Source organism: Protomyctophum bolini, assembly GCF_963924005.1.
Source record: "Protomyctophum bolini genome assembly, chromosome: 2".
NCBI classification, from domain to species: Eukaryota; Metazoa; Chordata; class Actinopteri; order Myctophiformes; family Myctophidae; genus Protomyctophum; species Protomyctophum bolini.
In genome coordinates, this window is record NC_137863.1 from 11606435 (window position 1) to 11720501 (window position 114067).

Here is a 114067-nt window from a genome sequence, read left to right on the forward strand (position 1 = left end):
TGCAGAAAGACAGAGCATCTTAGCAGCTGATCCCTTTAGATAAGAATGCTATAGGCTCATCTTCAGCTTCTTACAAACATATTCCACCATGGCTTTGTTTTTCCACATTATCTCCCCAAGGTTATTGAAGGAACCGCCTCTGTTCAGTTAGAGGTTTAGTGGCAAAGATGCTAAAATCCATACATGGTTATATGGGCAATAAAAACCAAGTGTGACACTCAGTGTGTGCAACAACATTGTTTAAATGCCTCATTTTAACATCACAAGAATTGTTTGAATATATTCTATTAAATCAGTAAAACAAATTAAAAAAGGCTTGGAGTTGAAATGAAATGGAGACATCTGACACAAATGGCCAAAATTGCAAATTGGCCAACATTTTTAATGCTTTTGTCGACCAGACAGTACCTTTTTTGTTATTGTTTGTAAATATGCCTTATAGTGTGTGTATTTCAGATAAACTCTCATGTGCCATGAAAAGGAAAAACATCATACATTATTTAACAACCTGCTAGAAACTTGAGCCAAGTAAACTGAAGCTACAGAAAGATGAGCACTGAGCATATACTGTAAACTTTATATCAAGGGTTGCCACACTATTTTGACTTGAGAGCTACTGTTCTTTCAAAATGACCAGCTCAACAATACCCACCAAAAAGATATGATCCTATTACAGAAAATCACGGCGCATATATACTGTGTGTGTATATATATATATATATATCTCTCTTTGTAATGTGACAGACCTTTGTGCGCAACACTCTTGAAAACAAAGTATTGCATTGTGGGTTTGAGCATACATGCGGTTTCAAATTTTTTTTATCTCACGATTTTGTAACCCATTTTTCACCCAATTTTTCACTCAATTATCTAATGTGATCCTGGGCTCTACACACCCTCTGCCAACCTGGGGAGAGCAACGGAGCATGCTTCCTTCATGCATGAGTGTCCAAATCGCTCCTTTACACCTGAGTTTCCCTAGTTGGACGTAGCGCGTGGAAGGAACACGTTATTCCGAGCACGCCTCCAGCACCCACAGTGTGGGAATCGAACCAAGGACCTTCTAGACAGCACTACCAACTGTGCCACGGTGCGGTTTTTGAGACAGAAGTGCACACTAACAGCACATTTATTGGAGAGAAGGACCCATGCGAGTGGGTGTGAATGTAGTGTGAAGTTGATTCTTTTGAGGGAGAAATGAGATATTACTTCCTGTGATTAGAAGCAACGGTGCTCTTTTAACCCATTCTGGGCGGGAACCCCTATTGGTATCTTAACCCCTCAGGCCGGGCACCCATATTGGGGTTCTGTACAGTATGTACAGTATTCAAAAATGTAATTTTTTTGATGCTGCTATATAAATATTTGAAGTTTTTCAGAAACCTTAGGTCAGGATTTAGAGGCATTTTTAGAATCGGCCTTAGGCCTAAATGGGTTAATCTTCAGATTCTCTAAGATTAGTTTGTGTTCGGGGGCAGTAAACATGTTTACACTAGGAATGAAAGACCTATACTGGATGAACTGTAGTTTTGTTGTCTAGCTAGTTTATGTCTTTGAACTGCTATGCTTCCTACCAACGCCCCCTCAAGGATACGACGGATGGAGATGCTGATGAAAAAAGGGAGAGAAAACAAACAGAATTCTAGTAAATGCTCCAATGAGATGACTGTGTATTCTGTGATGCATACAGATGAGAGAGAGAGAAAGAGACTGGTATAATTGCGTTGACCACACAGCAACATCAGTGGTTAAGGCCACGGGGATGTTAGTTTACCATTTGTCTTTGAGCAGATGAGACACGTGTCCACGCAGGAAGCACTCACCCACCCTCCCCTCTGATGTAAGCCTTTGACAGAGCCTCCCCTGGGTCGCTTGCCTGACTCCCTGCGTCCCTCTCACCTCAATCATTGACGGTCTGTCCTGAAGACGAGCACGCTCGCTCTGTTGGGGCACAAGTGCGTGCATTGGTTTGCGTGTCGGGACTCGGCATGAGCATGACATGGCTGTGCGTGCATGTCACACGCACACACGTCACACACACTGTCTCTCTCTCAATAATGGAATCTGACAGCTTATGATTTTTCAGGCCAATAAAGATCCAAGGACAGAGATGCAGGGCATGCCTCATAACCCTGTTCACAAAGGCAAGGCTTAATGTTTCTGTGAATATAGTTATGTGGTTAGTAATCTGGCTGTGCATTGGTCCAGTTGTTGAGATAACATGAAGATGCAATTAACCCATCTCAATATCATGAGGCATATTGCTTTACATAACTGCAGGACTGTTCCACATGTTTCCTTGAAGCCTAGAATTTCCACATGAAAGAAGTAACACTCTGACTCTAAATAAACGAAAAGAAAGACAAACAAACACAAATTAATCATTGTCAATTTTGTGTCATTTGTAAGTGGATGTAAAACATTCCAGACAGAGGAAACCGAGGATGGTGGGTGGCCAACCCTTGGGTGACACCATGCTCGGTCTCACTCAGGTCACAGCGTTCTGCTGTACTCTGGGGCCCGTTGTCGTCATGCACTGAGGTGGCAGCGGCAAGAGCGACAGCTGGTCATGGTGGCTCCCTCTATACTCTCCATGCCGGAGCTCCCCAGTACCGCTCTGTCTCACCGAGTCCGGTGAACCAATCCAAGCTTTCATCTCTTGACAGATGACATATCATGTCCCTTCACAGATGCTAGTTTAAATCATTTATACAAACAACAGTCTGCTTCCCTTTTAAGATATATATATATATATATATATATGTGTGTGTGTGTGTGTGTGCTTTGGAAAGAAACCACCGACCAAATCTATCTATCTTTTGTCCTGCCAGAAGAGGCTTGTGGATTTGACCACACCTTGTTGATTAGCCATAGGGTTATTTTGAGAACTTTACTGCTATTTCCATTGCTGTAATGCAGATATGACACACCACTCATAAGCCTGATGAAGCTATGGCTCATGGCAATAGGCTGAGAGGCTCAGCGAGATTGCCTGCTGTAGAGTCGCAGGGCTTTGGTGGTTTCCACTTGATTAAGCCCGGCTCAATGCACTCAGCACTAGCTGTAATTTAAAGACCGGAAAGGGAGAAAAAAAGTGTAATGAGAAAGTCAAATTCATAGATATGATGTAAATGACTTTGGAGAACATCTAGGAATTAGTGGAACCTAATCATAGTTTAATTAGTAGAGTTTAACTAGACCGCTCTGAAACAGCAGAACCAGGAGATGGCAACAGAGAGCCCATAGATGGAACCTTTTTTTCTCGTTGAACTCGTTTCCTTGATCACGATTTTCCAGTAGTAAAGTATGGCGTACCAGCCCTAAAGGGCAAGGCCGCGTGCACGCATCCGCCTGGGTGACGGCAGACTGCTGGGCGCGTGCTGGCGCTTTGGCATGGGGAGTCAGATCAACATTATGGAATGTCAGAACAGGTCAGCTCCATATGGAGATCTACGGGTGGCAGCGGGGGCTAACCCTAACGGGTGGCAGCGGGGGCTAACGCTAACCCTAACCCTAACCCACAGGGATACTTTGGCTTGCAGACCTCAGTGGGCAGTGACTTTCCATCACCAGTCACACATAACGCATCATTAAAGTGATGTGTGGACCATTGCTCTTTCTACCATACACAACATGGCATTGTGCACACTACACAAGCTAATTTCAAACTCATCAAGGTGCAATGGGGCACTGCTGCAATTCAGTTGAAGAGGTTATTGATTTTAGTAACCACCAGGTTCCCTGCACAAAAACGCACTAATGGTTATTTATTTACTCATTTAGCACTGCAGTGGTTGAAGCTATGGCAACTGATGATCCTCATGTGAGCTGACAACCTGCAGCGTTGCTCAGCAGTCAGCACAACACAGAACTCAGGGCTGTAGATGTGTCTAGAGGGAAGGTATTTGTAACAAAGCTGCAGCTCGCTCTCTTTCACTTCCAAACAATAAAACACCAGTATCTTCTCCAGCAAAAGGGGAAACATTCAGCGCAACAGTAAGAAGATGAATCTCCCCTGAACAGGAGAGCCTGGCCACATGTTTCTAGTTCTCTCTTTGCCACATTTGAACAAGCCCAACAAGTATGTCCCACATACACTGGACAACAATCATTTATCCACATGCTTCTAACAAGGCATCGTAAATCCCAAGCCTCTGGTTACTTCGCAAGCCAAAACCCCAATAGAGTGGCATCTTCGCCAACAATTCCCTCTTCCTCTCCCATTAATCTAGTGGTCGCACCCGGGGTCATCCATTAACCATCCCCGTTCCTTGATCTCAGAAATCATGCAGACCTGCCTCTCATGCAGCCTCAGTCAACAGGCTCTTTTAAGCAGAGGAAAATGGTCCAAGGTTTTATCAGTGGAACTGAGGACCACGCCGATCCCATTGCAGGTTGCATAATGGAGGGTGGGGGACCAGCCTTCGGGTGATTAATCCATAGGCCCCTGCTTCTTCCAGATGGCATTTCACTAGGGAAACGCATTAAAAATCCATGGACCTGGCTGTTATTGCAGTTAGTCTGTTGCCGTGGCTCCTACAGTAGGTTGCCTGCCGAAATCAATTCACCTCTTAAACCCCCCGTGGCACGATAGCTGTCCACTTGGCTCATGCAGGTTTACGTTTGTGCATATATAAAGGAGGTACTGACATTTATATCAAGAAGAGACGGATTAGTGGGGGCAGACAGCTGTTACATAAGATAGATAGGTAATACGTATAGGCTACAAATTAAGACTACAAAAAGAACATGAATCAGTGTACTGTTTACCCAGAAATATAGACATTTACCTGTGTCATGCTCTTCATACGACACCTTTTCCTTAAATTAAAATTACCATATTGATGTCAATACAAGTAAATGTTTATTCACAGCTAAGGCCCTACAGTATCGTATATAGGCCTATGGACAATTTTCCTATTATTGGGTTTATTTATAGATTTGTTTACATTTTATCCATAGAAGTTACAGGTGTGCAGTAGTTATCTACAGCCAAGCTGTAGATTCTTAATATTTATTTCTCGTATTTAATATGTATTTGTTTCCCTGGCACAAAAGGGGAAATAACAACAAAAACTAAATAAACATATATCTGTATCAGTATTGGCTAAAATCGGTATCGGCTTACCACACTTACACAACTGATTCCATATTGCCTATAATGAACTAAGTCATGGACTTGCATTTTGTGCATTTTGCCTAGACGAATTAAATCAATTCACACTTAAAAATGCATTATAACATGATAATTGTAACTTTGACAAATTATATATATATAACGTTGTGTTTGATTATCTGTCTCAAGCAAGTGTACTGTAATCCAAAGGCTTTGGGAAAAAATATCACGTATGCACCATGAGCCGTATAGTCAATGGGATACTGTAAGTATGCCTTTAATGTGATGTATATGCATAGGAGGGGAATGGAAAGATACACAGTAATGGAAGTATTGATGGTGTGAATGTCACATTCACGCCGTAAATGAGATACTACCAGAGCTATAAATGCCAGGCAGTGAGTGGAGTGTTATTTGCAAGTGATCACTGACATGCAGCAGATTCCTATGAAATTCCTATTGATGCATCCAGCCTTATATTATATCTGTTGGGGGCTGGGATTATATTTTCATCCCAGTCTGTCTGTCTGTCTGTCTGTCTAACCATCCATGTCTGTGTGTGTCTGTGAGCATCTAATCCCAGACACGGCCTAGTGGGAGTCTCACACTGAACGGTAGAGCGAAGGAAGATCCTAAAAGCCCAAATTTACCAAATCAGCCCGTTTTCTCCTCTGGATTCCTGGGGATCATGACGTAATCCCTGCTACATATCATGAATGCAGCCTCTGATCTGCCCCAAATCTAAACAAAATGCCTGTGGCCTCAGAGGCTACTCCAAATCTGAAACAAAATGCCTGTGGCCTCAGAGGCTACTCCAAATCTAAACAAAATGCCTGTGGCCTCAGAGGCTTCTCCAAATCTGCCCCTAATAACAAATTGAAGGGTGTCTCTTAACGCGGAGCCTGCTGCTGAAGTGTTTTGTGTGTGTGTGTGTGTGTGTGTGTGTGTGTGTGTGTGTGTGTGTGTGTGTGGTGAGTTGTTTTTGAAAAAACAACAACATATCAAATAAACTCAGGTGTGACAAAGATGCTGAATCTAACACCAGGGGAGAGAGAGAGGAGAAAAAACCCAGCACATCTGCTGTGGGTCACAGTGCTGTCAAGCAGACTAGCCCAATGGGCTGCTTCCATTCAGTACCGGCCATATCTCAGCACCACTAATATGACAGGAAATACACCTCCAGAGAGGCTGTGAGCTACGTTTTAATGAACACTGTACGTCATTAAACTCATTATGTCTGGTCTCTCCTTGCCACTGTCTGCTTTCCCGTCGTTTCTATCTTTCCCTCGCTCTGTGCACGTGCACGCAAACTGAGTGTGTGTGTGTGTGTGTGTGTGTGTGTGTGTGTGTGTGTTTGATTTTTACCGTACGATATTAACCTGTACATCATATTCTGTTTCAACAGCCAGTGTTACACTGGCAGACTGCAGAGTATATGTTAGAGCACAACCTAATTAGTTTTTCCTGCAACCTGGAAGAATTGTGTGCAAATATTGGTATTTCCTGAACAAGGAATCTGTAATGAAACTACTATAGTTATTACTATTGGTAAACTACATGTTGATGCATATTTTATATTGTATGCAAATGTATTTGCCTTAATTGTTACAAAAAATAGTACCAGGTCCATTACTCATTTGATCATTGTCATTAGTCTGTCTCTTGAATCACATTACATTATAGTGTCTGAGTAAAATAATTGCCTGCGTTGTCACTCTGGATTGGTTGATTTGGGCTCGGAGATAATTTGTTGCCATGTATAGATTTTCAAGTGGAACCTTGTTGTAATTATCTTTGCAAATTAAAGAACATTAGCAGGCATCTCTGTAGCTGGGCAGGGGCATACAACTTCATTAGCCTAAAAGAGGGAATCAGCACTAGTAAAGATGTAATTTGTCGTGATGGATATTTCAACGTGTTATTCCAATTGTAACCGTGGACGCGTGCTGCCTTACTAATCAAGTAGAACATGCACCAGTCTAGTTATGAGCATGGCTTTGAACAGATCAGTGCATCCCACAGTCTAACTAACCCCTGAAAATGTACATCTTGCAAGAATAAATAAGAAATGTGTTGTACATTGCACATTGCTTCAGTCATTTAATATTGCTTTGATTAATTTGGTTCTATAAACTCATGGCCTTCCGATCGTAAAATGCAGCTCTTACACTGATTGTTTACATAAATCTGAATAACAGCACTGTTGTTGAGGGGACTCAACTTGCAAACGAGTTGAAGCCGTTTCCCTTGCTTTGGTAAGAAATGTTTCAACACTCTGGAACTGTAAAATGATAATGTTAGGCCCCACGAGAGTTTTAGCGTCAAATCTAATACAGACTGATTCATCGTAGGTGGCATTCAAAATTGCTCATTATGAAATGAAACTAGTCAAATGCAATATGGTTGCACAAGCTTACAAAAATGAGAAACTATCATTAAGTATTTGATTCCACTAGATGCCGACTGCAAAATGTATTTACCGTAATTATATTTATTATATACTATAGGCTATCTATTTATGTTCCACCCAGTTATTGCCTAATGGAAACCTTGCATTTAGTCTCATCAGTCTCATCAGTGAAGAAGCAGCAGATGGGCCCCTTCAGTGATTAGAGTGCATCTAGAAGGTCAGGGCATCTAGAGATGTTTCCACTGGCAGCGCAAATATATTTGGCCTATTCAGAGTGCAATCAGATCGAAATCGTTTTTTTTTTTTTTAATCAAGTTTGAACATTTAAAAACCACATGGAAATGTAAATCAGATTTGAACCATTGCTTTAGTCTAGGCAATTTGAAATGTGATTCGAATCCGATCTCTAAAGATGTGGCTCAGTCTGGACACATCTTCAATACTTCAATGGTGCTGCTTGCCGAAAATAGCAGATCTATAAGTTCATAATGTAAGCTTTAGATCGGCATTGCACAACAGAGCATACTGTAGCCTTACTGCATGAGATTCCCACCAACTTCTATTTTAGCTTTTGGGGCCATACAGACAGTACAGTCACAGTGCATCACTTTGAATGGTAAAGCTTGTCATCGCCGTTGTTATGATTCTGTCTGAAACTGGGCTTTATTGGTGCACACTGAAAATAAGGCTCTATGAGAGTTTGTAGTTTGACAGTGGTTCTACCTTTTTGGAAAAGTTTTTGAGTCTGTGAAATCCTTTTGGAGTGCGGGTTCTGCTGTGTCTTTTAGGACAGCTTGTTAAGTAGAAAACAGTAGAATTCAGAGGATTGTCTATTACTCTATTTCCTTTAGACCTCTAGCCCCCAGACCCCCTCGGATGGATTGGTATACTGCATTGCATGAGCAACAGGAGGTTTATTTAATTATGGCATTCAAGTCCATCCTAGAAAAAGTTAATATAAATCGTGAGCTTCGAGAGAAAAATGCAAAGTGCATACTTAGTTTAGTTTAGTAGTCATTGGTTAGACATAAGGTTGGTGAGGAGTGCATAAAACGACCGGATTAAGGTTGGTGAGGGGTGCGTTAAAACGACCGGATTAAGGTTGGTGAGGGGTGCGTTAAAACGACCAGATTAAGGTTGGTGAGGGGTGCGTTAAAACGACCGGATTAAGGTTGGTGAGGGGTGCGTTAAAACGACCGGATTAAGGTTGGTGAGGGGTGCGTTAAAACGACCAGATTAAGGTTGGTGAGGGGTGCGTTAAAACGACCGGATTAAGGTTGGTGAGGGGTGCGTTAAAACGACTGGATTAAGGTTGGTGAGGGGTGCGTTAAAACGACCGGATTAAGGTTGGTGAGGGGTGCGTTAAGGGTTGAGAGAGGGTTAAGGTTAGGTTTAGGTGTGCTGCCCCGTGGGAAGTTAGGGTTAAGGACGGGTGAGGGTTTGAGATAGGTTGTAGGACTAATGACTGGTCTAACCAATGACCCTCTGGCAACTTCTCCACTAATCATCACAGTGAAAACTGTAAAGGAAAATCATAAAAAGTAAATTTGACTGACAAGAATAACTTGGAGTCACATTCAGTATTTTCTGATTCATACGTTTTTTTCTTTACCACTTAAAACCTATAGTTCATTGACCAAAGGGGTCTATGCCACCTCCTTTTCCCATGGACACGGAAAATAGCCGGTCTGCAGTACAAGCTCACGGTGGGGGAGCTTGGTTCGCGAAAGGTTCGCTCCAGAATAGGGACGACATGTGGTTAAATCACTATACAATGAATTATAATTCAAGACTAGAGAAAGATAAAGAGACTAGATGAGTGAAGGCGTCGGGGGGGCGAAAGAGTTGTCTCTTCAGATAGACATAAACCCGTAGGTGGGATACAAGCTGCAGAGAGAGAAACGGAGCGCAATGCTCCAGAGCCCTGTGGTGCTGTTGGGAGAGACAGCTTAATGGAAGGCTCCTGTGAAGAGTGCAGAAAGTCTATTTGCATCAACCCGGTCAGCTCGTCTCTTCTTAGGACAACTGCATGCAGGTGCTCTGTAAAATCTGAACAAGAGGGATTTTGTACTTGCAAGCTGATAGCTCCTAATTAAAGAAAATACATATTTAATGAGCTTGAAGTGGTCTGCTCCATCACCTCCTGTTAGGTTGTGTCTGTTTAATGTCCAAGCTGCAATAATTATATGGGGGCGGGGGGGCACGAGAGACAGAGTGTGTGTGTGTGTGTGTGTGTGTGTGTGTGTGTGTGTGTGTGTGTGTGTGTGTGTGTGTGTGTGTGTGTGTGCGCGTGTGCGTGCGTGTGCGACTGTGCGTGCATGAGAGAGAGCTCAAATATTTGAAATGTGCCATTTGTTCCCTTGCTTTACCAATACTTCTTTCTGGTTAAATTACTGATATAGCTAAGTTGCAATGAACAGCAATAGTTACTTCCCCTTCTGCACTAGGAATCCATTCAAGCTTTGACACAAGCCATTATTGTGTGATGTGTTTAAAATGTGGGTCACATACTGGAGCAGTAACCTTGGAATCTGGGTAGAAAATAAAGGCTTCTTTGATGCTGAATACACAGCAAACATAACCACTGCATAAATAGAGCATTCATCTAAAAGGACATATATGCATAAATATGTAAACGGTCTGTTTTTCAGCTATTTAGCAAAAAATATTACCCTCCCCATATAAAAAAAAAGGAGAGATATTCTTGCTAAAACATTTATACTGCAGCTAAATAAAAGTTTACAGGCCACATACTACCTGACAGGTACAGAGTCTAACGAATGCAACAGTGGTGAATTTTGGCAGTCGTTTCCATAAAGCCCTACAGCATTTTGTCCTTCCAAAGCAGACATGCTGTGAGAGTGAAAATGTGCAAAGCAAGATAGTGGTTCCGTTGGTGCCCCTATAACAAAATGTTATAGGTATTTTAAGTAAGTACTCGTCATTATGAATAGTGACAAAAATCTGGTAGTCCATTCGTCCATCAAAAGCTTTGGCCAGACACAAATCATCTTTAAAACACAATCTTCCTCTGGAATTTGCTGTGCACCTCCATGCTGCTCGGAGGATGACCCCTACTGGTGTTGGTGAAACAATGGCCTTTCCTCTAGAACCAACATGAGGCCAAAATACCCCCTTACACATTTATCATCTCAAAATTGGTTGGTTGGCCCGGCCTGGGTTCGAAACTTGCTGAGTGCATTTATATACGGAGAATAAAATACAAACTCTGAAAATCTCCAACCCTAGAGCTCCTATTTTCAATATCCCACTATACACGACTACAGCGTTTGGATTTCATGCAGCCCAATTTCGATGGGATTAGTTGATATATTCATGCTCCAGAACATACAGTACTAGGTTGGGAGGTTCATTTCATGATTGTCATGCTATTTTATACTGTAATCAATATCTCAATCCATTGGATCAGTTAATACTTGCATCCCAGTCTGGATTTTGATGTATTCCTTTTCACCTCCCATATTGATAGTCCTGTTCAAATTCTACAGTTGGGTGCTTCCTGCTCTCTGCTATTTGCAGAGAACAAGAACACATCTGGTGCCGTCTCTACACTACAGCAGTGTAGGATTATTCCTAAAGCAGCTCAAGATTACATGGATTTGAGAAATGTTGCATATAATGTATAAGAGAAGAAAACAAGCTACGAAGAGTAAAGACCTCGTTCATCCAGTGTATCCATTCTGCATTGCAGATTAATACGCGAGTGAAGGGGGCCTACGGTAATGCTCCATACCTGGGTGAACATGATGTTGTGCATATTATTCATAGTTTGAATGTTTTCCAAATAGTCATTGCCAATCCATTATGTTTTGTTTTTACATTAAAGTGGTGCTTGGGGAGACAAAACGCAATCAATCCCAGAATGTGAGTAAAAGGGAAGCCAATTGCCTACAATAAGTGCATGGCTATTCTGATTCGGAATCCCAGGTGACTAATGCTGTCAGTAATGAGCTATAATATCAATGCTCTAAGAGAGTTCTATTCAGTTCACGTAATGCCCTGGGAGACAGTGTTACAGTGGCATTTGAAATATAATAGGAAACACTTTTATTTATTTCAGGATGCATAAGGGGAGGACATTTAGTGCTCTTGCCTCTTGCTATGCAGAGCACAGACAAATAATGATAAATAGCACATTACAAATAGTCAACAATACACGGATAGTTCATCAATGAACCAGCTTGCCTGCTAGAGGGTTGAACCTCCTAATTTTGTGCAGCACCTCATTTCATGTATCATAGTTAATTATGCCCATCATTAACACTGGAGGTTAAATAGGGCGACAAGGAGCAAAATGTTTGTGTCGGAGAGAAAATTCAATGGGAATGCTAAGCAATCAGTTGCAGGCAGTGGAGAGCACATTTATTATGAATTTAACGGTGGATTATCCTCAGTGATGTATTCCAAGATCATCAGGGTTTCGGGTCTCTCAAACATCATATCCCTCACTCGGCCTGTTATAGTGCCACCATGAGGCTGATTTGAAAATTTGTAAGTGCCATTTCTTCCTCTGCCTAGTGGGAAGGTGCATGCATAATTTCACGGAAATCATACGCTGTGTTCTAGATTTGAGGCATTTTGTTCAAAATGGACCAATCCTGCAAACTTTGGAATGAAGGCAATCAGCCAATCAGGATGGATTATGGGAAAGCGGACAGATCTGTGTGGATCACATGACTAAGGAGATAGTGTATACCGGTCTGCGTGATGTATGGATAAAATGTATACGAGTAATAATCGGCCTCATGGTGGCACTGTATCCGGCAGATGTGAAAAATGCAGGGCAAAGGTTTTTCCTTTGCCTCTAGGGAGTGCGCCTACAATGAACTGGCCTGTTATAGTACCACCATGAGTCTGATTTGAAGTGCCATTTCTTCCTCTGTCTAGCCCTAGTGGGAATGTGCGTGCGTAATTTCACAGGAATTGCACGCTGTGTTCATGATTTGAGGCATTTCGTTCAAAACGGACCAATCCTGCAAACTTTGGAAGACAATCTAGTCAAGAGGGATGGAATATAGGGAAGTGGACAAAAATACTTTCTTTTTTTCAACCACTGTATGCAATTGCTCAGCAATCAACACAATAATTCCTGCCAAGCTTGACACAAACTCAGAGACCTAGGCCCGTCACCTGACCATGTGCAACTGGATAGTGGATACTGTACTTCCTGACGAGTCGCCACTAAATAGTGAGAATGGGCAACATATGACCATCAACACAGGAGCCCCTCAGGTCCATTTCATCTCTATATTCCCTGAACACACATGAACGTGTACTATGAATAGCTCCAATGCCCCAACACAACAGTGATGGGCTGGATTGGATTGTCGATGGTCAGATCACTCTCACTCTCACTTTGGTGCAACCAAATCCAAGGAGCTTGTGGACTTCAGGATGCCATGGAGAGAGCATGGCCCTATCTACATCGATGGTGTTGCAATGGATAGAGGGTCAGTGATCTCAAGTTCCTCTGTGTCGGCATACAACTCACTCAGCACCTGAAGACCTCAAGTCGTCATACATCAGCACCATTGAGGGCATCCCGACAAGCTGCATCACCGCCTGGTATCACACCTGCATCTTCCTCGGCCGGAAATTGCACTATACAGAGGGTGCTGCAGATGTCCCAGCGCATCACCGGAGGTGAGCTTCCCTCCCTACAGAGAAATGTAGGAGAAGCGCTGTATAGACAAGGCTAAGCGGACCATCAAGGACACTTACAGTACCACCCCAGCCTCAATCTGTTCATGCTGCTGCGGCCACTTGACGCCTCCAGTGTGGCTACAGTACCACCATTACAGACAATGGGTGCGTTTGATGCGAACGCGTCTGACGCATTCAGTGTGTCAGTCCCCTGAGAGTGGGACAGCGTAGTTGCCAAGCATTCTAGACTTGACTGTGTTATTCGAATCGTATACCAAGAGGTGTTGCATGTGCTCTTCAGACTGTGCAAAATAGCTAGCCCTTCCACTTAGCAGTGCTGCCTGTGAGCAGAGGTTTTCAGCTCTAAAGCTCATTAAAAATAATTTGTGGACAGCCATGGTACAGTAGATTGCAGGCTAAGCCATTTTGTTGTGCTAAGCACTGAGTCAAGATGAGCATTGAACATAGATGGCTTTATATACTGTAATAAGTGTTTGCAAGCCAAGACAAGAAGCAGCAATACACTTTTTTTTACTGTATCCTGGGTTGTGTTGCAAAAGACAACTATAGTATCTTTGTAGAATTTCACTTTAGCAATTTATTTCATTGTAGATTTTAGGTTTAGCACTATTTTCTCAAGTAAATATTTTGTTGACATGTTATACTGCAATTGCATGTTTGAATGTGCAGTGTTTTTCTTTGTATATAGCCTACATTTGGAGGAACAATGTCTTTAAAGAATAAAGAAGCATATTATAATATATTTAAGGTGCCACTATGTTGTGTTTGGTACTATCATAGGCTATGTCAATTTATTCAAGTAATCCATTCCAAGTGTGTGTGTGTGTGTGTGTGTGTGTGTGTGTGTGTGTGTGTGTGTGTGCGTGTGCGTGTGTGTGTACAGTCAAAAAATGTCTGGACATGCCACTGCCGGAAACTACATAGCGTACACATTTCTCAGATATTTCAGCTACAGCAGCACTTCCAAAGTCAGCCCTCTACATAACATAATGATCTATCTATAGAACAACATCTTCACTCTCACAGGGCTATATTTATATGAAATATATTTGTTTTATGCACTGAATAAAATGCATCTCGGTGGAGATAAAAAGCTGCTCCTTTAGATTCCACCCTGACTATTGCATTCTGGAGAGTGATGTCTGGATGGAACAAGCACTGTGGGATGTTTGTGGCTGATGAATGGGCTCATGGCAGCAGGGGAGGGTGAGATGCTTACCACTGTGAGTGTGGAAGGTGGATGGTGCTGTGCCCAGGCCGTGTCATCATTGGGGCTTCACATTAATAGAACATAAGTCATGGCCTGGGCAGAATGCCCGCGTGAAGGCTCATGCACTGGCTGTCCAGAGGCCTGGCGGAACACAATTGGGCTAATTAACTGACAGGCACAGAGGTTATGGAGACTTTAACAAGGAGTACTGGTTTTAAGGTCATCCTTGTAAACAACTAATTTAGTCCCATTCAGATCATATAGGCTAACACAAAGTCCATGTACAACAGTGTTACTGCAAGCCCAGCCCATGCAGACAGACAGTACGTATAGTAGTCATACTGCAGGCACAAATGTGCCTATCAGTAATTATGTTGACATTTCATGGGGCATACATTTCAGAAAGAAAATGTGGCCAAAAAAAGAAGGAAACAAAAAGAAAACTAAACAAAAAACTAAACCTTTATATTAAAAGCAACTAATGAAAAAAGTGAAGCATGGGGCACATATTAATCTCCTTTCTCCAAAAACTTTCCACTGACAAAAACTTGGCATCCCCATGGGGCAGGTGCGGCAAGCGGATGAATTTAACATTGGGGATGTGCAGCCCAAAATAGGACTTAAACAACCTCACAGCACACGCCTGAATATGAATAACTTTCCCTCATCCTCAGTCTTAACTGAAGAGCTTTAATGCATGGGTTTTACTATGAGTCACAGTCATAAGCCTCACCTTTCCAAATATAAGGTCCTCCTGCAAGTGTATAGATCTAATATTTTTGCTGACATACTACATTAACAATATATATCCAATGGTAAATAATTTTATAAAGTACAATTTCATTAGCAGTTATTACATTCTTCTCACTTTTCACAATGCATGAAATGAAATGTGACAGTTTAATCCTGTGAAGAACGAAGGATTTTTATACCACGAATACTTATTGCTCTCTTTTAGAGTAATATTTGCAGAAACGTTTGCACCGGCACTCGAGGTGATAATTGTTCAAATCCAGGGTGTAAGAAGCAGAGAAGACTGCTTAGCCTGTTTGATAAATGAATGTTCTGGTTGAACTTCATTTTAAGTGGACTGGTGGTCAGAGCATTATTTCCCAACCTTGACAGGAAAATCGACCTTGAAGAATTTATGGGAGGAGTGCATAAAGCTGAATTTGGCACATAAGGCACATGGATCTTGTCAGTGTTTCATATCTCAAAGGCAACGTTGATTTGATAACACAGCATGGAAGCTTATAGAGCACAATGTGCTGTATAACATCTGCAAAATGAGATGTTTTGCACAGCATTCTGTGCAAGCCATTATTGCCAGAAAAATGTACATTTTAAGCATATTTTTTTACTTCCCGCTGCCTCTGAACAACTAAAGCAGCATCCTTTCCTTACATCACAATCACATCATTTTGCCAGCCTACTGAAGCACGTATGAGTCTATTCATACCAGCTGCTTTACTGGCTTACATTCATACATGGTTAGCCCTGTTTTTACCAAATAATTCTTAATGATCTCCAATACATGCACAGCCAAATTCATATTGTTCATTTAACTATTTTTGTCACTTTCAACATGAAACGCTCTGACTTGCTGTGTGTTGCTATGTTCATCCCAGTACTCCGCCCACACATATCTCTATTGCTTGACAGACAGTTGCCATGTTGAGTGTTCCCAATAAATATACATTTAAATTGCAAGTGAAGATGCGGGAGTTCTTTCTTTTAGTTGGCTCATCTCTCGATCTTGGTGTGCAAAAGTGCTGCTATTATTTTAGTGATTTTAGCCTGCATGACATGAGAGGAAAGGCCATGCATGGGGTCCTGAAAATCAGTAGGGTTCCATATGATCGTACAAATAAGTATCAATCCAGCAAGTATAGTAGTTTCCATGATAGTTTGTTGGGGACTAAAGTGGTGGATGGACGGGCGGACAGAGAGAAACAACCCACCGACTGACACAGATAGAGCTCCATTGCCTGCGGGGCTAAAAAGAAGAAAATGTCAAATCAAGTGAATCCCATGAAAATGTCAACCAAACGTGTCACGGTGTCAGAAGGAATAGGAGCATGTGTTGTGGTAGTTGAATATATATGTTTAACATAGAGCGTAAAGGTCACTGCAGCGAGACTGGAGGGCAACTAAAATGACAACACTGACAGTATGCTAATTGTACTTCTACAACAGCTGTGGCAGCCACACCATAATGAGGCTCTGTTGCCACTGCTTTCAATGGGGTTTTGAACCATATTTTTTGTCTCATCTATATTGCACTGAAATCTGTCTATGTCTATTGCAGGAGTTCATTTCATTTGTGATCAAGACAAATGATCAGTCAGTGTGGCACTCAGCCGTCTCACACCCCAGGAACAGAATGACAAACACACATGTGGGTTGCCTAATGTTCTCACTGAGTGGTGGATGCTTTTAGGGGTAGAGTAGCGTGACCTTGCAGTTTGCACCCCACTCCAACTGACCCCACCCCCAACTGAGTGCTTGAGGGGGGGGAAATAAACAGCTGCATGCCAGGAGAGATGATTCCTTGTTTTAGGCCAATGGGGATCGCCACATAATGGCTGGCTGGGGCAAAGTGGATGATAATCCCTTTCTTCCAACTGCCCCTCCGTTTACTTTCTCCTGGACATCTGCCGTTTCTCAGGCTGTAAATGAGACTGTGCAATACAGGAGTGGGGCACTGTATGTGTGGGAGTGTAACACACATGCCAAGATGAATCACCAGTATAGTGATAAAGGTTTCTCTGTCTGTCTGTCTGTCTGTCTGTCTGTCTGTCTGTCTGTCTGTCCTTTCAACACGACATGCTACCAGCCTACCACCTCTGCCAAAGCAGGCACCTATAAATAGCTGGGCAGATGTGTGAAGCCAGAACTAAAGCTTTCACTCTTCTTCCTAACAATTTACATATTTCTCAGTCAGTTGGAGTACACATCAGGCACATGATGATTGTGGTGATGTACTGTGCGTGGCATGGGTATACAGAGGCAAGCGTGAAAGGAAGGTGAAGGGGTTAAAGATGTTTCCTGCCAATGAAAACCTGTCTCAACACGTCTTTACAAGAAGAAAAGATCAACATTTTATTGAATTGTTCAGAAAGGAATTCAGCAATACAGGGATTCCCCAATGAAGGCTTCATCAGCTGAAATCCTTGGCTACTCTAAATTTTAAAACGATATATCTGCCATATCTTAACCCAGTTGAGGCCAAATTTTGCACACACACTCCCTGGATGCCAACGATGAACCTCTGCCCAAAATCCCGCAAATCGTTAAACACTATGGGCCGATTCATACTCCTGTTTCGGCGCTGTAGTGCCGAAATGATTTCGGCTCGTCAGAAAATTTCAGTAGCACCGAAGAGCCGACTTTAGGACGGTACCCGCCCCCCCGAACCTCAAATGACGTCAAAATGTAGGCTCTACAGCGCCGAACCGACTTTTATTCGGCTCTAAAATAGGAGTATGAATCGACCCTATCTCTATAGTCATGTGTTCAAGACGGATCCGTCTGATATTTCATATTCCATCCTGATTGGCTAACAAGTTTACAGGATTGGCCCGTTTTGAACAAAAAGCCTCAAATCATGAACGCAGCATGCAATTTACGTGAAATTTTTCATAGACTTCCCTACTAGGCTGAGGAATATACCCCACCCTTTTCACATTGGCCTGTTATAGCGCCACCAACAGGTGGATTTTTGCAAAACACATTTTTGGGAGGCCACAACCAGGAGGCCTGACCTGCCCTGGTGGAGACCTGTGCCTCGAGGGGCACTTTATCTAGTTATGCCATTTAATTATCCCACACACATTTCTGCGTTGTCATGCCGTCGTATCCTACCGATTACTGCCTGTCAGTAGCCCCCACCAGGAGGACCTAGGAGGTCCTCCTGCCCAACACTCCCTATACTGACAGCTTCCGCCCAAGCCCGTAGTACGTACTATGTACTAGTATGTACAGTGACAAATATAACCTTCCACGCCATAGCTTCCCTCATCAGAACACAGGCCATTAGTGTTCACATGGACGCCTGACAAAGCCGGATGGACCGCGGTGGATTAAAACCTACAACCTCCGTGGTGGTGCGCTGGAGACTTTACCACTGCACCACCCAAGCGCTATTTTGAACGCTATTATGACCTTACCCTCAATATCATCCTTTTATCACTCCCTTCACCTGGGGCAACAAAAGGCTTTGTATGATGAATATGTCATAATGAAGTGAAGAATGCACTCCATTTTATAGAAACTTCAAGCTGTTTCGGGTGGTCTCTGTCAGTGGCAGTCATGCCGATATATCCGTACTGGACATTTCCAATGCTTTCTCAACGCAACTACTGCCTGATGTCAGCGCAAATTGGCAAGACAATCCATGAGGCCTTTACTTGTGTAACAGCGCAAGCAGACACGAATACTGTACCGTAATACCTTTGCTCGCATTGATAAATGGATCAACAAAAGCTTTTGAGAAAAGGTGAGATAATGTACAGGCAGCCCTACATGTTAGCTACATGAGGTGGCGTGGATTTAACATATATTAACAGATTTAGCATACTATAGGACCCTCACTCACACTTATGTTGCACTGCAGAATAGATCCGGCTGATAGGTGTCTCAGCAGCCCGTCTTGCAACATGCCAATTACAGCTTTTTGGCAGGGCACTGCTGTGTATCCTCCTCAGTCTCAGTAGCCTGAAGTACAGCAACGGCTGTCGACATTGCTTTAAGTCACCAACTCAAATATTCTGGTTCATACTGGAAAACAATGAAAAACATGTTCCACCATGCCACAGAAAATATATGACTTGTTGGTTCATTCGAAATGTAAAATATTTAGTAACACATTCTTCCAGCGTTTCTTTCTTTTTTCCTGCTGTGTGGGATCCCTACAACTGCTGCTGATCAAAGCTCAACATAAATAAAAGGCTATCCCCTGTTCCCAGCTACATCTTTCTGAACTAAAAATGGAGCTCCATCAGTATTTGTATTTGATTAAGGGATCATTTAGTGTGGCCTCCATTACAACTTCTCTTAGAATTGATTTAACAGCCCCTAAGCCTGCCTCCTTCTCTCGTGTGCAAAACCCATCTGTTTGTCTCCTTTTAATATGAATGGAGTCACTCAGGCTGAAAATGTGTAGCAAGACTAATATTTACAAAACACCAGTTATCCTAATGCACGCAAGAGCTAGCAGCATAATGCCTCAACAGTGGGCTTATGATGCTTTCTGCATGACAAATATGTGCTGGCGTACGTGGTAGTGTACATATGATTATACGAACTGCAGTCCCTGGAGCATTAGATAGACCTAATAAAGACATACCGTTTAGGGTTGGGGCACTCAACCCGCCTGTTTGACAGGAACCACATAAAGGAGCAATAATGATGTAACAAAATCTTTTTTTTTTTTTTTACACATACAATCAATTAATTTGACTGTCAAGCATTGTTAATGGGTCATGACCATCTAATTGTTATGCTCAGCGTCTTTCCTTTTAGACCCTTCATCATTGAAGGGGCTGTAGTTATGGGCCATCAAATAATTCATGGAAGTAGTTTATTTTTTCACAATCTGCTGCTGTTAGGATAAGTTAGGACTGACATGTGCATTTGGTTTACACTACACAGTAAAAATCGTTTGGGCTCTTTAGTTGTATAAGTGTATGCACATTTGTCCATGTTGATAATCAGTTTATGGAGTAGTGTGAGGATGATGGCCTCTTTTCCTCAAATGGAGAATCAGGATTCCCGTATTCTCAAGGGGGCACACTGAAAATGGTAAACACATTACTCAGTTCAATGCAACTGAAACTGGTTACTGGTTAATCATTTGATGATTTTTTTTGTCCTGCATTACTGGCTGTAAAACCTCGGCAGAGCTTCCCACAAACAAATCACTCTGCAGTATTTGTTGTGCTGGGAGAGAAACAGGGCTTTCTATAGTTGTGAGGATATCAAGAACTGTCATTATTTACACCCAAAAGTAGTCGAATCAGCTTTTTGAGATGTACAGTATTCCTACAGTATTCCTCTACCTTGTACCATTAGTGTGTTACAGTAACACTCACCAGTGCCCTGCATCTTCTTAAAAATATTAAAGATGGGAGTGCCATGATTTTGTTCCACCCTAAAACATGAACATCAGGTATTATTATATATATATATATATATATATATATATATATATATATATATATAAGGAGGAAGAACTTTTTCCAAAAAGTGTACAGTATTTGTTAAAATCATGCTTTTATGTGGACACGCCCACCAGTTCATTAAGTATGCCTGGTTTGCCTGGTGGGTGGTGATGGGTGGTGATCCACCTGAACTGAAGCCGCACCCACAGCTGTAGCTGTATGATAAAGGGGGAGGGGTTAGGGGAGGGGCTGATAGTGTGGCGTCACTATATTACTGTGTATTTCATTGGCCCGTTTGAGTGTCAAGGGTCCAGCCTCCAGGAAGAAATCCTAAATACAAAGTTAATACACATAAAAATGACTCCAGGGTGTCTAATGAAGTACTGTCACCTCATAGACGCATGAAAAACTGGAAAAATACAAAGATTGTGGTACTCCATCTTTAAGGGCGACTGTTCAGGGGAGGGAGGAGGTGGGGGGGATAGCGTGTACCTCCACATGCGTTACGCCCCCCCTAGTGAGACCTGTCACTGTCGGGTGGAAAGAAGATGTTGGCTTGACGGCCCGGGTATCGGAGGAAACCCGAGGCTTTCTTCACCCTCCCAATGACTGATTGTGGGGGTTAGCAGAGATGGAGTACTTGTAGAGAGGCTGGGGAATTGGCTTTACTAAATTGGGACTTGAAGGGGAGAAAATGTTTTTCTTTTGTCTTGAAGGGGCATGTTTTGCACAACAAGATAGTCATTTATTTCATTATGTCTGCCCATGATCTCTGTGATTTATACGTTTGTTACCTCTGAGTCACTGACACTAAAATCTGATGTTTTCATTTAAAAAAAAATCTATGAACCTGTGACTTACATACTGTTATAAAACCAAAAGATTTTGAAAAAAAGAAAAATATTAAGAAAAAGAAAAAAGGAGAAATGTTAAAGTTAACAGTTCAGTCAGACAACTCACGAATATATTTAACCAATACTTATTATAGAATGAGAATACAAGTGTGCATATAATATTTTATCTTGGCGTTCGGCTCTGCTACATTTTTCTCTATCAAAACTATATGAAATCTACCATGCATAAATACAATTCCTGAAAAAGTTGTCTTCCAAGTTCCGACAACCTTTTAACTCTTTTATTTCAAACGATAAATTAGCTAAATTAGAATCTGGATTTTGGCAACACCGAGACAGCCCTATAGTTCTAAATTACATTAATCTAAACAAAGAAAAACGTCTGTCCTAGTATAGAAGGTATATGCGCGTGACATCATCATATGCGGAACTTCGGAAGTTATGCGGGAACGATCTGATTACATTAAACTCACTTTACCACTCACTTTGTCACTCGATTTGCCACTCGATCTGCCATTCACCTCTATGGTCCTCTATGGTCACTAGACCATAGAGGCCCACTGCTTAACAGACTAGAAATGTGGATTGGACTTTATAGCATGGTCCTAAATTGGTTCATATCTTATCTCCAATATGGACAATTTTGTCTCCATTGGCAACGCTGCATCTGCCGTGACATTTGGAAGTAAATAATGTGGACTTCTTCTTCAATCCAACCTTTACATGCGATGGCCACAGTAGTCTTTTTGTCATGATGACAGGGTAATCATGTCAGCATGACAGGCAGGTGAATGGCTGAAGAAAATTCAGTCAGAATCGTCTGGTTCATCGTCAGAACCTTCATTTGGCAGACCAAATATGTCAACAGCCAGGGATCTAGAATAGATCATTATTGACACCACTCGATTTCTATTGAAGTGCATTCGACTATTTTTTTAATTACCCATTTTTCTGGTGAAAGTTATATAGGAATGCATAATGGTATGATGTGAAATGCAATGTGAATGTTTTTAGTTGCTGGGGATGGTGTCCATGATGAAACACGTTTGTGTTTTTTCTAGGTTTGAGCACATATCTACAGATAAGGTTCAATGAAATGCTACACGAACAATCCTGCCTTGCCTTTAATTTACAGAACATAATTCTATAAACGGCAGTTCCGAAAAATATGAAAATCTAGTAGCTGCAGTGGACCACATCATCTATAAATCAGCTTGGGACTAAAGCATTTTGATTTGATGCCAACATCATAGACACCGAGTTGTAGATGCTTTCTGGGAAATGAGGGCATGATCTTTTTTCAGATATGTTTAATGAGATAGATGGCATAGAAAGACAGAGTGGGTTCATGTCTGCAGTGCCACATGAGCTACATTTTTCTAAGTCTGATTAATGAGCAAGCTGCCTTTCAGTTTGACTGAAATCCAATCATAAACAATTTCAGCTTAAGGGTTTAAGCCTGAAACATAACATAGTATACTGTAGTACGCTATCATTTCAGCATATTTTGGAATTGGAAATGTCAAATTTCATCTCTGAAATATGCAAATTATGAATGATAAGAATTGTGCCATTGACTGTATCTACATGTGGGGTAGTCACAGTCAGTGTTAATTAAGCAAGCCTGTCTCTTAAATCAGTGTTTTAATTACCAGTGAATAACACACTGCCCAACATGAGATACGTCTAATCAACAGAATAGATTTCACCAATTAAAGCGCCCTCCATTCTGGAGGTGAGAGTAAAAATATGCCCCAGTCTTGCTCATAAATCCAACTATTGATTTGGAAAGGGATGGTGATTCAATATAAAATCCTGAGTCCTAATTTAACTCTGAGCGTAAAACATTTTATCCATACGAGTACATTTTTACATGCTCAGAGTTAAATGAACAGTGTAGTGTACCTTGACTAACTGATCCATACAATATGGGCACACAGAAAGCCAGTGTGTAGGATTGTAAACACTAAGATGAAGGGTGGCGAGTACGCTGCACTACAGTATGTAACTTCCCTCTTCTGCGCAAGTGCTGACATTTTGTTTTACCAGCATTGATCTAATAGAGCCTGCCTGCTTGCTCAGGGGATAAATTGAATCTTGACCTGCAAGTCAAAATTTGTGTCAGATTCTGTGTCTAGGTGAGACATGACCTTTGACACGATCTAAGACAAAACACAACCACCCCCATTGTGTACGTTATTGCTACAGTAGGTCGCATTTACTATGAAAACCTGCCTTGATCCGTGTGTCACGTTACGCCTCCATATATGGTCACGCCCCGTGACATCACACCTCCATATGGTCACGCCTTGTGAGTCGTGACATCAGGCCTCCATATATGGTCACACCTTGTGACATCACGCCTCGTGACACGTCACACCACCATATATGTCCATTTCCATATATGAAGATCACGACACTGACCTCATCTAACCCTGGATAACCATATATGGAGCAGACTGGATCATCAGAGCCGGCTAGCAACTCTACTTCTGACCCCGAACCTCAAACCCTTAGATCTCCATATATGGAGCCGACCTGTTGTGACATTCCATTATATTAATCCTTCCCCACCCGTCCTTCCTGTTCTGACATTACATCAAACCCTGTACACTCAAGACAGGCTCCATATATGGCCAGTACAGAATTAATTCCATGATGTTGATCTGACCCCCCCATGCAAAAGCGCCAGCGTTCGCCCAGCAGTCTGCCGTCACCCAGGTGGACGCATGCATCGCCCTAAATTCTCGCCCTCAGGGCGTCTTACTGGTATCGTACAGTATTAACAGACTCTACCATACGGATTGGAACATTTTATTCATTAAAAAAAAGATATACTGTAGTGCTGCATTAAGCTTAATGTCAGAGAGACTTGCTGGGACGTGAGTGAAGAGTGAAAAGGGCATCATACCATTACACTTTCAGCATGTGATGTGGTTGACTTAACCAATGAAGCCCTATTTTATACTTTGTCATACGATTCTGTCACACTGGGAAAATTGGCGATCTACAAGCTCATAAGTTCTGAGCTTGTAGATCGGCTATTTTCTCTATTTTAGGAGATTTGAGAATGTTTTTGCTTAGTTAATAGCATGACTTTAATTAGGAATAATTGCGTATCAAATTTAATCTATTCATTGGAAATGTCAAATAGCCAATGATAGTCAAAGGTGCAAAAAGGGAGTGCGAATACATGTAGAGAATAAATCAGCACTTTCAAAACGTACCTGCTTTTGAAAATACTGACATCAATATTTCACTTCTGTTTCTCTACTATAAAATTAGCTAAGTGCATATGGGAGCATTTTAGCATATTGCATCTTGCATTGACAGTACTAATATTTCAAAAGTCCGGAATGCTGCACATTGTAAAATGTCACATTTGTTACTAGCTACAATCATGATTTGTGCACTAAAAAGCATGTGATAAATTCAGCATGGAAATTATTACATTATTATTATTTTTGATTTATTCATTGCTGCTGCTGTGCTCAGTCCCTACGATGAAGAGAGCATTTGTGTGTGAAGAGATGAAAGCAAGGCAAAGGCCCAAGACATTTCTGCCAAATTATCAAAATAAGATTGTGTTGTGGGTGTGTGTATATGTTTTTAATGATGTAGTTGTTTTATGCTGTAAAATGGTTGCGAACGCAGTGAGCACTTACTATGAGACCTAGCAGATCATGTCTGTCTGTCTGTCTGTGTGTCCGTGTGTCTGTCCCGCTATCCAAATATGGAGTGTGTTGCATCAGCAATCACTCAGCTCCATATATGGGCACAAAAGGGGCCAGGTCCACTCAGCTCCATATATGGGCACAAAAGGGGCCAGGTCCACATATACAGTAACAGCGGGACAGACACACAGACAGACAGACATGATCTGCAGGGTCTCAGCTGCGTTCGCTTCCCGCGTTTGCGCGTCTTACTGGTGTTCTTCCTACTGGAAAATATTTACCCTCAGGGTTAATAAAGTCAAACGTTGACCTAAAGTTAATCTTTAAAAAAATGCAATATTATGAACCATCTATAAAACCATCTATCTGTGTTGTGTTTTTTACATAATATCTGGAATTTATATTGTGCTTTACTCAAAGATGCTTGATGACGATGACAGCTAAATCACCTATAGCAAAACTGTTACACTGAGACACACAAGACCAATACTTGAATGAGAATGCCCCAAATAGTCAAATAGTTTGAAGATTGGTCCGTCGTTTGGTGAGGAATAATATACAAACTAGACAGATATGATAATAACCTTAAGTTAAAGGACTTGGATAACATCTATATGACTTGACAACATCAGAAAATGTCCTTGCCCTACAAAAGTACCAATTGGGAACTAGAACACATGAGCCAGATTCTTGGTCATGGAAAAACTTACAGCAATGAATTTATCATCCTCTTGTTCTAGGCTTAGTCTTAATTCAGTTCAAGGTGCTTCACATAATAATGATGTGATGAATCATGTCACAATTCATCTTAGTAAGGCAAGACTGTCCCAAGTGTATCCAGAAATAAGGGAGCAGTGATGCGACACTTGTTCTGGTCAACCCATGCAATTTTGGGAAAATATGTTATCTGGAGCTTTTTGACAGCACTATTACCGTGATAATTACATTCCCCTTAAATCCTATAACTTTAAATCCTCTTAAATCCTCCAGTTACATAAATGAGCAGATTTAACACAATTAATGGTACGAAAGACTTGTTTGTGTTTTGCCATGTCGCCAGGCTCCATCCCGGCCAGTTGGCTGTCAGTTGTAGTGGGAGAAACTACCTCCCACCTGTAATTTTTGGGCAGCTCAACAGCTATGCCTTTGCCATCTAATGCATTATGTGACCTTATGTTTTCATTTTAATGTATTCATTTGTTTTCTGTTTGTAACCATGTTTTTAATTATGCTGCTGCTGCTCCCTCAAAGCCTCCCTTGAAAAAGAGATTTGTTTTATGTCAGTGGTGGCCATCTATCCTAATGAGGATAGGCACCATAGGATAGGTTAAATAAAATAAAATAAAATAAAATACTCACATTACAGTATATTTTTATGACATTGAATAACATCAGTGGAAAATGGAAATGCACACAAATCAAGACATTAACATGTCTTAATATTTCTGTATGCCTTTTGGGAAAGAAGCCCAATTACTCCTATCAGAGGATATCTATAAAAATAAATCATGGGATTAGCCATTTATGGTCACACTCACTCCCCAGTCTTATTTGCTCCTAAACCCAGACTGCTGATTTGACAAATGCACAATTAAACCTGGGAATTGGCATCCAATCAAGGTGACATTCTCAATGTTATTATATCTGCCCGAAATGAAATGGAATAGAGTTCCTTGTGTCGTCTCATCTGCAGTCATTGCTCACTCTCGGGAGATGGACTCCCAGTATGCATTCAGCACAGTGTTGAGTGTTCTATCAGGAAAACAATGATTCAATGCGTTGTGGTCTACCACAAGCTGCCCTCCTCTCACATCAAGTGGAGAGCTATTAGATGGGGCGGGTGTCTGCGCAGTAGAATGCTCAATGTTACCCACAATAACCTTGGAGTCTCTATTTTGGGCAAGTTATTACAGGCAAAACATTAATAATTTATACTCTTACACTTTTATGTTATCGCACGGAGACACATCGTATGACAAAGTAAATATCAGGCTAAAGGGCCATCCACACCAAGAACTATATCCTTCACCACTGTCATTGTTAGGCTAGTTTGTGGTGTGGACTTCACCATCCATTTGAGTTAGAAGGATTTTTAAAACATTATGGTGTGCACTCTGTGGAGGGCCCTTTGTGGTTCGTTTAACCCAAAGATTGTACAAATGGGTCCATTTGGTTCCATCATGTACATTTTACTGTGTGTGTGCACTGCAGGAATTGTGCTGACCCAGCTCTTTTGATAGACAAGCTCTCATCTGTATTGAGCACTCAGGGAGGTTGGAAGAAACCCCAAGAGGCCCAGTAGAAAGAGGCAACAACACTAACATGCTGCCTTGGTCCAGTTCTAAGCCTGATGAAACACCATAACAAATAATGAGCTGAAGAAAATGCAAGGTCAGTTTACTCCAGAGAAAATGGACCATATACTGTAGGCCTACAGTAGCATGACCTAGTTCATGTTGTTGGTAATTTATTTATATGTCTGCTTCCCTAAAATGTTACTTCTGACATCCACATTTGGAATAAATTTGCATGCCGTAAAATCTTTTGAAGTCCCTGGGGTCTATTAAGCAGGTCAAATCATATTACATATAATATTACAGTTTTAAGAGGTGGAGGCGTGGGCAATGTCATAATACAATTATGGGCATGGTAAGAAGCGCTTTCGACACCCCGTGGAGTGCGCAAAACGGCCTTGAATTAGTCATGGGAGTGTTTAAGGAGTGTTTGAGACGTACCTAATCAACATGTCCGTACTATTCTCTATACCAGTCAACTGATGTCACATACGGAATGCGCTCTTTCCTGCAGTGGTATTACATTTCTGCAGGCTGGCACCATAGACATGACATGACTTTGTCACATGTGGGTCAATTATTCCTATTGCACTGCATGCTGTCACCTTTATGCCTCAAAAGAACAGATCCACAAGCTGTCACAGCCATGATGTGCATAGCTTGTAGGCCTATGTCTCTATTTTGTTAAGTAACTTGCCGTGTTAATTGGAAAGTCATTACAGCGGCGCAGCCATATGTTATACATAACATTTGTTTCTGTTCTAAGCATGAAAAACAGATCTTTATTCTAGTTAATTTGATAAATGAATAACTAAGCCTTTGAAATGGCACCTACCTATACCTTTCAGATCGGAATGGAACTGCGAGTAGATACGCAGCAAATGCCTGGCAAATTGGCAATCCATGCGTAAAGTTTGTTTGATATTGTTTAATTCGATAACAATAGAACCATATAATAAAAACCACCAGTGCTTTTTGCATTTAAGACGTGGTCAGACCCAGATGGAAACGTTATGCGCTGAGTGTTTTTAGGTCAAGGGGCTTAATAGCAAATTGCGCAAAGCGAAAATAATTAACATATGGACACTGCCACAATGCTAAAATATTCAGGAACGTCGTATGCCATATGTGTGTGCGTTCAACACGGCTTCCATAAGGGCCGATTCATACTCCTATTTTACCGCTGTTTCGGCGCTGTAGTGCCGAAATGATTTCGGCTCGTCAGAAATTTTCAGTAGCACCGAAGAGCCGACTTTAGGACGGTACCCGCCCCCCCGAACCTCAAATGACGTCAAATTGTAGGCTCTACAGAGCCGAACCGACTTTTATTCGTCTCTAAAATAGGAGTATGAATCGGCCCTTATACGAAAGGGCGCAGAGCGAGGCCAATTTCTGTATTACCTCATGGGTTTAGTAATAGGATTTGACTTGCTTAATAGACCTGCCTGTCTCCCTGTCCCTGACACACACTAGTGTGCTACTATATATATTGTCTGCAGTTTGACTTTTATTTGACCTCGGAAATGGCCGCCTCTACTGAAGAGGACATAATTGTAAAGTCCCTATAGGCCTATGTACCTTGCTGAGGTGTAAATCCCCATATTGACCTCCATATGAACTGTGGAATATTCCACCGAAGCCCATGAAATCACTGTTCAATATAATGTAAAATAAGGAAATTACACTAAGTTCTCTGCTCGGTTTATCCACCGACAGTTCAAATACAAAGGCATATTGTTGATTTGCATGGGATGCTATTGAGAATCTTCCTGACTCAAGGTATACAGACTTCCTGTGGAGTTACGAATGGGGCAACAGTGTGAGTGCTGTTGACTTTGTCAACACTTCTCAGTGTATTCATTAAAGATCTCTCAAGAGTGACTGCAATCTCTATGCGTCAGCTCCAAGCACAGTGACAAGGGAGCCAGCTGAATGAATCAGAAATGCCATTTTTCTAGACCCTAGCTGTAGGAACTTGGTTACTTCTGTTTGGAAATTCAGTAACATCATGGTACATTTTCTCATTCCAAATTTTGTATAGGAACGAGTTGTTATATTCCCAGTACAAGAAACATACAAGTTTATTAAATAAATAAAAACATGACAGGACACACCAACGGCCCGAGGTGCAGAAAGAACGTTCGGACATGCAGTCGAACATGTGCTGCTCCTGTGCGGTTATAGGGTAGGGTTTGAGGTAGGTTGTCGTTCTAATGACAGTCAGACCAATAGTAGGTCTATACCCTAAAGCCTACTGAGCACACCTTTCTAGTTCATATTTTCTTTTATCATCATCATCATCACAGAGCAGTGCAGCTCTGATTTGACTATCCACTATACAGCATCTCTCTCCACCTCTGCCTACAACTTTAAAAATTCATTGCAGCTCCATGTTCCATACCCAGCGGTATCCACCAGGCCAACAAGCAGGTCAGGCACAGCCACAGGCAAGTGAATTCGGTGTCAGTGAATCACGAGTTGTGGCTCGGGAGTCCTTCGTGTACAGTACAGTACAATACATATCCAATAAAATAAAAATAAAACGAACCCGTCTCTAAGATTCTGGCAGCACCCCCCCCCCCCACACACACACACACACACACACACACACACACACACACACACGCCCGTGAATTGACAGCAATTGAATAATCCACAATGGCAGCATCATGGATGAATTCCAAAATAACAGTAATGAAAGTTGATGCTCATGTGTGAAAACACTGAGTGGCAGAAATGTGATTGGAATCAAAGTAATCTAGTTTGATGTAATCAGATGAATATAGTACTTCATGAATGGAAAGTCTTGGCGCAATCTGCTATCAAGCTGTCAATTCAATAATGTGTCCTTCCCGGTACGGTATACAGAATCCACTTTAGCAGAGGTTAAGACCTGATGATATGACTAGAGACAATCAGGAAGCCTTGTCTCCCAGGGTGGATCTTATATTGTTCCTGGCAGTTTGGAAAGAGAACACAAAGGACAACTATGTCCTGAATAATGTCCCTTCCTACTATGCAATAATTATACATACGGTATAACATATAATACACTCGTATGCACTCCTGTGGGCTTGAAGTTAAATTACCATCCAGGATTTTACAGTGTGTACAGTAGGCAGAGTAGCCCTGCCTGAGGCCCAGCAGCCTAATATCTCCCTTGGGCATGGGAGGATTCCTCTTTGGAAGAGTGGTAGAGTATATGTTGAGCAGGGGGTTAAATGTATGGTTTGAATTGAATGCACATTTGGACTGTATTATTTTAACTTCAACATATATTTCTACAAAACTTACTATAGAAGTACATGTCGAACTGCATGCATCTTGCTGCATCATGTCAACTTTCTGCGTATTTATTGTACTACTACTTGGCAAATAAAGAGTTTCCTATTCTAATTTGTGACTGTGGTGAAATTCGCATGACACAGCCTGGTCTCAGTTTTAATAGTAGCATGCCTTTCATGTTACAAAGAAAGACACACGTAATGCATGTCTGCAGTTTATTTTAAACTGAAAGAATATGCATTGGACTTACAATACTGTGCACATTAGTTTAACCTATTCATACGAACAATACTTGTTACACATGTTGATAGTGGAACAGTCTGATTCAGCCCCTCAGAACAGAATATTCCCGGAATGAAAAATCAATTGTAGCCTTCATTAGTGTTGAGCAAAGATCTCTATGCCACTCACCCGACATTTACAAATGTAGCGAATGTGAGATGGATAAGAATAGTCTGTGTGGGAGTGTTAACCCCAGACAACATGTCGATACTGGAGACCCGCTCATTCTAACTAATGAGATTAGCCGGCTGCATTGTATATGCAACAGGATATTGTCTATTCTGCTGCAGTCTCTACAACACAATTAGGCACTATATAGAGTAGACAATCATATCTGTAGAAGTGAGGAACCATTACCTACCCAGCATTGTATTTACAATATCCATAAGTGTTTGACATCATTCATGTTAGCAAACGCAGCAAACAGAACATTTTCAAGGCTAATCAGATTACTGTCAAAGCAAAAAGATTGTTTTGGAATTAGATGTACAACACAACCTAGAAATACACTCAATTGTGCTATAGAACAATTCCAAAGGCTGTTGGGCACAACAGCGGATGGAGCTGAGGAAAATATACCAGCATTCCTCCAGAACCTGCACATCAACGATGGTCCCTTCACCTGTGAGCTTGTCAGGCCGAAATCCACAGTAAGAGGGTAAAACTAAGTGCTGGGCCGGATGGCATACTCCCGAGCAAGATCTGAAACTGAGGAAGGCACTTGCATGGAGGGCCCTGAACGGCAATGACCAGTGTATGGAACTCCAACCTCCCTCGTCAAATCAAACTGTGCTTCTTCTATGCAATGGTAGAGTCTGTTCTATATGGCAGTGAATGTTGGACACTGAAGCCAACCCTGCAGAAGTCTCTAGACGGGTGCTACACCAGAATGTTGCATGCAGTACTTATCAGCAAGAGTGTACATGTTACCAACAAGATCCTGTATGAGGAAATACCAAGGGTGGGCCAGAAAATAGCAGCCAGGAGAATGAGACTAGCAGGACACAGCCAAAGACATAAACTGCCAGACAGCAAATTGGTGCTGTGGGAACAACAAACACATTGGCATCGATCAAGAATACCAAATTAATGTACGTGTACAGTATGTACTCAAGAAAGATGCAGGAGCGCAAAGTACAGACGAGCTGGCCAGATGTATGGGGAACCGGGATGACTGGATTAAAGGGATAGTTCAGATTTATTTTTACTTAAACTGTATGAAATACTTTCCATTAACATAGTGGTTGCAACTGTATTAATTGATTGCCCGAGTCCCGTGGTGGGAGTTCTGCTCTTATGTTATAAATGTAGTGAACATAAAGGTACACTATTCCATTGCTTATGGGAATGTGAGGAGATTAAAACATTCTGGAGGTCTGTGGTCCATTATGTCTCTCAGATTACATCAGGTCCAGTTCCTCTTTGTCCTAAATTATGTATACTCAGTATTTATCCATTCAATTGTACACTAAATAGTAAAGAAAAAATAATGATTGACCTTTGCCTGTTACAGGCCAGACGCTCAATTGCGCTATGTTGGAAGAATGTCAATGCCCCTATGATTGGCTTTTGGCTGAGGAATTTAACGACCAGTTTGGCACATGAGAAACTAACGTATGTAATTAGGAAGAAACATGCTGTATTCTATAAAATATGAGAGAGGTTCTTGGACTTCATTAAGCGAGGCTTTGGATGTATAGTGGTTAATTGGAGTAGTCAGCTGTAGGGTGGGGGTAAGGAACTGTGATGGGATATTGTGCATTTGTTTGTTTAACTGTATGTATAAAAAAAAAGTACATACAGTAAAAGGTTTCTTCAACAATGCATGCACCTCTTGGTACCACAGCACCTCAAAGGCCCTTCAAACTAGGCTCCAGACTTCCCAAAAAAAACTGGTCAGGCTACTACTAAGACGAAGTGTATAGCATCTTGCAATGGTCTGGTCCACAAGATTCACTACACCACCAAGATACCCATGTACCTGTCTAAATACTTCCTCAATGTCAACAAAGTTCACACCCACAATACCAGAGGGAGTTCAACAAACCATGTGCAACCCAGATTCAACAACAAGGGATGCAATTTGAAACTGGCCCCCGTAAAATCTGAATCCCCCCCCACCCCCTTACGGTTTGTTTCTTTTCCATTTTTACCTCCTTACATGATTTCCTGTTTTTGAGGGCTCCTATATACAGGTTTAATGTTTGTTTTAAATCACATTAGATAATTGACTTCCTCAGGACCAGAGTGAACAAGTGCCTCCTCTCTTAGTATACACTATACAGTCGCACCACAACCATCCCAAAGAACCACTGAAGAACTTCTGAGGTGCTATATTGCACCACAACCATCCCAAAGAACCACTCTTGGACGGTGCTAGTCCTTCAGAAAGGTGGTGCATTCAGCTGTGTGTAGCATAGGGAGCCCCCTTTCGCTACTTGTCGGATACAAACAACAGCAGATGCCTGACAAGGTAAAAAAGAATCATGGAAGACAAGCGACAAACAACGCTAAAATAGTTTGTTTGAGATGATGCGGTCCGGCAAGCACTTGAGGTGTCTCAAAGTCTGAAGGTTTAGGTTTGAAATAAGCTTCTACCCGACAGTTGACTTACCTGGTACGAAGAGGTCTTGTCTGGGTTCAGCTTGAGGTGCATGGTGAAAAGAATCAACTGTGAGATGTCAGTCAAACATGCAGCGGTGCGCTCTTCCACCTGAGTGGCAGAGGGGGGGAAGCAGAGAGACAGTTTAGTGTATCGGCATTCGGCATAAGTGATCCCAGTGATAAGATAGATCGTGAGCAGACATGACATGACCAAGATATTTAGTGTACAGTGAGAAAAGGAGGGATCCCTTTTCAGGTGCGTTGCGATTGGTGCGGGGTAATTAATCACACCACCTGCCAATTGTGTGCCCCATACGTTTGTGCTTCCCAAAGGAAGTTTTGGTAAATTCTGTCCAATATGCATCAGTCATGTGCAACTCGTGGAAAAGTGGATATATTTGACTAAACACACATTTTCTGCCAGAACTTTCACATGGATATGAAACTAGAGGACAATATCTGAGTCTTTGGAATTATTTATTGGGTGAGTACATACGTACTTAGTGTCAACCTCTGCGTGATAGGCTATAATAATGAGCGGTGACTAGAACCACCTGAGATAATACCATTCAATTTGTAACCATTTCTCCAAAAACACAAGGCAAACAGTAGCATAATAAGTTTGCATTTATGCACACTGTATGAATCCCAAATATATATAAAATATACAAAATGAATAAACACAATCTAAGAGCTCAGTATCAGGACACAAATAGATAGCAGTTAATTCCATTTCAATTCAAAATGACGTTTTTTTTATATTTAGTTGTGTTTTTAAAAGACATTTTTGGAAGTCCCAAACCTCCTGGCAAGGAAGCTGGGGCCAACTGATTGTGTCCTATACTGTGAACAAATGACTGGATACAAGTTTTAGGACTCAACAGTAGCAGCAATTGTAAGAGATTGGTGAAGAGTATTGAAAATGTAATTTAAATCTCTGATGTCTAAATTTACCTAGTCTGTAAATTCATGCTTTCATCCACTGTCTGCCTGTATGTTCTCAATGCGATATCAGTGCACGTGTCATGCAGAATCTATTATACTGTAACTTTAAAACAGAAAATTTCCATATTGTTGCTGTCTGGAGGAAACCTCATAACTCAATTTGTGGTTTTTTATTTTATTCCATAAATCAGTGCTATTGAACACCCTTTACGTCTGTGTGTTGTTTCGAAAATATTGAACCAATGGAAAGTAGTAAAAAACACATTTACAAAACCTCTTAACTCCATTTGACCCTCAAACTGTCTGCTAAAACAGCTAACTCCACCACCTCTCTTATACAATAATGCTAAAAGGATAACACAAAAATCCCTGGTGCCATTTATCTATTGCATAGTCCCTGCCAGTTTTAGTACTATTTGTCAGATGGTCTGTATAATGAGATTGTTTAATCAATTATTGTGCTACAATACAATTGATGTTTGATAGGGGAAAAAGTAGTCTTCAAATCAATTTAAGCATTTTCAGTAATCAAATTATATTGGAGTCTATCTTTATTGCAATTGAGAAGAGCAGCACACTTTGTGCGTGCACACCTTAGTGCACAGTTCAGGTGGCCACTGGCCAAGTCATAGACAGAGTGTGCGGACTGGATTATGCGGAAGTGCCGTTTACGCCTGTGCTTTGTGGCTGTGATACGTCACTGACTTTACCTCTACGTATTCAACACAGATTTGTGGCTGTTCGCACTTCGCAGTTTCCCTTTCCATGATGCGATGCCAAAGATAAATCGCTGTCTGCCTTCGTTCAAAATGTACGGTTTATGTGTCTCACTCAGATCGCAATGCCACTAGACGTGTGGCGTTAGACGTGAGCGCGTCTAGTTTTATACAAAAGAGTGGAACATACAGGACCATTGCCTCAGTCATTCACTGAGGTACATTCGGGTTTGATGGAACCTTGGGGAGAGAAGGATTAATAGGGGTGGGGGTCTGCTGATGCACACTCTTACTCCTTCAGGTCTTCATAATTCACATTGTCAGCCGTAGACGTAGAGCCGGTGCAGAGTGCAAAGCCAGTGCTGTCTCTCATCATCACACACAGTCAAGAGCCTGTCAGAACAGATGAAGCCACCGGCTCAGCACTGTCGAGGAACATCGAGTCGTAATTCACATCCTTCCACCGCGACAAGCCCTCACTAAACTCAGGTTCCTGCCACCGTGCACTGACGTCTGATCAACACGACAAGCCCTCACTAAACTCAGGTTCCTGCCACCGTGCACTGACGTCTGATCAAGGACGGCCTGTAAGTTGTAACTGGATCCCACGACACCCACGTGTGCGAACAAGATTAGCAAAGATCCAACTTGCCACGCCTCGCCATGCCAAAGCACTGGCACTGATAATTGATATGTTCCCTCCAGCACAGCCACTACTGTGACTTTCATTATGTACTCAGGAATTTGTGTGTCCACTCCAGCGTTCCAGAAATTAAGATATCTTTTCAGCTCATGGCTTACTAGGATGAACATTGACAGAGGCCTGCTAAGGCAACTGTACATAAGTAGGATACTCACTGCATCTGTTAAAGGACTGTTGTCTCATATTCACTGCAGTAGTGCATATGAGAAGTAGTCATTCTCATATCTACGCATTGTTGATGCTGTTAATCATACAGTAAATTAAGAAAATGATATGAGCATAGCATAACACTGCAGCGTGCTGCTTTACCATGGCATAAGGAAGTTCATGTGACCCATTGTAGCTTCATCAATTATCTTCAGGAGCAGCAGCAGCCGGATGTGTGCTGATACTGTATACACACCTTGGTAGACGCAAGTGAAGGCAATGAAGCCCCTCAGAGGAAAAAACTCCTGTGAGTATTAACTCTGAATATCAACACGATCAGCAGCATACAGCATTCACATCTGCAGTGAGTGGCTTAATTAAGCCATAATGAAGGAGCCGAGATGCTACATCCTGCTCTGGGAATTTATGATGCCCAGAGTCAGACCTCATTTACACCTCCAGTCTGCATGATTGGCACCTCCCAGCCCCCATCTTCAGAGAACCTCAAAGGCAAGAAACCTCACCCACAAAGTGAGCAAGGAAATTACGTTTTAGTCTATGCTTAAAGGCTTGCAACATTGTAATATGGAAACATTTGTGCACCTGAGATTAACAACAAAGTCAGGAGAGCCCTAGACATGCTAATTTGCTTGATCGTCAATTATAGGATCAGATATAGTCTAGCTTAAAGCCCAAACCACACCAAAGGGTCGGGTTGGGACTAAACGTTTTTTAAGGTAGACCACACCAATGCAACTCAATGAGTTGCATTGGTGTGGTTTACAGTTTTGAAACAGTTTTGTCCCAACCCGTGGTTTGGGCTTTAGATCAATTAGGATCAGATTGTCGAGCTTTAGATCAAAATTATATTCAAATGGACACATTTAATAACTGAATGACTAATGTTGATCCCACAAGGCTATAGTGGATATTAATCACATCACAATGCACATGTGTACTTTGTCTCTGAAATGCATGTATAATTAAATTATACGTTTATGTTTCTTTAGGGTTATGTGCCAAAGAATGAAGACAATGATTTGATATGTCATCTACTGGGTCCTGGCTTATTGTGGTCATTTAAATGCCAAAGATTCTATATCAGGTTAAGCTTTGATTGAAACCATTGAATTCACAATATCTGGTTCTGTTCCCTACAAAAAATAAAATAGAAATTAGAAATGTAAACTAAATGTTTTCTTTTGAGGGTCCGCGGCACAAAATCGGGTACCAGTGTACATATCAATGTGGGGGTCCTTGACATGAAAATGTTTGAGAACCACATTCACATCCACATTTTTTAGTGCTGTGGGTATACGGCTGTAGAGAACCATTGCCTTTTGTCATGGTGTCTGCTTAAGCCTTAAGCCCATGAAAGATTCCTCTCGTCAACAGACTCCCCTGTGAGCTTTCTAAATGCATCCCTGACTTTGCTGAGTCAGCCCTTAATGTCCTCACTGGCAAAGAGGCATATACAGGATAGGTTGAAATGATCAACTTGCCTAAGTACTGTATACTGTCCATGGTATTTGATAAAACAATGACCTAAAAGTAATATGACATGGGATACCTGGTGTCTATCAAAAGTTAATTGATTTTTTTCCATATGTATCTATTACAGTCAGTGACTGTCACTAAGTCATTTTTAAATAATGACATGTAGTCTGTTGCTACAAATGTAATTTCAACATTATAATAAATAATAAAGCAGTCGTAGATATGACGAGAAATGATGCAGACTATTTTCAACAGATTGTGCACACACTCCAGGACTCTTCACATAATGAAATTTGACAAATCACACACTATATATGGCTTGGCTGCAGGATTCAAGCTCTACAACTAATAACAGTTAATTGCTGTTTAAGATTTAATTTTAGTCACATTAGTCTCTTGATCTCTAAGTCTCTATAGATCCGGGGGAAGATGAAAGGATTAATATTTAAGCTTTGACATAATCCTGTTAAGTTTGTTTTTTTTAGCAGAAAGCTGTGTGAGGTATAAGGGAATTTTAGACTAGTCCGTTCCCCCAAAATATGAATCCCGAAGGCAAATCGTGTTAATTTATTACATACATGTTTTCTAGGGGTATTTAAGGTGTGCTGAATCCAAATTTGATGTATGTAAAGCTCAAAAATAGCCGCTAAGCCCTCAAAATTGACCATTTAAAGATGGTGGCCACCACTGTGCTGAAACATAATAAAAGACTTGGCTAAACAAGGTAGAAGATCATTTTATGTTATTTTTGAGCATTAGAAAAATTGGAATGTGTCGTTTACTGGACACTCATTATTGAGGGTGCCTTGGTAGCTCAGTCAGTAGAGCACTCACCTTTCAAACCCAAGATCATGGCTTCGATCCAGCTCTGATAATAAGCCACTATGAGTCTATGACCTACTTACTAGTACAGTACTACTTACTGTTGTGGAGTCCCATATGTACTGAAATCAGGAATATGACAACCATGCAGACACAATAGCAGGAGGATGAGATGAGACTAGCCAGTCACTGCAACCACATGGATGTGCAAAAGAAAGATGCTGATGTGGGAAGCACAAACTATAGCTGGCTAGTGGCTAGATGTATGGGGAATCGAGATGACCAAAGCTGCCTATGCACATTTCCCCTTGGCCAAGGAAGGCTGATGTAGTATCACATCCTGTTAGCACATGGAAGAGAGGCAAAGCCAGTGACTTCATGGGGACCAGTCCAGGAGCATTGCAGATCTCATGAGCAGGAATGTTCCTGTAGTTCTTTCTGCAGCCAAAGCCAATCCAGAGCTCTGTGATGCTTAAATGTCTCAAATGAGTGGATTGCAAGAACCACAACATTGATGTCGACCGTACAGACAAATGCCATTAGGCCCCAGCATAGGCCAGGTGCCAAACCATTATTGTGTCTTTTTCACCACAGAACAGATCACTGAAACACTGGCACACATCTTGAATGGCTGTTATGCATACAAAGGTCGCTGTGGCAATCCCGAAGGTCACTGACTTGGGTGCCCTAGCAAAATCATTAGAGCACGCCCTGGGCTACATCTGAGAACAATTTGGCGCATTTAAACTGATTAGCGCGAAATAACACTGAATATATTCACCAATAAATGTAAAATTTCACAATATATATGAGTTTTAAGCAGTTTCCTCACACTTTATTTCAAATCAGAATATTTAATTGGATTCCCCATATATAAAAAACCCTAAAAGAAAAAACGAATCTACCTTGTTTGGTCAAACTTACTTTATTTTATTTCATTAATTTTTTTTGTTATTTATATTGTTTTTGTCGTGTCCTACTGTATACACTTGGTCAAATATGCATGGGTGTTGTTTTTGTATGTCTGTACTCAATGACAATTATTGTTATTTTTTTATATTGTTTTAATGATGACGATAACTGTGGGGGGAGGGATGGGGGAGGGAGAAAATGGAAAAAAATGGTATGTTCAAACTAAACTTAAATTGTTGAAACCTGCTACCAATAAACATATATTTAAAGAATATATATACCGTTTATATATGCTATGTAATATATTCCAGTATACTGGTGGCCGCCATCTTTTAAATCTTTAATTTTAGGGGTATCCTTAATACCCCTAAAAAACATGTACGTATGTAATAAATGAACACGATTTGCCTTCAGCACTTTAAATAAGCACATTTTCTGAAATACAGCCTAGTCTATTTATGAAGCTTGAAAAGAATCATCTTTCAATGTCTTCAACATCAGGATACCTGTATAAACTCCCTGACATCTGTGCTATGCACTACCTTAAACTCCCTCACATCTGTGCTATGCACTACTTTCAAATGAATTAAGTATTAATCAAACAGATTTGCTAAATGCCTTACTTCTACATGTTTGCAAAAAACTGGAAGTGATGTGTTTTTTTTACCTTTGATCACAGCAAACAGGAACAGCTGGTGGTACTTTAGCATGCTGAGAATGTCTCCTTTGGGACAAACACAAAACACTGGCATTAAAACAGGGCAAAGGTACAGGGTCACAATAAGCTATCCAATACACAAAGATACACCCGTTTGGTACATACTGTATTGAAATTCAAGATATTCGATATTTTTGTTTATCTATTCTACATGGTGGGATGAAGACAGAGCACAACAACATACTGATTTTAGTTTGCTTTCATTTATCCAGATTTTCACAGCTAGTTCAGGATGGAATTCATGAGGCTTTTTCAGTGGGCACTAGTGTACCAATCTCTTTCTACACATTTCGAATTTTCGATTTGGAACTCTTAAGATAAAGAGTCACCCCGCGTCCAAAATGGTTGAGAAATGACAGTTACCGTGCAGCAGTCCCTCTACTGTACTGTACTGTACTGTACTGTACTGTACTGTACTGTACTGTACTGTACCGTCACTGTACTGTACTGGCACACCCAAAAGCATAATATAGACAGTTAATATGTGCGTGTGTGTTTGTGTGTGCGTTAGGTTGCACACAGGTGGTGAAAAACAACCATGTTGTTTTCGTGTTCATACCCAGCCAGCCAGCCAGCCACCCACACATAGCTCCGTAAGTGAGTGGTTGCACCCCTCAAAAAATGTTACCACATTCTCACCTGTATCACTCAGTTGACTGTTCAATATTGTCAAATGGTAATTGATAAATGTGTGTTTTACACCTTAGGCTACTGAATTCAAAACAGCTTGCAACAGCTATCCATCTCACACACCAATGATGAGAAGCTGCCGAGGAAAAGTTGTAAAAATGAATTACCACTTAGTCGTGGTTTATGATGTGCCGTACCTCTGATATAGGATGTGGTGAGAAAACCCATTATTGGGTGTTTTAGTGTAGGAGTGTAACACAAGACAAATGACTCAACAAGAACTGACTGCAGAACAAGCTGATATACAAGAGTGGTGATTACAAATGAGATACACCTGGGGCAGACAGAAAGAGAACCAAGGAAAGTAGACCAGGGAACAGAAAATGTAAATGACCCAAGGCACTGTATTTTGTCTTTGTAATTATTTGCACGCAAGCAACATACTTTTATTTTGAAGGGGTTTTTTTGTTTTGAGTTCAGTGTGTGGCTGAGAGCCTGGAAACTTTTCACTGGGGGTTTCCTCGATTAGTTATTGCACTCACCTGGCTGCTCAGAAACAGAAGGAAATGTTTGAGGCAATCAGCAGCAACAGTTTTATCTTAGCACCCAGCTAGAACGGGAACAAGGTAATGTGTTTGTGTTTTATGATTCTGTGCATTTACTTTGGATAGGTTTATTTTAACACAGAGAAGGTGTTGCTGTCATGTAAATGTTGTGATTATTCATAATTATGTTTTGTGTGTGTTTTAAAGGCCCATTCTGTATGTTATTGTTTTATGACCTGGTTTGTATGTTGTAAGAGCTTATTTTATCTTTTTCTGTCCTATAGTTCTTACGGTGTCTGTAAAGGTGTTTCACACAAAGGAAAGGACTTTATGTTCAAAACAAAGTCTAAGGCTGAGCATAAATAAAACCTTCTGGAAACATCAGTACGCTTCACCGCTTGGCCCTAACATGGGTTGTTTCTAAGTGATGACTCATGACTCCCTGAAATAGTACAGACAGTTCTACAAAACGCTGCATGAAAATTAAATATGCATTTCACCTGGAGTGGTTGTCTTTGAATAATGCTATTTTCTTCAGTCATCTGAATGTTTGTTTCTGAAATCTTGCTCCATCGATGCATTGTTTCCAGGGTGATGGATGCAGCCAGCCACTGTTAGCTCCATATAGTCCACGTACCCTGTAATTAATAAACCTCTGTGATTTATTTACAAAACCTCCCTCCAGTCTCCCTTCGTTTGTCAAGTGTGGAAAAGGTGCCCTCATAATTAGTGAACACTGATGGAATTGTACCCATGCATAATAACCAAGGACAAAAGGAAGGAGCACTGCTACTTCTCTGAACAGAAAACCATCTATCCTTACTTGCACACAATCTTCATTCAGTGACAGTCAGGTATTCATGTTTTTCCTAGGGCACTATGCCAGAGCTCTTGGCCCTGCTTTCCATTTGAATGATAAGGGAAATAAAGTCAGCACATTACAAAATAGCCCTCAACATTTTGTTGACTTTATTACATGTGCAATTGTGCATCATGCCCTTTTTCATAAAGCATGGATTAATTCTTAGATTTCTTACATTTTTGGATGTTCCTGAAATTTCCTGATTTGATTGCTGCAAAACTTAATAAACATAATAGGATTTGTTTAAAGACTGTAGAGACAAAGTGTCCAACTTTAATTTCCAAATAGTATCCATCCACTATCCATGGCTCATGCATGATAAGGTTGCCATTTATTTGTAATTAACAAAATACTCATTATCGCACATATACGCAATATTTACAGCAAATATCGTCTTAAAATCCTTTCTTGTTCAAAAGCATTTTTCGAAGCTTGTAAAATGTCAAGAATTTAATTAATATTGACATTCTCATCTGACCTCTCTTAATTTGTCAATAGTGGTGCATGCAAGAGTGGACATATAGTAGCCTACAGTGTAAGTACTGTAGGCTACACATGCAAATTGGTTAAAAGGGCCTGATTCCCTAAACTGGTCATAAATAACCTGTAAATAAAGTGACTAAAGGGGTGTGTAGATTCTCTAAACACAATCTGGCGTGTGATTCACAAAAGCTATATGTACAACCTTGATCTGTGTGTATGGCACGGTGTTCCTCCTTATTGTCTGAAAGTCAGAGGCGCGTTCACGTGGAGAATCTTTGCATTGCTCTACGCTGCATTTAAGACCATAAAAGGCAACCGGAAACGTCAACACTCCTCAAAATGGACAGGTCTACAAGCTTACAACTCGAGGTGTAATGAGAATAATACTTTGTTTGTTTACAAAGTTTAACCTCGCAACCAAAGGCATATGGATATTATGTAAGCCCTTTACTGAGAAATTGCTCACTCAAGTCAATCGTTGCTTATTACAGCCGCGGGTTGCTTATTGTATCCCTGTGTTACTTATTCCATCCTCAGCTTTGCCGAGTTAAAAAGATGATGCTGGAATATGCCAATAGCCAATATCAGAAGTCAGAGGAGTAAATGGTAAATGGTGCATTTATATAGCGCCTTTATCCAAGGCGCTTTACATAGATTGTGCATTACATTCACCCATTCATTCACTGATTGCGGCAGAAGCCATGGAAGGTACCAACCAGCACATCAGGAGCAATTTGGGGTTCAGTGTCTTGCCCAAGGACACTTCGACACGCATTTTCACACGGAAAAGTGGCTTTTACTTCGCCTCTCCATGCACACGCAAGCAAGTTATATGAACAAACGCATTATAAAAAGGCATAGGCCTATTTTAGTAGGGGGTATTATCGTCGGGAACGTTACGCGGTGGAAACAAGCATGAAATTTGTTCTGTATGGCAAGACAACTGACATTGAAAACGTCAATGATCTAAAGAAGGACCTGTTTGCTCAAAAATGTCTCTCAATGGAAAACATTCCCCCCACAGTCTGCACTGCTACAACATTCAAATTGAGCAGCTTACCAATCTGGCTTTTGGTCCAGAAAAGAAAGCTATGCAATCTCTACCATCTCCTGAAAAATATGGACGGAATAAAGTAGCTGATTTGTGGACACTTTTATGGACACCCTTGCCAGAGGCTGCCAAAGTTTGTAGAGAATTCCTCAAGTGTTGCTTCATAGCTAAGCCCCTCTGTTCGAGAAAGTGTATAGGTGCCGGGATGCTGGGTATTACCGTGCACAGCATTATGTCAATGTACTGATAATTGTGAAATCAATGGCATCGTACAAGAGTGTGTGTACAAGATGTGTTGCTTGTATGCAGAGAGTAAAATAACAATATGCAGAGTAAGATAAAGATGCTGAATAAAATAAATAAAGATAGGCTATGAAGTTAGATGAATAAAGAAGATTCAAAGGAAAAATAAATATGATGATGTCGTGTAAATGTAAACAGAATATGCCAGGTTATGCAGACTGCAGTTGTCAACAGCCATTTAGAATTTCTTCAACATGGTCCCTTAATTCCTAAAAAGTTGAATAAACAAACAAATAATCAATTTTAGGAAGGAGCACTATACGCTTTTCTGAGCTCTGCTTTTGCATCAACTGCTTTAGGCAGTTATTTTGAATTTTGCTAAAAACTCACTTCCGGTTTAAAAGAAATGTGGACACCCCTAGCTTGTAGGATGACGCAATGGACATTTGTACCAGATTCCATTCTTGTATGAGATTCTTTGTCTTTTTCATCATCTGTCAACACTGTAGGGTAGGCGGTCATTTTAAATATAGTCAATAACTCTGATTATTTTGGGCATCCCTTCTAGGATGTCTTAGGATGACCCAAGGGACATATGTGCCGAATTGTATGCTTCTATGAGATTCTATAGGGTTTTTGAGTCAATCATCAATAATTCACTTCCTGTTCAGTATATTATCTAATGGTAATCATTCATAGGGTCTTTTAAAAGTTTTGAAAAACAATTATGTATTTTTGGCATTGACAATATATCACTCAGAAAGGGATTAATGTGGAAGGTCATCTCATTCCGAGTGGGTTTTAAGTCAATTTTTGGCATTGTTTAACAAATTCTAAAAAAGTCTAAATACTATAAATGTAAAGGGTATACTTGGCACAATGAGTCAACATTTCAGAATTATATCACCTTTAGGAATAATAGGCAATTTCTGGCGGCCATTTCTTTTTCCCCCCCTAAAAAAAGCCTTTAATGTGTCTGAAATTTTGGGCACCCCTTCTGAGATGGTGAGATACACCCTAAAGAGTTTATGTAGTATGTACCAAATGTGGTGCTTGTTTTAGCCATTTCATGACGATAATACCATAACGGTAGTCGCATGGCTCATGGCTGCAGGTGCAGGGGCCGGGCCGCCCGGGCGTGCAGGTAGACGAGCTCAGCCTCGGCTGAACACTGCTGCTGGTGCTGCTGCTGTTGTTGTTGTTTTTGTCCACCTCCTCCTCCTCCACAACTCCACGACAACGGTAGCAGTGGCACTCGTCCGAGTTGTCCCCTGCCGAACACTGCTGCTGGCCGCCGCCGCTGCTGCTGTTGTTGTTGTTATTATTATTGTATATTATTATTATTATACGACGACGACGACGACAACTCCACGACAATTGTCTTCTGTGCCATGTTGACAACAAGTTACAACAACAACACAGAACACACACACTGTTCAAATTTGCGGCGCCCCGTGCGTAAAGGTAACCGGAAATAACGTCAGCAGCAGAGCAGAGACGGCACTGTCTAGTGAGCAAATCTAATGAGCAAATGTAAGACTTCCGGTGGACAAATAAAATATAAAAAAGTCACACCTAAGTGTAGTTTAAGAATACAATTTATGTTATCCTCCAACCAGTCCACTTTTAATGTAAGACTTCCGGTGGACAAATAAAATATAAAAAAGTCACACCTAAGTGTAGTTTAAGAATACAATTTATGTTATCCTCCAACCAGTCCACTTTTTATTTATATAAATAACGTGACATTGTTATTATTATTCATATATATATATTTCCCCCCCCCCTCCTGTTCGAGGGGGGGGGGGGGGCTGTGCCTGGGGGGAGGCACAGTCAGCCATGCACGCACGCACACAGTCACACACACACACACACACACACACGCGCACATGCACACACAAACATCATCATCCTTGCCCACGGGCCATTCCCAGTTGCCCATGCATTAAGCCCTCTTACAGTATAAAGTCAATGTAAGGCATGTTACATTCATTCAACAGAGGTCAGGGGTGATAGCCCATGGCATACATGAAATATTAATTATTTCGATGTAAAACATTCTGAGATGAATAGGCACAGAAAAAAATCTGCCTCAAATATTAATTTGAAGAGCATGGAAGACCATTCATATATCATAAATATATGTAAATAAAAGTAAATGTCTACACGCATGCACGCGTGCACGCACACACACACATACACACACACACTCATGCACACACATTGTGGCTAGTAATCAGTGTTGCTGTGGGATGATCTGAAACATGTAGTGGCAAGAGTAAACATCAACAGGGGATAGACTGCAGTTGGGTAAAATGCAAACTGTCTTGCTGGAGTAAACATTTTTATTAAGTTACAGTTATAGAAAAAAATCAACACAAATTCACAAAACAATGATTAACATGCACAGTTTTAGTATACAAGACAAAACGGTTACTTTTCAATATGAAAATGGCATTCTACAGGTCAGTATCTCACAGAGATAATTGATTAATACACCAGTATTAAAAGCAATAGGTTGTCTTTGCTGGCCAAAAATATATGCAAGCTATTTACATTGGACCAAGTACACTCTTTCTCTTACAACAACTTCAGCCACAATATAAACCAATTGAAACAAGTTGACTGTGTGTATGTTAAGTACACGTGTGTTGTTGACAGATACAATTTTAACCATTCTCTATTAGCAGCCTATACCATCGTTCTTCTTTTCCTTTAAATATTGTACTTAGTGTTATTTATCAATGCACCAGGCCAGAATGTTAAAGGATTCTTTATATGAGTATTAGCAGGGATAACAAGGAGCATTTACTTAAACTAGAACTAAGTTATGTAAAAAACAGAAGAGCTAAGAAGAGTCTGACACACAATTAAGCACTGTTGTTAACTAGTTATGAACTGGCAATTCATTGAAGAAGTTACCTTATTTGAATGACTTAAAAACAAATCATAATAATAATAATGTTACACCATCGGCATCAACTGATGTTCCAGTACACAAAAATATTGTATACAGAAAGTTAGTGTGAAGATTTCCTACACATTCGGAATGAAAATAACACTCGTAAGTATTCTGCTGTGTAGAGAATGAGAGGTAATAAGCCTAGACTTATGGCTATGTTTTATGTTGTGGAGTACAACATAAAATATGAAACATGACATCCTGAAACTGCCTGTAATAATGATTTGACTTTTGACAAAATTACAGTCAGTTCCTGGAGGAATGAGAAAGGATTCAATTGTTTTAAAGTAAAAAGCTAATTCAGCAAACTCTTCTGAGGTCGTAAACAAATGGCACATGAAATAATTCGATTGGGACTGAGCTCCTATGAGGAACTAGCAAAAGTGGGAGTTATAGGACTGTACCCCAACAAAACATGCTCAACAAGAACGCAGCCATCAGTCAATCAGGGCAGCTGAATTGTGACAGCTGCAATAATGGGTCAGGAAAATCGATATCCCATTGACGGTCCGGCAGCGGTCTAATCAACAAGCGGAGAGCTTTATGAAACTGGCCAAGGTGCAGATAAGACAGCCTGATAGTGTCTCTGTGTCGCTGCATGGACTTTAACGGAGCCTCTGGGGCCTGCACAACTATTTCTGATGAAGTGAGGGCACATAGTAACCTTGCATCACTTCCTTGTGCTTTTGACTTATAGGGCAAGAAGAGCAAATTACAAACAATGACAATGCTAAATAACCATACATACACAGCCCAGTGTTCGGCAAAGGCACAGTTATGTGTAGCAGTACAGTTGACTGGTTCTTTCCAGATCCCCTGGAACATCATCGGGAGCCACTGTCACACCTCAGTTGTCAGCTGGCTGGCTTTTGACAGAAAAGCCCCCCGCATGATAACAGAGAGTTAAAGTAGCTCCCTCTGCAGCAGAGTAATACAGTAGCCATATTCATGCAGCTGCTTTACAGTACCAGCACAGTATGTCCAATGGAGACAAGAGATAAAATATGACAGCCAACCTTCCACTCCCTTTACAGTCAGGGCTCTTTCCTATTCATTCAGAAGACTAAATTGCTCTTAAATTATGCTACAGTTGAATCATATTATGCCGCAGTCTATAGACCTTTTCATTTTTGGAAAAAAATAAAAAATAAACATGATATGCCCAGTCACCGTGCTGCACCTGTGAATGTGATGTTCCTTTTTACTGATACCAACTTTAAAATAACAATTGAGTGCACAGAATATCAATATGAAGCAACTGCAAAACATGTTATTTCAATGGTAGTGGATGGAGAGAGAGGATTTTTGGCCATCCACAAAACTGCAACCAATGGGGGCGAAGAGGGGCACAACCACGGGCGGGACTTGACAAAGGGCGCTAAATTTAACAAAAATAAACACAAATTAAATAAATAAAAAGTGTGTTCTGGTGAAGGCACCTAGTAGCCTGTTAGTCCTGTTGTATACTGGGCCGACTGGTTGACTGAACTGCAGATGATAGTGCATGTTGCTGTAATATGATATACGTATCTAGAACACAGGTCGTCTAAATGTAGAGAAGGTCCAGCACACATGGGACCTGCTTGATATAGTAACACCACACGCTAGGCTGTTCTCTGAAATGGTAACATCTTTCTTGACTCTAAATGGAGACTGCAATAGGCATGTATTATTTAGAGGAGAATGAGATAGAGAACAGCAGTGTATTGTAGAGACCATCTAAACTTCAAGAGCTTGCTGCTCAGCTAGGCCTAATCCTATTTAAGTGGGTCTGTGAGGCACAGGTGATCATTCTGCTTTGTAGCCCTGGTTCCTTTGACGAAGCCAGCTGAAAACAAAAAGCATGCAAAAGGGATTTTCTTCTTCTTCTTTTGCAGTGATTGGAAAGTCAATCTATGATTCATCAGTGTGTCTGGAAAAAAGTTGGTGTTCGCTAATGGACATACTAAATTAACATAATCACTTTTAGTTCAACCAATGAAATTTTAACCACAAGAAATACTCTGCCATGATATAATGATAATGGATGTATACTTCTTAGGTTAATCCTGCGGTTGAGAATTTGACCTTGAGTAGATCATTAAGTAGAAAATCTACAAACATCCCAAAATGAAATGTTACATTACATAAATCAATGTCTCTGGCACCTACTTTGGTATGCATGTGTAAAATGGATTTAAGGCATTAGTTTCTTCAAGGATCCCCGTCAAACGCAGCTCACATAGACATCACAACTTCCAAATGGAAGCATACTCGTGGGGAAGAACAAAACATTTAAAAGTTCCTTAGAGAGCATGGTGGCACTTATGATTTGGGAGGGGAAAAATACAAAAACAAACAAAAGGCCATGCACATAAATCATCCTCCTGTCTTGCATGTGACCACCATATAAATCAGCATCACTGTCTCCTTAATAGTCCACTCCTGTCCAGCAGAGTCCGTTCCACTCCATTTTAGTCCTTCCATCGAAGACTGAGTTTTGCTGCCAATCCATTGGAGGGCTCGAGAGAGAGAGAGAGGGGCCGGCTGACTAGAGCAGGAGGGGGGAGGGCCACTCAGAAGGCTGTGATTGGACATCACAACAAGGGGCTGAACAGTGCAGCGATGATGAGGACAGCGGAGAGGTGCGGCGGTCTAAGTGGAGTAGCTCCTGAACCCCGTGCTCCCATGCCTGAAACCCAAAGCAGCAAGGCAGCTCTTGAAGAACAATGGCATACACATACTGTACACTACACTCTGTTTTTGGGTGTGGATGTGCAATTGTGCAAGTCTCTCCTCGCTTTACACACATGCACCTCATGCACCTCATCCAAGCACGCACGCACACACACACACACACACACACACACACACACACACACACACAGAGGAAAACCACATTTTGTCGAACTATGCCCTGAAGTCATCGCAAATCAAAAGTCAGCTGTGAGTTACACAGCACCCATCTCCTCATATCTACATTAACAATGGCTTTCAAAAGGAGAGACCACTTAAAGTATGTGGAGAAGATGAGGTTTGTATACCACATCAAAAGGCAAATCGCTTTAGGGCAAGAAAAAAAGAAAAAGGCTGAGGCACCATACAATTTTGCACAGCAGGGCGGTGGGAGCGGAACTGTTTGATATGCTGCAGTGCAATGCAGCCAGTCAACAAGGAATAATAACCCCATGGCAGAGATGGATGACACCGGGCACACATTACTTGAAAAAGGTTGCCTGCCTTGCACATGAAATAAGTCTATTACATGTGGAAAGGGATGCAATGAAGCCAAATTAAATGCACGTCTCGGACTATAGCTACTCCACATGGTCACAGGGTTAGTGTATGGAGAAAAAGAGGCAAACTCACTTAATTTATGGATGTGGATGGGTTCACTGCCCACGCCTTCGCCCCCCTCACTCAAGGTCTTGATCTGGATGAGATAGTTGTCATTGGGAGAGAGGCTGAGCTCCACACTAGTTTTGTTTGTTAGCATGCTGCTGATGTCATTATACCGGTGTCTCTTCAGCAGTACCTGTCACAAATGGGCCAGAGCACAACCCAAGATTGAATTTGAAAACAACAGCAACAAAAATGTGATTTTGGTTTAAGATTAGAACTTATTTTTTAAGATGTCACAGTGACACAGGGACATACCAAATATCCAATGACCTCTGACTCTGTCTCCATGGCTACCACGGGGTCCCAGTGTAAGGTGAGCACAGAGCCAATCATGGTCCATTCTACATTGAGCGGAGGCTGACCAGGAGCTAGCAGAGTGACAGTCAAAACATGTAGATAAAGATCTCCCAGTAACGTCAGACACTATATTATACAACAGGTCGTTTCGAGGAAGCAATCTGATTGGTTGAAACAGCCTTCTAGCCGTGGTTCAAACGAGCACCACTCCACACCTCATTAAAACAAAGAATTCAGCTGCTCTGTTTTCCCAGAGCGCAGCAAACTCGGTGGTTAGACTAGCTAGTTTCTTGGGACATTTGTGGTCGTAGTGACTACATCTGTTATTAAATAAATATGTTTTTTCAGCAATTTTCTTAGTTTTAAGGGTAACTGTTGTATAATTGCAATATTACACTCGAGGGTGCGCTTTAATGTGATTATTGCCACTTCAGCGATGCTTGCGGAACAGTACGTTTTCTTTTAAATGTAGCGTAAATACACCGGATTTAGCAGAGATGCTATTTTCCATCCGTAGTCCCAGTTGAACACTAAACAAAACTGACATTACAAGACATGAGAGGACAGCATACAAAAACATGCATTTCAAAACACAGTAAAAGAAGAAAATGAGAAAACTATTGCTAGGGCCAACTCTATTGTGGACTGACAGTCATACGTGATCAGAAGACTGGTTGTTTTTTAGCCACTGTTTCAATTGACCTTTAAAAGCTGTGAAAGTGGGGATCTCCCTCAGTGTGAGAGGGAGCTCATTCCAGTATTGACAACCTTTTATGGACAGTACATAGAATAATTGTGAGCTTGAAGATCTAAAAGCTCACAATGCCTTACAATGATCTGCTATTCCATCTATATCTAGGTGCAGAAGAAACAAGACAAAATGGTATCAGTAGAGCAGTTCCAGTAGAGCTCTCTTTAAATCAGAATTCGACAAGGCTGAAGACACAGCATGAGACGCGGACCACATTGATAACAACTGAATGACATCATCTGTGTGGACTGGAGCTAACATGCTTTATGAGTTTAGACTCACGAGGTTTCTTCGTGGTGGTGTTGATGGGTGCTGACTGTGGTCCAGTTCCAGCTGTATTAAAAGCAGCCACAGCAAGGTAGTACGGTGTGTTTGCACTCAGCCCTGTGACATTAACCAGTGTGTAGTTTCCAGATATTCTCACTCGGCCGACTGTGTCAGGCTTGGTATCATCTTCCCAGTATGCCACCTGTTGAACACCAGAAGTGTGGACAATAGATACAAACTGTCAGATTCCTACTGTATGAGGTAGAAGCCCAGATTTGTTTCATTTTCTTATTGTGAAAAGCGTACATAAGCCAATCTAAAATGCTATCTGGATTCATTGCAGTAGGGGAAAAGGTGAAGTGCTCATGAATAATGGATCTTTTTCAATACTGGGTACAGGCTATTGCTGATGCACATCCTCTCAACCCAATTCTTTTCATAGAAACATGGCCATTAGTAGACCATACAAACCTGACCACAGAGTGGAAATGTGAGATAACATTGTCTTAAACACATGTGTTTGTCTCACAACACAGTGTTGAAACAAGTCGTCCATAAATTGCAGATCATTTATGGATAAACACAAATCTATCCATTAAAAAAGAAATAGGTATTTGCACTAGAAATACAACACCGGTACAGAATTCCGCTCTTAATTACTTTCCTTCAGGGTATTAACTTCCAATTAAGGGTGCCGGTGAAGAGATAATCTATGAAGAAAATGAAGCAATCAAATGCTAGTTTTAGGTCAATATTCATGTGTCTGGGATTAAGTGACATAAGAGTTTCGTCAATAAATAATTAAATAGAAATGTGAAGTCCGCAATTGGTATATCACTATTCCATGGATTCATGATGCAGCTACAATCAATTATTTTGCATTGGATTATCAGTAAAAACACTACGTTGAGGATTGGGTATTGCTAAATCAAACTTGAATTTATAGTAATGTAATCATCATAATAATAACAAAAATAGTCATTATGTAAATTTGGCATTTTCATAACTGTAGGCATATTGGCCACACTGTAAGAGCATACTGTAGCAGCTTGTTTTTTTCCCCACAAGCACAGAATAATGTAGTCTGTAACTCCCAGTGCATACTGATGGCGCTGCCCATTGAGATTCAGCATGTTAAATCCACTTTAGGATTGTGTTTGGAGAAATGAGCCCTATTCTACCAGGACAATATGGCCAGTTCCATGGCAACGAGGGTGCTTTGTGCCGAGGGCCAGAGGTGACAGATATTGAAAGAGAACGGGAAGAAAATGTAGGAGCCCTCCTCGCATTCTTAAAAGGATGAGGGATTTTTTTGGGGGGGAGGGGGGCACTTACTAGAGGTTGATGCTGTTCCCAAAAGCGGCAAGGTCATTTTACGATACAAATCTTAACGTCAAACCTCTGCAGAGATATGCATGGCCAAATATAGGAATAAACAACAGCAGGGATACAAGATAAAAATGTAATTGAAAGGTGACATGATGGAATATAGTCACAAAAGAAGATGATAGAAAATAAATAAAGCAATAGCACCATGACCATGTGATTTGGCAAAACAATTTGTTTTCTTCTTCAATTTCTCTCTTGAATTATATGAACCGTAAACATATACGTACCTCGTATCCAAGCACTCTTTCTGGGGTGGAAGGGAGAGATTCCCAGATCACTTCAATTTGATCCGCAGACACACTTCCAGCCCTAACCCTCTTAGGAGCCACACTGGGGACTGCAGAAATAGAGCACTGGTGAAAATCCCACACTCACCCCAGCACCATCACACACACACACACATACACACACTAATAGCAATGAGAAGAAGGCACAGAATAGACCTGTAGTTTCACTAAAAAGCTATTTCCCCCACTCTCCTTTTAATGGGATCTGTGACTGACATAAGGGAAGACTATCTGCCCGGCAAATTCAATTAACAGGATACCTCCCTGACAGCGCGGTGTGGTAAATGTCTGCTAGGATTTCCTGTAATCTACCACCGCAATAACTAATATCAAGTTGACATTCCCAGCTTGAGTGTGGGGGAAGAGAGGGGGGTGTTGTTGGCAACCACAGTGCCAGAGCAAACTTTAGTGTGAAGTCTTTTTGTAGGTTACTTATTGTTTTTAATGATCTTTGAATCATATATGCACTGTGACGCAAATTGGAGACAGAAATGCAATGTAATGCATTGAAGTCAAATAGAGCCAGGTGAACAAGCTTATAAATTATAAACAATTTGTTTTTGCAACCATTGTCAGATAAACGGTCCAGGAAAATAAAGGTATATCACAATATCACATGCTCTTTTCTGATCTATTGTTTATCATTGTTTGTGGCTGGGCAGTGTTCACTCTAGCAGATTTGTCAGGTTTCCAGACTAGACAGCCCAGTCAGGATTCAGGAACATTGTGCTCTTTAGGTATACCTCAGAAAATGGATATACTCAGTAAATCATGTACCTCAGTCAGTAAATGGATATACTCAGTAAATGTATATACTGTAGCATCTACAAGACATCAGAAAATGTGTAAATGTCTTATTTTATTTTCATGAATCAATTGCATTTATCTGCATGCTGGACAAGCCTCATGCATGCTCCAGTTTGCCTCCCATGGCCAGTAACTGATCAATATATGCCAGTTGGAACTGCCGGACCAAGAAAGTCACATATCTACATGAGGATATGACTGGCTTGTGTTTTTTGTTTTTTGCTGCTGTGAGTTTAATGGATGTTCTCTGTGGACACTCATTGGATTAAGAGGATCAAACGAAGCCTATACATATTCATAGGATGTGGAATGCTAAATGAGGGCAATGATAGAGGCACTATAAAGCTCCTTTAGGGACAATACTTGACATGTACATTTATTAAAACCACACCATGGGACATGTGGACGGGGACTTCTAGCAACTAGAGGTTCGGCTCTCACACTTATTTTATGCCGATCCGACCGACGGGATATTTTAATATGGGATAGGATATTGTCTGGCTGGCCGTGTTCACTGTACCTTCCTCCGCTGAGTAGACGCTGGTGATGGGGCTGAAGGGCCCCTCCCCTCTGTTGTTGTATGCTCCCACCTTCACCTCAAAGGGTGAGAAGGGGGGGATTGTGTCATTGCGAAAGACGTAGCGTGCCAGCCCAGGCGTGGAGATGACTGCTCGTGTCCAGGTGACGGTGCCCACTGGCCTGAAGGCGATGATGTATCCAAAACCCTCGCCATTCTGCATCTCCTCAGGCACAGGCTGGGAGCAAAACACAAAACTATAGTGATATTAAAATGCATACAGACAAAGACACAGACGGGCCCGTCTCTGCGCTATAAAGACAGCAGACGATCAGAGAGCCGGCTTTTTACGCCTTTATTGATAGGGAACAGTAAACGAGACAGGAAAAAGGGAGAGAGAGATGGGGAGTGACACACGGCAAAGGCCATCGGGCTCGGGAGTCAAACCCACGGCACGCCGTCCGGATGGCTTGGCAGCCTAGGTGCCCAGACGGTTGACCTAACCGTCCGGGGCCTAACCTAACCGTCCAGAGCACTTTGTCAAAATGGGCCCCCATGTGGGCTGCAATGGTTAGACTGGCTGCCACTGCACTGCAATGGTTAGACTGGCTGCCATTGCACTGCAATGGTTAGACTGGCTGCCATTGCACTGCAATGGTTAAACTGGCTATATTGCACCACCAGCTATAAACATTTTGTCCTATTACTGTAGCTCCTCCTGATTTCCTTCATAACTGTGCATTAAGTACAGAAGTCGTCAGGGGAAATGCTTTTGCTCTTGAATCCCATTTGGAGGAGAGAAATGGCGGCTGACCCAGAGCGGAGGTGTCTCCACTCGAGTGCAGGTCATAAAATTGCTCCGCTCAATTCTGCACAATTAAGCAAAACCATTACTCTGTGATGGGAAGAACAGTAAAATGTGACAGATGACTTACCTCCCATGTGATCACTAATTCAGACTTTGTGCCGCCGCCACCTCCAACATCACTGGGGGCCGTATCAGGCACTGAAAGGTAAACCCCAGAGGGGCGCAATTAGACCAGTTTACAGAGTCCAGGCCAGCTATACAAGCCATACTGTACTGCTACCCTTATGATGATGCTGTACTGTAAGCTACTTCTATTTTACACCCCACAAACACAATGGAAAGTGTGTGGAAATAAGCAATAACATTTTGGAGTATAGCAACTTGCTGGAATTACCCAAATGTCACCATGCATAAAGAACAAGCCAAGACTTGGCTAAACACAATATTTCGGAAATGCCATATGATTTGACAGCTTGTTTGTATGTTGCTGATGACACCAGTGATAGGCAGAAGGGGCACTCAAGCAAGTCCTCGCATGTATATGGCATACTAGAAAACATTGTGCATTGCATTAAATTTGTCATATCAGCAAATGGCTCAAGTACACTAATGTCATACAGGTCCTCGTGTGGCAGTGTCTTTGAATGTGTGTGTGCATTGTGTGTGCTCACGCATGCCAGCGTGCAGTGTCTGACTGTGTCTGTGCCAAACTTGGTCTTTTCTGTTAAGACGTCGAGGGAGAGTAGAGTCACGTACTGGCATCTTCCGTTCTCGTCTTGGCTGAGGCAGGGCTGGGCTCCCCCAGGCCCACACTGTTGCGGGCGACCACCCGAAATTCATACTCCACCCAAGCATTCAGACCCACCAGTGTGGCCGTCAGCAAGTTGCCATTTACAACCTCAGGCACTACAAATAGGAAATTACACCATTGTCATTCCAGGCTGTCACACAAAGGTAAACAAATAGTAATATAACAAAACTCACATATTCTGTCAAATGAGAAGCACTCACTCACTCATTCCACACATCCTGCTGTATACATACCTGTGTCGGCAGCCTGCCAACCCACAGTGAAGGGAGTCCGCGCCTGGATGATATAGCCTGTGATGGGGCTCCCGTTGTCCCTGCCGGGGCTCCAAGAGAGTTGCGCTGTACTGTCCGTGATCTCCTCCACCGCCACCTTATCCGGAGGGCCGGGAGGGCCTAATCCCATACAGTATAGAGTGAGATTCCTGGTCACAATTTAACTGGTCTGCTCTATTCCCATCCCCCTCATGCAGTTTCTCCATCCCCTGCATGCACACCCATTAGAAGCATTCCCTTATCAGCTTCCTAATACCGCTCCTTGCTACATATCAAGGCCATCACACACCCTCTAATTAAGGCTTACGTCCTTGGTCTGTGCTCACAAGGACCTTTCATACTCTGTGTGTGAGGTGGGGGCTACCAAATGATTACTGAACACCAACGTAGGAAGGAGGGGAATAGGATGGAATGAGGAGGGTGTGGGAGGAGACAGAGAGAGAGATGAGTGTGTTATGAATGTTACATGTAGTAGCATTACCATGATGTTGTTTGCTTTACTGTTACATTATTCAGATGTCTTCCATGGTATTTTGCAGACGCATACTGTAAATGAGCCAATTATAGCCATTTTCAATGATAAACATTGCTGCTCCAATGCACCTGGGACAGCTATTGCAGTTGTTTGATTTATTTTATCCCACGATTTTGCAACCCATTTTTTCACCCAGTGTCAATTATCTAATCCTGGGCGCTACACTTCCTCTGCCAGTCTGGGGGGGGGGCAGCGGACTGACCTCATGTTTCTTCTATGCATGAGGGATCCAAGCTGCTTCTTTTCACCTGACAGGGGGGAGTTTCCCCGGCCGGACGTAGCACGTGGAAGGAACACGTTATTCTGACCAGTTCCTTTCCTCTCCATCAGGCGCCCCGGCTGACCAGGAGGAGGTAGTTTAACTTTAGAGACCAGGATTACTGAATGTTTTTGTGAGTTATACCTACCCTAGTAATTCACCAGAGATTAGGTACCGTGATGAGTCAGACACATTGAACACATACAGTTAACAACCAAGCTGCATTTGCAGAAGCCCAAGTCTCACATCCACACGTCCAGCTCCTTCAACGTGTGCCATTGTGAGGAACCATCAGTATGGCAGGACCCTGTATCCCTACAACACATGCAGCATCTTTGCAGCTCGTCTCGTGATGTAAAGTACATGCAGATCATTTCAACACCTAGAAATGAAGCTCCACCAGCCCACAGGCAGACAATATATTTCATGGGCTGGCAAATAATACCTCTGCTGCTTTCACGTGAAACAGAGTATTGTGTGACAATGATGTATGCAGTCTTTCAATTTCAAATCAATATGGTCCTGCTAATTATTTGTAATGTGAGCATTGCATGTTCTTTGAGAATGTCAAGCAAATATTTCGCATTCTCCAACAAAATGTTTAAAGAAGCTTAAATGCTATATAGTAGCAAGCACTCATATGAATGTATTACTTTTCTTTACAGGGGGCGTGATCCCTGCCATCACACCACTAGCCAATTAAGTGTACCTCACTCTTTCCGTACTATGAGTTTTCATAACTGTGTATTAAAGTAATGAGTACACGTTTACATTTTATTTGTAGTTTCTTCTCATGGTTCTCACAATACTATACTGTACAAGCATGACCATTTTAAGTTTGTGTCATCCTTGAAGGACACACAATGAACATTGTGCAAATGAGAACATAAGACTTTATTAATATAGCTAGTTGAGGTTCATGTCAGAAGAAACTAATCTCAAGAAATATAAAACAAACAATTTGCACATAACTGAATATAAACATGGAATGTGAACCCCTGAAATAACCAGCAAAGGGAATGCAATCTCTGAATGATTAAAGAACAACTGTGTTCTCTGTGAAAACTATTATGTGAGTGTAGTATAACATTCTGACTCCAATCTTCACTATCACTACGATCATTTAGCTGCTCATAGTCATAACCATGTCCATATTGGCTCGTACTTGTGCTTGTGTTTGTTTCATGTACTCATGCCTAGGGGTTGCTAACCAAGACATGATTTCCCATGCTTTCTTCTGAATAATGTTATCATTTTACTAACAATTCATCCCCCCTTATGCCACCTGAAATCTCCCACTAATGTCAACATAGCTGCGTGAATAACCATAGTTGTTTTGTACTCTTACCTTTGACAACCAAGATGGCAGAGGTAGACAGGCTCTCCACGTCTGTTTCGATAACGCAGACATACTTCCCTCCATGGTTCAGCTGGATGTTCCGAATCATCAGATCCCCCGATATGCTCTAGCAGGCCGAGACATCATTGATAAAACAAGGTCAGTGCAGCTAATGGAACTGCACCATTAGCCATGCAATACTGTTTTATTATGATCCTTCTCAGTGAGCTGTAGTTTCCGCTTGTGACTGTGTATATTTCATTTTGTGGTTTGTGCTTTATCAGGCTGTCCCCAGGCCGCCCATTTATGTGTCACACAAAAAGCAAACAGGAATGGCTGATGTACTCTGAACAAACAGTGCTATTGGCTGTCCTTCAGGCACAACCCCACAACAACTACTAACACATGTATGCACACGCACGCACGCACGCACGCACGCATGCACAAGACGCACAAAACAAACAAACTCATGTTAATTGGCAAGGCGATCCTAATTATTCTGTAATTACATGAGCCCGGCGGAGATGTGGATATAACTCCCATGCAGCGTAAAAAGCAAATATTATACTTTAATGAAAACAAATATTAAGAAAAAACAACTATGTACTAGGTCTAGGATAACATGGGGAAAAAACCTTTTCATTTTGAGCCACTTCATGACGGACCGACCGGAACTTCAGAATGACATTGCGTATGGGGTTGTAGAGGCTAATATAAGACATTAATAATGCACATGCTCTGCAGTTGCTACCATCCTCCTGCAGAGCCTTTTTACTGTATCATTTTCACCCGTTATGGGTATCTAATTCCCAAAAGTCACCTCTTAAAGTGGCCTGTCGCCAAGTCTGTCAGCATCTGAGATGAATTGTGTTAGATCAGAGAGGATTCACCTGGGGCCTTGCCCGGCGAGACACACTGCAGCCATTGCAGATTTCATCACCTCATCGGACACTGACCACAGATCGACTCTGTGGCAATCGGGCATGAACACCCAGGGATCGTCACCTCTTCTGAGGAACTGACAAAGCAGAGCAGTGCCGAACAGCACTTAAATTTGGCTGAGGGGTAAAAGTTGACTCTCTCTCTCTTTTTCTTTCACGTCCCCTTTCCTCTTCCTGTAATCGTGTGTCTTTTAGTTTGACAACCCATGTGCTCAGGTCATCCTGTCTGTCTCACTCTCAGCCACCAGCTGGCCAAGTGGAGAGCTAACGGATAAGGCGCCCCCGCCTTGGCAGGCAGGAAGTCATGAGGCAGATTTGCTTTAATTATGTTAATTCATTCATCAGAAGCTGTTGAGCAAAGGGCTGGTAATCCCTCTGGGCAGGGGAAACAGGATCTGGGAAAACTATATCTCATTATATCCACATTCAATGTCATTTGGCAATAGGCATTTGCACAATGCACATCCCTGCAGCTACATACAGTACAAACATAGCATGACCACAGCATGTTCAGTGATAATGATGACAATAACAAATTGATATACTGTATGGCTGGCAGACATATATGACTTATCACATTGACAAAACCTCGATTGATGATTGGTACTACTGTATAAGATCTCTGTTAAAAACAACCCAAACTATTTCTAAAATCTAAATGGGATTGGTATTTAAGATAGCCAAGGGACAGTGCCCTCAATAGCCTCTACCTGACTAAAATTCTCATTCTACTACTGTGCCACCAAAATGTAAAATGCCCTGACACCATCGATTAAAATATGTCAAGGAGACTACAAGGTGGAGGAAAATGCAAATTCCCATAGAAACGGTCACTGTTGCCGGGACTTTTTAAAGTATTCAATCAAAATACCACATAACACATTACAAAATAATCCGGGGGTTCATAAATACTGTAATTTTATTGCAGCAGAGGTACAGTACATGTCACCCACAAATTAATAACGTGACCTATGGGTGTCTATTTATGTGGGTTTGGTACAGACATAGAGTTTGACCCGATGAATTGCCTTGGCTCGAAACATTAAATTACATTGGAGCAGATGAGTGTGCATGTTTATACTTTTTCTCCATGAATCCATGATAGGAAAATATGCTCACTAGGCTTTGGAAGTGAAGAAATGTCTAGCGACTTTATTGATGACACACAATGAAATGGTATTTCCCCAAGAGATATTGATGACACACAATGAAATGGTATTTCCCCAAGAGATTCTCAGAAGTATAACGTGTGGTGGTTCACATACTGTAATGATATTCTATAATCTACTACTATTCTGATTTTGAAATGTGTAAAAGGAAAATGGTACGGTATGAACAACTACAATCGAGGAATGGAAATGGAAGTGTATGATGTTTAGCTCCGTCCAAGCAAAGAAACCTAGTCATGATTATAATCTACAAGAGGAGGCCAGATTCCTTTCCTGGAGTTTTGTAATGCGGAACCTTTTGTCCTTGCCTTCGTTCTCAATTCCTTGTTTTAAAATGCAGGCAATTCTCTTCTGGCCATCGATACTTTGAGCATATGAAAATCACCAGTAGTAATTCTAATTGGGCGGTTAATTGGTCTGTCATTCCAAGATGTTCAAGCACTGCATTCTGCTACAATATAATATATTAATTTATGTAAAAAGTTCTTGACTGGACAAGTCCTGGCCTAACTTTTTCATTGGAGGGCAATTGAGTGCCTATTAAGCCCTCAACAGGGCAGTGGAGCATACCCTCACACGTCACAAAGTAGTACGTCCCAGTTAATAGCAGAATAGCTGGAGAGCTTAGTTTATAGTGCTGGAGATGACTCACCCCGCCCACTCGCTCCCAATGATCCCCGTCCCTCTGGAAGTCGATGAGCTGGCCGTTGAACGCCCAGGAAAAAGACACATCCAGGGCCGGATCGCAGGCAATCTGGCAGGGCAGCACTGTGCTCTCGCCAACAATAATCTCCATGTTAGTGGGCCTCAGGGTGATTCGGGTGGGCTCTGGCCAGACAACAGATGACAGTGTGCGCATGATAATGTCGCTGCATTGGGAACCCTTAACACCACACTACAATGACCACAAACAATATGCTACCGTACCGCACTGCACTCCTATTCAGGGCTAAATTAACCAAACGTTATTACAGCAGCTATCGGGTGTTTGCTCTGCTTATCCTAATTTTTTCATTACACCCTTAGATGTCTAGCCCATTCGTTAGCAACATTTAACAACATATTTGGGTGCAGTCATATATTTGCATGGTCAATTGCCAATTGGGGGGGAAATAGGATTCAAATAGGATTATGGAGGCGGAAACACATTCCCACTGGTGACTGTCTGCAGTGATTTGGAAGCAGTGAAGTATGTTAGCCTCATCCAAGAAAGGTCACCATAATTAAATTCAATCACATTAAAGGGTTTGACTGTCTGGAAAGAAAAAAGAAAAAGCCAATGAGAAAAATAAGAGAGGTGGCTATGGACAAATTGGACATAATAGATTCCAGTAGAGGAATACTTTAGCTCTCTGCAGTCATAAATGATGATGACCTTTGACTAATTTAAGCATAATGTGCTACTATATTAAATATATCATTTTTCACTTTGATTAGAATACAATACAATGCACAGATAATAGAGACTAGACCTCTTAAAACAAACTAGAGAAAATGACAACATCTATGGTTGACCTTTACCATCAAAAGAACGACACAATAATAGCTCATTCACATTGTGGAGTATTTTGGGGGTGTTAATTCATCCATTTGTTAATCCGAGAGTGGACAAATGTAACCAAAGGGACAGGTACTGTAAGAGTTAATTTGGTTAAATGTGTACACTCTCTGAGTCAGTATATTACTGTGTGGGATATTATACAGGCTCACCAGTGATAAGCAGCCTTCCACTTGTGCTTGCTGTCCCAAACTGATTCTTGGCGATGCACGTATAGCTGGCTGCATCCCGTCTGGTGACATTGGTGATCTTCAGCGTGCCATTGGGAAGCAGTGTAATCCTAAGGGATGGAGAGCAGCTATTCACAGCTTTGACTATAAGGCAGACTAAAGGTTTACTTTTTGAATGTTGCCCGAGTTTAGGTGATGCTCTATTTGTGCAGCTGACCCCATAATGTGAGAATACTTTTCTATTTGACAGACAGAAAGAGTGTTACAGACGCATGCAGAACAGAGTTTTGAAACGTAATCAATTCATATTAAAAAAAAAATACATCAAAAGACGATCTAGACTAGAGCGGCAGTGGGTGAACTAATATAGCTAATTCATGCCATGCCAACAGGCAGCAGAAGGTGTAATTCTAAAATTTGTTGCCATTTGGTGTCTGTGCTGAGATGTTTTTTTTTTATTATTTTTGCCATTTCACAGTAAAATCTGTTCATTCAAGTTACAATCAAGTATTCATTTAACTCTGAGTGTGAAGAATGGACCAGCAGTTAACAGATCTTACAGTGTACTGTACTTGTGAGATTGCGCTTGTGTCCACCCCGTTGGGATGATGCAGTATCTAGTCATAAACTGTGTGTGATTTTCTTACCCCCCCCCCCCCCCCCCCCGCTTTCTTTGATGCTGAGCCAAAATGTGAAATACAAGAGTTCAATTCATAAAGAAGGGTTCATAACTCTTGTTTAAGTTTATTTATGAACATTATTTAAGGAGCTTTAAACAAGCGTTGTGTACCCTCTCCCAGTATCTATTCTCCATTCATCGCACCAAACCTTTTGCACGTGAGGATGCGAGCTGTAGCAATGTTGTAGGGAAATTATTCATTTCTGCTGTGGCCATCTTATTCTCGTCATTAGCTTTTTCTTCCATGTAGCCGCACGGCGCACAAATACCAAATATTCCATTCAGACAAGTCCACCCACAGGGAACGTGAATGAAGGCTGTGAATATTCAGCCGCTTCACCCTTCATTCCTACCTCTCAGTTTTCTGCAGGATCTCATTGCCTCTCTTCCACAGGCTAATTGCTGGGGGTGAGGCCTGGGGCTTGCACTCAAGAGTGACTTCGCTGCCTGAGCGAGCTTTCAGCAGGGCCCTTAACGGACTCTTGGAGAAACTGGGAGGTGAAGCTGTTTTGTGTGTGTGTGTGTGTGTGTGTGTGTGTGTGTGTGTGTGCGTGCGTGCGTGCGTGCGTGCGTGCGTGCGTGCGTGCGTGCGTGCGTGCGTGCGTGCGTGCGTGCGTGCGTGCGTGCGTGTGCGTGCGCGCGTGCGTGTGCGTGTGTGAGGGAAGGAAGAGAGAAACACGAGGATGAGAAAACACAGGCAAATTCTACCTCTGCAGATCGACTGTGTGCTGCACTCAGATTGAAGCCTGAGTTATACTTACAGATGTGCCATTTCAACACTTCAGGCTTTCCTGTACTTTTCTTGCACTTTTACTGGAGGTTTTCCCAAGGATCTTTTCACTGCTTAGCCTTGCTATCTTTTGATACTGAAAAGTGTCACCTTTCGATTGACAATGTTCTGACAATTTACTGACAATCCAATGTCTGATCGCCAATCGCATGACGTGTGAAGTTCTCAAATGGCACATCTGTATACCATGTTGTTTTCACATTTCACTGCCAGCAGTATAGTGGACATTTTTTAATCCATGTGAAATACAGTATATGATTTTGTATGCCGGCAGTTTTGGTGTTCGGACACTTTCGGCAAACTTCCTAGTAATTTTTCCAAACGTTCAAAATCACTGTTCTGGATAACATGATGACGTTCACAAAGAGAAAGACAAAGCGTAAGTGAGATAGCGTTCTTCCTGGTCGGTTGTCATGGCAAGAGAGAGACTGTCACTCCGTTTAGGGAGAGGGTGGGCAAGACAGAGAGAGAGAGAGAGAGAGAGAGAGAGAGAGAGAGAGAGAGAGAGAGAGAGAGAGAGAGAGAGAGAGAGAGAGAGAGAGAGAGAGAGAGAGAGAGAGAGAGAGAGAGAGAGAGAATCACAGCAGCGCACAGCTGTCTTTAATATGATTTCATAAGTGACCGTTTTAAATCGATTAAGTTGACATTTCAAGATATGTCTTCTTGGACATGAGATTTCAGGCTAGAAACATCACTGCCAACTACACGGATTAACAAGCCTGTATGAGCCTTAGTTGGGTATAATATCTGATACTTCCGTGACCGCGGAGAGAAAAGGTCTGTTTCTCAGTGGATTTATCATCACGAATTGAGCCCCCATGCCCCTCACAAAACATTGTGAGAGCCCCACATCCATATGGCCACCATTAACAACCTGTTAAGGCACAATAAGGCAACATTTTCTAAATTTCATGTTTTAGTTTTGCACAAAAAACACTCCTTGGGCTAAAAATGCCCAGAGCCGTCAGCACAAATGTGATGAGGTCATCACATTTGGGCACATTTGGGCAAGTGGCTATATTGCCTTATTGTGCCAGGTTGTTTATGGTGGCCTTATGGATTTGGGGCTCTCGCGAATTTTGCCCGCATTTTTGCGAGGGGCATGGGGGCTTAATTTGTTTTATTTTAACCTTCATAGATGATCAATTCACTGAGAAACTGACCTTTTGCTCCGCGGCCACGGAAGTATCAGATATTACCCAACTACCTGCAGATGGAAGTCTTGTGTGCTTGCTTACAGTCATCTCTCATGTATTATTCCGCTACAATGAGACGTGAGACTTGTTTGCAGTGAGAAAATGGTCGCATACCAGCACTTTTACTGCTAAGTACAGGACAGGTGAAAATGGTCTCTCTCATTGCCATTCCAGGAAGTTATGCAAATTTTTGGTCAGTGGTGAAAGTGAGCCGGAGCTGTCGGAGCTGCCAACCCTGTAAGACCTGACCCCCCCGGAGCGGACCGGAGCTAACAAAATACTATATTAAATAACCTGCCACTGTGCCCATGCACAAACGCATGTCCAAGAAGAAAACATAATACTACTAACGTCAGAATCGGTCAGATTAACAGTTACACGCACGCACTCACACACGCACACGCACACGCACACACACACACACACACACACACACACACACACACACACACACACACACACACACACACTGTGTGTCTCAGTCAGCGTAATGATCCGTTATTAATATGATCAACCACCGCACGGACCGGAGAGAGAAGTGACATATTTCTCTCCCCTCTATAGTGAAAACACTGCTTTAGTTGCATGCAGCTGCCGGTCCCCTCGAACTAGCAGATCTACAAGCTTGCGATACATCATATGTGACATGACATGTTACAAGCTCGTAGATCTGCTAATTTTGTCTCTCCCCTGCTGCTCAGTGAGTGCACCTTGGGTACCTCAGCCAAAATGCCTGGTGGGATGAAGGCACTGATGCACGTCTCTCTCCGTGAAGACACGAGCACCCCCATCCCCCGCCACAGTCCACCTCAGACCGACCCAGACTCTGATCGGTGTCTACATCAGGCTTTGTCTGTCATCATCACATTTTGTCAGCCATTATCTGAGCACTCCCAGTGTCATCAAATATCAGGAACGAATTTAATTTCTCATCGAGCCAGTCACATAGAACTCATCAAAGCTCTGCAAATAAATCGATACGCCATTTACATGAGAATGCCCTTGCAATGCCACAAAGCAATGCATTTGGAGCATCCAAATCAATATGACGAAACGATTGGTAGTAAAATGAGACACTCCATCAGATTCATATTTTCTCTGCCGGAGACCATAGTGACATCGAATGAGTGTGCCAACTGATTGCTGTGGAGAGCAATAACCAGATGGTGGTTTTATCTAAGGAAATGATCAAACACTGAGACAGATAGCAGTATAAGAGCAGAAAGGAAGGCAATCTTACCTAACACTATTAGTTCAGCACTGGAATAAATAATGCCGTGTTTGTTTTCAGCCACACACTGATACATCCCGGCGTCTGACAGGTTTAACGCTGCTATCGAGAGGGCCCCGTTTTCGATTTGTGTCCGGCCCTGCAGGGGATAAAAAAGAGGCACATCTGCATTCCCGATGCTAGTCTATTATGTTGGAATACATGAAGTCTATTACAGTACTTTTACACCATGAAAGGGATGAGGAGAGTGGGAAAGGAGAAATAGACATCGCAGTCTCTGGTTGCGTTCACATTTGTAAGAGGAGACGGGGGAGGGGAGGAGGTGCGGGGGGACTGCTGACCTGCACTTTAGATGCAAAAGGAGGGGGAGCAATGTTGACAATAGCAGTTGTAGCACATTAATAAGTCATTTATTTCCCATGGCTATCCAGTTGGAAAAGCCACGAGGACAGGTCTGCTGATGTCTTAGAGTAAATTGTAACCCCATCAGCTTTTCAGGGTGCCTGATCGCAGCACACCCTCGCGTGGGGATGCTCATTGGATCTGACAGTGGGAGTGGTTCCTCAGATCACATTCATCACAATAGGCAGATGTGGAGACCTGCCACAACATGTGGACCGCCACGTAATGGATTTACATGCTCATCACCTAACCTCATAATCTTGTCCATGTCAGTATATAAATATTTTGCTCAGTAAGATGTTAAGAATGAATGCTAATTGCAATGCAATGGCAGCAATGCTAACACCAGCTGGCTGTAACCTGCATGCCGCCGGACAGCCGATTTTCATCTACATTTTGCTATAACCGGTGTTCCGTACCTCTGCCATTAGATTCTCTCCATTCTTCAACCAGTTATAGGACGGTTTAGGCTTTCCATTGGCTTTACACTCCCAGAAAAGGTTGTCTTCAATTGACAAAGCTGTGTCAGCTATTGTTTGGAGCCAGTGAGGTTTTGCTGTGAATAAACAAAGATTGCATTACAGAGACAGTTACATCTTAAGTCTGGGGAATAACGATTATTATATAGCCTAGCTAACAAGGCACCAGGCTTCCAATAAATCACAAAACGTCCAACTGAGCAATTGTTTTATCAGCATAACAAGAAACAGGACTTGGTAAATAGTAATATCAATGGTGTTCTCAACAGGGAATTTAGTAGAAGAGTTGCTAAGAAATAGATTGAATGCACTGCATATTATTAATAAGGCAGTACAAAAAAAAGATGAGTCTCTACAGTCCACATTTTTACACATCATAACTTAGACAAGTACTGCACCTCATTTTGCATTTCCATTGATGTATATTTCAATATTCTTCACCATCTTATATTTTGTCGGTACCTATTCTGATTCCACATTTGACAAACAGTGCCCAAAAAACAACAACATATTGAGTCTTGAGCTTCTGGATTGTTTCTTGTGCAATTTCCAATCATCCACTTACCATGGAAGGAGATGCGACCCCGCGCAGCATTTTTGCCTCGACTGTTCTCTGCCACACATTCATAGGTCCCTGCATCTTCTTGCTGAAAATTAGTAATTTCAAGGACGGCGTTTGAGTTCTTCATTTTTACTTTACTGGGGAAAGGGACCCCACTGGTTCTTCTCCAGCTTATTTCTGGAACAGGGCTGAAATGCAGAAATGAAAACTTAAATGACAACCGAAATGCAATTAAACACGCTCTACAGAGCAAAGGGCCATTTATATTATTACTGTACCCATGTCCGTGGTATACATATATCCGTGGTTATTTTCCATTTTACTATGGTAATTCAAAGTTATTTGAATTTCCACAACCACACAAGTTGTTATACTGCAGTCCCAGCTCTTCATCAACAGATTGATGATACTTCAATTAGAAATGCGTGTTCACACATTGCATAAGTAACACCTTCCCGATCTCAACGTGACTTGCTGGGTGTTACCACAGGCACAAATGTGTGCATGACACCTACAGTAGAGCTGTGTACACACAGTCATGCTGACTTACTTTCCCAATGCAAAGCACTCCAGTTTCACCACGGATCCCTTAGCAGCTGGAACAGAGTCAGGGAAATGAACCTCTATTTTGGGTTCATATTCTCCCATTACTCCTACAAAAGAGAGATAATTGACGGTGAGCATTTCTTTTTCTTTTTTGCATGGATGATTAATGGCACACATTCCTCAGCCTGGATTAAAGACAAAAGGACACGACAAGGGACTAGCAAACACAAAGGTCTTTGTGTGTGTAACAAAGGTGACCACTGAAATGATGGTAAAAGGAGAGAACATTGGAGGTGGTTTGTGAAAGAATCTGAAAGCACACCTGGGGAAAGCATGGTTGAGATTTATCACCTGTGTGACACTGTAAAACTTTGTTTTCCCATGAATTCCATCTTGAAGAGAGACAGCAGTAGGGTTTATCCTTTAATACCATTACTAGATGCAAGAACTTAAACGTTAGTTGCCAACCATTTTCCAACACATCTTTTGAAATAATTACCAGAGCCATTGTTTGTGATTCACGCCTTCAGGTAATCAAATAATAAAAAACCTCAACACACTGTCTTTATACTTGCTCAATAAAGAAAACACAATTGAGCCAAGGGAAAGCAGCTAGTGTGCGGGTGCTTTTTTTAATTATTTGATCTGTATGCATATACAGTATACTCCACCAACGCACTTGTGTCATAGACTCTATTCAGGTGTGCAAAAGACTTTGGATAAACTTTCAGGTCATAAAACTTCCTAACAATTAGCTACTCCCAGTACTCCGACTGATACTTATGTCACTGTTAATAATTTAATTTGTAAATCAATGTACAGTATACTCTAGTCACCGGTCTAGTAGCCTCGGAAACCCAGACGTTTTTCCAGAGAGAGAAAAAAAAAAGTATGGGTCTGAGACCGCTTCAATTCGGCATAGAGTAGCGCAAACACTCTCTGCTGATTTCTGATCGTCTGCACCTTTGTTAAATTGACGCACACACGTACACACACACACACACACACACACACACACACACACACACACACACACACACACACACACACACACACACACACACACACACACACACACACACACACACACACACACACACACACACACACACACACACACACTACTCCTCTCTCTCTCTGTCGCTCCAACTAATTAGTGTCATGTCGCACAGCTGCGTTTAGATTCTCCCGGCGGATCCTGCCGGGAGCTGCCTATGCCATAGAAAGCACAGGTGGACCCCAGGCTACCGGTCTAGTGACTATTTTCGTTTCTTACTTGTCTTTCTTTTTTTCTTTAATAAATTTAGAGTAGCGAATTACATTTCTGTGTTTCCACTGCTATTGTACCCTATACTAGCTCAGCTCCCAGTGAGGAGCCCCCACCGGGAGGAGCTAGCACCTCCAGCCTACTCCTCCTGTTCAACACACCCCTCTGACGGGTGCTGCCCCAGCCGGTAGGAGTTGCTAGTGCAGCGAAAAACGATCAGCCTCCCTGCCAGGCTTCCCTCCACCTGAACACAGCCAATTGTGTTGACGCTCGGCCAAGCTGGATGGACCCCAGTGTATTTTATAATCACTAGACTACATGGTGGTGGACAGGAACTTTACCCCTGTGCCATTCATCTAGATTCTAATCAAATGCAATTGTATGTGCCAAACCAATATCAATATTGTTGATATATCGACATGGAAGGCTTTGGCAGTCATTTTTGGCAAATACCTGTATGCTAATGAGTTAGTACATGCCTGGCCACTGGTATGGTCCTTTAAGCCTAATGTACAACAAGGCTCCATTTGGAAAGGGAATGTGTTTAAAGTTATTTTACCATCACTTCGGAGGACCAGTGGTGTGGGAAAGCTGAGGACCCTCTCTCTGGTAACAGTGTTGTTGACCACACAGGTGTAGTTTCCCACGTCTGAAGTCTCCACCTTGGCGATGTACAGGCTGCCCGTCTCCTGGGAGACGAACCGGCGACTGTCTTGTTGGACAAAGTAGGGGTATTCATTGAAGAGCCAGGCAAAGGTCAGCTCTAGAATGGAGAACAACACAAATACATTTAAAGCAGTGAGAGGCCGCACTCAATTCTGAACAGTCAACGCACACACACTCACTCACGCACGCACTATGGGCTCAAAATGACGCCAATATTATTTTGTATTTGTAAAAACTGTGTGCACCTAATTTGTGCACTTTCGTAAAAAAAATGTTTCCTCTTGTAAAACATAACTTGTGTTTGTAACTAAAAACATTAGTTACATATAGTACAAATAGTTTTTACAGATGCTTTGCTCAAGTGCAAGTTGGTTCTACAACTGCTCAGATTTTTGGCAGTGATTTTTTTGTGCCAAAAAGGGGGGGCTGTGCTTTCATATCTATACGTTTAACCAGCACTGGCGAAAAATATAGACGAAGCCGCAAAAGCAGTCGCATCAGGGTAGTTAGCAGGGCCTGGCAGCCGCTACTACTGTGGTAGTAAACACTCTCTCACTCTCACTCTCACTCTCTCTCTGGCTCTCTTCCCCACAAACAGATGCTGTTAAGTTAGGTGTGGGAGGGGGTTGAGTCAGAGTCGAGACAAAGACCAAGTTGAGACCGAGACCAGATTTTCTTTTCATTTATTTTTTTCATTTGATGGTACAGAAAACACTGCGAGGTACAGAAAACACTGCAGGCAGGTGCGTGACGCGTCAGCTTCACTCTGTTACTCAACAAGATAGCTGTCTATAATTACCTTATAACATTAGTGTGAATGGGCTCCTCATAATATGGGTATAAAACATTTATTTCATTGCACTGTAGTGACTAGAGTGGACGTGGTGGAGTCCCTTGGTCCGAGACCGAGTCAAGACCAAGTAGTCATTATGTGCGAGATCAAGACAGGGCCAGGTAAATGAAAATGTGGACTCGAGACCGGACTCGAGATGAGTCAAGGACTCGAGTACTACAACACCAACAAGCTCAGTGGAACAGCACATTATAACGAACCTTAACTTATAGTTATAAAGTATCTTTGTTATTATAAGTTATTATGCATGATTATAAACATTATTAACAAGTGTTATGAAGCATTATAGGTGATTATAATGCATTATAAAGGTGGTTATAATACATTATAGACCCGACCTTAATATAAAGTCTTACCAAAATGGTTTTGAAAAGAGATGGATGGATGGAGGGATGTGGGAGGGAGGGATATGGGTATGTAGATGTGTGGGAGTGGCATCCCTCAGTCCTGACTCATTCATCCCATGTTGCATCTCGGCCAGCAAGTTCAACTGAACAGAGAGAGCCCTGTCACATTGCATGAGGGCGGCACTTTGAGAAGAGTGTGCAGCACAGATATGCAGAAGCGAGGAAGTGCCCTCTGAAGAGACAGCATTTTGGAGGTGAGGGTTTGGTAGTCACAAGGTGTATGCAATGACTGTCAATCATATCCAGACCCTGAGGGAGTGAGCCTCGATGAGTGAGCCAGGTCTCTGCATGGCAATGGAGACACTAACTTGTTCTGATTGAGTACAAATGAGCAGGGGATCTGTGACTGAGGAATGATAGCGTTTGCCAAGTAAGTACAAGTACAAGGGCAGAGTGGAGGCGCTGTACAACAACTTCTCCCACTGTTGGACACGCTTTCGTGCAACAGAGCAAAGTTACTTGTGACACTGAAAAAAAGCTTTGTAATGAGCTCTTGAGAGTAAATTAATGTTTATGGTGGATCACAAAAGTAACGCAATCCCTTTAGATTGTAGACCATGTCTACTTTGTCTAAAGGTCCTTGCAGACTATATAGTGCCGTTTCTTGGAAAAACTGTGAAGGCTTCAGAACCAGTGAATGCTAGAATGCAAACGGGTGTCTTGTATAAATTGACTACAAAGGGTTAGTGAAGTTCAAGGTTATGTACAACATTCATCGGTACTGGCAGGATCTGCAGGTAGGGCCCTAGGTGGCATAATAGCCAAAACTAAACAGCTGGGTGATTTAGGATATGCTGCCTACTCCAAACTGTTTCACACGTGTGTCTGCCCTGTCATGGATTATATGGCGGGAATATGGGGCTCAAACATGAATATGAAGGGACAAATGGTTCAGAATAGAGCCATACGGTACTTTTTAGGAGTGCACAAATTTGCGCCTGTATTAGCAATAACAGGAGACATGGATTGGGAGCCGTGTGAGATAAGGTGGAGAGGCAGCATGATGGCCTTATGGAACCGACTAATCAGAATGCCAGAGAACAGAGTTGCTAGGAAGATTTTCAACTGGGATGTATCAGTAAAAGGTGCATGGGCAAGTGCAATAGAGGACACTCTTGTACGTACTGGGTTACATGACAGTTTTCTAAATAACAGGGTTGTAAACATCTCAATGGTTAAAGACACACTTTATAGTTTATTTCAGAACAAATGGTCACAGGACATATTGTACAAACCAAAGTTGAGAACATTTGTTACGATAAAAAGCTCTTATGCTAGTGAAAAGTACGTTTGTGCCCCATTATCCAAAAGACAAAGATCCCTATGTGCCCAACTTCGTTCTGGGATATTGCCCTTGCACCTTGAGACTGGGAGGTATAGAGGAGTTACAGAAGAAGAACGTATTTGCACCTACTGTGACATAAATGATATTGAGAATGAGTTCCATTTTCTTTTCTATTGCCCGTTGTATCATGAGCTACGTCAAAAGTTATTTAACAGATGTAAAAATATAGATTTGATGTGGTTAAGTGATGCAGAGCGACTGAGATGGATTTTTGAACAAAAGATATTTGCATTAGCAGAATATATAGAGAAAGCTTGGGACATAAGGACAAAGAAAACTTATATGTGATTTATTATTTATTATATTATTTTATTTTATGATAATGTATATTTCTGTTTTTTGTTTTGATCAATTGTGTAACTTCTGTGTGAGAAGTGAACGTGATATTGTTTATTTATGTTGTTGGTGTCTTATAATCCCGTAAGGGATGGGTCTTAATTGACAAGACACGAAAATAAAAATTCATTCATTCATTCATTCATTCATTCATGCTTCAAAAATGCAACAGAGCGCGAGGGCAAGCTAGAGGGTGACTCACAGGAAGAGCAAAGAGAGAAAGAGACAGAGTGTTCAGCAGTAATTTAGTTCTGACAGCAAACTAAGCATACGCTTGTGTCAGAGAGGAAAGCTGAGGTGCTCTGGTCCATTAGTGTATATCATTGGTCATGTGTAACACAAACAACAAAATGAGTTGTAGTCTTCTTAAGCATTTAAACCCTATAGTTGTTTGGGGGGAATACGTATTTGACTTTGTCTTCGACTATAACGACATGCCCAAAATATAGACAACTGGCTGAAAGTGGTTAAGAGAATTAAATGAGCTACTCCAGTCTGCAAGCTATTGGACAACGACTAGCTCAGCAGCAGACCATATCAATTTTCCACTTCCTTACTAGCGAAGCAGAAAGAATACACCCTCAGACAACACAGTCTCCCTCTACCTGTATAGGCATCCCTTCCAAGATGTGTGTTTTCAAAGTAGATCACTAGTGAGCCATCTGGCTCCATTTATAAGATGTGACCACACATTGACCACATCGGTCTGTCGTTTCTGTCAGCCAATTGGTCTCTCTGTCTGTCCAAAATGTTCAAGCTAAAGCCAAGAGCTGGTCACACCTTATTCTGGATTATGTGCTCATTATTTCTTTGGTCCATTATGTTTGACAAGTATCTTGTCAGCTCATACCTCACTGTCTCTATTATGTCTCTATTATATAGACTGCAAAATGGAGAACTGATAAACTTTGTGAAATGTAGACCTTTATTGATCCCATAGGGGTATTTCAGTTTCAGCTTCACCAGCTCCAACCCTCATTAAAGTAAGTCTCACACAACAGCCACACAAAAGGTGGTAGCTGGGGAGGAATTCATAAAAATGAGTTTTTGAGGCCAGTATCACTACGCCAGCAGCAGCACAAAACACACACACACACACACACACACACACACACACACACACACACACACACACACACACACACACACACACACACACACACACACACACACACACACACACACACACACACACACACACACACACACACACACACACACACACACACACACACACACACACACACACACACACACACACACACACACACTGTAATAAACATACCTCCAGAATGCATAGGTGGACCGCATAACAAAACAACTCCTTGGCCTTCACGCACGTTGACAGCACTCCTCACTGTTTGGGATTTGAAGTCGTCGATATCTGAACAGAGTAGAGTAGGAGTAGAGTTTAGGACGTACAGTAGAGGAAGAAAAGAGAAATAGTCTGGAGGAGTAAATTAGAGGAGTATAGTACAATGGAGGAGTATTTTAGGGGACAAACAGAACCATATTATGCTCAGCTGCTGTCATAGACCTACAGTATAACCTGCTGATAACACTCAATTAAATTTAAAACATGATAAAGAAATTCATAGTGACTCAAAAGGTCAATTATAAATGTATAATAATGGTTGTACACTGACTACATCTACAGGAATGTCATTATTAAAGCTCCCATCAAACATTTATTAGTGACTTATAGTCACACTACCAGTAAGACGCCTGATGACGAGAATGCATTATAACAGTACTTATACTGCAAAATAAACTACAAGCTATGGGAATTATAATACAACTATAATCCTGGCCAAAAGAAAAAGTGATGCAGTGCAGGAATTATGAAACTGTATTATGACTAGAATCCTAGTTACGATGCCACGCAATGGGCAGAAGGAAATTTGCGGGATTTGACAGCCTCCACTTCATGTTTCGGCTATACATACTTAGAAACCACCACAATATTAAACCATAAACTCCAGCAGAGTTTCTAGTGTCTCCATCTCTCTCTGGAAGAGGTTGCCCCTGCGGCCACACTGAGGCACTCCAACACAAACACTCTGGCATGAAGCTGACACAAATCAACAGCACGCCGTTTGTCCAAAACACACACACACGCACACACACACACACACACACACACACACACACACACACACACACACACACACACACACACACACACACACACACAATAACTCTTCTCCCACTGACGTCATGTATTAATTTGTTATGCTTATTATTAGCATTATTGTTGTTATTATTATGATTATTATTGTTGTACACACACACACACACACACACACACACACACACACACATGCACAAACATGCGTAAGTTGAAGTTACGTGTAATTGTGGCAAGAGGCGTAGTCAGAAGTAACGTCGTAGTGAGTTGTGAAACTGCTGTGAAGAAGGGTGTCATGTGCGAGGGGGACACCGAGACACAATGCAATGTGAGTGTCCGTGTGGCTGACGCTTGTTTCTCCCGATAAAGCTGCGTTCAGACCGGAATACATATATTCGCCTCAGTTCGTCCCGTTTGTATTATAATGTATTATAGTTATGTTAACACATTGTAGACATGGGCTTCATAGAAAATGTTATAAAATAAGTAGCCTATAATATAGAGTTGAATGATCATTTTTTTGCTTAACCGGTCGATTCTGACCTTTTCTTTAAACATTTGCAATAGGTCTCTATTGCTAGTCTGTTTACTGTATCTGTTATGGGCTGGTAACATCAGAAGGTGATGTGAACTTGTCAAATAACCTTCTTTTATGATGAACAGCAATTTACGAGCAATTTATGATCAAATCTGTTCGGCTCATGTTTGAGAAACGAGGCCCAAACAACAATTGACACTTTGTGGCGCCAGGAGCAATGAGCATTATTAAATGTGGTTTAATCTCACACTTAAAAGCATTAGCCTCTCTGTCAATACTCTCAACACAATTTATCCCTGGCAAATGAATGGCTGGCAGACAAAAACCCAAACCTGGGAGGGAAAATCATCCTCACACCCCCTAGCTTCATGAGTGATGGAGGTGAGACACTACAGCCGGCAATGCGTTCTGTCTACACCGGGCAGTTAACAGCCTGGAGTCACCCTCCAAAAAACAAACAAGAGAAAGTCATTGTGACCGATAAGAGAAATTAGGAGACAGTGAGAGAGTGAGAGAGTGAGAGCGAGAAAGAGAGAGTGAGAGCGAGACAGAGAGAAGGACAGCGAGAGAGAGAAGATTATGGAGAGAAGTGGGACAGTGTGTGGGGCAAGATTAATGAGTGGCTCTCTGACCGTGGCGGAAATCAAACACAGCCAAGTCACGACAGGACAGAGAGTAGGCCACAGGAGGAGTAGACACCCGCCTTGCACAATGTGGGGCGGATGAAAGCCTGATGTATACTGTGTAGTAAGGCTGTGTCGTGGACCGCAAAAATAGCTGATATATAACTTCACAAATGGGTCTGTGAGCTTACAGATCTGCAATTTCCGCGACGTGGTCATATGGCGGAGCATAAGTTAGGCAGAAAAATAACAGACTTTCACGTGATTCAAGTGCAAAGTGTAGTGTGAAAAAAAGTTATCAATGCTGAGTGACAGTGTCGTGCGACAAAGTATAAATTACGTTTGAGGCTGCAGCCCGGTGAGACTCACATATTCAACTGATTGAAGAAGGCATATCTACACAGCAGTTGATCACTGTAATGACATTCATCATTGGAAACAGTGGGTGGCTAATAAAAGAGCTGGTAATAATCACTCTGGAAATAATAAGCAGCGGATGATTTATTTACTCAAGAACCCGAAAAATAAAGTGAAACAATGGAGAGTATTGATGGGTCTAGATGCTGTACAAAACAAACTCCCCTTTCTCTGCTCTGAAAACAGACTCAAACTGCCCGAGGGCAACCTAAGCTGCAGCAATACATTTCTTAGCTGAATCCATCTAGCACAGAAAACGGCTGGCCTAGGGGGATATAGTACATCGGCCACTGAATGTGGCTAAAAGGTGATTGTCTGGGCCCATGGTTCTGACATAAACACTTTTCCTGGCTGTCAGATCCAATACATACCATTACTCAAGTGTCTTTGAGCTAGACTGAGGATCTTTGGACCAGTCCAAGATTTTGCCCTGTTGAATGCTCTTGACGGCTGCAGCATGAGAAATTGTGAATACCAGGGAATTCATTTTCACATTTAATTTGCAGGTTCGTAATTAACACTTAATTTAACCATTTAAACCCTATGAGTTTCACTGACCAGGGTCTCCCAGAGTCCACTCCGTTTTCCTCAACACCAAATCTCTTTGCCGAAAACATACAAGCTCTATGTACAAGCTATTTTGGCCATATGGAATAGGGAAGCTATAGAGTTGTGTGTCATTAAAAACTTCATAAGGTATTATTACATTAGATACAATTATGTTTTACCAAAAATAGAAACCGCCATGAAACTACAACTTAAATTCTGGAGGCAGGAAAAGACAGATGAGGCATTCCTGTATTACGGCAGTAGCTCCATTACAAGGAGGCAAAAAGAAAAGATCCATCTATGGCTGTTGCAAACACGCTGATCTTCTACAACTCGCTCTCTGTACATGCAGCTAGACAATAAATGTCAAGCAGCTCTGCTCTTCACCCAGTCCACCGCACAAGTGATATTCATTACTGAGCCATAGGGATAATGTACAGAGCATCTCCTGAGAGGAAGTGAAAGGCTCTCTGTCCCTGGGACATGATCAATAGCCAGCAGGCTTGATCAGGAGAGGAGGGAGGTGCCTCATCGCTGTCTGCTGTCAAAAGTGTCCTGCTTTGCAGCATCGCATTCCCATCCGTTTCTTTGGACAAAAGGCCTGGCATTCAAGGAGACTGCCACTGCCACTGTCTCATCAGTGCACACAAAATTGTCTGTCTCTATGACAAAGTTACGGACACTTCTTGAGCATTTGAGTTGGTCTTCATTCCAAGTCCGGATGGCAACGGCTAGCGTATCGCTTGGCCGAATGAGTCAATGTGGTCTCGGCATAGATGCTGTCAAAGCTGGAACTGCTAATGAGAATCAATGGAGTTCAGAGGCAGTCCGAGGCTGCCTCGCCCTCTGTGTTTGTTGCATCTGACATTTCATTCGATTACCATTTCCCCGTCAGAAATCTATTCCCAGGCATGCCAAATGAGCAATTGGAATGCTAAATGAGACCGAAACCATGTTACATGCATGAAGAGTGGCCGCAGTGAAATTGCACTCACTAAAACATGTTCACACTCTGTGATATGCAAAAAAGGTTAATGATATAAATTATGTTATGAGTTGCACAAACACTTACATGCAAATTGGAGGCTGGCTCTTCGGCTAAGGATGGACCCCAACACGTTGAAGGCAGTGCACTGGTATATCCCTGTGTCTTGGTCCCTGTCCAGACTGCTAATGATCAGGTTGCCCCCAGACATGTGACGCCGGTAGTCATTCCCCAGATCAATGACTGTTCCGTTTAGCGACCATCTGGGAGGACGCAAACACAATCAGTACCCAGGTCCCTGGAGAAGCACACTCACAAACATTATCAAAGGGATCGATTTGATTGGTCCATCCATGTCATTCAGAGAACAGAACGGGCAGTAATAAGTTACTGCTGGAATCTACAGTATCTTATTCAGCTACTGTCTAAGAGAGAAATCAAAGCAAAATGTATTGAATACATACAGTTGAGTTATTAATAGAGAATTATTCAACCTTCTACAGAGTAAAATCGGCATGTTCATTTAGAATTTACCACTTCAACCCTTTTTCCCTCGATCTACTCCAAATGTCATTGTCGAAAAAAGGAGATCTACAAGTTCACAACAAATCCCCAGCTTATAGATCTGCTATTTTTGCAGAATGGTCACTTATTATGGCATGCCCAAATTCCCAGAATAAGGACACTAGGATTCAAGACTTTACTTTGCATCTTTCTTGTTTCTTTCTTGATACACACTTGATCATTCCACCATAGGGTGACTCAACAGGGGTGGTCTGGAAGTCATCCCCAAGGTCAAGCAATGCTTGTTTCACATTTTGTTGTAATCACCTTCCCGAGAGTTACTTATTATTATTATTATTATTATTATTATTATTATCTCCATCAGGCCGAAGGCATGGGGACTGGGGGACTTATTTTGCACTCAGTCAGTCTGTCTGTGTGTCCGTCCGTCCGTCTGTGACCAGCTAATCTCTGGCACCATTAGCTTGATCGCAGCCATACTCTGTCTGCACACACACTTCCTGAATGCCAGAGCTGAACCTCTGCCCCAAAGTTCACATTGGCCTGTTATAGCGCCACCAGGAGGCCGCTTTGTGCAAAACAAATATTTTGACAGTACACATACAGAATTTGTCCAAACATCATGCAAATTGGTACACGTCTGTGCGGTGTGCATGCGTCCGCATCTTTGTCCACACTTGGCCTTACTCTGGTGTATTTGACACACACATATACATTATGTAATGAAAATAATAATGCTAATTTGTATCCGTAGTCCCCAACAATAAATTGCACATTGCAAAGTTGCACTACAGTAACCTGATTATCTGAGTGAAGTTAGAAGCTTCAGTCTGACATTGCCTCCATTCTAAGCAATTTACAAGTTCACTTGTTTCAGTTTCGAGGAAGCCACTTGGACTCAATTCATTTCAGTATGGTATGAAAACTTGCAGACAATTTCTTGAGACAGACAACCCCATACACTCAATATCCCAGTGTGAGATGTTTTATGTATTATTTATAGTTTGGTGGTCAAATTTACATTAATATTGCATTTAAAGCACATACACTAGCCTATTCATTTGCAAAGGCTGCCTGAAAATAGTCTCTGGAGAAAAGATTGATTTCTGAAGGAAATTCAAAAGTGCATGACTTATGCAATGAGGTTTCGCCAATGCTGAATTATTCAGATAAATTGCTAAAAAAAACACTTTAATGACTTCAGAGAAAATGTAAACATAATGTTTAGATTTCACATATCATGTTAAATCAATACAGTTATACTCAAAGTATGATTTTCATTTCTCTGTGTCAGTATCAATATAACTTATACAAGCTGTATGTTATGTTTAATGGGGGCACAATTCTAAAAATGAGAAATAAATTAGGCTTGGCAGCATGATAAGAAGATTATTTCCTATTTGAAATTCACAAATTATAATTAGGACCCTTTAATGAATTTCATATCACATAATGACTTTAATATGAGCACACAAAAACTAGAAAGTAATGGCTATCCAATACAGCTGTCAAAACTATAGAATCAAACACTACTTAGTAATGAATGCCAAAGTATAGTAGACTATAGAGTATAGAATTTAGATAAAATAGATAGTTAGATAGTTGTTTTTCAATAATATTTGTATTGACATTTTTTATAACATACATTACATACAATACATTCACACACACACACACACACACACACACACACACACACACACACACACACACACACACACACACACACACACACACACACACACACACACACACACACACACACACACACTCTCTTCTTGTATAAACAAAACAAAAATAAGTACCTAAATAAGATAAACTGCATAGCACAGTTGATGGATCAAGTAAATTGATTATATAGCGTCAGATTCATGTCTGGCGGCAGATTGTTTGATGGGTAACGTTCCACAATGAATGGCATCCTAATGACAGGTGACTTTAGCCATTTCTGAAAACACAGTATGCAAAGAACGCCATTCTAGCAGGAAGATAAGTGAGGATGGTACAGAAATACTGCAAGTAAAATTTCAATAGTGCTTTGCTTTGTAAAAATCTAAGATATGATGCATGGTTGGGGTGATACTTTTAGTAACTGCCTCGGCAATGATACTACTATAAAAATCACAAACTATACAAGAAATAGCAGGGCTCTCCTTGTTCTCCCACCTGCCTATGCCCTTTCACTGTTAATCCTGACTGATTTTGTCAATTCGACAAACAAAATTATATGAAGTATATGAATATATATGAATTCATATGGCATACACTATAGCTTACATTATATTTGAAATAAAGAGACATTTCACTATTCCAATCTTCGACTATACTGTGTGTGAAATGCTGTAGTTGTTCCTTCCAGCTGTGCTTGCCGTTCTCCATTTCAGCGTAACATAATCCGCTGGTGTTTCTGCTGGAAGGATGATTTCTGCGGGAAGGAAGATCTTGTATGTACAGCATTGTACAAGCGGAAAGGAGGAATGAACGGGGAAGAATCCCAAGAGAAGGAGGGGGAAGCTGGCTATATTTGCAGCCACACAGCATGCCTCAAGTTAATGCAAGAAGATGTCAGGAAGCTTGAACAGATCACACACGTCTAGAGCACATGGCTGCCATGCATGGGTGCAGGTGGGGATATCTGCGCACAAGCACCAAGACACCCACTCTGGCAGCGGCGACACCGTACGACTGAGTTATACTCCATGATGGCATCGCTCGCTAAAAATGACAGATAAAAAAAAGGAATATTGATTGATGAGCAACCCTTTCGTGCGACAAACTATAAATTAGGTTTTAGATAACCTAGCCTTTGTGCCATTGCAGTACATGAGAAACCTGTCATCAACAACCTTCACATATACCGTCATGTCACAAAAGACTAACCCCTGGCCCTCATAAGCTGTCTATGGAGTGAGAGGTACTGTTGACGAAAGATCAGCAGAGGAACAAAGCTAAACAATAAAATGTCTGCCATTAGCTGTAGTGAAAGGACACCACTTGATTGATTTTTCCCCCCCTCCTTTCTCCCTTTTCATTCCTGTTTCTATCCTGTCTATCCAAGCAATCTCCACATGTCTGTGGGCCTGGATTATGCCCAAACATGGACATAACTGATGTCACAGAACTGACGTCATAGATGACAGAAAGATAGACAGAGAGATGGAGGGGTGGGGGGGTGAGGGGAGGGGTATTTCACCTGCTACACCTGGGAAATGCTGGGACAGAGGCTGAAAATAGGGTCTCAAAGACCCTAAGCATAATATTTGATTTTATAATTTAGTTAAAAAAAAACAAAAAAAACAGTTGAATCATGCAACACTACTCTAGTGGAGTCCCAGAAAAGAATACAACTGCTGGAAATGAGAACAGGTCACCTTTAACAAAATAATATGAAACTCAACTAACTTGAACTTGCCACGGACAAAATGGAGGAGAGGTACTATTTTTACTTGCATGGAAGTATTCTATAATACTAAACCAGTCAAAATAATTAGGGTAATAATAATAATTATTATTTATTTATTTTTGCTAAATTCAATGGGAACACTCGGACCTCAGAGTGGCCACACAGGCATTGGATACATTATACATACTAATACTCCGCTGTGTTTCTTTATAAGAGCACCTTAATAGATTTTGTGGAAGAATCATAACCACATGACACCTTCCTTTGATTTTATTTTATAATGTCATGTTACTTTTTAGAAGTCAAACTGTTCTCAGCCTGCCTGATGTATAATGGACAAATGGCAGACATTGCTTGATATCTGGATCTTCTTTTCTTACCATATACAATAGACAATATATTACATATTATAAATGAACCCTAACCTGCACCATGGCAATCTTATTTTCTATTTTTAATTTAATTACGACTGTGTCCCGTGCCAAAAATAGCAGATGTGCAATCTCAAGCTCAATATGCTCTGCGATACTTTGTGAGCTTGTAGATTGGCTATTTTCGGCACCAGACCAGACACTGCCGTAAAGTATAAAACCAGGCTTTAGTACAATACTCCAGCACAAAGTCCAAAGACTCCTGCCGATCACTTTCATTGTGTCTGTGGTCTGACATGGTCTGACTGAACTCTGGCTGACCTTGAGGTTTTCCATCAAATACATGCACGCACGCACGCACGCACGCACGCACGCACGAGAGAGAGAGAGAGAGAGAGAGAGAGAGAGAAAGAAAGAAAGAAAGAAAGAAAGAGAAAAAGAGAATGGGTGAGATGGGAGATGAGAGTTAAGGTGAGGACTGAGGAGAGACAGAGAGAGATTGAGTGGGGGAGGATAGAGAGATGGGGAGAGGTAGTCGAAAACTAAAACCTGAACACGCAGATTGACACCTCCTCGGCATAAAGCTGACATTGTGGGTAAGTGTGTCTGTGTTCCTGAATTATGCCCATGATAATGGACATGCATGCCTGATATCACAGTACTGATATTGTGATATATCATAGATGCCTGCCATTTCCCATCATAGACTGGCCTCAAAACTACAGCGATAATAACCTGGGCAATGATACTGATTTTAGACAGACATACACAACTACAACACAATAACGTAGGCTGGGTACGGATATAGACAGCTTCACAATCACAGCACAGTATTGATGTCATTGACTGGCCTGTAGCTTTTGTGCATACCGGTAATTCACCCATGGGCAATGGGTACCTTGTTATGGACAAATATAGACTGTCAAATACTGTTAAATTGGAAATTATTACACATTGGAAGCTTGAAATGTTTTACACTTTTTAAAGGCAAAACTATGTATTACTAATTATAAATTCACGTGGTATCATTGAGCAGTATGAATATACTGGCAATAACAACTCCAAAGGATATTTCCAAAGGACATTCAAGGCAATATCAGGACATTTGAGTGTTTTATCATTTTATCATTACCATTTAATCATACGGAATGAAAAAAGAAAAGTCCTCTCCTTGCCAGAAGGTAAACAAGTCAAGTACAGTCAGTTTAAAGGAAAACAACCTTCGACATAACCAACTAAAGCCACAAAATGTTCCACAAAACTAGTGCCTTTAAAATAATGATGACACATTTCAATCTCAAGTTCAGAGAGGTTTCTTGCAAAAATAGCTGTTATTCTAAGGAAATACACAATGTATATTGATTAAAATCTCTGGTCAACCATATAGGGTTAAAGTGGTTACTGTAATCCTGAGTTTGAAGTATTAGGTCATCTGCTGCTTAAATTGCAATGAGAGCACCTACATCCATATTTTAAAATGGTACAATGTAAATTTCCACTTTTTCGTCAAAACACACACATTTCTATTGTAGGTGAAGCTGAAGTGAGTAACTAAGCGGTAACTTTCAGTAACTGAATCACGGTAAAATATATAGACATAGCGCTCTCACAGCAGGTATCAGTGGGAAAACCTAAGATTGTTCATAGCTAGGAAAAAAATACATTACTGACAGCAACACATTTTACTATACCATATGCTATTAGGCCCAAAAGCAATCCAAATGTGCTTTCGAACAACAAAAGTGAATGTCAAAATGGTTTAACTTACTCGTGGAAACCCTTCCACTCCATTTGTTTTGGTATGCAAGCAACAGCTGAGACTTCATCCAGGATAGCTCAGCTGGCAAAAGTACAGTATAATGATACCCCCTGCTGCTGCGCTTAAACCATGTTTCTAGCACAGACGCATTAGAGGAAATGTAAGCATTTAACGGAATGTCACTCACAAGGTTATTGCATCTCTCCACTGCTTGCTGTGCATTTACATGATGCTGACCAAGCTGCGAAACACAATCTACCACAAAAGAAGTACTACTGTATCTGCTGTACTCCGCAGCAACGGGAATATCAAAGGATCTATGGTGCAATTAGTCATCTTAATCCTTTTTACTCGTCTAATGATTTCTTAATCCTTGCACCATATTATAACATATCAGCTTCAATCATACAGCAGCCGCGTAAATCTCATGACTAATTAAGTTAACCTTGTTCACATCTATATGGTGAAGGCATATGCATTACCTAATGCATTTGCTTTCTGACACTATAGCTCAAAATCATATATCAAACTGAAATAACTTCCTAACTTTTTCAGTTAGGAAGAGACACTCAATTAGGGAGTTACTTTTTCAAGCTTAACTTATTTGTTGGACGGTACAGTATCTCCCTGAGCAATTACGTCCAGAAAAACCAAATCAATAACAATCTATTCTATCGGTATCCTGCTTAATGCAGCGGTGAAGATTTGCAAGCATCAACCAATTAGGCACCATCGAATGGAGGTTTTATATGATGTGATGGTATATGCAGAGTAAACAGCAGGCAGATGGAGATTTTCCATGACATGGCAGTGATGTAAGTTAGACTCTGCACTTTACCTGTACTGTGGAGAAGGGCTCCCTTCTGCCTCACATCTAATGGTAGCTTGCTGGTCTGGAGAATTGATAGGTAAAATGAGGTCACTGGGCTCTGTCCTCCATCTTGACCCTTGAAATACCACATCCTCTGCACAGGCTAGAGAAAGGCAGAGAGAAAGGTCATGATATTACTACAGACAGAAAAAGGTCCCTTTAACCCCCAGAGAAAATAGTACAAAGATTAAACTCAATACAGGATATACAGTACAACGAAGTTGTGGGAAGGCGTGACTCTGTGATTGTTGTGTTTTTCTTTCTTTGAATGTTCCTTTTTTTTTTAGCTAGAAAAAAGTGACTGAGCTAAACATCATCAACAGATCTGATAGCATAGATATTTAAGCACTATGCTTTATATGATAGCCTGGTCTGCACTCAGGGCCCTGTGATTGACAGGTGCTGATTCATTTTTGGCACTTTTTGGTTTCTGCAAAACGCCAACAGCACTCAGGGCCAGACAGTCTGCAGAAGATACATAATAATGTGAATTCATCTGACCGGGATGTTTACCAGGCTAGGTTTTATTATGTGAGCACTTATTTTGTGCCGAACCATTTTATTATATCTGTAAAAACACAAGACAAACGTAAATGTACGATGTGACTTCTATTACTTTTACTGATTGTTTGGTCGAAACTCAGAAGTGGAGAGTTTGCTAGGCATCTTCCAACATCACACTCTGGTAACTACATCTCCTAGAGCAAGATCTACTCGGCATGTTCCAAGTCCAAAGACGCCAATTTTGTCTTAATCAGTGATATTTGCAATACTGCTTAATGTGTTTAAAAATAATTATCATTTGTTGTTTGGCATTGTTAATCTTTGTCTCTCTGTTTTCAAAGGTTTTCAACCTAACATGATTTGCGAACCAACCAATCAACAAATGAAGCCAACTGTGCACAGCATGAAAAAGTTGGAAAATAAAAGTTGAATGAGTTGGAAATCTTGGAGTTGTTTCCTTAATGTCCTTTGGAGTGGAACAGAGTATGACTTATTCTTAACACTGATATAATTAGACAGCAGCGCAAAATGTTTACAAGTTTATCGAGATGAAAGTCCCTACTCCCCAGTCCCCTCACAGTGACAGCACTCCATGTTTGCGGCACGCACAGACACAGAATATTCTGTAGGCTATAATACACTGCAGTGTTTTTATGTGTTTCCTTAATCAATTGATTAATGTACTTGTCCTCATTTCGATCAGGGCTTCAGTCTCCTCATTCGACCACGTCTATCCACGGTAACGGGACACATTTGCGCTGCGTAAAATATGCCTTCTCCGTCTCCAACTGTGTTCAGCTCCTCACCCGCCACATTGTTTGCTTCATTTCCTTTATTTACTGCGGATTGCATTCACACCTGCACCGAATCGTAATCAAGTGCGACTGGAAGCGAAGCAAAACCCCCGTTTTTGCTCGGAGTAGAATGCGGTTCTTTGATACGCATTAGAATGAGCCTTCACACCTGCCAAACGAAGTGCACTTTCTGACAATGCGCAGCAGGATTCGTTTGAATCGCAGCAAAGCTTTCTGGTGTGAATGTCATCATTAGTCTCATGTTGCCATATGATCAGAGATCTCCACCTATACCGATACATTACAAACCGGGACATTACAAACAAACGAAGATGGCTCTTCAGTGGTTCTTGCTACAGCACCACTGCCTTACAAAGAACCTATTTAACCTTTTGTATGGTTCTCTACTGGTTCTTCAGCTTGGTTTAGTTTTGTTGGGTAAAGAATAAAGACTACATCAAAATACAGTGTATTTCCTTAGAATAACAGATTAAAGCGATGGTTTTGATATTTTCGCCCCAAAAGGATCCCTGGCGGAGACAAATATGCTATAACTGAAATTACAAAATAAAAACACCATCAATATCTAATTTCTTTCATAAACAGAGAATCTTTCACTCAATAGGGACTGCTCCCGTCGCAGGTTGATGATGTCATATGTCCATGTGTGGTCTAGACCTGTGGAATGTATGGAATGCATATACTAATAAAAACAACTTAATACTTCCTTAGGTTAATATACTGTAAGCATCAAAGCAATATTTTAAATATTTGTATTAGCTGTGGCAAACCAGGGGAAACAGCCAGGCCTATTCCCCACAGAAGGAGGCTGGGGGAGGTGATAGAGAGAGTATATCACCCTGTACGCGTCCAGCGTACAGGTATTGCAGCCAATGGGAGCCTGGACATGGATTGGACGCACCTGCAGCCAGTAAGGCAATCAACAGAAGCTTTTAAATAGCCGACGCCCAAGCTGCCTGGTGAGTCAGTTTGGACTAATGGAGGAGCGAGGAAGCAGGAATCACTCTGTTCATGAAGAGGCTGGTATGACGTATGAGGGATATCTCAAGTGAGTACAAGATTTAACTCAAACCTTTGGACCCACTTAGATGTGCTGTGCGTGTATTGTGGCTCACCTGGTCTCGTTCTCTCTCCCTCCCTCCTAGGCCGACTGAACTAGGGAGAGCATACAGCACTCTCCCCCACCTGAATGCATTAGTCACTAGCTCTCTCTCTGCTCTGCCCACAGGACTGTGCATAGAAGCCCAAGCCCCTGTCAGGAGGAACCCTAAGTTGACGTTTTGCCCCGTTTTCCCCTTTCCCACAAGTTAATAAAAGACAATTTAAGTTACATCTGACTCTGAATCTGATGAGCCTCTTATTTTATTGTGAATCTTGCCTATTCTCCCCTGGGTTGCCACATAGCATATATGCATTCCATACATTCCACAGACCACACATGGACATATGACATGAAAGATTCTCTATTTATGAAAGAAATAAAATATTGATGGTGTTTTAAGTTTAAATTTTTAGTTATAGAGGGCAAGTATAATGTTTTAAGGCATATTTGTCTTATTAGCCAGGGATCCTTTTGAGGAACTATTCCAGTTATCATTGCGGCTCCATCTGTACACACACTTCTAAAGGCGTAGCAGGATGGAAGAGGTTCTTCTCCTGCTATGATTGCAAGCCAAATAACCACATTTTGTGGTTTAATTCAGTGCCATATTTGCATAGTTTGTACAGTATTTACAGTATGCAACGTCTGCTCCATATGGCTGCTCCATATTATCATATGATAGAATATTTAGCAAGATGAGTAATTTTTCCTGCATTTTGGGGTAGCCTACTTATTAATGCTATGCATAACTGGGACAGTGAAAATCAGTAGCCAAGAAATTACAAATAGTTTATGACTACAATGGATCAGGGATCAGCATTTTAAAGAATTTCTTAATTTCTTCAAGATTTACTGAATAATTGACTTGATTATTATGATGTGGTCAATTTTCAAAACCATTATTAATACACTTTATTTCATAGATGTGCTTTGCAAGCTGCTGAGGATAAAATTATGTAAAAAAACCAGTCCAACATGACCCAAAAGTCAACAGAAGACAAATTAATAGCAGACCCCTGAACTCTTGATTGTAATTACGATGTTACCTTGTAGAAATGAATAAACAAAACAAACAAATGTCGGAGACACTAGAGTGGTTTTCTGCCTCTTACTCAGGTACAGTATTTGTGTTTTTTTGGGTTCTCCGAAACTGTTGGTCTGTCTGAAATGCCATTCTGCACAGCACACCTTGGGGACATAATTATGAGACACACGTCAGGTTTGAGACCAAACGTTCTGACGTTTTTCCGAGTCATACCTGGGACACATTTTGTGTGAGAGACAGACAGATTATGTGAATTATCGTAGATATCTGAATAATAAGTGATAAAAGCTATACTGAAACAAACTGGAAATTGGTTTTCTGGAAGCTCACTGCAATCTGTAGCCTTTATAGCCCAATTATCTATTCTGAAAAAAACCTAAGGGCCCTGCAGAATTTGGAGGCAGTAGCATGTGGCAGATGAGTCTCAGTGGCGTGTATTTTCCCACCTTGTATGGTATTTGGGGTTCCTTATTGCTGCAGGCTGAAGTGGGAGGTGAGGTGCAGAAGGGGTTGTGTTGTTTGCAGATCAGTGCTGCACTGCTTTTGACAAGGATCACAACCACAGCCAGCCTGCTTTGACAAGGTCAAGCTGATTATAGCGAGGCATGCAGCACTCGTCCATTGCATGATACATGCATACACCTTTGCTTTGCAGTCATCATTGCTGCCAGTCAGAAATCTTGTATCTCCATATTTCAACTTTTTGTGTTGTGAGCTAGATTTATTCTATAACAATGGTTATGTTTTGGCTTGTGTAGCCTCGGAAACACAGACATTTTTATTTCCAGGGAGAAAAAAAAAGTCTTGGACCGAGTCCACTTCAATTCGGCATAGAGTAGCGCAAACGTCGATCACTCTCTGCTGATTTCTGATCGTCTGCACCTTTGTTGAATTGACGCACACACGCACACCCGTACACACACACTCCTCTCTCTCTCTCTGACGCTCTAATTAATTAGTCTCATGTCGCGCAGCTGCGTCTAGATTCTCCCGGCGGATCCTGCCGGGAGCTGCCTATGCCATAGAAAGCATAGGTGGACCCCAGGCTATGGCTTGTGTGGCACAGACTGGTAAAGTCCACCACCGCAGAGTCTGGGGGGTTGAATTCACGATGATGCAGTCTGCTTTGTCGAGTGTCTACAAACACAATTGGCCCGTGTTCGGGGGAGGGAAGCCGGGCGGGGAAGGTTATATTTGTCACTACAAAAAGACCTACCAAGTGAGGCAGCACCTGTCAGTGGGGAGTGGGGGCGGGAGGAGTAGGACGAAGGCTCTACGCCCTCCCAGTGGGAGCTCCTCACTGGCAGGTAGGTCAGTAGGATACACCAGCAGTGACAACACATCAATGCGTGTTGGTATGGAGGTGGGGGAGTTGGGGGGTACAGGGTATGGGAAGAATTATATTGGGGGGGGGGGGGGGGGAATTTAAACTGGGAAAAAAATCATTAAATTGAATTGAATCATTAATCGCAACAATTTCAACATGTGACAATTAATTGTCAAGTCATGATCGTGACAGCAGCAGACACTAAGAAATGCCAGTGCACAGACCCCTGCAGGCGTCCATCTGCATGATTAATTTGGCAACTAGAACTGGGTTTACGGACTGGGCTTTACACTGAAATGGTTACTGCTCGGGGAGCATCTCTTCTAGAAGTTTTATCACAATCTGCCCATTCATTTTTTAGATTGTGTGAAAGTGGATGTTTTGTCCTAATGGTGGCTGGAAAGGCCATTAGGTGAACAGAAACAGTAGGGTTAAACCAATTAGATAGCTTGTTGTTACACTGCCCTCATGCATAGCAGGGTATTGTAATTGGTTGTGTGTGTGTGTGCACGTGTGCATGTGTGTACGTGTGTGTGTACGTGTGCGTGCGTGCATGTGGTTGAATGATCAGTAATCTTCTTTGAAGACATTATTACATTTTGGGTTGCAAGGGTCAAGGTCATAACTCAGAGACGCGTAGAACAAGACGTGTGGGTGGTGGAACAGTTTGCATTCACAGTTTGCATTTCATTTGTTTATTTGTTAATTTGTGTTTTGAGTCCATTTTCAGATACAGTGATTGAAGAATCAAGTGGGTGTATTCATTTTAACTAAACGCATGTGTGGGAAGTGCATGAGTAGTGACAAATAAATTAAACCTACTGCATGGACCCTACGGAAGCGTTACTGAAATGTGTAAAAGTAACACTACTATCTAAATAATGTAAAGCTAATATTAATAATGAGCAGTATTAACTGCTACAAAAGGCAGAACAAAGAGCAGAATAACCTGAATGTTAATACCACTAGTACTGTCCTTTAAGGTTAGTTTGCTTGAAGCTTATTCCCCCGAGACATGGGTGTGAATTACCCATGAGCCAATTTGAATAACATTCATTGGGATTTACAATGTCATTTGTGCAAAGGTTGACATTCTTGTAGAGTATCTATATTTCTCCTCTTCAAATCCCATGTGGCCACAAGGGCAGAACAAGGTACACTAGCAAGTAGATTGTGCTAAAATGCAGAGCCAGTTCCATTCTAGGGATTCTGATAATAATCTCGGACATGTCATAAACAGGAATAGGAATGGAATCCCAGATGCCCCTGACAGTGTTTTGTAAATGAACAGATGGAGGTTGCTGTGGGAATTGGTGAAGGACACCATAGTGAAGATAACAGCAACTTAATCAATATAACCTTATTGGTAGCATTCTAACGTTCTACAGTTATGATCACAATATTGATGGAGAATAAAAGTATACTATATAATGGTATCGGTCCCAGCCTTACTCATCTGTGAAGAGAAAAGCCTGGTCACAATCTAAGGCAGAGATTGCATAGCCGGAATTGTCGGGCCAGAACATCCGTCAGATGCATTTCCCCCGGATACGATATTTTTTGGTCAATCACAACACGTTTCATACACAGAGAATGTACTGTAAACAGATTTGTAAAGCGTCAACGTCATTTCCCTGAGCGGGAAGTCCGCCAAAATCCCGCTACTTCCGCCAAATTCCAGCAATGCACTCTACAGCGTAGGTCTTGCCCAGCGTGATATAATGGTTTTTATTTTTCTTAACATTAAAGGAGTGGTTCATCGTTAAAGGAGAACTCCACACCAAAACATATGTATCCTGAATCAGCCTATAATCCTGTCTCAACATACTGTACATGTTGGCCTTGAATTGTTTCATAGATGCCCCCTGTTCTCCATTTCCCCCACCCCTCCCAGTTGCTCCCACAGTAAAATGCAGCTTTTGTTTTGGAGTTTTAACTAGATTTTTTATATGGTTTTCCTGCTGTTAATCTTGGCCTGCAAGTATTCAAGTATTTTCATGTTTTTTGGATTCATTAGCTATGAAGGAATGTTATACAGTACAAATTAACATTTGCCTTGTATTCAAGACATCACAGGGTGAGTAAATTATAGAAGTCATTTCTTGGGCAAACTAATCCTTTAAAATTAGAAATCAGCTCAAGCTATTAAAATAAATTGGGTTATGACATGGATGGCCATATCAGATGCAGTTCATCTCCATTAAATTGTGTAGTAAAATATCTTACCTGCAAGGCATCCAGTGATTGCTAGAAGTACAATTAGTCTCCATGGTAACATCATCTTCAATTGCCACGGGCAAATATGACTCTCATCCAACTGCTTGTGAATGACAAGCTCTCCTTTGAATACAGCCAACTCAATCTGTGGGGAAAGTAATCAAGGATATTTTTTAATAAATCATTTTGTGATTTTGTAACATATTACAAGCATTAATCAAAACAAAGATGATTAGCATTGCCTACATACTGTTAGAACATGTGTTTAACTAGTTTACTGTGAATTACTGTCTGTAAGAGGTATGAAAGTGAATCCTATTCCTAGAAGTATGAACTACAGTTACTATACCGTATTATACAACGTGAGAATACAACCCCAGTCCCCAGAACTCATTGTCATGCCAAAAAGAAAACAAAACACTTGCAAAATGGGAATGTTTTTTCTTTACAATGCATTTTGTTTCATCCTGCATAACAAGCTCAATTCTACTTCTTCAGAGGGAAGTGAGGGTGGGAATGATTGACCTCAAACGACACTCTCCTCTGCTTACTGTATCTGACTATTAATAGGAGCCGGCAGACAATGTGCTAGTATAGTGCTCTCAGCAGTAAAATGCCACTTAATGCTACTTCAAGGGTTTGGTGGATAATTTTACAACTCAATATGCATGCGTTGCCTTTAATGTGTGTGGTAGCCAAGTCTATGGACTTTTTATGTTTGGTTTAAGCATGCCCCCTGTGACGTGAAAAGCAAACAAAGGTGCCCCTCACTTCACACAGTAGCATTTCAAAGGACTTCTGAGGCTGACTTATACAAAGTGCATTGCAGTAGTTAACCTACTTGAGATAAGCAAAGTATGAATTCGTTTTTAAGGATTGCTGCTGAGATAGCAATGGTCGTAGCAATATTTCTGAGATGAAAGAATGCTGTTTTGGTCACTTTGTTTTATTGGGAATTAAACCTCAAATCAGAGTCTTTTGGTTTGATCGGGGAGTCAGGTTTCCAAGTCTTTTAAAGAGCTCGTCCCCTTTTGTTCATGTCTTATGCTCTTTTCATTCTAGAAATGTATTAATAATTAATTTAAACATGGAGTGCCACAATTTTTGTATTTTTCCAGTTTTTCATGTGACTATGAGTTGACAGTACTTCATTAGACACCCTGGAGTCGTTTTTATGTGCAATGGTGTATTAACTTTGTATTTAGGGTTTAGTCCCTTGATAGTCAAACGGGCCAATGAAATAAACAGTAAAATAGTGACATCACACTATCAGCCCCTCCCCTAACCCCTCCTCCTTTATCATACAACTACAGCTGTGGGTGTGGCTTCAGTTCAGGTGGATCACCACCCATCACCACCCACCAGGCAAACCAGGCATACTTTATGAACTGGTGGGCGTGTCCACATAAAAGCATGCTTTTAACAAATACTGTACACTTTTTGGAAAAAGTTATTCCTCCTTATATTATAATACTACCTGATGATCATGTTTTAGGGTGGAAAAAAATGGCACTCCATCTTTAATGATTACAAACAGGGAGTTTCTGCATTGTTTGATTCAACATTTATGTAGAATTGTGTCTCATCAGCAGAGCTATGAAAACTAACATGTTCTCTAATGAGTCTGACATCACCGTCCTAGTGTAAGCATATAGTGAGAACAGCAGAGGCCTAAGGCATTGTGCCTCTGCTGGGTCCATTGTGCAACACGAGTTATGTCATATTTCCCTGATATGACACAAAAATGTCCTTCCTGTAATAATTGTGTTCAGAACCCGTATAGAACACTCTGAGAGGCATCTTCATTGCATGTTGCCTTTCGGCCATCGCCATGTGAATGTAGGCTACTAGTAACGCCACACATCTATGTGGCATTGCTATCTGAGTGAATGAAGGCAGACAGCGATTTATGTAGTTATGTGGGCACTCTGTAATAATCGGTCAATCACACATGACAGAAAGGGAACCTGCGAACATCCACAAAGCCGGAATGAAAACGCAGAGGTAAAGTTAGTGGGGCCACAAAGCACTGGTGTAAATGGCACTTACGCATCCTCTGCAAGTCTATGACTTGGCCACCCGAACTGCGCACAAAGCTGTGTGCGCACAAAGTGTGCTCTTCTCAGTTGTATATACTAGTCCCCGTTCTAATATATGAACACCAAATTAGGTACAGTGTGGGTAATGAGATATTCATATAGTGGTATTGTACCATTGTTAACGAATGAGCTTGAGAAGGGCACAAAGTTAATATTATTAGGCAAGTGGTCTGCGGAGCATTCCCTGGGGGGGGGGGGGGGTGTCTGTGTATTCCTGGGCCTCACACAAATACGTCTGTGTGGCTGAGACACGCACGCTAGCACACACACACACACGCACGCACGCACGCACGCACGCACGCACGCACGCACGCACGCGCCCCAGAGTTGGTTTTGACACAGCAGCAGCGCCCTGGACGGCGTGTGCACAGTACACTGACAGTACACTGACAGTGACGGTGTTTACGACGCAACCCTATAGGGATTGTGAATGACGCACGCGTGACCCGTCGTGAGACAGATAATCGAGGCGATGTTTTAAAAAGAATTCACATTCTGTGCAGTATAGACTATTGTAACATTGTCCTTGGCTTTGACTACTTCAGACCACGCATCAGCAGGCTTTCAGCTGCCTGTCTGCCACGCACCCCCCAGCACGATGCCTGTGCTGTTTCACCCGCGTTTGGTTTGATGTGATATGGAGTGATGTTCGAACATTGCAAAGTTGTCGCTATGATATGGGGGAGGAAGCGAGAGTGATAATACACGTTACTTATCAGTACGGCTAAAGGCAGCTAGGCTAGAGACTTGGGGACTGAAGGTACGTTCAAAGCTGAAGATATTTAATATGTTTCCAGTTGGTTCAGTCGCGCAACTGTGGTCGCAGGTCAGCGTTTGTTAAAAAAATCACACCCGTGTGAAGTGAGTGGTGCAACTCCGTGTGGGGGTTCCCGGGGGGGGGGGGGGGGGTTCGCACACAGGGGACCGGGCCGGTTCCGGCGTCCCGCCCCGTGTACGCAACGGTTGAGAAATGACAGAGTTACCGTGTGACGGTCCCTCTACTGTACCCTCTACTGTACTGTACTGTACTGTCACTGTACTGGCACACCACAAATCATCATATATACAGTTAATATGTGCGTGTGTGTGTTTGTGTGTTAAGTTGCGCACAGGTGGTGAAAAACAACAATGCTGTTTTGTGCTCATACTTCGTTAAGACCTCAATAATGTTATGTGTGAAAAGTGAAAGCGATTGGTGCAGCCAGTGAGGAGCAGCGACAGTGTTTCAGACATTCAGACAGACTTTCAGAAATTCATTCATTCAGACATTGAGTGAATTTTAGTTAGATAGATACTGCTTAGAAGACGTAATGTGTAAGAGTGTTCTACCGTTGTGGTGTGTGTGAAATTAATTGGAGAATGTTAGGTACATTGTAAAGCACATTTGAGGGGTTGGAAAGACTAGAACAGATGCTTTATAATTATAAATGCATTTACAGGTGGCACAGTGGAAAAGTACCTGCCCACCACTGTGGCACCACCGTGGTGCATCTGGCTTTGTCGAGCGTCTATACAAACAAAATTGGTAGGTGTTCGGGCCGGGGGAGGGAAACCGGGCAGGGAGGGTGTCTCTGCATGTCACCTGTCAGCAGTCCCTGTCAAAAGGGACTGTTGGGCAGAAAGAGTAGAACAAAGGCTGTACAATACATCCTCCTGGTGGGGGCTCCTCATTGGCAGGTGGGTCAGCAGGATGCAACAGCAGAGACAAAATGTGTGGGCCTGTGGGGAGGAATTAATTTAACTAAATTGGGGGAAATTGGCTTAATAGATTTTCATATGCACATATAGTTAGATAGATATTTATTATTATTATTGCAGTCTCATAGTTATTAACATTTGTGGGACGTGGGTGGACATTGTGATATTAGTGTTAGTGTTGTCCTTTTTCATATGCAACCAAATCTTAAAAAATACTTATAATAACCTATATAAAGCACATGTGTTTACCGATTTTTCATCTGCATTCAACACGATGCAGCCACATATTTTAATAGAAAGGTTGCTATGTGACTTTATTTTTGCCTCAAAAGCTTGTACTGTGGATCTTGGACTTCTTGACTGACAAAGAGCAGAGGGTCTCTGTAAAAGGCCATCTCTCAGACTCGTAGTTATGTCAACAGGCTCGCCACAGCGGTGCATCCTTTCTTTCACCCTTACTCTTTATTATGTACACTGACAGATGCACTAGGAGCTCCCGGGAGGGCAGCTATTCGGTCACATTTTCTGATGACACTGCGACGCTGTCCCTTCTCCCTTCTGCTCTCATGTATTTAATTTATTGGTGTGATGGACTCGAATGCGTCTAAAACCAAACCATGTATTGATTTTAGATGTAAAAGAAGAAACAGTGCATCATACAGAATGAAAGTGTTGAAATTGTCACACCAGACAAATATTTGGGTACAATTTTGGATGCGATGTACTGTAAACACTATAACATTATTGTAAGGCGCAATTCATACTCGGAGTCGGTTCGGCTCTGTAGAGCCTACAATGGGACGTCATTTGAGGTTCGGGGGGTGCGGGTACCGTCCTAAAGTCGGCTCTTCGGTGCTACTGAAAATTTCTGACGAGCCGAAATCCTTTCGGCACTACAGCGGTAAAATAGAAGTATGAATCGGCCCTAAGAATAGAGAATTCAACTTTTGCGTGAACTAAATTCATTTTCTGTCAGGCCCAATTCAAGAGATTTATTTGTCATGCTCATATTGCGTGCGTGCGTGCGTGCGTGCGTGCGTGCGTGCGTGCGTGCGTGCGTGCGTGCGTGCGTGCGTGCGTGAGAGAAATGTTGGTCTGACATGCTCTGCCAAACATGCTCTGTCAATCTTTTACTGAGAGTCTTCTGACTGAGCTTTTATCTGCTGGTTGCACAGCATTACAGAAAAAGACAGAAACAGCCTGAACACTGAACAGTATTGTTGAAAGATTGTGTTCAGAACCACATTATTGGAGTGAAACAAAGAGACTATCTTGCAAGTGAATTGTCTCTATTGCCACCCGGGTGTCATTTTACCTGCTTGTAAAACAAACTGAAATCTGAGTTTTAAATTTATTGTTTATCAAGGTTATTTTCCAGATTATATATACCGGTATATGTTATTCCCCGGTTTAGTGCCTTTGTGCTTTTGGTTGTATGTTACTGTGTTTGTTTGTGCACAAGGTATTCATAACTAATTGCCCCTAGTGGGATTAAGGCCTACAGTTGTTTTGAATTTGAATTGAATCACTTGTGCAGAAGTGCTCCTGCTGATGCTTTAATCTAAATCACAGTCACTGGTAGCTGATATGTCTCCTAGGATTAAGAACTCTAACCCGTGCCCCCACATCCCCATAATTACCTGGCCCTGAAGTATGGATTAACCCCAGCGGTATCTTTGGGATCCTTGAAAGAAATCCCAAATAACACTAGTCACTTTGTTTAACAACTTGCAAATGTGGCTTCAAGCTAGGACTATCTGTTAGCCTAATGTTAGTTTTTCATCAGAATAGTAGAGTAAACAGAACTGAACAGATGAGGAGACACACACAGCGGGGGTGGGGTTGGGTGACGTGGGCTGTGTATTAATAATGTAATAATCCAGCAAGTCCTGGCATAGCACGATGGCATTCATTGATCCTCATCTTCTGTAATTGCAAGCACAGCTAGATTTGGAGTGGGATTTCCTGGTGTCTTTCATAGTGGTTATTTTGCCACTCTAAGATTCCATCACATTGGATTACACGGTTTGAGATCATACTGGCAAAAAAATAAATAAAAGAGGAAAGGAAAGGAAAAAATGATGCCTTCAATTTCAGAGCACTACTGTATGAGCTGACATCTCTGACTGATGGATCCATCCTCATCATCGATGGAATTGCCATATATCTAACCTCATGTACATACAGCTGGTTTTTCTGCTGTGTATATAGGCAGATCTATATCTTTGCTTTTGCTTTTCTGCTTTGAGAGCCAGTGTCCTACAGTACTTGCACAGGTTGTGGTGATTAGGATAAACTGATAAATACTGCGTATTTGAATAGCACATACACAATGTGCTTTACAACACACATTACAGTACATTCACCTATTCACATGCAACCATGCAAGGCACTAGCCTGTTCATAGGGAGCAGTATAGGGGTTCAGTGACTTGCTGAAGGACGACACAAAGCCAGGAAACTTCAAATTTCAAGACCTTCACTCTGCTACCCGAGCCAATGCCACCCCATATATAATGATAGGGTATCATTATGTGGGCAATCTCAACCATATTGATGAAAACAAGATTGGTCTGCCAAACATAATGAGGCATTATGGTCTCACCTCCACAGTAGCTAAGCCTAATGGAAGTCATTGGCTAAAAGTATTCCAGAGAAAATTAGATGCCTTCTTGGTTAGAGGGGCTGTTGTTTGGCACATAATTGATAGGAGAGGTGGTTAAAGGCATCCATTTCCCCCCGAGGGGCACCGTAATTGCAAAGAATCTAATAAGGGAAGGAGCAAAGGAGAAAGGTTCCATCATAAGATGTGAGAATGTGTATGCGTGGTCTGTATTCAGATCACATCCAGAGTACAAGCTACGCAGAGCTGCTGGACAAACCAATTACAAGTGATGAAGGAAATTCTGTAGCACTCCCAAAGCATGTCATCAAGTATGCTGCTAAAATGGTATTCATTCACTGTACAAACTGCTCATAGTTGTTTTTCTTTCAACAACGATTTTGTGCCATCTCCATTATGGAGGTCAGCAGACAACCTGGGAAAGAAGGATCCATCAGTTGAGAACCACACAGCCTGAATACATAGCTGGTCTGTGATTGAACCAACGAACCAATGAATCTGCCATCGTCTGCACCACTGCCTCCCAATGTAGTCTCACTAAGGACTCACAGAGTCCATTTTACATAAATCATTTACTGTACGTGATTAACAAATCAAAACATAAGGCTTAACACTTCAATACCACAGCTTAGATGTATAGGCTAGCAAGGAGATACATGTCAAAAGGAAGGAATCGATTCAGCGATGGCGGACATCTTTTACATCGATTACACTACGACCATTACCAAGCCAAGGTAATAAAGGGATGCCTGTGCTAACAGAAAGCATTAAGATTTCAAATAGCAAAGCATTCAATCTGAATGACCACATCCGCCCTGCAGCTTTTACTTTAGAACAATTCCCAATTTTGGCTATTACATTTCAAGCACAACTTTGGAGGCATGAAATGTAAAAAGCAACCACTTAATACGTAACCGTGACGCTATTGTGCAAAAATGAATAACTTGATTAGGCGACCAGCTGTGATGAGGCCACACAGCATGGGTCCATTTCCCTCACAGCCCAGCCGTGGGCATACAATGCCAAATTCTGGACAGGTTCATCATGGATGAACTGCAACCCCGCCTACGCAGAATATCTCTGTTTTAGGTACACACATTGGCGTTGTTAGGCATGAGAGAAGCGAGTGGCTGAATAGCCTCACCACCGCACCGTGGGCTTCAATATATTCATGCTTGTTACCCTCTCAGAGTTAAATTAACACTCAAGATAGTTGCTGTAGAGGACAACATAATGGTGAGTAACTGAGTGGGATAGTGGCTTCTGTCACTCAAATAATAATAACAATAGAACTAGGTTCACTTATTGTATTAAAAAGCCTTAACTTATGTCATAGCTACAGTAACAAGCAGCCTTTTTGAGGGGTGAATGTCTGGCTTTCAGACATGACTTCATGGACTTTTTATGTTTATTTTAAGCATGCCCCCCGTGACGTCATGTGGCAGCCAAGTCTATGGACTTTGTGCATGCCCGCAAAGGCGCCCCTTCACATGAGTGTGATTTTTTAAATGAATATAAACATATATAAACAAAATACATTGGACAATTTACGTTTACAGATGTGAGAAATTAACTAAATTCCTGGATTACAGTGGTTCCTTGTGATGTTAAGCAAGGCTGCTGCCTAACACAGGACAGCAGTGTAAGTGCGCTTAAAGAGAGAGGAAGAAGTGAACGGTCCCCATCATCAAAGAAGGGCATATCCCCAGACCCACATCCAGAGATAGGCTACCGCTGCAAACACATGACTGAGGAAGGTCAAGGATGAACAGAGGAATATTTTGGAGACACTAACTGGACTGTGTGTGTGTGTGTGTGTGTGTGTGTGTGTGTGTGTGTGTGTGTGTGTGTGTGTGTGTGTGTGTGTGTGTGTGTGTGTGTGTGTGTGTGTGTGTGTGTGTGTGTGTGTGTGTGTGTGTGTGTGTGTTGGACTGCAAAAGGCCTACAGTCTGCAAACCCCCCACACACTTCTAGCCAATTTGTCATCATTACCTACAGTGTTTCTGATGGACCACCGTCACCACACATTTCCCATACAATACCATGCTCTATGGTCTATGCAACTGTTACCCTGTGATTCCATCTCTAAAGGGCTTCCAAAGCCATTAAGAGGACTGAAAGATGAAGTAGAACAAGTCCTTTGTACTAGCATGCCTGATATGGCTGCATTATTATTATTAGAGAACAATTCAGCATGTCTTCTAAGATACTCACACCTCTCATTTGGCTGTGCTTGTTAGTATCCAAATAATGTGTAAAGAACCTATAAATATACATGAATATAAGAGAGGAGAATCACAATCCCCACTGAATACTTAGTAACATACTTTGAAGATACAGCAGGCTATTATTTTGTTGTTGTGCTCCTGTTGGTTCTCTGTTTTTAGAGGCCACGCAAACAACATAAAGTAGAAGAAAAAGACAAAGAAAATGGGCTACTTGTGGAGAACAGTCTATTACTGGTTTCCCAGAAAACACAGGGAGAGTCAGCTAGGGTCAACTAGTAAAATCATTTTCTCCGTTTTTCCAAGACAAGCACTTTAAAAATAAATCCTAATTACTTGAAAGAGACCTTTGGAGTTGTAATCATCAAGGATAAGCCTACTTTGAAACAAAATGTTACCCTCTTGTAAACAAGTGTAATGCTTAATTGGGTCGTCTCACTCACAGTTAACAGTCTTTGTATTGAGTTTGTGCTTGAAATGTACTGTAATTCTGCAAACTGTTAATAAATATTTCAATCAATAAAAATTGCAATGAAATGAACCTATAGGCAGCAGTTCTAGAGAGACAATTGTGATGCTGCTCATCTGTGTGACTGATCGGAATGGAGCAGCAACACCCAACACTATATGGACTTGGGTCCTATTTGGAGAAAATGAGCCCCAACAATTGTCTCATACAACAATTCGACCACACACACACACACACACACACACACACACACTCTCTCTCTCTCTCTCTCTCTCTCTCTCTCTCTCTCTCTCTCTCTCTCTCTCTCTCTCTCTGGTAAATATTTAATGATGTCTTTTCACAGATTTTTAGGGGAGAAAGTATTTCTCAATTAAATCCTATATCCTATACAATTGCATTTTCCATACAGTAAATATTTCGTTTTCCATTCATGTTAGGAAATACTTTAAATAAGTTTTAACACATTTCACTGCAGATCTGAGGACCAGGTAGTAAAAAAGCAGCTGTCCTAAATCTAAAATCCTGAAGAATAGCATGCCACCGTAGTTAATTATTACAAGTCTATTTGCAATCGAATATTATTGGAGCAACACACTCACTTGTTCTAGGGTGCAGTTTTCTTCCTCTTCATCAAATAGGATTAAAATTAATTCCAATATCCATAAGACTGTAGCAGCCTACGTGACTGTCCGAGATGTAGTAGTAGTAAAATATACTAGTGGCTGGATCGCATTTTCTATCAAGTCTTCTTGATCCCTCAGAAGCCAATTAGACGGTTGCTCAAATGCTCACTGCTCCAGTGTTTGCAGAGTGTGCGCGCTACACCATGCACCGTACGAGTCCGTCTTTCGGCAAGGATCCGAGCGTTTCTTTTTGCAATTATTCCCGAATCATCCGATCAAGTTGGCTAGGTCAGGATGCTGGGCTCCACTGAATCGCTGTGTATAGGCTACACGAGTACACGTACGCCTTTAGTAAGCCCGAGGATTGTTCTTCGACTTCTAGCCGCTGTATTACACTCCACAAGGTAAGCTGCTGCCAGGAGGGAGGCTGGGGTGCATCTGAGCCGAGATTGTGCGCATCCCTGTGCTCGTCGTTGTGCAGAGGCAGTGAGGCAGAAAGCGCCTACTGGTGGCACGTGGAAACACCCGCGCGCATTAGTAATGCTCTAAGTACCAACTGTACCAACCCATGGCTTTGCTGCTTTGCTCAATTAAAGTGGACCTCCGTCTACGATCTGCGTTGTGTTTAATAACAAAAAAAGCTGACCCTCATGGGTTATTCTGAGCTTTCTCGAGCCAAATGAGCTCGTCCTATAACGCTCTGGACCAGAGCTGAGCTTGAGTTTATAGGCGCTTGTAAATGCAACCAAAAGACAAAAGTGCTTTATTGAAGTTTATTCACTGACACCAAAAATACTAAAAACATAAAAGAGGAGCTCCAATTAAGTTCCAGTTTACGTGGTCATGATGGTTCTATAGGCCTACTGTAGCCTACCTGGCAGTGGCTCTCAACTCAACTCGACTCAATGTTTATTGACCATTATGCACACCATGGCCATCTTACCAGCAAGGTGGTAGCTGCAATTTCCTATTGACAGCCCATAGGCCTACAGCAAACGGCCTACAACAAAGTTTTATCTGATTGTATTAATTAAACCATTAAACCATGTTAAACTCACCAACATTGCAGCTGTATGAAAAGCTTGTATAGGCCTATATCCTCTTTCTATCTGCAATTAAAGTGTTTGTTTCATTAAAAAAAGTTATGGGAGCTATACTATAAGAGGTTAATTCAAGCTTTTCATTCAGCTTTTCATGTCAATGAGAAATTGCAGCCTTAACACCTTGCTGGCAAGATGGCCACAGTGTGCATAATTGCATATGGTCAATATTCAGCTTTTAGCTGGAGTCGAGGCAGTTAGTTTGGACACGCCACCATGTCAAGGGTTAAATAGATTATACAAATACAGTATATATTAGAGCTGGGACTCGATTAGAGGCTTTGTAATTAATTAATCTCGATTAATCACATTTTAATCGCATATCAATATTCGACCATGGGAACAGTGAGATTTTTCTTTTCCAAATGGATTTTTGTATATCAGTGAATCAATGATTTTTTTTTTAATCAAGGTGGTACGCTACTTAACCAAGACCAACAGATAAGTGCAGGTAGTCTATATGAATATTCAAATGTGCTTTACATGGGGGGCATGAGAAAACAAATAAAAGCTACTTTATTGGGGGGGGGGGGGGCACTAAGATGATTGAATAGAATCAATCAAAACAGTGAGTGGAATGAGCTATCTGTGGAGTTTTGGGGAGAAATCAATGCATTCCACAGGGTTGGGGCAGCAATTCCAGAACAGTGGAAAACATGGCAATTATATTTATCAATACCAACATTTTAGCTAATAGGCCATAACCGTTTTGTCTGGTCGAGTGTGGGTTGGACTTGGGTTCAACTCATAGCTTGACTCGCACTAACATTGGCCCCATATGGAACGTCACTCTGACTCTGCTATAATGTAGCTCTACAGCAATGTACTTGGCAATTTCACAAACACATCATCACAACCCCTCTCTGCCATTCTGACTTGGTCCAGCCCAAATTTATATTATGATGAGCCCATTCACACTAAAACATTATAAGAGAGCTGTCTAGCACTTATAGACAGCTATATCTTGTTAAGTAACTGAGTGCAGCTGACGTGCCTGCCTGCTCTCACAGTGTTTTCTGTACCTATCAAATGAGAAAAAAATAAAAAAAATATTCTGGTCTCGGTCTCGACTCGACCCCCTCCCACACTCAATCTTGACTCGGACTCGCCCCCCTCAGACTCGGTCTTGACTCGCTTTAGATTAACTCAACTACAACTTTACATTTTATATTATACAGCATATCAAAGTTGCATTTCAGATTGAAATGTACCGGTATGTACTATAACCTTTACCAATTTTCTGTTTCTAAATATTTAAGGTTTGTGTTCTAATTTCCTTTCAGTGTTCTCCTTTTTGTTGCAGTGCTTTTGCTCTCAACTTCAAGATTGTCTAAGTCTATGACGGGAATTATGAATAGAACAGGGACTTTCATCTAAAGCTGCCTTGTTTAATAGCTACTGTAGGTTGATCGACAGTTTTGAGAAGGAGATTTACGAATTCATGAGTACCAACCTTGGCAGCATTAACTGGGGCGGGTGATGCAACGTCATCCATTGATGAATGGTTGTTTTATTTTTCATCATTGCATATTGTAATTTGTATTATTCTGAAACAAATTTAGCTTTGATTAACACATGAGACTTTAAGACTTTGAAATGCTTAACAAATTAATTCCTTCTCATATAATGTAATTGAATTATACAGTGAGTATATTTAATGACTATAGAGTCACCCAGGGATAACGTTGCATCATATCAAACACAATTTATTTTATTTAAACCTTTTTCAGCCTATATTGAACTTTTGACAACATTTATTCTCCAACAGTTCTTTCTTGCCATGCAGGTGTGCATCTGGTCTAGTCTCTCGTGTTCCTCTCGCATGTCCACCACTGAAAAGGGATAACCCTGACAGGTCTCGATAAACACCAACGTTCAAACACCTTGAATCCAGGCTGTGTTGTAACCTTGTCTATAGTCGAGAGAGCTCTAGCACCCAGGACCGTCGCAATGACATTCGCTGGTAAGCCCTGCGGCCAGCGGTGTGCCATCGCGTCTATGCCCAGTATTGGTGAGCCCATCAGTGAGAAGAGAGAAGCCTTCTCGTCCGCCACTGGCGTCCCAAACCTGTCCCATATCTGAGTAGGTAGACAGATGACATCTGTATCTGACCACCACCTCAGCGCAAATTCTCTGAGACTGTCACTCGACGTGAGAGAGCTCTGGTGGGCACCTGTATAGAGAGTGTATCCATCGCTGGAAAGGTCTCATATGTACTGTAGTCTGCCCAACTGAACCAAAGATGCCATGAGCCCAGACAGGCCATGAGGCCAGACAGGCTCATCGGAACTGGGATGGCCCCCTGGACGTGTTCCTGGGGGTCTGGATGAAATGACATGTACCACACGGTAACTATTTCATTTCTCGATCGTTTCGGACGCGGGAAGGCTCGCCGGAAATGGGCCGCCCCCCTGGGCGTGTTCCCACACAGTAACTCTGTAATTTCAGATTTTTTCCAAAGATAATCAAAGTACAGTACAGAGCGCAGTATACTACAATACAGTACAGAGCACAATACAGTACAGTACAGTAATTATAACAATAAATGTATAGTTGCACCGCACTCAGTTCACACAGGTGTGATTCTTTCTTTTACCCTATGATGTCTGGGAAGGACTGATCCGGCATAGTGACACGGTTTGTTCTCATCCACCTGAATGAATAAATGGAAAGATTGAAATGGGTCTCGCTAGCAGCAATGTGCTACTCAAGGTGCCCTACTCGATTACTTCAGAACACGTTTTATCGTGCCATGTAGTGGCACATAGCATCAAGCAGCCCTCATCTGGTGGATTATACCTGCTGGGATTTGTCACTTCAAAGGAAAGCAGGTATGCAAGATGCATATGGCTTGTTGCCTGTGTCAGGAGAGACACAGGGAATCAATGCCATAGGACCATGTTTAATCATGCCACTACAAAAACATACAATTGCATGTTTGAAGAGCATACTGTACCATGCAGGATGAAGTTATTGGTGGAGGTATAGTAAGTATAGTGCATGCGTGTGTGTGTGTGTGTGTGTGTGTGTGTGTGTGTGTGTGTGTGTGTGTGTGTGTGTGTGTGTGTGTGAGATGGCGAGACCCCCTTTATTGAACAGACGCAATGATTGCAATCAGAATGTAGCGCTATTCAATGCTCACAACCAATCACTTACATTCCCTTTAATTTGTGCAGGTCTCTGAACACAGCCGTAGCCACAGTAACTATACATTTTACTTATTTTGTTTTAATAATGTTATAATAATTGTGTTTCCTTTGACTGATGTGTAAATCACATTGAATTGCCTTGTTGTTGAAATGCTATACAAATAAAATTGCCTTTGCCTTGCCTTGGGTTAATGCTGCAAACCAGTACTACAGTAATTCTATGCATGTGCTGTAAAGATAATTAGTACCACAACCTCATTATTCCCAGTATCCAGGGTATATTGGTATGCATGCAAACACAGGCGGTGAGTCTCTGCAATGTGCATTTTCCATAAAAAGGAGAGCACCGCTTGTAACATATGGCAACATTCGGAAAGGAAGTTAAGATCCTGAGCGCATATAGATTGATGTGACTCAGTACAGTGCTGTGCATGGCAACCAGCTGTGTTTTCAGTTTTCACACCTAAATAATTGCAGAGTACCATTTTAGCCTTGGTAGCTGTTAGTGCACACAGCTGTTTTTCAAACTTTAAACTCTACAGTGTTGTGTTCCTGGATGAAGATGTTCCTGTTGTTCCGTCACGTGTGTCTGCCAAATGATGGCCCTTTGTTCATTGGCAGCATGCCACCCTGCAACCTACTGCCAGAGGAACTGTGTCACGCACCAGTCAAGTTTGGTTTGGAGACGGAGAAGACAAGAGATCATCCATTCCTTTTGATAGCTTTGCTGGCAGAATCGCTGTCACAGCAATGTGAGAGCAGATTTTCTGTCAAAACTTAAAACATTTTGTATATTACTCCACATCTATTAAGTGCCCAGTCATACCCTTGGGCCCTCTTGCTTTGTTTGTACAACATAACTGTTTCCCCACATTGTCTTGTCCATTCAGCTCGTTCAGCCTCTATCAGTTTTCTTAAGACAGTTAAGACTTTTTTTCATAATTCACAAGACCAGTGACAGTTAATGCTATCTAGATATTTATCACCCCAATACTATTATACTGATGTATTATGGACCAGGCCAATGGGGCGGTACTTTTTAGGTTATGTTAGGGTGAGCACCTTGTGTATGGATGGATGTCTGATATCAGAGATCCCCCCCATCTTCTCTCAACACTGAACAGACCTGCTCACCTACGGTAGGCTTACTGTACAGTGTACACTGCAGTGCATGCAATCAGCACCAAAGCTAAATCTTGAGTCATGGGTCCATTTTGCACTCTCAGACCGACTCATCAATTTTGAGGAAGGATAGCTATCTCGGGGTTAATCTCAACAATAGCATGCAATAGCTTTTGCGAATGACTGGCCATGCTGAAAATGGCCCATTTCGCAGTTCAGCTGCATAACAAGAAGAAGACAATTACTGAAATAACTGAAATAACAATTATTTGATGTAATGATGATTTAATCAAGAGATAACTACAGGCATTTAACAGCTGGCAAAAAGAAAAGTGAATGTGAAAGCATGCAATGATATGATATCAATATACAATACGCGTAGACGGAAGATGCATACAGTGCATTCTTGGGAAAGATCAATAAACGTGGCTGATGTGTGTGGATTTACCACTGATGTAACAATACGGTTGACTGAGCATCCATCTTCCATGAGTCCTCATGCAGTCAGAGTCTTTTGGAGGCCCACTGGAATTAATTAAAAGGAGAAAAGAGCTTCCCAATACAATGTCAGCCCGTTCCAGACCTCTCCTTCAATTTGCTACCATACAAGGTGTCTCCTTAGAAGTGTACGTGAGACATTATAGTCCCACAGAAGCATGGGCAGAGGCAAGCAGCATTGTCAAACTTCAGCTCTCTTGAGACTAGTGAGACACTTTTGCCTGTGTCCGTGTGTGCCCGTGTGCCCGTGTGTACCCGTGTGTGCCTGTGTGCCCGTGTGTGTGTGTGTGTGTGTGTGTGTGTGTGTGTGTGTGTGTGTGTGTGTGTGTGTGTTTTCTTTATTTGTTTGCACACAAAAACCACCCACATTTTTAAATCATCTCTTTGTTTTACCTTTATTTACCCAGGGTAGTATTCTGAGCTTGAGTGCTCTTTTTCAGCAACACCTTGATACACACTCACACAGAAAAAGGCCTCATTGTGGCACTACAATAGCCTAGGGCGGTTCACGTTTGGCCTATAACTATAGAACCATGATGCAACTCCTCATTTACTGCAGGCCAGACAAGATTTGAGATATATTCTCTGGAGTCATATGATCAAGATGTAGGCCTATTAGTCAGAAATCTAAAATTGGCAAATTGGCTATGATCGGCTTCCAAAAGGTGCGGGAGGGGTCCATTTAAAAAAAGAGGCAAGGTGCTCATTTCATTTCGCTAATGTTAGCTACTGTAGCTATCAAATATTACCATAACTAATCTGCTATGTTGACTTTAGCATGAATTTCAGTGTTTTAAAATAATTTTCAAAATTAGCTAGCGAACATGGTTGTATGTACAGTAGGCCTATAGCATTTCAAAAGCTGTGTAGGACAAAAATAGCCGATTTGCTTGTCCACATATACATGTATGATGAAAATTCTCCATTCATTGTCAATGGGAATTTTTGTGTAAGACAAGAATCTACACTAATAGCCTAATATAGGAGGGGCTAGCGCCCCTCTAAAATAGAAATAGGCCTACATAGGCTATATGTTTGTTAAAAATCACACCCGTGTGAAATGAGGGGCGCTCTTGTTATCATACATCAATTTATGTTAGCGGACATTTGGCATTGCTAAGGTATAGCCTACATAAGGTGGTCCCTTATTGGCCAAGCGCTCCCACCAACATGTGATTGGTTATAGCTGATTTGCTCGTTTACATATGCCGTAAGTTTTCCCTTCAATGTCAATGGCGTTTAATGTTTTGAATGATGTTTAATTTATGTCATATTTAGCGGAATTATCAGCTCTTATCATCATCATGAATCATCTCATACTGGTCATTCTGAATGCCTGTTGCCTGTGATTGGTTAGCTGATTTGCTCGTTTACAAATGACGTAAATGTTCCCTTCAATGTCAATGCTTTGATGTTCAATTTACGTCATATTTAGTGGAATTCAGACGTAATTTCTCTGTTCATTGTAAATGGCAAATATTGAGACGTGTGGGGACAAGATTTAGCTGACATTTGACCTGAATTCACCTTTCATTGTCAATGGTCTGGTTTAATGTTTGTCTTTAGTTCAATGTTTGTTTAGTAAACACATTGACAATGAAGGGAAAATTTACATCATAATGTGCCATTTACGTCATATTGTCTCTTTATTGTTAATGGCGTTTAATGTTTGTTTTACATCGACATCAACATGAGTTACACTTAACTATATTAGCGCCCCTCAGCCCGAGCTGAATTTAAACAGTTGCACTGGGCAAAAAAGCCGATTTGCTCAGACACATAAGACGTAAATTCTCCTTTCATTGTCAATGGCAGATGACATGAGTTTGACGAAAAGCATATAGGAGGGGCTAGTGCCCATTAAACATCACACCTGTAGAAGTGAGTGGCACTCTTATTGTGCTCCATTCATTGTCAATAAATAGTATTTAATGTTTGTTAGGACAAAATAGCCGATTTGCCCTACAAATAAATAAGCTCTCATAACAAGCATTGTTTCAAGGGTGTAACTTGTGCAGTCTTTTCATTTAACTTGTTTTACCTTATTATGTACTGAGGTGTCTACCAAATCATATTCAGAAACAAAGTGAGTAAGAGACAATTATTTTAAACCTCAGTGGAATATATTATGACTTATAGCCTACCCCATACGCTACGCTGTTCTCATCAATATAGTAATTTTGTCATAAACTAATAACGTGTTGATGTAAAAGACCCTACATGCTGGCTATCTGTATGCTAATTATGTTTGCTTCATTTCTGATGTCTTTGTCTCAGTGGGTTGGCTCCCCCTGTTGTAGAGAACCTAAAGACTAATTATTCTGTAAAGTAATGTGATCATGAATGCATTTTTCAGTTAATAATGCTTGATTTTTTTCTCCACCTTAATTCCACCTTTATTTCCAGGTAATTGTGATGGAAATAAAATAAAATAAATGACTACAAGCGACAAAGCGACTGCAGGCAGTCATTCATTTTCAATGGCTAATGGCTATTGGCTACTTTGTTGAGTGATGAGATGGAACTTGATTCATGGAAAGTGAAGCATATACAACCAGGAGCTATTTTTGTGTCAGCCAGTAGGTTACTTATAATGGAGCCAGTACTAGTGTAATGGAACATATTCCTTGATTTACTTTACTGCCTCTAGGGGACATAGTTGCTACATAGCTCTTTAGGTTAGTACCTCCCTGTCTCCAGGGGGTGCTCTTTATGTTGCTGTGCTTCAGTCGCTGCAAATAGCACAGGAAGTGACCCGTTCCTGGTCTCCCATTGTCCACATGTTGGCAACATGCAGCATGTTATCTGAAGATTCATCCAAAGCCATCTGTTGGTGAGTGGCAAAATGAGTGGATGTAGTATCTATTATTGTTGGAATATATATTGGGAACTATTGTGACACATGTTCTACATTTTTGTATACTTTATTGCCATCCATGACAGTGATGTTAGTTCAGGCTTTGGGCCTACTTGTTGCAACCGAAGGTCGCAGTTAACTATGGAATTATGCATTTCCAGTCAGTGTGTTGGTCGAGCATGTGACATCACGTGACATCATCAGGGATGGAGCATGTGACATCATCACCATATTGATGTCATCAATATTAAGTCCATATATGGAGATTCCTCATGTTGTCATCAATATTGGCCAGCAACTCTACATCTGACATCAAAGCTCAAACCCTTGGGTCTCCATATATGGAGCTGACCTTTTCTGACATTCCTTGATCCTTCCCCATCCATCCTCCCTATTCGATGTCTTCCTTTTGACTGATATACTGTCCATTTAAACTCTAGACGGGGCTGCCCCAAAGTTGTTAGTGCAGCCCATAGAGTAATTAAAGGATATTCATTTCAATAGAAGTTGCTCAGTGGCGTTTTGAAGCACCCGGAAGACTGCCGGAAGTACAATTCACCCTTTGTCAGCCTTCTGATTGGTCCCTGATTGACTGACCAGCAATGAATAATCACCTGCAAGGAAATATGTCCACAGTGGATGTTTATGAAACAAATACTTTGCACATGAAAAGAGCTGCAATGTTGGTGAGAATGCAATGACATTGACATTGTTTAATACAATCAGATGCACCTAATTACCAATCTGCCATTAACTTATATGGCAAGATAGCCGCGGCGTGCATATGGTCAATTGCATGGTCTTGAGGAGTAACATACTGGTGATTATTATGGGTTGATAAAATTCGAAGCGGGTGGTCCGGTGCTGGTCCACCTCCTAAAAAATTAAGCTGGATGCAGCAACAAGGAATCCATGGCCTTAATGCCTTTGGTGTGAGTGCCAGGCTTTGGTGACTTGTCAACAGACTCAACACACAAGTTAATGCTTCTCTAGCACCGTCAGCAGTACAAGTTATTGCAAGCATAGCTTGCCTCTTTTCATTGGCTTTATTCTGTATTCCCAACAAACTCAGTGGCCTTGTGGTCCGCCCTCAGACTGGGAGGTCGGGGATTCAATCTCCCGCCAGTCATACAAAAACTATAAAATCCTTTACCCAATGCCTCCCGGTATGACACTCAAAATCAAGGGTTGGATTGGGGGCAAGTCCCTGCAACATCCGGTACTAGCCACATGTCCAAGGGGAGTACTTTTATATTACATCAAGCTGTCATACACTAAGTAAACAGGAGATAGACTCCGGTCCTGACCTACTGTATGGGCCATGGCTCTGGAATCATTGGTTTCGGCTACTTATTCAGTATTCCTCTTCCTGTGGTTGTTGTAAAAGACAGTTTACACCTCAGCCTGTCTTGGTATTCTGTTAATAACAGAGCCTCAACTGTCTGGCATGCTGACAGCTTTGGGATAGTATTCATGCAATGATTTTACTTTCACTTTCACATGGAAGCCGGCGAACAGCAAGGAACATTTTCCTGAAGCTGAAACAGTGTCTTGAGTCTGGTGTTGCTCAATTGTGTGCGTATTTTCACAGACTAGCAGTAGTGGAGGACCAACTAAGGCCCAGTTTGCAAATATAGGGCGGGCTTACCAGGCTATAACCAACCAGGGCCCAGTATGTGTGTGACGTAGTGGGCTGCGCTGCTCTGATTGGTTGTAGGTGTGGGTGCAAGAAGCACACTTAAGCTGCAAGATGCGTGGGCAAAGAAACGGAAACGCTTTGCCGACGCTGCAAGTTGAAGCCGCGCGTGAGTGTAATTTCCATCCACCAGCTGTTTAAAAACCAGGAAGAAACGCCTGGACTAGGCGTCTTCTTGGCGCATATATGTGCCCGCGCCCTGTGTGACACAGTGGGCTGCGCTGCAGTTGTAGGTCTAACAAATAGTCTTGGAAAATATCTAAACAAAAGGGGGTAACCAGACTAATATCCACGCAGTGAGATATTATCTGGCTACGTGAGGCTACACCAAAGCAGTGGTGTCTTTCAAAGGCAAACTGGTGGAAATCTGTCATGCACATTACATTAGATGAGACATTTGGAGCCATGTGCGGCTGAAGAAGACCAATACTCAATGTGTTGTGAGCTTGTAAATAAAATATGCTATATTCATTGTATTAAAGGTATAAAACAGAGTAGCCTATAAATTATGCCTTTTCCTTATAGGTACTTTATATGCATACAGTATGTCATATCCCAGCTTGGAATGGTGATTCTAGTGAAAGTGACACAAGAGTAGAAATATTAGGCATACGGAATCTGATTAATATGATGGTAGGATTTGTTGTCAGTCGTCTAACACTTTGGTCCCAAACAACATACTGTATATCGGAAACTGCTGGCTCGCCTGGCTGGCTTGCAGAGGAATTTTCTATCTACCTTCATGCTCCCCAAAGGATAACCACTACTAATTTTGGTGACCCTTTGTCCTTTCATTTTGTGCCACCTTTAGGCCAAAAGACACTTTGTAGCTTTTACACTATGGTACTTTATTTCATTTCACTTTTATAGCTTTTGATGTAATATGCATCTTGCCTTCAGGCTAATATACAACCTCCTTACCTCCCCCAAGGATGCCAATGTTTGTCAGTCGGTTCACATTCCTTTGGTCCAGTTGACTGTAGCTAGCAGAAGCTTTTAGTCATATTTTTTTAACCTTTTATCTTGCACCACTGTGTCTCAGCACTTCGGGCCACAAAAAGCGGAGGATGGCGTCTGTGTGTCTCAGCCCCCTTCAGTAGCCGCAGTGCTCTGGTTAAGCTGGGGCTGAATCCACTCTCTGAGAATGAGTAGATAGGGAGGTGGGTCTCATATCTATGTACACCCTGACAGGCTCAGCGCAACCCAATCCCCCCCCCCCCCCCCCCCCCCCCGAGGTCCCATGGGACACCACACCAATCATCCCTGATAACATACCGTTCGCTGCTCCCCTCACTCTCCCAGTCATCCCTTCTCGTCGGGCACTCTCGCCTTTTTATTTAAATACGATAAATATTTAATTTGTGAACGTGTTGCCGAAGATCACATGAGCACTCACAAAGGACGCTCAGTTGAATATGCAGTGGTCTGATTAATATTTCACGATCCTATTTCCCCAACCCCCTGTTGACTCACCAGGAACCCAGGGCTGATCCTGTCCAGAATTAAACATGTATCGCTTGCGATATTTGCTTTCTAAAAACAGCCACACTGCCTTCGTTGAATTGTTGATTTCAAGATGTGACTACTATAGTCTATATTGTA

General features: G+C 41.6%; 1 protein-coding gene across 1 annotated transcript; it reads right to left on the bottom strand.

Moving 5' to 3' along the window:
• Positions 1-46187: 46187 nt before the first annotated feature.
• On the bottom strand, positions 46188-102145 carry cntn3b (contactin 3b). Its single transcript, XM_080773060.1, has 23 exons — positions 102020-102145; positions 92317-92452; positions 85265-85400; positions 78456-78631; positions 74414-74512; positions 70081-70284; positions 68259-68361; positions 67712-67896; positions 67087-67223; positions 66275-66404; positions 63402-63552; positions 62352-62479; positions 61294-61469; positions 58541-58658; positions 56360-56518; positions 56072-56221; positions 55443-55513; positions 54511-54745; positions 53124-53233; positions 51523-51709; positions 50448-50560; positions 50160-50325; positions 46188-49482 (listed from the first exon to the last, which is right to left on the bottom strand). The coding sequence occupies exons 2-23, from the start codon at positions 92369-92371 to the stop codon at positions 49388-49390; spliced, it is 3084 nt and encodes a 1027-aa protein (XP_080629186.1). The 5' UTR covers positions 92372-92452; positions 102020-102145; the 3' UTR covers positions 46188-49387.
• Positions 102146-114067: the final 11922 nt, after the last annotated feature.

Coding starts and splice junctions, on each gene's coding strand:
- cntn3b (XM_080773060.1), bottom strand. CDS start 92,371: ATGATGTTACCATGGAGACTAATTGTACTTCTAGCAATCACTGGATGC. Junction 78,632..85,264: donor AGCCCTTCTCCACAGTACAG/GTAAAGTGCAGA, acceptor GCGTCCTCCCAG/ATGGTCGCTAAACGGAACAG. Junction 67,224..67,711: donor GGGTCGCATCTCCTTCCATG/GTAAGTGGATGA, acceptor GTTTATTCACAG/CAAAACCTCACTGGCTCCAA.